Here is a 130,976-nt window from a genome sequence, read left to right as displayed (position 1 = left end):
ATGGTCCAAAATATCTTCAGCCAGAATCCAGACTCTAATTGGGAGCTATAGAAAGTGTTTAGAGGCTGTTATTTATGCAAAAGGAGGATGCACAAAATATTGAGTTAATTATTATTTTGTGGTGCCTAAATTTATGCACATGCCTAATTTAGTTTAAATAATTCTTGTGCACTTTCCATAAATGATATAAACTTTATTTCACTTCTCAAATATCACTGTGTTTGTCTCCTATATGATCTATTTAATTTAAATTTCTTATCCAGACAACCAATGATTTATAAAAGAAAATCATGAAAATGTACAGGGGTGCCCAAACTTTTTCAAACCACTGTATATATAAAAGAGGAAAAAAATGTACCCTAAACAAATAGAGGAAAACATACATACTATGGTATTCAATGGGGAATGAGATCTGTTTGATTAAAACATTCTTCCAAATATCTTCCTTTGTGTTCAGCAGAACAAATAAACAAATAGAGGTTTGGAACAACAAGAGGGTGAGTAAATACTGACAGATTTTTCATTTTTGGGTGAACTAACCCTTTAACATCTCAATACCATCTAAAGGGCACAACTGAGAAATAATTCTGTAGCCCACTGTCAAGTAACAAACTGAAGTGAATTTTAAGCAGTAGAAAAGTGTCGTAATTGTCTGATAAAGACATTTCACAATAAATGAATGCTGCCTGTTGTTAGTGCTTTTAAATAATTGTTTTATAAGTGATAAAGTTTTTTTTGGGGTGATTACCTTTGTTAGTGTTATGGGAGAATGCACTGATTTGAGACATGTTTGAAGTGTTTTGGTGGTTTTAGTACATTTTGAGTGTGAAATCAACTGCTGTTCCAAGAGAAAAGTTGGTTAAGAGAACTGTGTGAAGAGTTTTTGATGCAGTGAGATAGCCTGGATGCCAGCCCGAACTCCGCTCACGACATTTTTTGGTCGGGAAGTTCGGTCTGGACTCTGATTGGTTGTAGGTCTACCGACCATACAATTGAGTGCAGAGGTTGTTTTTTTTCCTGGTTCGGTTATGACACGCCTCATAATCAAAGCCCAACGGAGGAGTTTCAGACTCATATTCTCTCTTGAATATGAGTATGACGAAGTCAGGCCAGCAGTGAGATCCAGGCAGAGGAGCAATGATTGTCAGAGATCAAATTTCCAATGAGGATTAACAAATTGTATTAAATAAAATGTAAAATTATAAGGACAACCAATGAATCAAGTATAAGTTTCAAGATATCATTTTTTTTCTATCTATATAATAATCAAACCCAAGTGTATGTAGTTAAGTATGAAAGAAAGTCCAAAAGAAGCAAGATATTTGCGGGATGAAAAGGGAGAGACAAAGTACTAAACATTTTATATGATGTACTTATAACAGGAAGGGACTAGGGAAAGTACTTATTAAAATTGATTGGTATTTCTCTTTGTACCTTGATTCCAAAGCGAGGAATTATGCAAACACATTTGACATGAGATGGCACACTAGACCTTGTAGAAGTAGCTAAGAAGGATCAACATAGAAGATATAGTATGTCTCAAATTTTGGAGATGTGGTAGCCTACTAAAAAAAAAAAAAAAAAAAACATGCCTTTGATAACATCTTCCGGACAAAGTTTAAATAGATGTCTTAATAGGATATATGGACAATTAGTATATGAACAATGAGTACATGACATCAAGATATACTGAACAAAAAGAACACTCATAAAAACAAAATTTGAATAAATTCAAATAAGAGAGATTTTACATATACACCAGTTTTAAAAAAATAGGTGACCTTAATATTGAGAAATGGCCAAAACTATGAAATATGTAAACATAATTAAACCAAAACGCTACACTAACTTTTGTTTTTACCAATTCAGATAATGATTTTTCAGCTCTATTTCATAAAGCCAGTAATAGTCATTTCAAACCTAAAGGGCTGTTAGACCTGGTCTCAGTCTCTGTATCACAACCAGTTAAAGGTATACTTCACTTTGAAATTAATTTTTGATATGTTTTAGCTTACCTCAAGGGCATCCAAGATGTAGGTGTCTTTGTTTCCACAGTATTTTCAATTTTGATATTTTTAGGTCAACCCGTTCTTGTCTGTCAGTTATATAATGGAGGTATATGGGGCTTACATCAATGAGCATGCACAGAGAAGTCCAAACATGATTTAATGACTCGTAAATGTATGTACACATTGATGGCGTAAGACACGAAACGAGCGGTTTGTGTGAGAAAACGAACAGTATTAATATCGGTTTTACCTCTTGTAATCACAGTCACGTCCAAGTGATCTGAAGGCGAGGGCACTTCTGTCTGCACAAGCGCCGGCCAGCGCCGGAAAGCCCCGAAAGTGATCTCTCGTGCGTGTACATCACTCATTGTTTACACAGAGATTTCAGAAGTGTTACCCTTCACTGTGAAGATCTAAACATATTTAGACAGAAGATGATTTCGTTATATCAACAGACGACGTTGATCGTTGATGGTTTTTTTCGCAACCGCGCAACAGATCACCTCCGGCGCTTGCGCAGACCGAAGCGCCTGTGCCTTCAGATCAGTTGGACATGGCTGTGTTTACAAGAGTAAAAAAATGATATAAATACTGTTCATTTACTCACACAAACCGCTTGTTTCGTGTCTTACGCCATCAATGTGTACTTACATTTACGAGTCATTAAATCATGTTTAATTTAGACTTATGCACTGTGATCTGTATGTTTTTTGAGGTGGACCCATGGGTGGACCCCATATACCTCCATTATATGACTGACAGACAAGAGCGGTTTGACCTAAAAAGATCAAACTTGAAAATACTGTGGAAACAAAGACACCTACATCTTGAATGCCCTTGAGGTAAAGCTAAAACATTTCAAAAATGAATTTCAAAGTGAACTATCCCTTTAATTTCTCTCTGACCCAAAATCCAAATCCCTTTAATTCACTCTGATGGGATTGAACCCTAGAAAAGAACTGAACTTAACAAGGCTACTGCTCTGAATTGACTTTTAAATGGCTCCTGGTGGAGTTTTACCTACTTGTTTGACTCTTTCCACTCTTTTGACAGGTGTTTGAGGTCCATGGCTGCAGTGAAAAGCCAGTGTGAGGGCTGGTGAAACAGTGGGCTGACATGCCCGGGAGCAGTGCCAGGGCGCTGTTGGTGCTGCCCGTTTGGGCTCATGCTGTACAAGCTGTGTGAGCGTGGCCCAACTGGCTGCTGGGAATGCCTCCGCGACAGCCCTGGACTTCTGTAGCAGCATCCACATGAACACACCGCATTTGGCACAGAGTGAAAGAAACCAGATGCTCGCCCATACAGCCGGGAATGTAGGAAAATCTGTTTGCGTGGAGATTAATGATTAGTTTACAGAATATTTTGAAAGATGTTTAATCAGTGTAATATTTGTATGATTGGATTTATTTTATTCCAGCTTCTAAAAAAAAACAAAGATATTTATTATGTTAGGATGATAAACTTATTTGAAAGTATCCATTACCTACAATAGTAGCTACAGAGTGGTTCAAAGGGGCATGGCATATATATTAAGATTTGTATCTTTTTTCCCCCAATTTGTTTGACAAGGTCTTCCCTCAAAACAGAATTGATGACTTGCTACCCAGTGTCTTAATTGTATGACAAATGACCATGTGGCACTATGCTAATTGATTGAAGACAGGAATTCAGTTGGGCTAATTGAATGGCACAGGAAAAAAATCATTCAATCTAAAGTGTGTTGCGTCCCTAGAAAACTCACCGAAGGTTAATTAGTTTTTACCTTTGAATCAATAAAATCAATATGAAAGAAAATCCAACCTTGTAACCTTTTAGTTGTCTCTATTCACATGGAAAACAAAGTGGAAAGATACATTTTAGATTACTTTTTTTTTTTTTTGGCATATTCAGCAATAGACAATGAGACAATGTATTAAACTGAATGTGTGCAGAATCCTTGACTGTTAACTTTCAGCACAAAGCAACAAAAAATAAAGCAAAATGATTTTTTCCCCAATGTACAGACCGCCCACCCCCAAAGCAAACACTTAAACTTCAGAAAATTGGTTGCAATTTCAAACATTTCTTTTTTGATCTGAACCCAGCATCCAGCTGGTAGCATGCAGCCTGCTGAGTGCATATATAGGAGATAAACCAGTGTCAGAAAGTTAATTGGATTACTTTAAACTGGCATTATAAACTGGATGTGCAGACTTATGATGGATATGGTCTTTGGACATAATTTCAACATGGTTGGTGTGATAGTAATATAATATTTCTTTGATTCTCATTTGTGTGAAAATGCAGAAATTATTCTCCCCTGTATACAAAGACATGTCGTCTTGCTATCATAATATGGTAGTTAAAATAAAGCTCCAAAATAATTACATTTTTTGCAACAACAAAAACATAGTGCAATAGTTGTCATTGCAAATACTTTTCGACTTTTACGTTTTTAAGATCTTGAATTTATATTATTGTCAGGAATGAGATTTTGGCATTTTGAGTGTGAGTTGTCATGAGAGCAGTGATATAGAGGAGTGACATATACATCTATACAACCCCAAATCAGAAAATGTTGGGACATTTTGTAAACTGCAATAAAATAAAGAATTATTCATTCTTTTTAACCTTTTTTTTGTATAATATATATATATATATATATATATATATATATATATATATATATATATATATATATAATAAAATTATTAATCTGGTAATAAAGCAAAGTAACTGAGAACAATTAGAAATAGTCCTCAGATGACATGTCCGTAATTGGATCTCATTTCATTAAAAGTAGTTATTACTCCACCACGTGTGCGAAACCAACGTGGTTGAACGATACTTTGCCACAATGGGTTTCGAGAAACTAGGTTACTAGCGAGTTGATTTCCTTAACGATGCATCATACTATGGTAGTGAAGCAGCGAGTTACAGTTGGACGGGAAATGCACCCCTGGACTGCAAGGTACTTCCCTTCTATGGTCCAGAGTGTCTAGAAACCAGGAAAGATATCATCATGATGGCAGTTTATGTCTTTGTACAATCCAAATATATGCCTCCATGTCAATGGTACCTTCACAATAATGAAAGTTACCCATACCATTTGTCATGATTCAGCTCAATACTGTTTGCTTTTGCACCTGTCGTTGGTGAGAGTCTGGTTGGTCCCTTTCATCTTTAGGACTGAGAACTCAGAACCCAAAAACAATCTGAAACATGGACTCATCTGACCACAGCAGACATTTCCACTTTCTTCTAGAGTCTCTGAGATGAGCTCGGGCCCAGAGAACTCGCCGCCATCTCCACATAGAACTGATGTAAAGCTTTCTCCTTTGTAACAGAGATTCAAGTGGCATTTCTTGATAAAGTATCAGACTGTGTTCAGTGAAAATGGTTTTCCAAATTATTCCTGAGCACATGTGGCTGTATTTGACAGGGTAGCATGATGGTATCTTGTGCAATGCCATCTGAGGGCTCAAAGGTCACACAGATTCAACAGAGGTCTACTGCCATACCCAACACAGAATGAGATTTGTATGGAAGTAATATGTATGGAAGATGATGAAAGGAACAAATGCTTTGCAATCTTGCATTGAGAAATACGATTTTTTTTAAATTGTTTGATAATTCTCTCAAGATATTTGGCACAAAGTGATGAGACATGACCCATCTTTGCTTAAGAAGAGTGAGAACCGCTTTTACACCCAAACATGATACTCTCAACTATTACCAATTTACCTGCTCATTGTGGACTGTTTCAAAATAGTTGGATAATCTAATTTGGATAATCTTCTCACTTTTATTTGATCTCGACTCTTTCTCAACTTTTTTGGGGTGTTGCAGCCATCAAAATTTGTTCATATTTACAAAATACAATTATGTTGGTCAGTGAAAACATTGGAAAGCGTTTCTTTTTACCTTTGTCAGCTAATAAAAGGTTAAATAGAATGAACAAATCACAGATTTTTGATTTTATTGCATTTTACAAATGTCCCAACTTTATATATATATAAGTGCCATTTGAAATTTTCTTCTACGAAAATTTTAAAACGATTTCGTTAGATCGTTTCAACGATCGTTTCAACGAAAGTCTCGTTTCGTTGAAACGAGACTTCCTTAGATTTCCACGACGCATGCGCGAGAATTGCGATCTGCTTACACCAGCTTACACTACTTCAGATCGCAATTCTCGCGCATGCGTCGTGGAAATCTAAGGAAGTCTCGTTTCTGGCCTACAAGGAAGAAAAGAAATAGTCGAATAAACTCGTTATTTTTGTTTGTTTTTTCGCATAAAAAGTATTCGCGTCGCTTGATAAACATATAGTTGAGCCACGGTAGTCACTTGGGAAATTTAAACATTTTCTTCATTGACTTTTTGGGCCGTCAAGAGGCAGTCCTTTAGGAGCCAATGTGGTAGTTATACAGCTCTCAAATTTAATCCAAAATATCTTCATTTGTGTTCCGAAGACGAACGAAGGTCTTACGGGGTTGGTACAGCATGGGGGTGAGTAATTAATGACTTAATTTTCATTTTTGGGTGAACTAACCCTTTAAGTGAAATTACTTAACTTTAATATACAGGCTCGATAAAAATTATCCTTCTAAGAAAATTTAAAATGGCACTTTGAGGCTTTTGCATCTGAACTCTTCATATATATTAGTATTTTTTTTTAAATTATTTATAAAGAAATTAATTGAAACATCAGGTTGTAACAGATTCCAGAAAAGAGAATTTAAAAAGGAAAAAAAAAAAAAAAAGTCAAGATTACTAGTAAAATAATTATCTTCCTTTTTCCCTGAAGAAAACTCAAGGTCCATGATATGTTAGGATGTATAGTAGGGGCATTACATTGTAAACAATTTCTCCAAAAAAGTAAACCAGAAGTTTAGTTTGCCTATAAGTCATACGTGTTGAGGACCATCAGTGACTCCATTTCTAGTAAAAAAAAAAAAAAAAAAAGGGTAAGATTATTACTCACATTTTAGCCAATCAGGTCATCAAATTGTTTTTGGAAAAGTCAATACCATAAAAATTAAGTAGTAAATGGAATACCTGTTGCAGCAATAATTTTATTGTAAAAAACTACAAATGTTGCAGCAATAATTTTACTGTAAAAACTAAAAATGTTAATCAATCTGAAATTAAGACTTAATCAAAAACACATTGAAGATTAGTTGATGGGATATCAGTTCATTTAGCGTTTAGCTATTTCCTCCACTAACAAAAAAAAAAGCCTCTTGTCTCGTCTCCGGTGTACTATCGCACTATGCCTTTTTTGGGTTAATCTTGGAGACTCCCCCAGGGGGTTACACTCTAAGTGACTGCCTGACCATCTGAAAAGTAACATCACACAGACAAATTGCAATCTATAGAGTCAGATAGTTGAAGTCTGACTGAGTTATAGCTTCTAGACAAACACTGCCCTTTTAAGACCTTGTCTGGAGAGGCCAGCTTGCCAAGGGCTTGTGTATAATCCCTCTTCCCTATGAGCGTCCCCTGTCGCGCCTCCAGATTGTCAGGATTCCCACTGAGCTCCTGTGTGCTGCACCCCTGGTTTTATGTGACATGGGCAATGGGTGGCTGTGGCCTGTTTACTCATCGATAGATGGAAAATGAATGCATACGACAAATGTAAAAAAGTATTCAGTCTGTGAGATTGATAGCTTTTTTGCAACCCAGGCTGATTGGGAAACATGCCTTTAACGACATTTCTGCAATATATTACGTTACTTCTTTTTGAGACGCATCAAAATAACGTACCACCTACCCTAAACATAACCAATAGTATTAACAAAAGCAAATTAAAAAAAAAATAATAATAATTTGCCGAAGCAACCATGCATGGCATTTTATCTTACTTCTACAAGTCTTTGAGCTCTTTTATCGTGATTTGTGTTTCATTTGACTTAAGTGCCAGGTGAGCTACTGAACATGTAAACATACATATAAAACTGGTTAAATGACGCAAACACCAAAGCTATTGATTTGCAGATTATGCACTATGGTAAATGTGTTGTGCGATCATTACATACTGTAGTATTGTGCAAAGAACTTCACAAAAACAAGTTTTTATTAATCAGAAGAATAAAAGTTGTTGGTGATTCACAGCCACAAGTGTTCATTTCAGTTGGAAATGGCATTACAAAAATGTAGGTAGAGGCAAGTTATATTCAAGTGAGCCTTCGTTGCTTTTTTTTAAATCTAAAGCTGATTCTATTGATAATCATTGATTTCACATGCAAAATTAAAGTCAACCAGTAAGTTAATCAACCAGTCGACCAGCCCAGCATTTCTAGGTCTTTCCGTGCCCCTGCTCTGTTTGTTTTCTCATCCCCGACCTGAACGGGGATCTCTCTTCACTTGGCTTGCTGTGGCTCCCCAACGGCCTCAAATCCAGCCATCTGACAGGGGTGAAGTGAGGGAGCCTGGGAAATATTGATGTTAAAACAACTTGGGAAGAGAATGAAAAGGTAGAAGAGAGCAAGGCGAAGGAGTGAGTAAGCAGAGAGAAGGGAGGTGGAGGGGGGTGGGGGTCCCTCCTGCAGACAGGCACTCCTAAGCAGCTTTTCCTCTGGAGGCAGGGTTATGTGGGGTCACAGAGGGATTACACTTTTGGCAAACAGGAGGGAGCTCCTCTCACTCAGGCTTTTGCAGCAGCCAAAGACTGCAACTCCCCCATGACTCGAACCCGGCTGTAATAAAGCCAAGGCCGGCTTGAACCTACAAACAAAAAAGCCAACAGCCTATCGATTGCCTGCCGCCAACTTTCACACGCTTGTGTCGAAAGGTCGGCTTGGAGTAGACAGGCTCTAAGCAAGCCTGAGTAAAAAAACCCTTTTCTGTTTCAAACTAGACACATCTTGGGTTTGAACACTACATTTTTAAATAATAATCCCTGACCCTATTATACAATTATTCAAGAGGATTACGGTTACTCTCTGCTTTTCTGTGTTCACTCTCTCAGCTCGCTGGCAGAAATAGATATAGCCTTAAAATTAAAAAAAAAAAAAAAATGGATTTCTGCATTCAAGTGTCTGTATGACTAAATTAGCCGGTCTCTGGCAGAGAGATACAGTGTGACCTCATCACCCTGGAGACCCACTTAATCAACTTTCCCTTTCCAGCAGAGGTCAAGCTAAGCAGAGGCTCTCGCTGGCCTCCAGCCCTGCTTTGATGTTAATTAAGATGCGATAGAACATGGAGAGGATTCATTAAAGCCGGAGTCAATCTAGTGGCACAAAGCTCCAACATGGTGGACATAAACCACATCGAAGGTGACATCCTCCAGACTCGGACGCACATCAAACCACGGCTTGTCATTCGTCTCGGTATGGCGACCCGTGGTTCAACACGTGATTGGACGTTCGGAGTTAGCTGCAGGGGGGGGCTGAAATCATAGCAGCACATGCCCCAACTTGGTGTAGTAGCTACTAAGTAAGTGATAATGTACAGTCTGTCAGCTGGTCATTCATTGTTTAATGAGTTGACAAATTATTTTACTATTTTATAACCTGTGTATTATTATCTGTGTATTACATTTGGCAGACACTTACATTGCATTTAAGATAGGCTATACTTTAGTTTTTATCAGTTCATGCATTCTCAGGAAATCAAACCTGTGACCTTGAGTTAGTACCACAATGATTTATTGTTTGAGCTACAGGAAGTCAGCCTTGCTACATGCAATAATATTAATACTTAAGACCTCAGCGGTCATTTTCATTATAATCAACTGAGTTGCGTTTGTATGAGAGCAACAGTCGGGTTTCAGAATTAAAAAACAAAATTCATTTTCTCCTTAGGGACATTTATTTTTAACAATAACTTATAGACAGACCAACTGTGAGGTACAATGTTGTTAATCAATGCTATATACATTTTTAAATAATTTTAAAATAATGTCCCTAATGTTCCTTTAATACTTGGCAAAAACTACCCCTAAATCATGACACTTAGCACTTGCCCACTACCATGAGGTTAAACTCCCTATTCTCTCTGGTTGTGTCATTTTCAATGCTTCATTGGATACAAAATAAATAAATAAAGCTGTTAAATACACAACCTTGTACCTTTGTAGTACATTTCTTTCCAATTTGTAAAAACCTTTTCACCTGTTATTGTGAATCACCTCAATTGTTCTATAACTTATAACTCTTAAACAAAGAATTGTAAAATCCCTATGGGAAAATATTTCCAGAGCCAAGGTTGCTGAAAAAGTGGGCAGGTACTGTATATAAGACTCTTTTTCTCTTTTGCTATTCATTTGCCAAATGGAATATATACTTTAACTGAACCTTGTGACAGAGTGACTCATAATTAATCAATCAAACCTCTAGCTGTATACGTAAATACAGTAAGGGAGGAAATCTATACGGACTGCCTGCCTCCACCGGCATTAAAGAACGAACCTTTAAGGGAGAGATGCCGTCCAAGGTGCTCCATAGCTCCGGGGCTAACAGTGATGAATGGAGCCCCTAATGTCAGCAAACACTTTATCTCTGCTTCATCTGTTTTCATTAGGCAGGACCAACCTTTGGCTTGGATGGAGCACTCTAGCACTCCGACTGCTTAAGGCAAAGTTAAGGTGGACAGTGCATTACCTTTTTAGGCACAGTTAACTTCTCTAAGATGCCAAGGGTGCCAAGTCATGATTCTGCTGCAATCATGAATTCAGGAAGGCTTTGGGACCCAAGAGGAAGTCTAAGATGTATCTGGAGATATTCAAATAGATATTTATGCTACATAATCAAAGGTTGACCAAAGTCTGAATTTAACACATAGCCAGAAGGAAAAATGTAGTATGGACAAGGTATTTTTGTAGTTTTAATGTAAAATTCATTAAAAAAATAAATAAAAAATAAACTAAAAAAATCAGTTACAAAAAAGAAGAAAGTTAAAGCTGCAAGCAGCATTTAGTGGTGTTCAAGCAGTTCAGGCCTTTTAGGCCTTTAAGCACACAAGCATCAAAATACATTAAGTTTAACCACTGAGATCATAGATGGAATAGAACATGTTTTAGCATGATTTACCATGATATATACCACATTTCAGTGTGATTTTCATTATTTATCATATTCCAGTATGATTTACCATGAATCTGGCATGATTTGCCATAGTTCTTCTCAATTTGAGGCCCTACCATCTGGCTAAGTCTCTAGGCCTTACGGTTTGGGCTGCACGATGCGTTTTAGGGGATTTTTTCCCCCCTAGCAAATACAATAGGTTTTCAGCACTTTGTGCTTGAACACCTAATAACAATGAGACATTTTGGACGAATATAGCGCTATCTATGGTCCAATCCTCACGAAATATTGCATGCTTCCTAACCATGTTAGGACACATATGCTCATCAATTTTTGTGAAGTTCTGACTTTGGGATTTATTGGCTTTTGGCTGTATTTTGCCAGGGACCACATTCTAAATAACCCTGTTGTAGCCAACCAAATGCAAAATTTCAACTTTTTTTTTTTTTAATAATTATTGATCTAGACAGTCCAGAGAATAGGCCTAGACTGGTTTGGTTCCGATCTGGTGAAAAACCAAGGACTAGTTCGCAAAAGTAGGTTTTGGACAAAATTCCACATTACAGTGGTGTAAAAACCTTGAGGCTAAGTCAAAAGGTCCAGGAGTTATGAGCAATTTAGTACTTTTGGTTGCTGTAGAGCCACCTATGGGCCAATCGGGCTCATACTCTGATAGGTTCTCCTCAATTTGAGGGCCCTACCATCTGGCTGTTTCAAGTCTCTAGGCCTTAAGGTTTGGGCTTTTTTTTTTTTTTCATAGCAAATCGTGCTATGAAAGCACTTAGCACTTGAAAGCACACCTAAAAATCAGGTTCAGTTAAAAAAAAATGAGATACTAAGACACTAAATCATAATTATGAGGTAAAAAATGAAATAAGTCAATGATCATTGTGAATTTTATTTAAATTTCAGCCTGTCATAAATATTTTTTGTCATAGTTATGTCAATTTTGACTTTTTGTCAAAATTATGATTTACCAAAGCATGCTTTTTTTTTTGCTTATGTGGTGAAAAAGGGTTTCCATATAAATCCTTGCTTAGAGACAACCTAAGTTTACCTTGCACTGATGTCACTTCATTCTGTGCCACTTTAACTATATCTTTACTCTGTACCTAAATAGAACAATTGCAGGTTATGAAAGTTGGAGACATCAAAATAAAACATGCATGCATTGATAAAATTGACAACAAGACCTTTAAGGTAATATGTGATGTAAGCTTTACTTTCAAATCCTGTTACATTTAGAACTGGCAATTTGAACAAAAGAAATGCAAAAACCAAGAAAACTGAAATACAAAACGAAATAAAAAGTACAAATGATCTAATTACCAGTTATTGTCACAAACAACCCTGTACAGCCTTAAGAATGAAGTAATAAAAAAGCTTTATACAGCACATAACAAGTTTACTGGGTGCCAAAAAAGGAACAAAATGATACTTGAGCCTTATTGAGTTGTAGAGTACAGCAAGAGATAAAGCAAACAGAATGTGCAGAATAACCCGCAAAGCTAAATGCAAAACGAGTTGGTCTTTTTTTTTGACCAAAAAAAAAAAAAAAGAGTAAGTGCTACAAACTAGAGATCAAGAGCAATTTCATGCATCTTTTGAAGTGCTAAAAAGGTAGTCAGTCTCGTTTGATGCGCAATGACGCTAGAACAAAAAATGCTGCTCCTTGCGATTAGGCAAACAGAACGCCAAGTATTACGTATTTATAAATACTGGAATTGGAACAGAGAGAGAGAGAGAGATCCCTCTTGCCCACACAACTTAGCATGAAAGAGCAGCAGCCATGTTCTTCTACATGATGATTACATGGTGTTCCAAGGCAGACGGACAAAAGGATGTTGTCCAATGGACATTCCGTTTGAATTCATTCTATCAAAATGGGTCCTGAGGATCAGTTTTACTTCATCTCAGGCTCTTGGGCCCCTCCTTGCCACCAAGTGGCACTAGAGCATAAAAGATAATGGGTTGAGCAGGAGCTTTATTAACAAGCAAAGAAGCTCCACTTAAAGTACAACATACCACTAGACTGCATGCTGGGCATTTACATAAAGAAAATTAAAAGATATTATATGAGAGCAAAGAATACAAGTAGGCCTATAAAGTAAGGATACTGTGTGGGGCCAATAAACTTTACCATATTTTAATGGCTCTATTTCTAGCCTGCACTTCATTTATAAACTGGACTTAAATATAGATATTTTTACCCAAATCCTCTCAATGGGCAAGTGAGAAGTGAACAAACAAATAATGATCTCTTTGCAGTTCAAGGTTGACCTGCAAAAGTTCCTTTTGAAAGGTCAGCTTTATCCAAAACCTTTTGTCACCTGATGGAATTTATATCTAAACTGGCCTCTTTTTTTTTTAGCCATTATCTGCTATCCTTGTATGAATGTAGGTGGGAAACCATTGCACATCTATGATGGACAACATTGAAATGATTGATCAAATCATGTTTGCTGGGCAAAAACAGGGCTACAGTTTAGTCCTAAAACATCTATAGTCAAACAATAAAGTATTTTAGGACCTCAAGCTTGAGCTTTGCACATGTTTTTAGTAGAATGGGTTTATATTGACCAGGCTAATTAATCAACCAACCAATATTTGGCCATATTGAGCTTATGGGCATCAGCTTATTGGTGTTTGGATGCTAAAGTTACTCTTTTAGCACCAATTAAAGTTTTCTACATTCTAAATTCTTAAAAAAAAAAAAAAAAAGATCTATCCAGTAACTAAGCAAAAGTGCTCATCAAAAACCAATCTGTTACTGCAAATGCTACAGGTAATCTATTTAGAACACGAGTCCAACTGTATTTGAACCAAAAATTATCTAGGGGATAGACTTATTTGGAGCTCGCCAACATTATGGGCAGTGAATCCTATGAATGTTTTAGAACATTGACTATAATTTCGTTCGGATACTTTGTTTAGAAAAGTGCAATTTTTACAGCACTGTGCAAAAATGCTATTAGAAATTTAGCCTGGCCCTTTGGTGTCCAGGGGGATTTTAAACTCAGCTGTCCGCATTACACATGCCATACGACCCATCACAATTGAGCAGTCAACCACTGCTGTTTGGCAAATACCTACAGGTTTACAATTTGTATTTTCAACCATTGTGGCAAAAACCAAAACAAACAAACAAAAAAACACACACACAAAAAAAAAAAAACAATACTTAAATAGCATTGAGGCTGTCTGAAGAGGCAGAGGAACTAATTGGCATCAAGAACGTTTTCTGTTGGGTGTAAGTGCTTTTGTTTAAAACATTTCAAAAGTTTAAGTGCAATTAAAACTCAAAACACGGAGAGGGGAACACAGAATCATGGTACCATGTTTGCCCGCATATGGAAAGCCATGCTTTCACAAATCCTACTCATAATAATGGCTACCTCCACATTGCACTTGAGAGCCATTTTCCAATGGGGTTCTCATAATAGCTTGTTAGTACAGGATATATATATATTTATATATATATATATATATTTGCATTTTACATTTCAAAGGCTCTTTCAAAATAAAAGTAATCATAAAAAAAACAATAAAACAACTAGAAGAACAAAATTTAAGACACAGAAGGCCACTGAGATACCATTATTTTTCCATGAACTCACTTACCACCGTCCAGCTACCTCTGTATCACTTTAACATTAACCAACAAAAAGTACATTCATTCAAGTCATTTTGGAACATTTTTTTTTTACACACAAAATTACAAAAAAGCTCCAAAAAGCACCATTGAATCGGCCTTTGTGACAGAATAATCGGTTCTTTCCCAAAAACCTGTCACCTTATACATCTTGTCAAACGTAGGGGTGCGCATTATATGTGTCAGCTATGCACAGGGCGCTTGACTGGTCACTTATATCTCATGTCTTCTGGATACCACCAGCCCACCTTGGTCAGCTATGGCACAATCTGCAGCGGACAATAGTAGGGTGAGGGATACTGAAGGGCTGCATCGTGGGTTGACGACCACTGCGGTAGTGGTAATGATTGCTTTTGCCATTAGCGTGCCCTGAATGGCTTGTATTAAGAAATGCCATCAGCTGTGCCTCGCAGGTGTCATAAAGGGCCTGATGCAAGATTAGCATTTGCCAATGGTCTCACCACTTAGCACAACCAGTCAATGCCAACAGACGTGGGGGATAAGAGAAAAAGAAAGACTACAAAACTATGTACAGCTCGATAAATTAACAAGTGCGTGGTCTGAGGCTTCGCTTTGGAAACAAGACTCGAAAGATAGCTATCCGTTTCATTGGTTTTTGTCGTGCCATAAGATATTTCATACCGAGCCCCTAAATGACTTCAAAAAACAATTGCAACACATAGCGAACATGCTGTCGGATTCCTGACAAAATGCACAAAAAAAAAGCTTAGCGCCTGCAAGCTTATATATTCTCTGTTTCCTTTCGCCCAATAAAACGAATACAAAACTTGTGATAGATAAAGCACTGTTATCGGATTCCAGGTCATTCACAATTTGCAGAGGAAAACAACTGTTATAAGACCTCTTAAAAAAGAGCAACGATTGCGATAGAACAGAAAACGAAATGCCTCGAACGTGGACAGCATTTCCTTTGATACATGGATGTATTACTATCATTACTACTTTTCAGGGCAGCACTTCAGCCTGCCTGTGGAACAGTTAGCGGTGTTGGTGACCGATGGTACGGGGAAACTCCATGGTGAAGCAGAAGAAGCAGGGACAAGGATGGTCAAATGGTCTTCGCTCTCTCTGTCAGTCCAAGGTATGCCAGGAAGGAGTGTTTCAGTGACGTGGGAGAGGGCGGTGACTGAGAGGACGAGTTGGACCAGAATGCCGAGAAGGGCGGTGAGGAGTTTGAGGGTGAGGGGCTGTGGAATGTGAAGCGCCGGGCCGTAAAGAGCGTGGTGAGGGGGATGAGGTGAGCCAGGTCACAGTTCCTGTACTGTTCCAAGTAGCGAGCCGCCAGTGTGGAGAACGTGCCGTTGGCCGAGAGGTAGCGCGCGGTTGGCGTGCCGTCTTGCTGCTTGCTGGTGATTGACAGGGCGACGGACTGCAAGGCTTGAGAAGCGGACAGGTTCATGAGCGGACTGGTGCTCCCGCTGTCCCCGCTCCCGCTGCTGCTCCCACCTCGCTCCAAAAGGCCCGGGCGTGGAGTACCTGGCCGGGCCTCACCTTCCTCGGCGCTCCCCTCCCCGCCTTGGTGCTTTTTAACGTGGCGGCTGTAGACAAACGGGTGAGTCGTGGTGAACGGGCACTGGGCGCAACCGAAGGTCTGTCTCGGCGCATGCTTGAGCCGCTTGTGGAGGTTGAGATTGTCCTTGCGTTTGCAGCTGTAGCTGCAGCGGTCGCAGTGGAAAGGCCGCTCGCCGGTGTGCACGCGCACATGCTCGATGAGCTTGTTGGCTGTTTTGGAGAGGTAGCCACACTGCTCGCACTTGTAGTGGTTGCCCAGGCGGTGAGCACGTGTGTGCCTTTCCAGCTCTGCCTGATTGGCCCACACGGCTTGGCAGATGCGGCAGCGATACTCCATCTTGTAGTGCGTCTTCAGGTGGCCCTCCATGGCGGCTGGCCTGTTAGTGGAGTAGATGCAGAGAGGGCACCTGGTCAAAGAGACAGGAGGAGCAGGGTGTAGGACACAGAGGTGGGAGACATTTAATAATGCACCTCCCCAATGAGAAAACACACTCTGTTCTCTTAAATGAAATGAAGAACACACAGAATGGACAAAGGGAAGGGATGAAGGAGGCGTTTAGTGTGTCTTACCCTTTGTCGTGTATACAAGCTACAGTCTGTGTGTACACTGCTACGTGTTAAAGGGTGTGTGTGTGTCTTGTGTCTGTGTGTCTGCGTATGGCAGTGTGGTTGCGGACAGGTTGGAACGGGAATCAGATGAAGGTAAATGAATAAATGAGTGGCACTTACATTTAAATAGCACCTTTCATCTGCTCAGGGCCCCAAAGCGCTTCACAAACCCTGCAGAACAGAATGACCTCAGAAAGCACACTGTGAAGGGCTCCTCTCTACCTTAACACTGAACTAGAGCGCTGTGAAACTCTCTCGCCCTGACTAAAAAAGCAGCTGGGCAGCCAGAATACAGCAAGACTCCCATCAGCTGACAGTGAGCAAAATTTATTTGATCACTACTGGGATTTGTGCTCTTATGTTTTGAATCTCTATGGTGCAATGACTCTGGAGTTTGTCTATGTACCATTTTTTTTTTAATATTTATTGAAAATTTTGTTGAACCAAGAGCAGCTGTATAGTGCATTATATTGAGGGATAGTAAACATTAACAAATTAAGAACAAACAGATTGCACGGGCCTCTAACAAAGGAATTAGCAGTAGGGTAACCAATTAATTTATCGTAACTTACAAAAAAGTAAAGTTTTATACAAAAATACTTAAACGTGTGCCATAAGAAAGTATGACGTCATACAACATAAACCACTGGTACACCCTTACAGACCAACATCTGGCTCAAAACGTCGCATTTTACCCAAAAATAGGATGTAAAACTGTTGGTTAAAAGAAACTGTTTGTGACCAAAAGTAATTTTATCTGAAATACAAAGTTGAGGACTGTCTCAAAAAGATTTTTTTTTTCTGTACTCTTACAGCATGTCTTATTTGGTATATTTTATTCTTTACTGAGACATTTTTTTTCAGAAACATTTGAGAAAAGTTTCATACTTCAACAAACCACAACTTAGAATTTTACTGCATTATGAAAAAGCAACCTCTGAGGAATAACATTTCTTATGGGGTGCTGCTTTACTTGGATTTTATATTTTATATATCATTATGTAAATGGTATAGAATTAGCAGGGAATCCTCAGAGACTACATGTCTGAGATAAGGACACTTAAGTACAGGTGTTTATATACAAAAATATACAGTCCAGTTCCAAACTATGACAACTTGTATGGAATATTCATAAGCAGACATTAATCCAGCCAACTGGAACCCTGCTGTGGGAAAAAGATCCCGTGAAAAAAAAAAAAAAACATGCAGTGATTTGTAAGCAGTCAGCTGCTATACATAAAATATAACATTAATGTCGACCACACACACACTTAAACTCCAGAGTCATTGAACCATTACAGATTCAAGAAATTGACCAGGAAACACTTTATGGGGAAATTTAAAGCACAGAACTTACTGGAAATACAAAATATTAAATGGAGGATTTATTTAATTGTTTTCCAGCCTCTTATATAAGAGCTATCAAATAAAAAGAGAATAATAAATCACAAATTACATGCTGAATCCATTTCAAATAATTTCTCCATTTGATACATTTTTTAAATAATCGTCAGAATATAGAAGGCCTGCCTTTACTCATTGTCATTATTATCTTAAAATCCCAATATTTAAAGGTACATTTGGAACAGAAAATGCTCAAATAACAATTATTCATGCATTTTATCACCAATGCCAAATAAGGCCACTAGTAAAAGACTGTCTGTCTGTCCCTCCATGTCAGAGAAGTTGTGCTACTGTTTTAGGTTTATTTCCTCCTTTACCTGTGGCTTGTAATGGCTAAGCGCTCTAATGAGTGATAACTACAATCTAAAAAATGTGTCTATGTCTAGCATGGGAAAGCATAGCCATAAATGACAAGATGAGGCAATGAAATCTGAAATACATGACCTTAAGACATGAATTATGTATGTCAAACAACTAGACAAGTACAACAGAAAATATCAAAGACTGGACTTTGTGTTTCATAAAACGGAAACCCCCCAAATAAGACAAGATATCATCTTGGGGGGTCAGTTCGTCTTGTAAGTGTTTGGACATAGGGTGTCTATTTGCCTTCAGATGAGTATTCATTGTGTTTAAATGTGTTGTTGTAACTGTGGTGGCGGTTATGACAGGCTGAGAAAGAACAGTGTGAACTGTAGCCTAATGGTCTTGGCAGTGGAGCTGCTCAACAGATGGACTAGTGCTGACTGGCTTGTTGTGATTTCTTCTGATATATTTTCACATGCGGGCCCAGACCTTTTGCAGTAATGTCTACCACAGGCTTTCCAAAGGAAGGGGCTGGTTCATGAAAGTGCCCGTGATTTGTGTGCTTACCTATGTAGAATTGGCATCCCTGACTGTCAATAACACTTGTAAAGTGGAATTACAAATGATACTGTATATATGGGGAGCCCAACTACCCAAACATTGATTAATAAAGGGGGAAAGAACAGGCTTTTATGATTACTCTTGTAAATTAAAGTGTGGTTTTGCACATCATGTTGTTCCAAACCCATGTTTTTATTCTCTTAAATAAAACACGAAAGCTACATTTTCATTAACACTTTCATTTAGAGTTCAATCTCACAAGTTTCTTATTAGCATGCATATTATTAGGATATTGGCTCTTTATTAGTACTTATAAAGCACATATTAATGCCTTATTCTGCATGACTATATTCTACATGCCTTTATCTTACCCAATTCGAAAATTTAACAACGACCTTTCTAACTATTAATTAACAATAATTAGGAGTTTATTGAGGCAAACATCATAGTTAATAATTAATTCAATAGTGAAAATTGGAAAATGTGTGACCACATTTTCTTCTCTTTGCAACTACAATGAATAGGCCTGGGACTTTAAAAAGGATACAAAAGAATCAGTCCACATGACTACTAATGAGCTACATTCTTCAAAAGTCTTCTAAAGATAAGTGATGAACAGACAAATTTGTTATTCATGGAAAATCTTTTCCTTCAATAGGCTGCTAACTTTAGAACTGCTACAAGCAGATCATTGAGTCAGTGAGTTGAAACTGAACTGGATCAGTCAAAGGGCAGCTGTCGGCCAACGTCAGGCCATTTGCGGTGTGTTCCATTCGGTTAGAGCTGATTGGCTATTCAGTTTAGCGAATAATTTAGTGCATGAGAATAAAACGACAGTGATGCAAGTGAGCAAAGAAAGTGATCAGCATGACTGATATTCACAATGGTAAGCAAGTGCTACTTTGATTAAGGTTTGTATATCTGTAGTATTGTTCTGGATATAGATTTCGTTAATATATTCTAATAATAATCTATTCTTTCCTTACACGCAGGCGCAGAATACACATGCTAGTTGGAAGTCTTTACTGTGAGTTCAAGTACAGCTTTTTAGCCCAGATGCAGACAACACAAGGTGCTCTCCGCTAGCTTTTGATGCAGACTTGGTGTGTCATGGATTAAAAAATAGAATTTCCTTTATTTTTGATAAAACAATTCACTAGATAAGAACTAGAACTCTCGAACTGAGATTTAGACCACTATTTCTCACATGAACTCTCATAACTGAAATGCTAGGGCATGTATCAATATCTTCAGTGAATAACCACTGAAATTTTGGTCTGTTCCTTGCAAAAAAGATAATATACGTCTTTAAAAGACTTGGAGAGTGTATGGACAACTTATGATAATTTCATGCTGTTTTAGGGTTCTTTTTGAAACCTGAAAGCTTCAGTCTGGCTTCAGTGAATTGGATAGTCTGCAAAATTTGGCGTTCCATGAAAGAAAATCATACAAGTTTGGAACAACATGAATTAATGGGAGAACTGTTCCCTTAAAAAAAGTATTAGCAGTAAAGTGAGGTTATAAGTAGTAACTTGGAATCTCTGACTAATTAGTATTGTTTACTGATATATGTTTTAGGCACATTCAGGAACTCTGTCTAGAACGTAGAGGTTACCCTGGAGCACTGCTTGATGAACTCTGTTCATATCTGGTACAAGCACTGAAAATCTGAATCCAGCCTGATCATCGAACAGTGCTCCTGGATAGACTCTCTTTAAAACTGGGCTGTGTCCTGCCTGAGGGGGTAGGAGCTGAGGTAGGGTGGGAGCGGGGTTTTGTGAGGTTGCGGGGAGGGACGTGCTGTACTTGCTTTCCTTACTTGAGCCCTCCAGCGGGGACGGTGTGGCACTTCTTGTGCTCCAAGAGCTGCTCGGGGGTCTTCATGAACTTGTGGCAGACGTCACACTCAAACATACGCGTGATCAGGTGGATCTGTAGGTGCCGCTCGTACATGGGCCGAGTTTTACACACAAAGTTGCAGAAAACACATTCAAAGCCTTTGGGATAAACAAAAAGGAAGATAGAGAAAAAAGGCATGTCATTATCATCTCTATACATTGTCTTATATTGTGTTAGCATTAGACATTTTACCTATTTTATAGCTCAATTATTCTCTTAAAGGAATAGTTCACCCAAGATATTTTGAAGAATATGGGTAATCAAACAGTTGATGAACCACATTGAATTCCACAACAGAAAAAAAAAAAAACTATGGAAGTCAATGGGACCCATCAACTGTTTGGTTACTGACATTCTTAAAAAATACAGTGGTGTGAATAAGTTTGGACACCCAAGGAAAAACATTTATTTATTTGTGATATATTATTCATTCACAAAAAAAAATTGTGTCCTTAAAGGTTGGAGTTTTCCTCATTTTTCTAATTAAGGCATTAAGATCAATATCCAAAAGATGATTTTGTTATTCCTCTTTTTAGGCAACTTTAGCATGGGTGTCCAAACTTATTCACACCACTGTATCTTCTTTTGTGTTCAACAGAAGAAAGAAATTCTTACAGGATTGGAACAACATGAGGATGAGTAAATGAATGGCAGAATTTTCTTTTTGGGGTGAACTATCCCTTTAAGGCAGGGGTTTTCAACACTCATAGACAGGGACAGACTTTTTTTTGCTACCAAACATGCCTGAGATAATCTTTAATTAGTTATGGAATGAAATTAATTTGTGCAACTGATAAAAGTCTCACCTTTCTCTGCTTTTTCATCTGTTCCAGGGCCTGAGCTTGATTGGCTGCCCACAGAAGAAGGCGGAGCTAAAAGGCTTTTTAGTTCTTCGTTACCTTTGGCAACATCTCCACCTTCAGAGCTATTGAGGGAGTCGCTGAGGGCTGAGAGAGAGGAGGACGTGCTCTTGGTCTCACTGAGAGGGCTTCTGGAATTGAGACCTGTGTGGGATGACAAAAAAAATACATTCAGGGTCACTTCCTGAATACAAGACAAACTCCGTATTTGAATGACATGATGGTATCAAAGACTCGGCTTAGCTTAAGCCATCAGAGAATTAGGAGGGAACATCTTTTAACACTCAAGGTTTGATAATGAATTCTGTAATGAGTCAAGCAAAAGGGAGAAAAATCCTGCAATTGATTGGCTGGAATATGTATGCCTAGAGCAGTGCAGTATTAAGCCTTAAAAGTCAGGGGAGGTGGGCTCTCTTCCCTAAGAGGCACTCTTGTGGGTTTAGCCTGACTTCTGTATCCAAGCAGCCAGAACACTCAAGCCTGCGCTCTTATTGATCTACATTGTGCCTGAGAGCAGCAGGGGAGGGGGGCTGCCTAGGTCAGGGCCGCCACAGCTAAGATGGCGGGAGAATCTCAGGCCATGGCTCTCCCCTAAGGCTCTCAGAGCTCACGAAATGGCCGATACCAGCTCGTACACGCTCTTCGCTCACATGTTAAGACTTCCGTTCCTTTGAAAGAACACATGCGGAATACAGAGTAGGTGGTCATGTTTAATCTTTTGTCAGCTGCAATGACATCTTTGAATACAGATGCGTTGTGTGACTTGTATGCATTATGAAGAGCAGGACTTCATCTCCGTAAATGTGAACTCAACGGCCTCTATAAGGCTACTGTAAGCGGCAGACATGGCTTGAAATATCACAACGAATTAGAGTATGGGTTTAGCTGAACACCTGCTGTAAAAAGAGCACTATGTGGATGTGCCAGGCGGGCACATCAGCGACAGCCGCAACTCTCTGTCACCTTCCTCAGCAGGAGACAAAGAAGTGCAGGCTGGTAGGCGCTGACCTGAGGTCAGCCAATCTGCAGCAAGAGGTGTCTCTGGCAGGGCGTTAAATCACAATTGACAAACCAACTTGTTCTTTTGCTGTCACTCTCAGAGCTCACTGTCTTTACGAAAGTGGACTCGAGCTCCGTGGAGTGAGTGTGGGAGACGTGGTGGAGTTGGGCTACTTGGATGGTCAGTTGTGAGAGACTAGGGCTATTGATTTTTCAGCCTCCAGCCTCTGTGAGGCCTGGAGTCTAATAACACCAGGCCTCACAGTTAAATATAAACTCACACACCCACTCAAATGCGAACCTTTAGTCAGTTCCATTTCCACTTTCTGTGTCAACAACGTCCACCCAGTGATCACTAGCACCACCAAATGGGACTGGAAAAATAACCATGGTTTTCAGACAGGTTTTCCAGACACTCCAACCCCTCCATCCACTTCGTAACCTGTTCAATGTTCAGTCAAACTGGATTTCCTGCCGCAACCCAACATCTTGCAAGTAGACAAACTGACAAAATATTTTGAGGTTATGCTGAGAGTAGCAACACATTCGACAACATGAGTTTACACTAGGAAAGCAATCCAATCGAATGTGTTTTCGACAACCTCTGGAAGGAGTTGAAAGTATACAAGCTCAAAACATTTTAGACTGCGTTTACATCGGTATTTAGTGCTGTCCACTTTTTATTGGATTGGCGAAAATGCTTCTTAATACCAGGTGTAAACAAGGCCAAAGGTTCACAAAACAGTTTGAAACTTGCTAGTGGATTAAAGGTCCTCTATAGTCAATTTTATCCCTTAAATCTTTGATCACCAATACATATTTAAAGGGGTGGTAAAATGCCATTTTCACAAGATAATAAATCTCTGATGTCTCCAGAGTGTGTTTGTGAAGTTTTAGCACAAAATACCCCATGGATATTTGTATATAGCATGTTAAAGTATCACTTTTTAAGGGTTTGCAAAAACGCACCGTTTTGTGCCTAGCCCTTTAAATGCACATGAGCTGCTGCAGTGGGTGGGGTTTCAAGAGCTTGTATGTGTTAGCAGCTGCGATTTCCTCACGCAGCCACACTAAAATGAAAGAAACTGTTCTCCCTTTAATGTTAAAACAGAGTAAGTCAAAGATAGAGAGACTCAAGAAGAAGTGACAACTTGTAGAATTCAACAGGACGTCTCTGAATGGTTAGTTGATGAATTTATGTTGCTGATGTGGAGTTAACCATCTTCAATTAGCATATTGTCACGATAAATCGCTTGTATAGGAACTGTTGTGAGATGCACATGGAGTCAATTTCTATTGTATGTGAAAAGATGGATGCTAAAGTTTAAGTTGACTCACAAACATACTGTACTCTTATACAACAATTTTTCCTCTTCTCAACATGGACTGCGTACATTTTAGGGTTGGTGATGTCACTAACCCGGGAGGAAGCTTGTGTAGTCCCTGCCAGCCGTTTGTTGTAGTCCTTAAAAAACGATTTCTTTAAAAGCAAATATCTTCCCTTGCTTTGAACTTTGAGCGTTGTAACTTTGATAATATCGTTTTTGCTCAAACAGCAACATTTCACGCTAACTAAAGTTAGAAAAGTAAAATCATACTTTACCACCCCTTTAAAAAAAAAAAAATCTGTGAAAAATATTTATTCATGCCTTAAAATAGCTTGAATGTAACTCAACACCCTTGCTTCATTTAGTATACACGGATCTATAAATATGCAAATTAGTGCATTTGACACTCATGACATCATACACCTGCTATATTGCTAAATGTACATAATTTTTTCTTTGAACAGAAAAATATACCAGGCTAACCTGGCATCTTTCGAGACTCCCCTGCTAGTTCGCTTTTTATGATATGCTAATGCCCGCCGGCAGCCTGGCACGTTGACGTGATTGGTTACAAGATTGTTTGTAACGTCAGAAACCCCAGCGATTTCAAACTGCACTTTTAAACTGTCTTTGGTTCACTGCAGTTTTAAGGAGAAAATACTCAGCAATGGTATTGACTGATGGGGGGGGGGACTTTTTTTTGTCTGAAGTCCTATACTCAGAACATATCAAGTTATAACGTCAGCAGAATCATTTTCAGTTTCAAAAGAAAAATGCAAATATTATGATGTACTAGTGCCAGGGTTTACCAAATGTTTAAAACAAGATCAGAGAGTATGTTGGACACGCTGCAGAAAAGAACGGGCAGGTTTATGCTGGTTAGCTAGGGAACCAGCATTGTCAAGATGTTCACTAGCAAAACTGGTTAACCAGCATGTTCTTTCTGGAAAAGATGGTTGAGCTAGATAGTCATGCTAAATGAGCTAGCCAGGTGTACACACTAGCATCCAAAACACAACATTTCAAAAGGTAATGTTTACAATGTAAGAATAGCGAAATCTTACCTGCATGCCCTGCACTGATGTGAGCTTTCATCTCGGCCTCGTCCACCGCCACATACTCACAGGTGCTACAGCAGAGAGAGAACATCCACTGCTCTTTGTCCACATGAAGAGACATATGACTAACAAACTGAGCGTTAAACTCTGTTTGGAAGCCGCAGACGTGGCAGCTGTAGTAGTAGGGGCAGTTTTTGAGCTCTGGGCCATCGTTGGTCACAGCAGTAACAATCTGCTCAGCATCTGTGTTCACCAGTTTGACTGAGTGGATGGTGAGGTGCTGGTTGAGGTTGGCTCTGCACTTAGCTGCATATGGACACAAATGACACTTATACTTCCTCTCTTCTGAAAACAAAAGACAAAAAGAGGAGCTCTTTTAAAGCAAACAAATAGATTGATAGATTGAATTTATGATGTTGATAGATGATGTTTATAAGGTGTCCCTATTCTAAGATCAAAAGATCTCCGCTCTTGAGGTTCACCATCCCTACAGGACTTTATATTTATTTATTTGTTTTGTAGTCCAGACTGATATGTATTTGGATGGACTGTTCATTGATGCTCCTCAGGGACCTGCGGGAATGTGACTGTTTAAGGATCAGGCCAGGCTGGTCATGGTTGTGTTGTGCTCCAGGGGAGCTTACAGCTCAGGGAGACTTCCTTCCATATTAATTACTTTGGTACTTTTCCCACCAGGAATAATCAGTAGCCTAATCTCTTTAAAGGTGGGGTAATCTAGTCCAGTGAATCTTATTTACTTACCTACGGCATTACTTGTCCTAATGACAACATACACTGTTGTTGGACACGTATGTGAAATGTTCAAATATAACACTCAACGAAGCTTGATTTAAGTGCAAATGCACTTAATCTGGTAAACTGATAAAGGCTGTTAGCTAAATAAGTAGTAGTTGTAGACAAACATATGTATAAATGAAGAGTTCAGATCCAAAAGCCTCTAAATGCCATTTGAAATTTTCTTCTTTAATGATGATTTTTATCAAACTTGTATATTTAAGTTCAGTAATTTCACTTAAATAACAATTAATAGGTAATTATCATTGCCATTTAAGTGAAATTACTGAACTTAAGTATACAAGCTTGATAAAAATCATCATTAAAGAAGAAAATTTCAAATGGCATTTAGAGGCTTTTGCATCTGAACTCTTCAAATGTAGTACAACAAGGTCACTTGCTCACAGTCCAAGTCCTGCTGAAAACACAACTCCATACCAGCATAGATGGACCAGAAACATGTAGCACAAATTCTCACCTGTGTGTAGTGAGAGATGCCTGGAGAGAGTCTGTTGGCGACCAAACACTTTGCCACATACAGTGCAGGGAAAGAGCTGTTCATTGAGTCTCCATTGGGTAAGTCCATTTCCTGGCTCACTACCCAACTTGTCTGGATCTGCATACATAAAAAAAAAAAAAATTATAATTGGTCTCATTGGTCTCATTCCAGTTTGAAATCTTACAATGTTGCATCTCAAATTGCTCGAGACATTGTAGCAGTGATTGCTCTAGACATCCTTGAGATCACAATACACATGCTCTACGAGAACATTTACTTTTGAATTTGTCTGAAATTCTTGAAATATCATACAGAAATGGGGACTAATAATTGCAGATACAACAAGAAACCAAGAGACAAGGAGGTTGGCAAGAGGTCAGTGTGTGTTCTGCCACTGTGTTGGATAATATGTTGATGAGTCTATACATCCAGATCAGGGAGCCAACAAGGTGTTTTTTTTTATCTTGACATTGGACTGTGCTCCTTTTTCACCTTTCATTAGAAGAGCGAGAGTGGGAAAGAGAGAGAGAGAGAGAGAGAGAGAGAGAGAGAGAAAGAGAGAGAGAGAGAGAGCATGCCACACAAGTGGAGGAGACCAGCTGAATTAACCTTCTGATGAAGGTGGTTGGCTTGGCGTCAAATTAAAATGCAGCACCACACCTTTTCTCTCCCCGGAAGGAGGGAGAGAGAGATAAATAAATGAATATATAAATAATTATATAAACCAAAGATAAATTCCGTCATCATGCAACACAGCTCCCTCAAATAATGTCTGGTGCAATATGAACGTCTGCCTGACCATTATTCTGTATGGAATGAAGAGCAGAGGCAGAGAGAATGTTTCTTTACAAGCCAAAACAAAACAGAAATAGGTATAGTTCTTTTAAAAAGTCAGCGATTTACAACAAAAAGGGTCTTTAATCATGTCAAAGTATTCAGAAATGAATGTTTTGGGTTTGTAGGTCATATCAATGACTCAAGGGTTTTTAAGTTCTGCATGTACCGCAGCATTCTGATCCCTTCAATAAACATGCAAGGGGCTTTTGGATATGCAGCGGGTGTGTGCCTGTCCCTTTGGACTTGTGGTTTGCTCATAAATAGGCACATTTTTTACAAATGCTGTCATAAGCAATGCAGCCTCAGGATTGATGGGGGCATGGCGAGGAAAAGGGGGGCAAGTGGTTGGGGAGAAACGGCATTTTTTTGGCATATCAGAGAGGATTTAATGGTGGCAATTAAAGAGCAGATGCACTGGCCTTGGATGCAAGACCTGAAGGACATTTTCATGGGGCTGCTCGTATCTGCCAGAGACCAAACCAAAAGTCCTGACGGGAATATTGTCTCAAAGTGGCCCAATGGGAGGGGTTGTCTGACTTGTCGGCACGTTTCCTCAAGAAGTCACAGGGAACGATGCTAAAAGCGCCCCTTTACTCCACACACCAATCTTGGTTGAAAGACTTTCACGTGTCCTCGGATAAATATATATGTCTACAGGGCGATCTAATGTCAGGGTGTCAATTTCGTTGTTATCATGCACAGAGATTGGTCCAAGAGAACCCGTTAAAACTAATGTGAGCCATCTGTCCTATGTTAAGTTCTGAAATCCATCATTATTTTAAAAGACACAAGGATAAGTGATGTCTTGCTTGCCTGCTCGTTTTTAACTGCTGATGTATTACTTGCCTCAGAAAAAGGAGGCACTTTACTTCAGTTTTAAGCCAACAGAGCAAAAGTAGGAAAATTATGTCCCAGAAGAAACTTTTATTGCTCAGACGCTACTCTTTCATAGATCAATGGAGTTCTCAATTATGTTTTAAACTCCCTTAGGTGAAATAAAAATAGACACAAATGAGACAATTGTTGATATGCAGTAAAAGCATACCACTTGTATAGCAATGTGAATAGTATAGCTTAGATCATTTGGCCTTGATAGAATCTGATGAGAAATATTTGAAGAAAAAAGACGACACCATTGCAGTGTGTAGCTTCAGCTGCAACAAAGGTGAAAGCGAGACTACCTACATTAGAAAAATTTGTCAGTTAAAAAATATTACAGATTGGTTAAAAGCTTTCTCTATGCCTCCCTATACTCGTGTTTTCAGTGTGATTAATAGGCTTCGTGACGTGCATCACCTAAACAAACATCGAAGCAGGTCTCGTTACATCCACTTGTCTGAGAAAAGTGTTGACGGCGATATCTATGGGCATGTAAGGTAATCAGCTTAACTAGCTAGTTCTTTTTATTGTTGTCCTTTTAGTCAATTTAAATATGTAAATTTGAGCAAAAAAGACAAATAAATCAATCTGCATATGCAATGGACTTCTTTGCTTGCTCTTTTGAAGGCATCTTGAGTAAAACTACACATACAAAAGGCCTGAACCGAAAACAATGCGACATGATTTACAGAATACAGAAGTTAGTGAGCATAGTTCAACTAGTAAACAAAGCTTTATTTAATTAATTTTTATAAATATACCAGTAATGGTGTTATCGTGAATTCTTTCGACCACAGTAATCACGTAGTGAAAATCTGATATCCCGATAACCCAACTCTATAGTGAGAATACATCAGAGAGATAGACTTTAACATTTGCTCTCTATTTATTTGTACTTCCATCATTTGTCTTAAAGGGATAGTTCACCCAAAAATTTGAAAATTTTTGTCGTCATTTACTCGTTCCAAACCTGTATGACTTTCTTTTTCTGTGTAACACAAAATAAGGCACTTCCAATCAAAAGTAGTCACAGATATTTCTCAATATATCTTCTTTTGTGTTCCAATGGAAGAAAGCCATGCAGGTTTGTAACAAAATGAGGGCCCCTCTCGCTGACCTGCATAAGAGATAAAATAGAATATTTTAATACAATATTACTTTTTTAGTGTCTTTTTTTATCAAATAAATGTAACAATGCTGAGCATGAGAGATTTTCAAACGCATTAAAAAATCTTAACAAATCATAAATAAACTTTTAAATGGTATGAAGTATATTTTTCATTTACAAGTATTAATTTAGCTGACACTTTTATCCAAAGCGACTTATAAATGCTATACATGTCAGAGGTCGCACGCCTCTGGAGCAACTAGGGGTTAAGTGTCTTGCTCAGGGACACATTGGTGTCTCACAGTGGATTCAAACCCGGGTCTCTCACACCATAGGCATGTGTCTTATCCACTGTGCCATCACCACCATTTTGAAAAAATGAACAGTGGTCACAGATATTTTTCACTATATCTTCTTTCATGTTCCACAAATGGAAGAAAGTCATACAAAAATTTTGAATTAAAATGAGGATGAGTAAATTTTTGCATAATTTATTCTTACATCTCCATACACCTCTGACACCTTTGAGCACTTGTTGATATCAAACTTAGAATTACCGGTTGATGTTTTTACCACATTTCAATCTTAAAGATTCAACTTGATTAGTATTGCCACACTAGCAGCATGAATTAGCATCGCTAAACTGCATAATTAAATAACGATGCCATGTGTGTGCCGTCTCCCAGCCGTCCCCCGCGCTGACCTGCGCTGCATAAGAGCTTTAATTAAAACTACAGTGGGTGTTTTGCCCTCTGCTTCAATCAATGAGCGAGTTTAGAAAAGGCAACACACAATCAGACACAGGGCACTGAATCAGCATCGTCACCCTGGGGCCCACGGTTCCACTGAGTCACACCGCTCATATGAACCTGTGCGTCTGACTCAAGTTCCACCAAGCGGCGGTGCGGCGTGATGTGATGCTGACAGCTCTGGTGTGACACAGAGCCTGGGGGCTGCCAGGGAAAAGATGGCACCTTCCCACAATGCCTCAGTGGGGGGACATGAGCGAACGGATGCCGGTGCAATGCTTATGAATCTCACCTAATACCTTCGTTTTCTTGTTGTTGATTCATTTTTCTCAATCTATCTCCCTACTTCCCTGTTGAAAATATAGTCAATATATGCAATTTTGGAAAGCAGGTGACAACCAGGCTTCTTAACAAGCTTAAAGCATTCGTTCCCCCAAAACTTAAAAACGTAATTTATTCACCCTTATACCCTATGTAGTAACGTTTAACTACGTCACCTTAAAATAAATAAAGTGTTACCCTTTTCTTTAAAGAAAATAATATTTTTGTTTTCCAAAGATGCATTAACGGGATACTCCACTTTTTTTTTTTTTGGAAATAGGCTCATTTTACAACTCCTCCAGAGTTAAACTGTTGAGTTTTTCAGTTTTCGAATCCATTCAGCCGATTTTCTTATATTTAGAAGAATATCAGTAACCAGACAGTTTCTGGTCTCATTGACTACCATAGTATATATATTTTTCCTACTATGGAAGTCAATGAGACCAGAAACTGTCTGGTTACTAATATTTTTCTATTCTAAATACCAGAAAATCAGCTGAATGGATTCAAAAACGGTAAAACTCAACTGTTTAACTCTGGAGGAGTTGTAAAATGAGCCTATTTCCCCAAAAAAGTGGAGTATCCCTTTAAATTGAACAAAAGTGAATTGTTTTAACGTTACAAAAATTTATATTTCAAATAAATGCTGTTCTTTCTGTTTATCAGTAAATCCTGAAAAAAAATATTTTACTGTTTTTTTTTAACAAATGATTGCAGCCTTAGTGAACATCTGAGACTCGTTTCAAAAACATTTCAAAAATCATACAGATACAGTTTTTTTTGTGCATTTTGAAACAAGATACTTTGAAGAATGTTTCAAACTTTTTTCTTCATATAATAAAAGTTAATGGGGTCCAAATTGTTGTTTTGGACCTCACTGACTTCCATACTATTCACAAAAACCTTTGAGACATTCTTTAAAATATCTGTTCTGGGTGAGTAAATGATAATATAATTAACTATCCAGCTAGCTCCTCATTCAGCCAGCTGGATGCAGGTTAGCAACACGTTTGGGGTCAAATGTACAAAATTCACAATCCTGCAACAATGAAATTAAGGCATTGGTGCTTAATTGAGACACTACAGCATCTACATCAATGCCTTGAAGTGGTTAATGATTTAATTCATGTTATTAAAGAGAGATGAGACAGCCTCCTCAGTGATGGTGAAGATGACTTGGGGCAAGAGGCAAGGAGAGAAGAGCAGTCTTACACACACACACCCAAACACAAAATGACACAGACCAAATGAACTTAACTATACTCATGCAATTACGTGAAACATATACAATTAAGATGTAAAAGCAGACAATTATGTTCATCTGATGCATACAGTATAAATAAACATAGAACATTCTATACATAAATGATTAAATTAGCCATACAGCCATACACACAAACAAACATCGATTAAGTTTATCTTTGGCATAAATACAAAACTATTTTCGAGCAATTCATTATTTTTCAACCATGGACTGTGCTGTTAAAAAAAAAAAAAATAAAATAAAAAAATTTAGAGCTCTTTGTCTTAACTAAGGAGTGGGAGTTCCTACCCACACCGGGTCATAAGGTGTTGAGACTCTGTTAGCAATGAAAACGCCAAAGAAAGATGGAGTAACTGAAAGAATTACAAAGAATAAAGAGAGATGAAAAAAGATGGGCATGGGTCAGAGCCGCTCTTATGTGATTTGTGTACGTCTGCTTTATGTCTGCGCGCAAGAATGAACGCATGTCTGAGTGTGTAGTGAATTAACTTTCACGCACCCTGGACACGAAAAACCCAATCATTTTTTCATTAACTGGTGTAGGGAATCGGGCCAGGCGAGCGCAAACTAATTACCCTTTGCCAGAGGGGCCAGTAGAGGGAAGCAGGGAGTGCCAGCTGCCCAGTGCAGCGGTCTCAAAGCTGGGTGGGAGGACGAGGGGCCTCTGTAGCCTCGCATTAGATGAGAGAGGCGGCTTGTGTGCATAGATCTATGTAGATATGAGCAGGGTCCAAAATGAACATCAAATCCACATAAAAATGACTTGTTAATGGTCAGTTGCTTTAAAATTACATAGGGCCTACCTCAAACTGTACAAATCAGTGATGCCAGACATACAAATATTTACTAAAACATGTTGCGATATAGATGTTTTGTTTATTTTGCTTTTACCTGAGTGGAATTATTGAATCAGAATTATTGGGATTTTTTTTTCTCCGGATGTTGTTGACTATTCTTCAAACTAAGGCTCCAAAACATATTTGTAATAAATATAATATGACATGCAATGTCTGTTATTGTGGCAAGCAGTGAAGGGCTAAGAGCCGTGGGGATTGAGTGAGGCCGGTGGTGCGAGTGCTAATGGTAGCCACCTAAGCGGCACACCGGTCTCGAGTCCCACGGAGGATCTCCGGAAGTATAAAAAGAGTGATGACAATGGAAGACCAGGCCTGGACTTTATGTTGTTGCATCGTTTTAGTTTATGTCCGTGAGGGTCTGTCGCTTTACTTTCATTTTTTATTTAAAGTGACACTATGCAGTTTTTTTAGCTTAACTGAACAGCTTCTGGGTTATTGAAATGGTTATATGACTTCTTTCAGTTTAAATAGTGGCCGTCTGTTGTGACGCGCACAGTCTTTACATGGACGCGTGATTCAGTCCGTTGCGGAGAGACTCACTATATTTGTTACGGTGAAATCACAAAACCTAATGCACAAAAAACGTGTACCTACTTGATATACAACCACTAATAAACAATAGGTTTTGATGAGGAAAATAAACTATACTACTAGTGCAGATTAGAACCCAGAACCTCGGGCTCTGACACGCTTGGCAAAAGTTCTGCCACTGGACCATTAAAGTAAATGGGGATAATAGTCGGATCTATGTATTTAATCACGTGAAAATTCTCACCACTAACTAGATAATTAGATCTCATTAAACACAATGTACTATTGTATACTATGTAACATGTCACGTCACGCTCTGCGTGAGTGGTATTTACCACAGTAACGTTAAATACAAGTACTCCACAGCGACTCTAGGGGTCGATGTTTGACAAAAACGGAATTCCTGCATAGTTTATTTTGTGATTAAAGTTTCACATTGAACGAATGCTGGTTCTCGCCTTCATCTTCCCTGAACTTAAACATTTTTACAGTCATAAATATGCATAGGAAACACTGAAATAATCCCAACAAATCCTAACAACCCTAACAAAAATCAAAACATGATAAAAAAATAATAAAATAATAGTGTCAGTATACTTTCGCAGAACAGTTCCCAGAACTATTAGCAAACGTACCCAGATTTTGCCGTGTTCGTACCACATGGACTTGGAATGATTTTAGTCTTAGGAACTCCTTTTTGAAGGAACTAAATTAGCTCCTTGCCTCCTACTTCAGATTAGGATCTAAAACCACACTGTAGTAACTACAACTGAAGCTAGTGTACGCTGATTGGCCGAAGATATGCAAAACACCAGCGCCCGTCATTTAAAAAAAAAAAAGAAGAAAAAAAAAAGCGGTGTGATTTTTTTAGCCTATTTACTTACTCCAGAAACTAACTCTATGAAAATGGAAAACAGTGATAGATGGGCCTTTTAACCTTTACGCTGAGGAGAAAATCCAAAGCAACTTTGAGGGGACCAAGCCAAACCTGATTATGTATTTCTGCTCAGCTCTGGACACTGGACATCAGCCACATGGCAAATGCTAATACTTTTTCATATTATGTCTACTTTCTTTGTTTAACAGATCTATTTAATAACATATTAAACAGATCATAAGCTAATGGAGAATGGGAGCGCTGTGTGCTCAGGCTCTGGCGTTAAGATAAAGGTCCGCCACGCCGTCAAAATAAAAGTCACAATAACAAGCACAGCTTACTTCACTTCAGAGTTCCTACTGGTGGTGCGAATGCAACCAGGAAAATGTTCCTATGGGAACCTTTAGTTCTGGTGGTTAGTTCCAAGAACTAAGTTCCTAGAACTACCAAGTGCGAAAGCTCCTATGGGCAGTAAGAAATATTTATGACCGGTTACTAGGTGTCAATTATGCATGCTGGATGAGTGAGGTAAGGTTCTTGGCTGGTGCAGAGGAGAGGTTCTTACCTTGCTGGGCAACCCTGCTTGATGATCCGGCTTCAGCTGGGGAAGAGCTCTTGGAGCGCGTGTTGAAAGGTGATTGTCTAAAGCGGTCGTCTAGGAAAGGGCTGTAAAATCACAAGCTACCATTAGATTCACTAAATGTGTGAAGCTAAATTCCGGAAGCATAACAGGCGCACAACAGTAAACCTACCTGTGTATGCCGAATGATGCATTGTCTTTGTTTTCGTTTGCTCTACTTACTTTTTCTGAAAAGAGAAAAAACACAATGGAATTAAACTCAGAACCGGTTTTATAAAGTTGTAGTTAAAAAAAAATAAATACCACTAGTAGGTGTAAATATGGTCATTTTTTTAAATAAATATGTTTTTTTTTATATATAAATATTCATTAGTAAAGCTGACCAATTATCCATCCCTGATGAAAAAATAAAAACAATCAACAATCAAACAACATCCAGTTTCACCAATATTGCTTTAAAAACATTTTTTTACCTATACAATTTATTTGTTAATTTTAATCTTATAAAAGTCAATAGCTGCTAATAAATTCAATAATTTTATAATTTATAGTCTCAATTTCAGTTTATTTTAAATTGTCAACCAGCTAGAAAAGTATAAAATTCCAGTTTTTTAGTAAAAATAGAAACATCTTCAAAACAAGATACATTTACATTATAATCAGAACCTATATTGATGTTCATTTCCAACAGTTTTTTTTTTTTTTTTTTTTATCTATCAAAACTTAGTGGGGTGTCATTTTTTTATTTGTAAGTACTCAATCCATTGAAGATTATATTTTGAAAATGCATATTGATTTTGTGACAGTCTTTTCAGCAGGGATTGCAGTGGTTCGGGTTTAAAAAGACAAACTTCAATTAAAACACCACAAGACAGAGGGCAAAAGAGAACAGTATCTCATGTCTTTCTGTCTATCTGCCTGTCTTTCTCTCTTCTGGTGGTCTGGTAATGACCTTGCTCCCTGGGTGGCACTTCCTAAGCCCCCTCTCCCTGACACCCTCTCGGTCACACGGCTCACAGAGGATGGAAGGGCTCTCTGCGTTGCCATGACGATGCTGCACAGGAGCAAGAGGGAGAGAGAGAAAGAGTGAGAGAGAGAGAGAGAGAGAGAGCGAGAGAGAGAAAGAGACAAGGGAAGTGTGTGCAACCGAGTGTGCTTGAGCCAGAATGTTTGAGAACAATCTGAGGGAGTCGAGGGTTGAGGGGTTATACATACACACTGTGCAGCTACACACCTCTCCCATGGGGTAGGGGGGAGGTGGTAGGGTGCGAATGGTGTGCGTGTGAGGCTTGTGCATATATATATATATATATATGTGTGTGTGTGTGTGTGTAGGGGGTGAGTTTTTTGTGATCGGCTTCCGAGGTGCTAGATGGCATTTAAAGAGAGCCGTAGCTGGCAGGGAGGAGCGCTGGGGGCAGGTTTGTCTCTGCTAATCCTCAGAACGCTCTTGGAAGAAAAGCTCAATCCTGCCATCATTTAACACCACAAATATCCCTCTACTCTCTAGTGTGTCAGTGCAGCAATCAGAGAAGACGATGAAAAAGAAAACATGAAGACTGTTGCTGCAGAGAGCTCTTTTTAAAACGTACAGTCCACCCTGTTTCTTCTTTCGACTTACCAGACAATTTGAAAAGCAGCTCAGAGGCCATTTTGACTGATATGTCTTGGGAGAAAAGGTCATTTTGGGGGCGGGGCAAGGGATCTGGGATGTTGACCATTGGCTCTTTCTTCTCACATGCTCCTGAAGTGCCAAAGCCCAGCAGATGAGAGGAGGGTGGGGCCAATTCTAGGGGCGGGTCCACTTCCATAGGCTCCGCCTTCACTATGACGTTCTGTATGCAAGCGTCTTTGTTATTCTCTGAAAAGGCAAATTAAAAAGAATGTTATTCCATTTGCAAATGACCATCATTACACTGATCTAATTAGCATTGTATGCTAAGTGATTTCAACAAACAAAATTGTTAAACTTTAGCTTTAGACATAGATTTCAAGTAATGAAAGCTTTTTGCAGAAGTGGCAGAACAATGAGTAGCCTATATTTGGCAACTGCATCACTGGAGCAGTCTGGTGTCATTTGCGCATGTGATAGTCAGTTGCAGTCCTGAGGCGAGATCGGACAGAAAGGTGCTCGGATGACTCTGGATGCTCCTTGGAAAAAGTTACCACTAAGGTCTCAAGTCATTTTGAAAGAGACTGAGAAAAACAAAGAGAAACACAATCCCATAAAATTGCAGCCGATCCACAACAGGTGATACAATTTATTCATTTTAGTTTCCATGTTTTATTTTAATATATTTTAATATGTAATTTATTCCAGTGATGGCAAACCTGAGTTTTCAGCATCATTACTCTTAACGTCTTAGTCTTCAGTGCCACCCGATCCTTCAAAAATCATTCTAATATGATGACTCAGAACTCAAGAAAAGTGGGTCAAATTTACCCAACATGCTGTGGTTTTTGAAATATAGACATTTTTCCCAAAACCCGGAAATACGGGGTAATAAATAATAAACATGAACAATGAGGGTTAGTGAATGGTGACAAGTACAGAAGATCACATGATCAAAAACATCCCGCCAGATAGCCTGAATCATTTCTGTCGAACTTCATCAACAGGGAACTGACGAGGGAAGGAATGAAAAAGGCAGATATGGCTGCTTTTGGGAATAACAAAAAAGACCGGTACGCAACAACTCTTACTAGTTGCCTGCGCTATCTGTTCTAACCGGAGCGGAAGAAGATCACCACGACAATCCGGTCACAAATACGGAAGTTGTGAAATAGGTCTATTAATCAATAATCAACCCTCATCAATGTAATTTTTATTTTTCTTGCTTATAGGATGGGATATATTTTATTTTTTTGTATCATTACGTAAATAATGAATAAATAATTTTGACTTTTTGATAAACATTTTTATAAATAATATTTATTTTCTTGAAACTTTTATGAATTACTTCTACAAAACAAACAAGAACAAAACACTAAACTTGGTTATTTACAAAAAAAATGAAAACAACAGGTTTGGTAATACTTTAGTTTAGGGTCAAATTGCCACTATTAGCTAGTTGCTATAGCATGCATGTTAATAGGATTTGGGCTAATTATTAGTACTTATAAAGCACATTTAATACCTTATTCTGCACGACCATATTCTACATCTCTTAATCCTGCCCAATACCTAAACTTAACAACTACCTTACTAACTATTAATAGCAGTAATTAGGAGTTTATTGAGGCAAATGTCATAGATAGTTAGTTTACAACGCTAATCTAAAGTGTGACCACAGGTATTATTTTGCTAAGCTTGTATGAAAAAGCATATATTGACTACAACATAATCAGTTTTTACTATTTAATTGGTTATCTCTTGTTTTTGCATGTGTTCATAATTTCTATGTCATTGCGTGATGAAATATCCCATAGAAAGTCCTATAGACATACAGTTAAGGAAGGACCTGTGCCATGGCAATAGCATAGAAATGTCCTGGTAATCACCCACATTTTCTGCATTGTTTGTGCTAAACCAAGAAGCAAGATTTTGTAACATTTAAGCCCCCCTGGCCAAAGGAATCATATACATCAAACCACTGTCATGTGCAACATATTTAAATTTGAGCCTGGTTGTCTGCTTTGTGACTCATTTGATTTTTAAACTGCTACAGAGACAAGGGCATCATTGAGATAAGGCTTTTACCAAAGGCGGGTCAAGCTGAAGCAGATGTCTATAATTTGGCTTAAAAAAGGGGGTTTAAAATCTGGTCAAAATGACTCAGAATGTTTTTTTTTTTTCTTACTCACTGCTCAAGGCTAATCCAAAGCCAAAAAGAAAGAGAACAACAAAACAAAGTACCTCCTTCAAATACAATCAATTCCTTGTCAATTTCAAAAAAAGAAAAAAAGAAAAAAAAAAGAAATGCATTGCGCCAATCCAAAAAATGCCAAACGTTGGCTGGATACCTGGTGCTTTGTGTTTTGTTTTTGTACATTTGAAGTCATAAAATGCAGTGGTTTCAAGCAGAACACGGCAATGAGGGTTGGACTTGACAGCATATTTACAAACTTCTAACGGTTTCAAGAATGTTCTATGGTTAGCCAAAAAAAAAAAAAAAACATGGAAGAGCCACGACAGGGCAAACAAGACAGACAGTTAGTGAGCTCATAGGAACTCCACAGTTCTTTTAATCAAAACCAGCTCTTCTAAACTCACTCAGCCTTTCTGATATAGAAAAACAAAGAGGTTTGCTCCCTGCGTTCGAATCTGAAAAAAAGGAGGGTAGGAAAACGTTTAGCCTGTCCTTCTTATCACATCAGACGTCTGACAGTATGTACAGCTGAGCGGTAGATGGCATATGCTTCTCAGGGTTGACCACGCTAGATCAGACAGCTGGGGAGGGAGGCTGAGGGGGGTATAATCATATGAAATTTGTCTGGCCGGAGACGAGGAAGCAAGAGATTGTGGGTAGGCCGGGTGACCTCCACCCCTCCCGTTAACAGCGAGCGTTATTGGGCAGGGTCTGTCAGAGTGTTGTCGTCTGGCTTTGACCTAGATAGTGAGTATAGTGTATGTTTACTGTGTCTGAGGGTGTGCAAGGGTCTGTATGGGTTTGTGTGTGGGAGGGGGGTCAGTATTGTGCCCAGGTGTCAGGAGCTGGAGGAGGCAATGGCACATGGGGACACTGACAACCACTAGCCCGTTAATCCCTTAATAAAGTGCCTGGATACAGATTGAGGGACGGGGTCATTTAGGGGACACTCAGTCTCGCAACACACACACACACACAGCAATGCACTCTCGAACTGGGTTCAGTGACGTCAGTAACTGCTTTCAAATGCATTTGCACGCATGTACTGTAAGTAGAAAGAGTGATGTAGAGAGCGGGTCACTAAGAGGAAGAGAGCACAACCCTAATCGGCATGTGTTTTGAAAGCATTTAATATAGCCAGTGTGTTAAATATGCAAAATTATCATGAGTAAATAAATGTGCGAATACAGAAAGGAAAATACAAACAAACACACTGAAAGCGCACTAGAGCAGGGAGGTTAAACCAAGGCTGACCACTGTCAACTATCTGTTTAGCCATCTGGTCTATCAAAGATTCCTGCCTGTTAATTCTCTCCTGTGAGCTCAGAGAGTCTTACACCCATGGAAAACAAATAGAAAATACAGTTACATCGATTCTGTGGTCAAGTGGTTAGCACATGTGCTACAGACCTGTTGAATTTGGCTGCTCATATGCTTATTCCCCGATAGCGACATCACAACGAAATTGGTGCAGTGTTAAATAAAGCCTTTTAAATAAACGTATATTCTCCAAGGATGTTTGTAGTTTCAAAAACTGTACCAGTACGTCTCTTTTGGTTGGGTCAAGAAAAAGTCGGAGTGTACAACATGCGCTTGAATCCGAAGTAAAGGATGCTTTCCTGTTACATAACCTGAAATGTTCACTTCAATAAGCCAAAAGAGGGCAGGTTAAGGTGTTTACACGACAGGAGAAATCAGGCTAATGGGGAAAAATCTAGCTGTGTCGATTTATTTATGCTTAAGCCATTTATGACCTCACGGCGATAAAGGAAAATGGTTTAATGCATTTACATCACCACGTGCATCATAGGCTTAAGCGTAATAGGTTTAAAGAATGTGTGATTTCCTGTCTCTGACAACCAAAGGTGGGAGAAGGACAAATTAATGCAAGCAGCCTACTGTACCTACTGCTGTCTGTGTAATCAAACAACAATACACAAAGAGAAAGTCAATTACTTCTCTTGACTGAATTTGTAGCTTTAACAAGAATCATTGTAAATTAAAACATGCAGCGAAGACTATTTTTAAATTTAATTATTACATTTCTGTAGTAGTAGATTCTTACTTGAATGGAAGTGATAGACCTATTATAAAAAAGTAATTTGCTTATTTTTTTATTTAAAGAAATAATAATAATTATATTGTTATCTTGATATAAAATTACTCAAATACGAATTTGGTCATTTTGCCATATTGGTCACCCCCCCTAAAGTTATCAATACATTGCAAAATCTAAACTGTGGCTTTTAACTGATGCAGTTCTAAACTTGCAGTTGATGTAAATCCTTCACTGGATTTTGTTTTTAATCAGCATCAAAATGTTAGGTTAAAATTAATATGACTTCACATTTCTGTCACGTTCAAGGCAATGATCGCACAACGCAGAAAATTCAATGGCAAAGTATTCACTTGGCAACACCCAGGATAATATAGGAATCAACATTTAACATTACCACACAAACTCAAACAATCAGTGTTGTGCACTCGAGACTCGGACTCTGTCTTGTCATGGACTCGTGTGCATTTTGACTCAGAATTGACTCGTACTCGAACATACTGGGACTTATTCCCGAGTCCACTGGAGTCCCATTCAAAATATGTCATATTATTGGATGTTAATATTTCTTTAAATTGTTGTTTGATTGAAACATCCAATGATTGCTGACTTTCTTGTGCGCAACTGCGCATGACTTGAGACTATAACGTTCTCGGCACGCAAATGCAGCAGGACTATGTATGTATCGAAAATGTCTGCCATATCATCCATAATTCAGTTTGCATATAAAGCCGCGTTTCCACCGCAATTACCAGGAACTATTTGTCCCAGGAACTTTTCTCACAGGAACTTTTTTTCCCCAGACCGCTTGCTTACTGCGTTTACACCGCGTACTAAAGTACCGGTCCGGGGCGGGAAGATGTAGTGACGTTGAACTGCGTGCGACTGCTCTTCCAAGCCTGCTCGTTTGTTTTGAGTTTTATTATTATACCTTTATTTAACCAGAAAAAAAACTCGTTGAGATTAAAAAATCTCTTTTCCAAGAGTGTCCTGGCCAAGACAGGCAGCAGCAAAAATAACAAAGTTGCAGACATGACAACAACATGGAACATATAGCATAAACATAAAACATAGAAGCAAGAATCATCCAACTAATTATTCATAGCATTTACAAACAGTATGTGTAGCCTCTATATCATTTAAAAGTCTTTTTTAAAAAGCAATCAGTGAAACTGGTTCCTGAAGATGTAAGACATCTTGTAGTTGATTCCATGTGCTAGGGGCCGCATACATAAACGACCCTTTTCCCGTTTCAGTCCGGACATGAGGGACGGACAACGGTTTTGTATGGAGGAGATTCAAGCTTTGCTGCTTTTGTGTGCGATTGGTTTAATAACAAGTTAATTAACAAAACGGCAGAAAAGAGACGAGCACCCACAGCGTATTCAGAAAGCTCGTAATACTAGATATAAAAGTATACGTTTGTCATCAGCGGACATTGACCGTGAGATGGTGGAGATGAACGCGCGCCACCGGGCAGAAAGAATAGCTCGGTGAGAACCAAACAGCATGTTCAGCACACAAGTCCCACCCCGAAAGTTCCTGAACTGTGAAAAAGTACCACCTCGCCAGCAGGGAAGTTCCTGACCATGACTCGAAGGTACATTTGGTTTACTGTTTGAGTATGGTGCCAATTTTATTGTTACCACCAAATATTTTACATATTCTTGAAGATATCTTTAAGTCTGGTTTGAGACCCAACCTTAGGTTATCCAACCTCTTTGGTCTCAGTCTAGACTTGGACTCGACTGTCTTTGGTCTCGGTCTCGACTAGGACTCGACTCTCTTTGGTCTCGGTCTCGACTTGGACTCGACTCTCTTTGGTCTCGGTCTCGACTTGGACTCGACTCTCTTTGGTCTTGGTCTCGACTAGGACTCGACTCTCTTTGGTCTCGGTCTCGACTTGGACTCGACTGTCTTTGGTCTCGGTCTCGACTAGGACTCGACTCTCTTTGGTCTCGGTCTCGACTTGGACTCGACTGTCTTTGGACTCGGTCTCGACTAGGACTCGACTCTCTTTGGTCTCGGTCTCGACTCGGACTCGACTCTCTTTGGTCTCGGTCTCGACTTGGACTCGACTGTCTTTGGTCTCGGTCTCGACTAGGACTCGACTGTCTTTGGTCTCGGTCTCGACTTGGACTCGACTGTCTTTGGTCTCGGTCTCGACTAGGACTCGACTCTCTTTGGTCTCGGTCTCGACTTGGACTCGACTCTCTTTGGTCTCGGGCTCGACTTGGACTCGACTGTCTTTGGTCTCGGTCTCGACTAGGACTCGACTCTCTTTGGTCTCGGTCTCGACTCGGACTCGACTGTCTTTGGTCTCGGTCTCGACTCGGACTCGACTCTCTTTGGTCTCGGTCTCGACTTGGACTCGACTGTCTTTGGTCTCGGTCTTGACTCGGACTCGACTCTCTTTGGTCTCAGTCTCGACTTGGACTCGACTGTCTTTGGTCTCGGTCTCAACTCGGACTCGACTCTCTTTGGTCTTGGTCTCGACTCGGACTCGACTCTCTTTGGTCTTGGTCTCGACGTGGACTCAACCCTCTATGGTCTCGGTCTCGACTCGGACTCGAGTGAGCTGGTCTCGACTACAACACTGCAAACAATACCGTACAAAGGACTGAGGACTAATGGGCTTAAATACCGGTACACAGTTAACAAAACCAAACCAAAACCGAACGAGACTGTTACAATTTCCTTTAAGCCAGCTTTTTTGCTATTACTCTTTATTTTAAATAATACTTCATTGTTCATTTTTACATGCGGTTTCTCTGTTAATTTGGGCTCAAGCAAACTGCATGTATAATAAAAGTTATCAATAAAGTTAGGAAAAGTACAATTAGGAAAATGCAGCTAAAAATAGCTTTAGACAGCATTTCTGCAGCATGTCATACCACAGGACATGTAAATTTGAAAAAGGATTTCATGTCAACTACCTATAATTATATTATGTGTTTTCTTTCACGCACCAGTATTTCTACGTCAAACATTTCAGAGGCGTCATATAAAAAAGCGAGGAAGGTTGGTGACAAAGACATGCGTCGCAAACTTCATCACCCTCATTTAGACAATAAAGGCATGAATCAACCATCGTTGGCACTGCATCCGTTTGGCATACTAAACAATCTGACAGCCTCAAAGCATTAGTCATTCAACACATGCAAACCCCACTTGTCACATGCACTTTGATGCACTGTACAGTAGCCTGAGAATATGAATTTGGAGCTGAGACCGTGAGAGAGAGAGAAAGGGAATTGATGCACACAGAGAAGATACAAATAGGGAAAGGAGGTGGAATCGTGATGAAGCAGATGAAATAAAAATAGAAAATTGGGATTGGTTAAAATGTTTGACAAGTGAACAGTCAATTAGGCAGTTTTTTAAAGATTGCGTCTTTAAATTTATTCCATTTTCACAGTACCACTGGCCTTTAAGGCAGATTAGTTGGCTAGTCGATGAAGCATAAGAGGTGCAGACACAGAACAGAATAAAAAAAAAAAACGAGAGTTAAAGAGGAAGAAAGAGACTGAGAGTGTGAGATGGAGGTGGAAGAGGATAGAGAATGAGGTTGTCATTCTGCACTACGTCTCCTCTGGCCCGACGGAAAGGATGACCTGCTTAGACACGAGGTGAAAAGTTCAGTCGCTTCAAAGAGGTCCAGAGCAACCGCAACCCGCAAAGAGACAAGGGAGAGCTGATCCCAGACCAGCGGCCGAACAGCCTCTCAATAATTCAGCACATCATGATGCAACACTCACTTCAGCTCAGCCGGAGAGAGAAAGCAAGAGAGAATCAGTGCTCCACATGCCCCTGAAGAGGCTACTGGATGGATGCAGGGTTGTGCGTTATGCAGGAAATGGTCAAATGGTTGTGCAGGCTTCATAGTGGTTTCATTTCATGTGGAGGTGTACTGTATCTTCACTCTAGATGATGAAAAGACTGTCTTTTTGCAGTCGTAAAATACATGCGGGGTAATCGTTTAAGCTGGGGATGGGTAAAGTTAGTCTACTAGTCATGATCCAACAACCAAGTAGTCAATTGTTTGAGGGGTTTTCTTCCTTTTTTGGTAAGGAGCATTTAATGGTCATGGTTCAAGTGATGAATTTGGAAATAGTTTGTTATGCTAGTTAGATGTTTGACAATTTGTATGGTAAAAGCTTCTTAAAGACATTGTGTCATTAAATGCATCTATTTCAATAGCCTCAAAGCATAACTTTTGAAACAAAACAAACAAAACCAAGCTTCAAGATTACATTTTATTATAAGTACTGTTGGAATTCCGATGATGTTTGCATTATTAAGCATAATCCGTAGGTATTCATGTTTTGAGAAGACTATTATGGGCTAAATCTAGCCCATTTGTAAAAAGGTTGAATATGTGTCAGTAACTCTGTTAGAGAGTTATTATATGTTTTTGCATTCAACCTATGCTATTTCTTAATAATTAATGAACTATAGATGTATACGAATGTTTCTGGCCAGTGTGTAACAGCTGATTTTTCAACTTCCTTTAAATCAACTAATCCAGAGGTCCTGACACTTTTCCACTTAGTCAACTTCAATGATCACCCTAAAAATATTTCAGAATTGGTCAACTAGAAATCTTTTCAGCATTGGTCAATATGAGATCTTTCATAATGGCATATTCTAATTAACATCAATATTCCTGTAGGGTATCTGGGCATGCACCAAAGTGAATCATGCATCATGCAACACCCTAAGGATTGAACCAGAATCATGGTTCATCTGAACACCAATAATGCACATTCTTTTAGACTCTGAACTCGAGAATGTAGATCAGAACTTGTGTCCAATCTAAGTCCAAAATGGTGGTAACAAGTCTGGGACTTTAAGGATCTTTCAGTCACTTTTATGGCTTGGCGATCTTCGCCAGGGACCATCCACACACACACGTTGTGTACACCACACACTAAGAATCTTTCATAGTTTCTTCCTCGGCTTCTTCATCTAATGTCATCTAATTTCGTTTTACCTTGTACAATGACAATAAAGAATTCAATTCAATTCATAGTTCCTTCATCGGCTTCTTCATAGTTTCACCAATATTCGTTGCATTCAATTGTTCATACAGAACATTGGCAACTTATCCCCTAACGGGTAATTTTATAATTTGTAGGTGATTCCCGATCATGTTTTATGATTAGTTATTACAATTATATTCCCTGTATCTGAGCTAATCCTGAGATTTCCTGTAATTTTATGACAAATAATCCTGTATTTTTGACAAATAATCATCTCATCCTGTGACTGGCTCATTGCAATGGAAGAGCAGTGAAAAATAAACACTTACTATACTGTATTAGATTTGTAATATAATTCAAACACACTAACAACGAATAATTACATGTAATCTTTAAATTTTCCCCATCTATTTAGAAGCAATTGAACTGGTCTGTCTGGTTTCCTTATCGATGTCCTGGTCAAAACAGTGCTGAATCCAGAGTTTTTTAGTGAGTCAAAAGCAGGCCACTCACCAGTTCACAGACTTTAAGGTCAAACAATAATATTTCACCTTTTTGTCGAACGTCTCAGTTTTTGTCTCTTTCCAATTTTTGCACAAAAATAAAATAGACAATATACTATGCAAATGTGCCGGGTCATGTTGGGTACAACCTGATGGCATTCCACCATTTGAGATCCATTGGACTCATCGATAAGTCCTTTTTTAAACTACACTCTTAGATGCTGCTTTTTCCAATCTTAAAAAAAAAGTCCATGTCAAAATACATTTATTGAGTAATCAGTTCTAAATTTCAGCTCATTGGATTCCAGCTCAACTAATTCCAATTTTGAGGTGGAATTTGTGAGGTCACGGCCACTCATCAGCCTACCGCAATATCTCTAGATGGCAAGGCTCCTGTTGTTTTACTGCTGAGCTCTGTATGATGCCTCTAATTGGCTTTCGGTATAATAACAAAGGCCAAGAACCTGGCAGAAAAGATGAAGAGATGACCAGGTCAAGAAACAATTCCCTTGAGAAAAAGCTGCACTTGTATGTATCTCTACCCATAGGGACAAATGCAGATTGCGTTGTGGAGGATGAGAGGATGGCAGCCCTCTCTTAGGTCCTGTGTTCCCTTCCAGGTGCAGTACCACATCATGGTCCATCTGTTGAAAACCAGGTACCATCAGTGCAGAGGGACTAACACGACAGTGGTAATTAGCCCCAGGATGCAAACAGCTACCATCAAACAGATGTGGGGGAAGTCGACACATTGTTAACTGGTTTTAATGGGGGGTGGGCAGGGGAGGTGACCTACTTTTAATCGTGTGATACAACGTGTGCTATCTACACAAACTACACGCCAACCCCCACCCCCCGACAAAAACAAAAACAAAAAAACTTGTACCTTACTCATGTCTTGTCAGTCCTTACATTCAAATCGACTTTTGTTTTTTTGTTAATCACTACAAGTCAACCAGGGTCCACGATGCGACCATGAACTTAGATGTGAACAATCCCCTTGGAGCAACCTTGGAATACGTTTTGGGATAGTATTGTGCCTTGAAAACATTGCAGCCTTGGCATCATTGAATTTCTGTTGTGTGACAGTCATTCACTGTTTGCAGATTCTATAAAAGAATGAGAAGTGCCATAGTGCCACTGAATCCCATGTTGCAAAACTGTCCGTGATTTCTCTTATTAAACAGCATTTCTTTCCAAAGTAAATTCTAAAAATAGATCATTAAAAAATTAATGTTTAATTGTAAACATGTTGAAGATTTGGCAATAGGCTGTTGAAATTAATTAAATGATAAGCTTTTCCCCCACAAAAGCAGCATAGTGAAGCCTTTCTTCCATTGACATTTATTTAAAACTAATTCTATGTACCAATGTTGTGTTTTTTTTTTTTTGCTAACCTTGGGAAGCTTGCCTTAAAGCGGCTTTGATTTGGTCCGCCTGTTGAGTTGAGTATACATAGGACCCCAGTGGGTAGCCATTTGTAATACTCTATCAAACAAAAATTAATATGTATACAAATGTGTCATTGAGTTATGTAGGGTAAAGACTAAGCAAGGTGTGCTAAGCTAGAATGCAGAGCAGTTAGCTTGCAAAAAAAAAACTTCACATAGAACAAGAAATTTCACAATCAAAACAGGAGTATGGAGGAAACCATGGAAGAAAAAAATAGATATCATATGCATAAATTTGTTCCCTCATTTTAGTCAAATCATGGCCATGTTGTCCTAATTCATTCTCCCGCTTTTGTTAAATCATGGGCATGCTGTTCTTGTTCTCTTGTTTTAGTTGAAGCATGACCAAATGGTACTAATTTGTTCTAATTTGTACTCATCTAGTACTAATTTGCTTTCCCCATCACATATCAGATCAGAAAAGCACTTATTTTAAATAAAAATGGAAAAAGTGGAAATAAAGTGTCTACATGTGTCTAATAATTGAAAAAAAAATTGTTTATATAATACAACAAAACTGAGGTGCAAATAGTATCTATTTTTACAGAGTAAAATAGAATCTATCGCTATTTTCACTTAGTGTAAACAGTGCGAATCCCTGCTGCTGCCTTTTATATTTAGAACGATTTTTAGAACTACCGCTATAGATTTATCGTTATATTTATAGTCCTTGGTGTGAATGTTGAAAAGTAAAGTTGACCTCTGTAATAATGAAACATGTTTAATTTGGTCTACATCTTACTGCCGTTTCATCCGATATTTTACATTGCCGTCAGTCGTTTTTAGCAAAATACAAAGTCAAGTATAAACACTTAGTGAGCGCAGTGAGTTGCGGAGATTCGCAAAACATTGTCAAGTGATACACAACCACTAACGTACACAAACCCCCATTGCATTTCACGTAAAGCCATGCTAGATGGCCTTAAGAAGAGAGAGGGGGTTGCTGAGACATCCTCGGTCAGCAGGGCAGTGTGCTTATGAGCAAATGAGCCGGACGGAGATGACCTTCCCCTAAATGACCTTTCGAGACTGAACCACTGCATCACACACAAGACCACAGACGATGTCATTGTTTCCATGGCATTGATCCCCAGCCTGCAGCTAGCGGAGCAGAGCTATTTAGATCCACTTGGTTGCATGTCTGCATGCCGCTGTGGCGGCGCTGAGAGAGATCTGTGAGGCCATGTCGTGTAAAACTGCTTCAGCTTGACAACAAACAGGCTAATTGGTCCCTGTTCCTGGCCTCTGGAGACGGAGAGAAAGAGAGAGGCTGAGGAAACACATCCTAGAGGTGGGGTGAGCGGGTAAGAGGCTCGCGCTCGTACAGTAGTAGTTCTAATGTGGGAAGTCACGGAGACCTCTCAATGAGCTTTACGCACACACATAATGCTCAAAAACAACGTGAGCGAAGCGTACTCTCCCGCTTTCTCACGTCTTAGTGTTTACCATACTCGTATATGCGTGGTTCTCTAGTTTTCTCTAGTATCTAGTCACACTTTCACTCACTCTCAGGGGAAACGTGACCTGGGGCTGTGAAGTCAGGAAGCACACGTGTTAAAACCAGCCCTCTCTTGGCACGGCTGAGTCACGCTGAAGTGTAAGGCATCATGGGGAGGGAGCAGCAGCAGCTGGTGTGTGGTGCCCGTCAAATACACTGCTATAGAGTGAATCACTCCCTATCATCCTCTGTAATGGATTACTCTAGATCTCTCTCTATCTCTCTCTCTTTTTGGCAAGTGCTTTTCTCACTCAGTTTCTGATGTCTCTCTTTCTCAAGCCCTTTTATTATCTTGCAATCACATCTAAAATGCCACCTCTGTGATCTCACAATTATTGTTTCCCAAGACCTGATGTATAAAGAACTAAAGGGATACACAAAAAAGGAAGATGTGGTTAATTACAAATACTTTAAAATGGACAGTTTTTATTGAATATTCCACACAATTCTATTGTTTATTAATATTATAAATGACTGATCATGGCCTATCATTGTTTTTTTATATTATATTATATATTTTTTTTTAAACATGTGTCTAAAAAAACATTAAAGGGACAGTTCGCCCAAAAATGAAAATGAACTCATAATTTACTCAACCTCAAGCCATCCTAGGTGTATATTACTTTCTTCTTTCAGATGAATACAATCGGATCAAAAAAAATATCCTGGCTCTTCCAAGCTTTATAATGACAGTGAATGAAGGACAAGATTTTGAAGCCCAAAAAAAGTGCATCCATCCATTATAAAAGTAATCCATTTGGCTCCACAGGATGAATTAAGGTCTTCTGAAGCTAAGTAATGTGTTTGTGTAAGAAAAATATCCAAATTTGAAACTTAATGAACTAAAATAACTGACAGATGGCCATGTGCATCGATTTACGTCGTAAGTAACCCCTGACCTGACACATGATGTACTGAAGAACGCGGAAGCGCAGAGGATAGCCCAAAACAAAACACCAGTTTTTTAAAGAGAAATGTCAGAGGAGTACGAGGATAGAGAATAGGATAGAGAAGAAAAGCTTGAGTTTGCGGCTAAACTCTATTTGTTTAAACCTCGAGTGGAGTCAAAAACCCATCGATTTGCTTCAGAGGCCTTTATTAACCCACTGGAACTTTATGGATCACTTTTATGATGAATGGATGCCCTTTTGGACTTAAAAAACAAGGGCCACCATTCACTACCATTATAAAGCTTGGAAGAGCAATTATATTATTTAATATAACTCTGATTGTGTTCATCTGAAAGAAAATAGTCATATACACCTAGGATGTCTTGAGGGTGAGTAAATAATGGGCTAATTTTCGAAAATGGAACCCTCCCCCCTTGTAAACATATCTCTTCTCTGATGATGTGTACACTGGCAAGATTAGAAGTTTTACTCAAATTTATGTCACAATAAGGGGCAAAAAAAATTGAAATTTAGGATCCTGTCGATTTTAAGGTGATCAATATTAGGTGAGGGAATCTCTCATGATTCAATTCTGGATTCTGATTCATGGAGTCACTCAAATGATTCCTGAAACATCTACGGTTTTTTGTTATTGATTACTCTGCGATACAAATGCAAAACAGTGACTACAGATTTAGTCAAAATTGAGTTATGAAAGGAATTAGGTCTCCAGTTAAAAATTCAGTCAGTAAAAATCTCCAGTTTTTGTTCAGTTTAAAATCATTATGCATTGACTAATCAATTTTTCAGCTCAATGCAATATTATATCAATATATATAAATTAAATAGCACTTAATTTTTTGGATCTGTGGCTTAGTGGTACATATGGTCTGACACAGTGCTCATGTGAGTGACGCATATTTAATTATGGCTGGCAACACAATCATGTTCTACCACACTACCCTCTCTGTACTTTGTTATCAATAAATCACTTTTTCCCACAAATAATCGCTCCAAAATGTCCATCTTCTCCATTTCAACCACATTTATACACAAACTGTATGTGACAACAAAATACTTTTTAGACTGAACTTTTTTTAAAACCCTTTGCATTGTAGAGTTCAAATAAAGATTGGACCAGCGGCCCAAGACAACAATCAATGGGTTTATTTTGGCAGAGGACTGACCAGGAAAAAAAAGCACATTGACTGAACAACATGAAAAGGAATTGACCCTCTTCCTTTTACCCAGAAAACATGAGTGGAATGGACAGCAGCAAGTCAGAGAGGGAGGAAAAGAAAGAAAGAAAGAAAGAAAGAAAGAAAGAAAGGAAGGAAGGAAGGAAGGAAGGAAGGAAGGAAGGAAGGAAGGAAGGAAGGAAGGAAGGAAGGAAGGAAGGAAGGAAGGAAGGAAGGAAGGAAGGAAGGAAGGAAGGAAAGAAAGAAAGAAAAGAAAGAAAGAAAAAAAGAAAAGAAAGAAAGACAAACTAAAGACAAAATTGACCAACAAACAAGAGCAAATTTAAATGAATGCGAGATTTTATGACGACCTGACAGTGTTCTACATAATTTTACATAATTATTCTATAACCTTTGTTGTACTTTTGCATTAAGGTTATTCTAAATATGACCTAAGCAATGTGTCAAAGGAAAGATGCAGAGAATGTAAAGCACACACATCTCTCACACACACCCACTCACTCAATCCTCTGGCCATTGAATTTTCTCAGCAGTATTCGTGAATTCAACCACTGATAAAGCATGCCTGAAAATACACACATATATCTGCTGACCTGAGAGCTTCATAAGCAGTTCAGAAGCTACTTTGACGTTGATGTCCTGGCTGAGTAGGATGCTCTTGCCCAACATCGGGCTCCCCTCCTCTTGCTGCTTGATGGCCCCTGGGGGTCCTTCTTGGCAGAAGCTGTAGCTGGATCCTCTCTGAGAGCTCAGGGGCTCTTCCGCCTGGGGCTCCTCCTTGACACAGAATGAACCCTTTAGGGTCTCCTTCTGGTTAGCTGCTGTGAGGCAAAAAAAAAAAAAAAAAGCGAAGGTTTTGAGAACTACGCCCATGTTTTTGTTGACCTTTGAGTGTGAAGGGTTAAAGGATATCAACCAAAAACTTGGTTATATTGCATGTCTTATGAAGTCATAAGGTAACGTTCTGTTAAGAGCAGACCCAAAAAGTGTGTTCTATGGTAGAAATGAAAGCATACAGGTTTGGAACAATATGAGGGTAAAAAAATAATGACAGACATTTCCTTTTTTGGCCAACTCACCATTTAAATCAAGTTATCTGACCATTGTCATTTATTAGTTAGTCTAGCTTAAGCATCAATGAAGATAATCAATCAGAAGATGATTTTTATATACATTCGCTTATAATAATAATAATCATTTTAGCAGTCTGTCTTTAGCTTCTCAGAAAGGATACAATAGGCTAAAGAAGCAATAGGATAAAATTGTCTTTTGGGATTTTTAAGGACATGATCTAGAATAGGCCCAGCAGAAGAAACAAAAAAAAAAATCTGGCATTTTTTAAAATGAATATGGACTATGTTCTTTCTGAATCTAACATCTAGCAATGTGTTTAAGCTGACTGTGTGTAATTGTAAAGAAAATGATCAGTAGTGATATATTTCTATATTCTGGCCAGTTTAGATGAAAGTAAGACACATTTCTTTTCTCGCTCAATATGCTAATAAAAGTGGGCCATTTTTAATCAGGCTTTAATGAATAATTAATATTAAGACATGGAGCCCCTTCTTATCAGTGCCAAGAACAGAATACAGGCCATTGGTTCTTTCTGACTCATTTTTTTTTTATATGAATCCAATGACTTCTTTTGTTTTCATACTCATCTAATAATGATATGTTCTTTCCCTAACATTATTGCTAACCTTTCTGCAGAAAAAAAAGAAAAAGAAAAAGAAAAGAGTAATTCATTCCTTCCATGCTAAAAACATGCGCTACCGTTTAAAAGTTTTTGATATTTTTAATGTTTTTTTTTTTTTTATCTTTAATTTGAATATTTCTTTTATGCTCACTGGTCGTATGCAAGGCTGCATAAGTTGATAAAAAATGCAACTATTAAATGCATCTTTAGTGAAGAATTAATTTCTTTCAAGCAATGAAATCCACACATATTATGCAAAATACTTGTACAAGGAACAATCACACAGTCAAAGTTCCAGGTCAAATGAGTTTAAGTGAAGGGTTACAGTACAAAATGTGCACTGCGATAAACCAGAAAGTGTTCATAGTGCATAGAAAAAGGTGAAAGTGCACAATGGAATTTGAATTTGCAAAATGACTAGGTGTGCGCCTGCCGCCTGTGCGGACTAATTTTTGTTTCTGATATAGATTTTAATTAAAACATGATTTAGTAAATTCATTAAATGTTTTCCTTGTGGATATTGTTAGCAGGTAACCACAATGCAGGTGATTTCAGGTTTTAATATCCTTTTAGGAGCATTTGTTACCCACAACACAACACAACACAACCACACACACGCACATGCTTGTTTTGTATCTTCGTGGGGACTTTCCTTCGACTTCTATTGTTTTTATACTGAGCTGATGATACTTTCTATTAAGAATTTTTTTTATATATAGAAAACAATTGTAGAACTAATTTGAATACTATTAAAAAAAAAACACATGTGTTTTTTAGGCCTTGTGGTCTACGTAACTGTGACAAAGATCAAACGTATATGTGGCCACTGAGCAGTTTTTGCTTAGTGTGGGATTTTTAGAAAACCACAGGTGGCTGTGAAAGAATAAAACCACTATTATGAGGTGAAATAATGTCATATCGTGGAGGCTTCTCGTCTCTGGAAGGGAGTAGATTGTCCTTGGAAAATGCTATATCTTGCTTCTGATAAAGGAGCATCATCTCGGATATGTTGCTTTGTACATGAAAGTATTATTTTGACGTCTGGAATTCTGCCTTTTGAGCTTCATTTGCAAGAAAAAGAAGACATTTTTCCACAACACTATCCGCTACTTTAACCGTACCCCAATATCTAACCCTCTCACAAACCATTTAGTATATAAATATTATAAATTAGAACATTATTTAATTATTAAAAGAGCAGTATGGAAGGCTGCAAGAACATTGCTTTGGCAGCTGTGCAAGTTGCGCTTCTGCTCAATTCAGCACAGATTAATATGATGGTTTGAGGCACACCAGTGTATCGCGGTTACAGGTACTCATTATCAGAGCAAATGTACCCATTTGTAATGTAAATTAATTATTAACTATTTGGTGGCGCATGCCAGGCATCTCCAATCATTCACATAAGTCTGCTTAAAGGATAATTCCGGTATTTAACACCTTGAGTCTATTTTGTAGTTTGTTTTGAATGAAATAGTGGTGGACTTAGAAATTTTGACAATGGGTCCTGTCTCGACTTTTTGGCTATTTTAGAATCGCCTGTGACAGCTTTAGACTGGGTGTCTATGGGCATGCACAAACATGTCCTTAAAACAACCCTTAACGTTCATTTTCAAAACTGTGCAACTCACCGAGTGGTTGGTGGTGTTCGTTGATGATTAAAAAAAATATATCGGCGCAATGTATGCTTTCAATCCGTGTTGTTTGCTATAGTGGAACTATTTTTTCAGATACCTCACAACCGCGTAAAAACTTCCGCTCGATATTTGAGTCTGAAGCGTTAGCACACTCCCGATCACTTGATGGCGACAACCAGGACGCTGTACGGAACACAGTGTCTAGCGCACCGTAAAGAAAGTCACAGACACAGTCGAATATGACAAGACCACGGATAACCGAGCGAAAAGACTACAATCAAATGTAAACAGACCCTTTTCCGTTTTCGGTAGCTAACGCAGTAATATCAACGAGCACTGAGTCCTCCAGCAGACATCAATGCGATTTTAAAAAGTGACAAATAAAACACGACAGAAACGGCATTTCGCTATGCTACTTGTTTCGGAACATCAACGAACACCACCAACCACTCGGTGAGTTGCAGAGTTTTGAAAATGAACGTTAAAGGTTGTTTTATGGACATGTTTGTTTATGCATGCCCATAGACACCCAGTCTAAAGCTGTCACGGGCGATTCTAAAATAGTCAAGAAGTCGAGACAAAGTCCATCACTCTATTTCATTCAAAACCAACTACAAAATAGACTCAAGGTGTTAAACACTGGAATTATCCTTTAAACTCTGTCCCTTTCTTACAATTGAAATCAAGTTTGAATCCAGATCTGCCTCCATCAAAACACAGAACCAATGAACCATTTTTTTTCCTTTGTTATAATCCCTTTTACATCACAGTTTGGAAGAAAAATTTCTCGCTACTTCCGTTTCATTGCAACTAAATAATGGACCCTTTTCACAGACTATGAAGCAATTACACAGTTATTGAGATCGTAATTCAAGAAAAGTTTTGAAAAAAATCTATTTTCATAAAACAATTTATAATGCTACATTAAATTACAGATTGCTGATGCTTTTATAATATAACGGCAGAGGGAGTGATGGCAAATTTGACATCTTTGTCTCTTATGACCAATGTAATCAGTCTCTCAATTTATTTTTCTCTTTTGGAAAGTCATTGAAAATGCTGTCATGGATGACTTTGCTTTTGAGAACCTTGGAAATGTAAAAAGGGTCCATCTTTAAAGTTTTCCGTGTGAAGACCATTGGCAGGTCCCCACATTGTAGCTGATTCCATGTACTATATTTGTGGGTGCGTGCGTTGCGTTCACACGCACGTTGGGTTTTCATTTAATAGACAAAGATATTTTTATGACGTGCAGACTGTATATTCCATCCCTTAACACTACCCATCACAAAAAAACTTTATGTATTTTACACACACACAATCTCCATTCTATTCCCTCCCTCCCTTGCTCTCTCTCTCACCTTTCCCCCTTTCATCTCCCTTACAGATCAGCAGTGATCACTCACCCCTTCTGTCTCTACCAAACTCCCCTCAGCAGTCATCTGATCTCCTCCCACCCCAAATCCGAGTACATACACCATCCACAACAGCGTTGACCCTTCTCATCAATCTACACGAGTTGACCACCGCCTCACTCCGATGACTCTGATTAATGGTGATGTGGATCTGCGACAGCACCGAAGGTACAGTCAGAATAGGGGACAGGACATGACTATGAGCTAAAGATCGTCAGGAGCCATTGGGAGAGTTTGTGACCTTCACGTGAAGAGTGCAGGCGGTGAACGAGGTGGTGGTGGGGGTGGTGTATGTGGTGGCACCGGCTGGAAATGTCACCAGTCAGATGTCAGCGGACGGACTTAGCGTGGTCCGGTCAGCACCTGGAAGGGCATCCTCTAATTAAGAGCGTGTCGGGTCGCGTGTCCTATCAGACAGGGACAGTGCGTGCGGCACGCGCACAAGCACAAGCTCCCTCTATTTCGAAGACATGCAGAAAAGTACAAGCTGGAGACGTGAGAGCGGAGATACAAAGTCACACCACTCTGGTGACCTTTCGGTTTGCAGCTAAAAATAGAGCAAAATTTCCATTCGAATTCATGTTACAGTGAGCGTTGAATAATTTATCAGCTTAATCCGCCAGCCAAGTTTTTTTTTTTTTCTCATAAGGCATGAATATCTCCAAAAAAACCAAATTAAGCTCAACAAAAATGAGCACTTTCCGTTTATTGACTGTTTTTAGACTTTCATAAAGGGGTAATCCCAAGTGCCTATCTTAATATCTCAAATTTTGTTCTGTCATCACATCATCTTTGGCATACTTTTCTCTCATAAAGCTACCTTGGCGGTCTTGAGTGGAAGCTGCCATCTCTCTAGATCTATTCACACGGTCAAAGTATTTACAAACAGGTGGGACTCTCAAATTGTGATCATACAACAGCTTGCAGGAGAGGCTCAAATACTGTCGGTATGAACAAATAACTGAAGTCAAGCCCCTTTTCTATTCTCTTGATAAGTGTGAACATGCTTGAACCATAGCAACAGTGACCAAAGGATGTGTCAAAAATGTCAACTTCCATAAACCGGAAAGTCTCACAACTGGTCTAATCAGACATCAAACCTTTATGACTTTCTGCGAAACACAAAATGAGATATTTTGAAGAAAGTAAGTAACCAAACAGTTTAGGTTATCATTGACTTACATCGGATGGGGGGAAAACGTCTCTGTTTACTGGTGTAACTGTTCTCTGAACAGGGAACGAGATGCTGAGTAGCTAAGACGCAGTGGGAACGCCCTCTGGGTGTGCTGATTGTCTGAAGCCTATATAGAATCACGCCAATCCATTGGCTGATGGCGCAGACACCGCCTCGACGCTCTTATGTCGTCATATTATATTGCCGTGCTCGCCATGTGCTTCTCAGATTCCTCTGCCGAAAAAGGAAGTTTGTCGGCAGCGCGAGAACCTTGGAAGAGGACGCAGCGTCTCGTTCCCTTTTCAGAGAACTTAAGTTACACTAGTAACCAGAGACCTTCTGTTTCTATGGTTCACTCAACGCTGCATAGCTAAGACAGACTGGGAACGAAATACCAAACTTGCCAAGCTAAGCGCTACTAGTAAGCTAAGGGTAACTAGTACAATGATCAGATAACTTACATGACTGGTTCAAGCAGACAAAACACAGGAACCTGGAGCCATGTCGAGATCCAAACTATAGAATCTTACAAAGTTGTGTGGAGAGGACAAACTTGCAGCCACACAAATGTCTTCCAGGAGGGTCCATCTAAAAATTGCTTGAGAGGAAGCCACACTTCTGGTGGAATGTGCCCTGATGCTAAAAGGGTGAAGGCAGACCGCAAAGAGTGAAGGTTGACAACCTGAGAGCGAAATGATGTGGATAATACCACATGCCTGTCTAGGGTGCGTGACTGTCAGGCCCCCTGTTGGGTTACATGGGACACAAATGCCATATTGTCTGTTCTGACAATGACATGGTGCCTTTTGAGAAAAGGTATAAAATGTAGAAGGGCCAGGGAAACAGCTCTCAGCTCCAAGCTGTACATGTGCCAAGAGAGAGTCTCCCTAGTCCAGACCCCGTATGCTGGCTTGTTCTCGAAAACCACGCCCCAGCCGGTCAGAGAGGCATCCGTCGTAATCATTTGGCGACAGAAAACAGCACCCATGCAAACACGATGGCCGACCCTATAGCAGGTCAAACATGTCACAAGACAGGAAATCCGGACAGGAGCCAAACGGGCCTGCATCAGAACGGAATCCAGGTGAACCCCTAAAAAACTGTACGTTGAGATGGGATGAGAACACTCTTCTCTGTGTTTAACCTCAAGCCGAGAGACTGAATGTGATGAAGGACAATGTCCATGTGGTGGGTCACCAATTACCTGGAGTCTGCTAAAAGGTGCCAATCGTCCAGGTATTTGAGTATACGAAGGCCCTGGAGCTGCAACCGGGCAAGAGCAGCATCCATATACTTTGTGAACGTCCTCGGCGCCAGAGCAAGACCAAAGGGAAGGACCCTGTAATGGTAAGCCTTTCCTCCAAAGGCGAATCGGAGGAACCTCATGTGTCGTATTACAACCTGAATATGGAAATATGCAACTTTCTGGTCTACTGTCACGAACCAGTCCCCCGCACGAATTTGAGATATGATAGCTTCCAGAGTCAAGATCTTGAATTTCCAACTGTAAAGGGAGAAATTCAACCAGCGTAGCTCTAGTATAGACTGCCGCTCTTCTTCGGGACCAGGAAGTAATGGCTGAAGAAGCCTTGCTTGACTTTCTTTGAGGGAACCTCTTCTATCGCTCCCTTGAGGAGAAGGGACAAAATCTCCAGCTGTAGTACAGAAGCTGATGTGATGTCGACTACAGTTGGAAAAACCCTGCAAGGGGGGTTGCGACAGAACTGAAGCGTGTAATCAAGGCGAACTGTGCGGAGGATCCAAGGCAGACGCCTCAATTCTTGAAAGAAATGGGATAGCAGAAGCAGAGTGTTGCAATGCAAAGGACATACCTGAGTTAAGGTGTCGAGCTGAATCTTGTGGGGCAGAGTGGTCGACCGTAAAAGGAGAGCACCTGGCGTCCTGACACGCAGTGGGAGGTACCACTGCCTGGATTGGTACAGCAGGGTCTGCCTGCTTTTGAAGAAAACTGAACATGTCTCAGAGGATGCGAGTGGAAGGTATCAAACCCGTCAGGTTCCTGGCCGCTAGGCGGGAGAACGTCATCAACTAAAACAGGGCCGTAATCTTAATCGGAATCCGAGTCGGACACTGCAGTGTAATCACATCCTCCAGCCCGAAAGAAACTGTCTCGCTAGCATAAATTCCAGGCTAGGGCATAAATAATCATGAGAAAACTCGATTGGCAAGATAAAACTAAACATTTAACACCTGTACTGTGAGGGTCTTCACTCGCAATAAAGCAAGCGCATGGCACCAGGCAACAACAAAATTCCATGGCACTTCACCGCAAGGAGAACTGATTTCCACTATTCGCAGTCACTGAAATGCAGATGAAGAATGCTGATGGTAAAATCTGAATATTTGGGCCAGAAAAAATGAGAACGAAGGGCTAGAATGGTCGCTTTGTGAAGGCAGAGAAATCTGAGGAGCAGATGTAATATGATATGTAATATAATATGACGACATAAAAGTGTATTGTATTGGCGTGATTCTATAAGGGCTTCAGACAATCGGCACACCGAGAGGGTGTTCCCACTGCGTCGTAACGATGCAGCGTTAAGTGAACCTATGAAAGAGAACACTGTAATATCTTCCACAGAAGAAAGTCTGTAAAGATCATGTAGTTTGTGCACTTTATCAGCGTTGCGGGTCATGAAGTCTCATAGTTCTGTAGTGTGAGCTTGACCTCGGTTGACACATAGTTGCAAAGTTACTTACAGTTAGTAGTGCCCAAACACAGAGAGTCAGAGACAGTTGCGTTCAGCCTGTGTTTAAAATATTCTCCAGTCGTCGGACACACTCTGTGTGTTCGGTTTAGCCTTAGAATGTTTCAGCTAGTTGTTAAGTGTGTCCCTGGCATTTGGAAATAAAGTGTAACCAGAAAGTCATATAGGTTTGGAAGGACATTTTGGGGGAACTATTCCCTTTAATATTACAGAGTCCTTTTAGACTTAGGTTAGTTCACCCAAAAATGAAAATTCTGTCAGTATTTACTCACCCTCATGTTGTTTCAAACCTGTGTGTTGTTTCAAACAATGTGTTTAATTGTTCTGCTGAACACAAAGGAAGATATTTGGAAGAACGTTTTAATCAAACAGATCTCATTCCCCATTGAATACCATAGTAGGAAAAAAATACATACTATGGTAGTCAATGGGGAATGAAATCTGTTTGATTAAAACATTCTTCCAAATATCTTCCTTTGTGATCAGCAGAACAAATAAACACATAGAGGTTTGGAACAACATGAGGGTCAGGTAAATACTGAATTTTCATTTTTTTGGTGAACTAACCCTTTAACTATGCAATGTAATAAAGGAAAAAAAAATCATAATAATTATTCACATTTGTTCACTAAATTAGTTAATGTTTAATGTTTTATTTTAATAATCAATGTTTAAATATCAAAACATTCAGTAATAAACCACAATTAAAATGCAGTACAGTACTTATGTGAATCCATCTGAGTGATGGTGAAAATCAATTATTGACGATTAAATCAAATGTGCATACAAAAGAACCTAAGACACCAACAAATTTAATTAAATGTATTTAATTAAAAATTAAATGTAAGACATCATTAAGAAATTTAGTTTTCTGTTATGCCATTCAATTTTGAAAAGTGAATTTCAAGACACTTTTTAACATTTAAGAGAGTCACTTTAGTTAAAGAATTGTTTTGTCACTTCTAATTTATATCGGAAATGAACGTGACCATATTTAGCGCTCTGAGCAGTACTGACAATTATATTCTGTTTCTATCAGAATACAGCCTATATTTCACTGTCTCTACTCTCTCTCTTTCTCTCTCTGTGACTGGAGTGAAACCCATGGTCAGTGTTACATCAACACTGGGGCTATCTCTGCTCTCACCGGTGAGGCTGTCATCTGCCGTTGCTGTCACCTGGCCTCATTTTTTATTTTTTTTGCCTCCTTCTCTCTGCGGACTGATTCGTTTCTCTGCTGGGCGCTTGTCCAGTACCCTGTCACCTCTCACTCTGTTGCGGCGGCCCACTATTGGACCACTTCATTAGCTTTCCACCTCTGTCATGCAGCTCTGCTCCCAGCTCTGACAATTGGTCATCGCCCCTGCCGAGGATGGCTTAACGTGGCAGGTTAAGGGGCCAACAACAGCCAACAGTCTGCTACGGTAGAAAGGCTTTGCTACATGAAGCAGCAAGGGTGCAACTACACATCGCTGGACACCGGATGCGGTAGGGGTCACTTACGAAAGCAAGTGCCACATGGTGAATGTGAGAAATGGCAGGCAAACCTCCATGATGCTGGGACTTCGAAGAACAAATGAATGGAGAGCATACAAAAACAATGAGGATTGAAAGCAAACTCCAGTTTCCGCTCGTTCTTTGGATTCACCAATCACAATCAACACCTCTCACAATTGTTTTAGCCAATTATTGGCCCGTGACCAGAGTCACAACACCAAGAGTCCCTTTCTCTGAGAGAAAGAGACAACGTATGACCTGTCATTATTGAATTAGGTCCAGCAAGCACGTGCAGGGGCCTGCATTTCAAAGCTCTTCCCTGGCTTTCATCTCCAAATCAAAATGTGTATCGCAACTGGATGGCTGACAGACGTGTCAGCGTGGAGGAAAATCAAAGCGGATTGGTCTCAAACTCAGAAGAGTACCAGGCAGTCCAAAGAAATGATAGGCCAATTATGTCAGAGGTCAGTGAGAGTTCGCCTGAGGAACTCTAAAAGCAGTAGTCTGCTATTTTACACTTCATTCTTCGTTTATATATAGCCAATTCCCTTCACATTTTTGTTTCTTTTGTCTCACTCATTCACACACACACACACACACATATAAATATACATAATATACACATATTACCGTTTTTTTTTTATCCGACACACAAATCCTGCCCAATACTGCTCCAAATGATGTACATATAAGTTTTTTTTTCTATAAGTCATTAGCCTTTAAATATAAGTCACAGCCTAACATTTTACAACAAAATGTATATCTATACTTATCAAATCCAAATTATCCAGAGAGGAAAAAAGGCATCAAAGACAATTAAACAGCACACACACCTGACCAGGCAACTCACATGAAACTATGTACTTATGACAACTAGGTCAGTTCTGCACCCGCTGTCATTTCCCCTTGTTATAATCCTTGTTAAAGTACCACTGCACAAATTATTAAAGGTAAAACTAACATTTAAAAAAATCAATCTAGATAAACTACTTAATTGAGGATTATCTGACTCAGAAGTTTTGCTTCTGTAGAGGAGCATCCAGCCAACAAAGTGCAACAGTGAACTTCCAGAAGTGAAAACTCCAATAATTTTCTCCATAGGGAAATTGATTTTTAATGATAACTTACAAATGTTTAAAGTCAGATCAACTGTGAATTCAGAGGTTGTTAATCGATGGCACCTGGTTTTGTTGAAGCCATCTGTTTGCATTATTATTTTAGATTCTTGAATTTGTCTGAATTTTTTCTGAGATTTATTCTGAAATATAATTGTGTTTAACAGATTAATTTGTAAGAAAAACTACATTATCCATAATTCTATCTATCTATCTATCTATCTATCTATCTATCTATCTATCTATCTATCTATCTATCTATCTATCTATCTATATATATATATATATATATGTGTGTGTGTGTGTATATATATATAAATAATAAAAAACAACTGTACTAGTTTTAAATTTATTAATTTTTATTTTGATGACGTTGTCTTCAATGCTTCATGGGATTGTAGTTCTTTCCATCATTAAAGTATTGTACTTTTGTCTTTTGTCAGATATTTAAATATATATATATTTTTTTGCTTCAAATAAATCTTTGTAATGTTGTGATTCACCTTATAGCTGGTTGGCTTGGTTCATGGCTTTTAAAATTTTAACAAAGACTAATGGGGAAAAAAAATCTTCTGGACGCAACACTGCTGATAAGGTGGGGTGTAGAGTGCACTAATGCTATATCTCCTACATGGAACCTCTTGCCTCTCTCTAGCAGGACATGTCCACTATGTTTCAACTCCTAGCTTTGCAGTGTTGAGGAGTCTATCTGGTCCTCAGGGTCCAGGTACACGGTGCCATGGGCGACAAGGGGTCAATGCAATGAATGCAGACTCTGCACGTTCCTCCAAGACGGAGATGAAGTTAACTAAGCTGGAACGGTCCCTACGCATGCAGGCAAGAGGTCACAAGATGGAGCTGAGGGCGCTAATCATTTCCAATTACGGATTCCTTTTTAATTATGAATTATGCATGAATTTTTAATTAATCTAATGTTTCAATGGTTTTCATTTTTTTCCTGTGCCGAGATCTCAATCTAATTACTCTGCATTAAGCGAGGGAGCAGCGACCCTGTTGCCAACCTTCTGGGTAACCCTTGGTCAGCCCTCTCGGATCAATCTTGCTGCTGTCTTACAATTACCTATACTTTCAGTGACAACAACATTAATGGTCTAAAGTTTGGAGTTCTAATACATTAACAAGTGTAATTGTGAGTTTTGCATTTTAACAGCTAGATTTCACCTTTGCCCCCCAAACAGCTTATTAATTTATACACTCAATATTAGCCTGAGCATTAACGGATTATTATGATATTGTCTATTACACTCTTCATTTATGTTTAATTCATTACAGTTAGTTAGTTCATTCATTAGGTAGCATGAAGTAACAATGAACAATACAGCAGTGCAACATGTCACATGTCACATGATCCTTCAAAAATCATTCTAATATTGATTTAACTGATTTGGTACTCAAGAAACATTCCTAATTATTATCAAAGTTTCTTTCAGAATTCTTTGATTAATAGAAAAGTTATTATATTTGAAATCATTTGAAGATAATATAAAAGTCTTTTCTGTCAATCTGGAACATATTTGTCAGTTAAAGGGATACTCCACTTTTTTTGGAAATAGGCTCATTTTACCACTCCCCCAGAATTAAACAGTTGGGTTTTACCGTTTTCGAATCCATTCAGCTGATTATCGGATATTTAGAAAAATATCAGTAAACAGACAGTTTCTGGTCTCACTGACTTCCATAGTAGAAAAAAATATACTATGGAAGTCAATATTCTTCTAAATATCAGAAAATCGGCTGAATGGATTCGAAAATGGTAAAACCCAACTGTTCAACTCTGGGGGAGTGGTAAATTGAGCCTATTACCAAAAAAAAAAAAAAAGGGGGAGTATCTCTTTAATTCTATTCAATCTAAAGAGAAGCATCCTCTGTATCAAGAAAAATGGCTCTGAATTAATGTTTAATGCCTTCAACAAGGACTATAACATCAAAAAGTCACTGACTTATGTCTTTCCTTGGATATTCTTTATGGCATCCTTGAAAAAAACCCGTAATAACCCAAAATACCTGTTTAAAATCTATAATAAATCTCCATGGTAGAGTAGTAACTGGGGTTAAGAATTAATCACACAGTCCAGCAGGATGTTGGCTTTGGATTCCCATCAAGCAATATTGCCAATATTGCCATATTATATTACCAATTAATTAATCCTAAATGCAAGAAATTATGGATAAATCAAGCATCTAATGCCATCACATTTTACATTGTGGTTGTGGTTCTCTGTGATGTCTTACCTGAGAGCTTCATGAGGAGGTCCGTAGCAGTTTTGGTGGTGATATCTGGGCTGAAAAGCGAGGGAGCTGTAGGTCCAGGCCCTGGTGGACTGGATTTGAGCCCCGACAGATCCAGAGAACTACTGCTGCTACTGGGTCGCTCCCTACACAGGGCAAAGGGAGACATCACAGACACATCCCTCTCTTGGGGTTCCTCCTTGATCTGGATGTGGTTCGAGGGTTCATTGGGGGACGCCAGCAAACGACCGTCGTGTTGGCTCACAGTGGGAGACGTGGAAGCATCTGTGTTCATGACCTGGTCGCCACTGTCCCCCATGAGCAAGCCCTCGCCCTCCTCCGTGTCTGTGCCGGGTTCTTCTTTGACTTTGAGGTCGGGACGAGGGAAGTGCTGATGGCAACGCATGTGCAGCTTGAGGCTAAAGTGGCGGGAGGATGTGAAGGGGCAGAGCTCACACTGAAAGGTCTCCCCTCGGTCTTGGTGCTGATGGACCTGAGATGAGCAACAGGAGAAATTAGAAGAAAGTTTGGAAAGATGAGCAGGAAGCATTGCAAAAATGAATCCTAATCTTCTCTATCAATTGCTTATTATTATCAAATAACATTTTATATGTATTGAGCAAGATGTATTTTTTTTTTATATAATAATGCAATAACACTTCAGTATCCAGTGTGAATGGCCTCTCGCTGACTCTGATTAATGTGGGCTGTACTGTGGGATTCAATGATATCAACATAAATAATTTGTTGACTTCTAAAGCGACTTTTTTTTATAATGTCTAATGTGTAATAATATATTTCCTTTGAATTACCTTAATTTAGGGACTTTTCTCTGCAAATATTTATAAATGTGATTAATAATTTTATTATTTGCCACATCATGTAATTAATTTGATTAAAAGTATGAATGGACAGCCCTAATAATTTTGCATCATAAAAAAATGCATCGTAAAGAAAAAAAAAAATCATAGAGACGTTAAGATATTTTGTCATGATTTACGGCACAAGCTCTCAACGATTGAAGTCACCTTCATGTGGGATTTGAGATTGTCTTTACGAGCACAGCGAAAGGGACAGAGGGGACACTGGTGGCTTTTTAAGCCCGTGTGGATCACCATATGTCTCTTCCAGTAGCTCTTTCTCTTGATCACCAGACCGCATACCGGGCACTGAAAGGGCTTTCCTCCATCCTCAGGAGATCCTGCAAAAAATAAAGAATTAAATATAATTTTAATTTATACTAAATGTCTTTATTCAGTATAGTTGCAAACACAGAAATGGGCATTCTAGTGTTTACATAGAATCATCATTAGCACATTATTAGATAGCCCTTTGGCATCAAATAGCATGTAGGGTAAATAGCCTTTCACTCTTGTCACCCTTGCATCTTATTCGTGCGAATGAGATAAAAATTGTAAGTTATGATTACACCGATCAATGCCAAAGACTTCTCACAAAGGAAGCCAAACACAAGGATGTTTTTAGTAAGCCGATTATTGTTGTTGGCTCCATATCCGGTGTCCATTAGGGCTTAATTGGTCTTATTAGAAGCTGGCATGATTGCATTACAAATTCTATGAGGGCCTGTCAGGATGGCTTCATAAGTATTCCAGTCGTGTTCCTCGAAAAACATCTGGTAATCAGTGTTTGGTGAAATTACCGCGCTCAGGCATTCATTGACCCGGGGTGTAAAACTTCGAGACTGCCTATTTGCAACAATAAACCACCATCTGTGGCTCAACCTCTCCCGGCGAGATCACTGGAAACCACTCGTGAGGTAAAATGACTGAAGGTCTTTGGTATCAAGGGAGAGGAATAAGAGCCGTTAGCTGGTATTACAAATTTTAATGTCCATTTGGTATTGTTTCATTACTGAATAGATCCTCTTCGAGTGACCATCTTACAGATTTCACATTCAAAAACACAAGCCAGGTGAACCTCAATTCTGATTTTGATTGAGGTGTTCTTTTTTCCTATTTAAAATTTATACTTTGTAATCTGTCACATTATAGCCGTTTTACAACATATTTAACTATCTTGTGATTGTGATTTTGACATTATCTACAGCTCCTTTCAGACAATCCTAAATTCCAAGCCACATGAGTTCTAAAAATTAGTAAAAGATCAGCCATATCTCTTAGGCGCTCAACCCCGAGCCTGTGCTGAATGGAAACTCTGATGGTTGTGCCGGCTCTGGAGCCTGACCTAAATTCCGGGGGAATCTGCTGAGATGGTCTCCGACTGCTCGGGCTATGGGGAGCACACACACTACCGGCCTCCGTTTGGCAGGCTGCATATCCGCGGGAGATGAGCTAGGTCTGAGAACGTGCCGCCAACTCCAGCAAACCCCCACTGTGCTAACAGACCTTTCCCAGATTCTCCAGCCAACCTCTTGCAGACGAAGCATGACCTTATGGCACTACTAAATCACTACACAGTGCATTCTTCAGTGGTGTAATAATCAAACATTTAGGCACTATATCCCTTGAAAAAAATAATAGGGTTAAGAAATGTTTAAATGTAAAAAAATAAATAAATAGTAGGTTTAAGATATGATTCAGATTTGTCTCATGATGCATTTACTTTTGTTAGTTTTTTTCCAGCATTTTGTGCAGGTAATAGTAGAAATAGTTAATATTTGAAAGCTAAATCTGTAGTAATAATATATATGTTTCCTTTCTTTCGATGTTCACATGTGATTTATCTGTTCAGACAAATCGCAATGGATAAGTAATGCATAGTAATGCATAAGAAATGCTAGACAGGCTGAATGAAAATGCAAAATCACTCTGTAAAAGTAGTTGGTGCTTACAGAAAAGCAGCTGGTTTCTCCGGTTCAGATTTTTGATTCGCTATGGTGTTTATCAAACAACACTAAATACAGAGACCAAGAGAATCGGTTCCAGATTATTCCTCTGCTATTCACTTTCACTTAGCAAAAATCATGTTTGTGAGTGCCACCAAGTCTTAGTTTTATGTAACAGCAGCGTCTCTAGGCATGTGACCAAAGCAAAATTGGTTGTCCAGTTTTTTCCACAGAACCTTTTCGTAAAAAAAAAAAAAAAAAGTGTTCACAGCATGCAAATGTTTACTTCAGTCGGATTAACAGATGTATTTAAAAAAAAATGTTTGTCGCACCAATTTTTTTCACAGAATATTCGCCATGTTGTGAACAGGCCCAAGTAGAGACGTGGGCCCAGCTGTCAGGTGTCTGAGGCACGAGGAGTGGTGTTTTGTGGGCATGGTGGCCAATTAGCTGTGACACATGCTTTCTGATATGGTGGGTGCTGGACTTGGTGGGTGAGGACACCATTGCACATCCATGAGTCTGGTCTGATGTGGGAAGGTGAACTCTGCATTTAATAGCTTCAGGTGTGCCTTGTCAGGAGAGCCTTGAAGCAGAGCCCGTCTAACGGAGAGCCTTGGCACTTCCTATTAGCCCCGTTGTGTATTATCCTGGTTGCAGTTCCATTAGAATTCCACTGGAGGTGCTCGCGGGCGAGAGCAGAATGAATGGGAGTCTATGGGGCTAAACGGCTAAATGTGTCTCTTTCACCTGCTTGTCGTTAAATTAACATAGATTTTATTGTTGATTCTGCAAGTTCAATATAGATTATAGGCCAAAAGTCGAATGAACGAGTACTTATGTCCTTTTGATTTCTTACAGGTTAGGCCGTTGTTGGCCGGGAACACGCTAGCATTCTGCTATTGTGTGACGTCATCACATTTTTGAACGGATTTTTAGAACAGATAAGTGAACTTAAAAATGCAATTTTCAGCTGAGTGTATTATCTTAGCCCTCCCTTTTGAATGCAACTTTCAAATTACTTGACAAAAAATTACATCCTGAGAAAAGTGGATTTATAGGGGTGAAACCCCATTGACTCCCATTCATTCTGCACTCGACCGCGAGCACCCCCGCATGGACAGAGACATGTTACTGCAGCCAGTCCAGAACCCGGAAGTAACCAGCCAGTGCCAATTCTCTTCAATTAGACATTCTCTGCTTGAAGCTGGGTGGCATCCCTGCTGAAAAGTCCAGCTAAAACCAGCCTAGGCTGGTTGGCTGGTCTTAGCTGGTTTAAGCTGGAAGTAGCTGGTTTTAGTTGGTCACCCAGCCTGGCTTAGCTGGTCAAGCTGGTCTCCCAGCCTGGCTTAGCTGGTCTCTCAGCCTGACTTAGCTGGTCAAGCTGGTCTCCCAGCCTGACCAGCTAAGACCAGCCTGACCAGCTAAAACCAACTTGACCAGCTAAGACCAGCCTGACCAGCTGAAAAAGTGTTCAAAACCCCTCTAAAACCAGCCTGATAAACCAACTATAACCAGGCTGGGAGACCAGCCAAAACCAGCCAACCAGCCTTGGCTGGTTTTAGCTGGATTTTTCAGCAGGGATAAGAGGAGGTAGCGTTCCGTCGTAATGAATAAAACCTTAATCCTCTTGTCAATAACTACAGGAATAACAATTTTAGCTAGTGTGGTTTTTAGTGTGATGTATCCTTTAAAAAATATCCTGCAAATCCCTTTCAAAAGCACAAAAACACACCCTAACAAAATGGCATGTATCTATTTTAGAAACAAACTGTTACCTGCTTGACTGCTGGGCTTGGCCCTTCCCTTGGGGATTGTTGGCAGCAGAAGATCCATGGCCTGGGTTGGGGTGGGCACCTTCTGGTTCCTATCTAACAGGGGCTTGACATCTTCGGAGGCTCCCAGTACTAAAGCCGACTCTTTCTTGTCAGCTAGAAGGTTCCCTGCTGCTCGCGCAGCCACCTCCTTTAGCAGAGCTGCTGAGGAGGTCATGGAAACCAGAGAGAGAAAGGAGCCAGCTGAGGGTTGATGCTCTGATGAGCCCACCTGCTGCTGACTTCTTTCAGACACTTTCTTTGAGAGGGCAGCAAGCGTGGAGCTGGCTGACTGTGGACTGAAGGGTGAAGCAAATGGTTCAAACCGCACCGCATCATCAGAGCGAGTGCCCAGGGCTGCCATTGAGGAGGAGGTGACCGAAGAGGAGGAGGAGGAGGAAGAGGAGGACGAAGACGCAGAAGTGGAGGACGCCACCGTGCTCTTGTCTTGCAGCACGGCATTAGCGGCTGCCTTTAACTTTTGGATGGCCGAGTCTGGTGACAGGCTGCTGCCACTGGGTGCCGAGCAACTAGCCGATGGCCATTTATCTGCAACGCCTACCCATACAAAGCCACTGCTGCCTGAGTTAGGGCCGTTGCTGGGGCCGTACGGGTCACAGGGCTCTTGCTTGACAGTTGCTACAGATGCGGGTGATGCAGAGTTCGAGTTACCACTGTTGTTGCTGCTGTTAGCCAGCCTCCTCGCCAAGGCACTCAGCTGTTGTGCGTGATGCGAAGACGCAGATAGTACCAAGCTGACCGGAGGTGACTCTGGTCCTCTGCCCGTTCCACGCCCGGTCAGCTCCCCTCCCTCTAGCTTCAGTGAGCCAGCCTCCAGGAGACGGCGCAGGTTGCTGCTGAGGGGCTTGCCCAGGGCATGGTTGGAGTCTCCGTAAATAGAGGACACCATCGAGGACAGCGTGTCCTGGGTCGAGAGGACCCCACCGTCCAACCCCAGAAGCTCCAGGGAGGCCCGCTGAACTGGTGTCGGGCAGCCCAGGGAGTTCTCTGCTGAGGTGTCGTGGTCTGGTTGGGGAACATTATCCGGGGAAACCCGCAGGTCATCTTGCACATCACCGTAGGACGATTCAGAGGGGCTGTCTGAGGTATTTCCAAACCAGCTGTCCTCCTCCACTGACCCACCCTCTGGCCCTCCATCCTCTACCGTGTCCACATCTGTGAAACAGAAATAAACACTATTTATTCAAATGCTTTTTCATCGAGACAACTGATACTATTTCATTGTCTTAAATAGTATATATATATATATGGCACAATTATTATAAATGCTGCCAGTATTGTGTAATATGAGAGTTGTCCTGATATTAATCTCTGGAATACGCTGGAATAACTTGCTTTCTAATCTTTTTTCAACCATATTTTTTTAGGGTCTAAAGGAGTCTAGTAAAATGGTTACCATGGTGACAGGCCCTTCCGGAAGGCTAGATGGCAAAGATTAGGGTAATGGAGGTTACACAACTGGATTAATATTCATGAGCCTGCAGATACCACAAGGGAGCCAATAAGGATAGGGTTAAGGTCACCAAGGGTCATTAATATACACTTCATGTATCAATATTCATAAGCAAAACATTACAGCTTGCCAGACAAGGGCGAACAAAGAATGTGAATATTCCTGATACATATTAACAATCCCTCCACAAGAGCATGTCAGAAAGCAACAAGCCTAGATGAGGAAGGATGTCAAAACTTATCAAGTGAGGGTTTTTTTCTTTCCGTTCACTTTACCAAATTAAATCCTCACACTTCGGTGAGAGTGCTAGAGAACCCCTCCCGGAGACTGCAAAAAAAAGGGCTGGGGGCTTGTGACATCGGAATACGATCTGTAAAAAAATTAATTTGAGCATCTTTTCTTCCCCTTTTGCTAGCACACATAAAGGCTGGTCTCACCTTGCCGACCCCGACATAAGCCTGGCGAGTAAGCTTTCTGTTTACAGGGGAAAGAAAAAGCCGTTGCTTGGCAACGGTATCCCGTCGACCTGTAGGGATCATTACAGTGAACACACATCTGGCCACCACTGCTTACTTTGGTCCAGAGGGGTGGCAACCGCCGCGACCCCGTGCTACCATGCACCACAATACTAAGAATGCAGCAAAGCATACTTTAAATAAAAATAAATTAAAAAAACAGACAAACACACCTTTCTGTGAATGCCAGTGTGTGCAAGTATTGCTAAAGGTTTGAGCGCATGAAGCACATCATTGGGGCGTCTTACTGAGCTCTCAGTCACCTGAGCAAAACAGTGAAGTATGTGAGGCATGACCCATTTCCATGTGACACCAGGGACGACGGGCAGTAATGGCCGTAATGTTGTTAGTGAGAAATGGCTAGATTGCTGACCAGAGGTCTCTGAGGCAGTGGCAGAAACTCGGACTGAACTCTGCACTCACCACGCTAGGTTAAGCTAGGTTGTGCTACGCCCCGCCACTTTTGTTCCTAGCTGCACTAGAGCGGCAGACACAGGCAAGGCACTCTGTGGGCGGCCTGACATTTCCCAAGGTCACGGATCGGGCCCCAGTTCCGCATGGCTTTGTCTGAAACAACCCCCTGCCACTGAAATGCACACACGCACATACGCACTCGTATGTGGCTTGAAAAAGCGGAACAAAACCCTGGTAGTTAGCTGCAACGGCAACAATGCTATCGCATAGCAACAAGCCTGACAGTTTGGGACAAGGGACAAGATACTGGCCGTCTGCCTTTGAGAGGTTCGTTTAATGACATAATAGTGAGCATGAATTTGTGTGGCCAGAAAAACAGCTGCGGGAGGCACTGTGGTCCAGATCTGTTATCAGTCACTCACACTGAGACTTGGTGCTCGTCTCTCTCGAGGCTAAACTGCACTCATGATTGTTTGCTGCTGCGGACATGACCCTACAACCCTACAACCACAAGTGCTAAATGCAAATAATAACCTCAACAAAACACAGAAAGAAAAAAAAATTGATACATTCAGGCTCGGAAATGTACTTTTTAGCCAACCAGACAGTCAGATTTTACATAGCAAATTTAGTAAATATAAATTTATAAAAAATAAAAATAATGATTGCATGCTCTAGAATAATGGTTTAAAACAGAAATGTTATTCAATAAAGGCTAAGATATACATGCTGCAGTGTAATCTGCATGTAGAGATATAATATTATAAAAAAGGAGGGGGATTGTTTGTTCGCAATTTACAAGCTGCAGAGAGGCTTAAAATCACTAGATTAGATGAGTGAAGAAAACCACAAAGTGTTAACAGGAATGTTTTGTAGAAATGCATACAAGTTCTCTCCTTTGGACATAGTAACTGTAGTATGATTATTATTATTAGGGATGCACCAATTTGAAAACCTTGCCGATACCGATAACCAATAATTCTTTATATTTGAAAGCTGATAACCGATATATTGGCAAATTAATCTAAATCCAAATGTGTATATCATTTTTTGAGAGCCTGATTAGAAAAAAGTCTCACCATTAAATCCATGTCCCAAACACACAATCATAATGATGTCTCATTCTAATTTTATCTAGCCATATGACAGACATGTGCTGCCAATTCCACTTATCCTGCACTTTACCATATTTTCAGTTGAAGAAAAATTCCATTATTTACTGGCTTTAATATATATAACGATAACATTGAAATGAATATATATATATATATATATATATATATATATATATATATATATATCGGTCAATACCGATATGGTGGCTGATATATCATACATCCATAACTATTATTATTATTTTTATGTAAAGTTAAGGGACTTCCCATTCATTCCATTAAATTCATGCATTAAATTTCACAGTGAAGACTTTAACATTGTTGCAATTTTTTCATCTCAAATAAATGTAGTTATTTTGAACTTTTAACAAAGGATAAAAAATGTCAAATGTTTTCCACAAAAATATTAAGAACCACAACTCTATTCAACATTGATAACAATAAGAGATGTTTCTTGAGCGTCAAATCAGCATATTCAGCTTTGCCGTCACATGAATAAATTACATTTTAAAACATTCAAATAAAAAAAAAAGGTGATTTAAATTCTATGGAAATAATATTTCTGTATACTGTACTGTATTACTCTATTTTTGATTAAATAAATGCAGCCTTGATGAGCGTAAGAAAATTCTTTCAAAAACATTTTAAAAATTTGTCAATTGGACACACTGAAAAGAAAGATCGAACTTCCAAAAATAAATGAGTCATCAGTGTGAATTATCCTTATCTCTTTAAGAAATGTGTATTTATTTTGTTACCATATTTCTTCTATATATAGAATTTTGTTCAGAATATTAGACTCTGTAATACAACTAGACTTGGCCGACATCTTTAGGGCCTTGCTAATTCTGCTGTGTTCTTTACCACAATACAGAGATCTTGCGTAATTGTAGCCTATATTCTTCGAGGTGCACTTGAACAATAGTCGTTGGCAGCTATACAGTTAATTCCACATCCACAACATATCAGCTGTGAAATGCAAAAAGCCAAAAGGCAGAGGAGGACGCTGGGAGTGTTCCCTATTAGGGCCAGCAGCCACATGACTTGCGTAAGGTTGCTTACGAATACACTGAGGCTATTCTGCGACTCAGTCGGGCATAAAAATCAGCTTGCCTGACCCAGAGGTCACACAAAGGGCACAGAAAGGCTGTGCTGGGTGGGAGGGTGGCTTGCTTCAACAGAGTGAAGGAGAGAGGGAGAGGCCATTAGTCGATTAAGCCTGGGTGGAGTCATCAATATTCCACTGATGCCAATGAAAAGACACACACTCGCGCAGTCTCGCATGAGAGGCTTGGGTCGAATGGCTTTAACTCTATCAGAGATATTGCAGTGCCTCCACGGTGAGCGCTGCTATTTAATGTTACGAGCTAACTAACCACCACTTTGGCATCTATAGTTTCCCAGCATTCTCTGTGGATTGCAGAAGCAAGTGCCAGTGGCGTTCAAGGGGTGGGGGCTGGGTTTTGTAGGGGAGATAAAAAGTGGTGGCGGTAATTAAGTGTCCGACTGGGCCCTGTCGGGGGGTTGCCACGGCCGCAGGCGATGCTAATGAGCCCGTCCGTCGGTCAGTGCTACCTTATTAGCCGCCGGCCGACAATATGGTGGGAAGGACGCACTGCTACCGGCACCAGCCACACGTCGTCACGAGTGACTAACACAGAAACCAGAGGTGGAGAGTAATTCTGTTAATTACGGGCTCTTATGATTACCAATATACGCCTTTAAGAAAATGGCCGATCGGTCGAGGCAAAATTAAGTTTCAGCAAATACAACCATTTATCGATATGGCGTAATTCATTTTCCCATGATATAGCATGACACACAAGGTTTCTTATATCGATCCTTGTTCATTCGTTTAAATTCCTACAGTTCAATTAAGTAAGAAGCAGGAAGTCTAAATAAGCACAAACTGGCAACGTTTCGCAGTGCGGTTGGAGCCAATTCTATGGTAATGGAGAAAAGGGAAGGGAACAGCTCAAAAGATTAAAACTGACACCACAGATTCATTCTCACTGAAATGCTGAGTCTCTCTCTCTCAATTGCAATACAGTTATGATATCATGGAGCATCACAATGTATTGAATCGTGACCAATGTGTCACATTCTATACCCAAACATGTAACTGATCACATAAGACGTGAAATTTTAAGACATCAATCCCATCCCATAAAACACAAAACAAGTGGAAAAAATCATTTACGCCGACGATTTCACAGGTTTTTCAGACAAAAATTCACATGTGAACAATAAAATCTGGTGGTTGGTTTGAAACTGACTTCTGTTTTAGCAGTGTTTGTGCATCACTAAACTATTGACAGTGTGGACAATGACAGCAAAACTGTGCCTTTTATATTACTGCATTTCAAATACAAAGTGATGTTCCCCGCATGGCTAACATTATTTGTCCATGGACTGCCTTATACCTGTCATATTTGCTGACTCCTAGAATTTATTTTTATTTTTTTTTGTAGTGAAAGCCTTACTTGCAATAGTCGAAAATAAAAATGGAACAGATGAAAACACACTACAATGTATTTTTCAATAGTCCACTTTGGCATGACAGTTACACTACAAAAAAAAAAAAAAAAACGATACTTTATCATGTAACTTATAGTGACTTCAATCCCATGTCTCCGACACTCATTTTAAACAAATCAGTTGCCTACGATATTCCACATTAGCACAGGCATTCATCAGCATGTATTAGCAAAGTATACTACATATTACCATCTGTGTTTTTTGCATGGCCTCAGCGGTCTGTGGGCATGATGGGCATGGTGCCAGAGGTGAAACAGGAAGGAGATGTGTTCTTGGAAGAGACTGAGACAGTGTTGGCTTCCAGACCTCTGAAATTCCTCTTTGTAGATGAAGCGCCCTTTTGCACTCTTGTTTATTTCCCCCAACTTCCATTTATAGAGACTGAACACATATGCACACGCACAAAAAAAACACACACACACAGAGCCTGCACTGGTAATCTCAGAAGTACCATCAAAAAGTTGGAAGATCTAGACGTTCACAGTCAACCGTGAGATGCTAATTAATGGGATCCACCGTTCACTTCGGTGATGTTTCTTTAAGGGGATAAAAGTGGGGCATGGAGCCAGAGCTCAACGGGCTCGAAGATCTTATATTTACAACAGGAAAACAAATCTCTGGAATGAAAGGAAAACGGGTGGCTCGCTGTGCCCGCACAGTCACAAAAACATAAGATAATAAGTAAGGCTCTGTGTACGTTCCACGGGGACAGGAAACAGGGGTGGATTCAACTAGGTGCTATGACTCTTACAACACAATATGCTGTTGCTACAGCATTACTGCCGCCTACTCAGATAGACAGCATGCACACAGGTTAGAGCTGACAGGGAAACTCTCCAACTACTGTAAATCACACTTTGTCCCAGTAGCTCAGGCAAGGGATGCAGCCAAGCTTGACTAGCCAGCCACCCAGAAAGACGGAGAGAGAGTGAGAGAATATGAGGGGGTGTGAGCGAGAGTGGAGGAGGTATGTGTGCAGCTGGGGGGGGGTTGAAGAAAAGGAATGGCTTTTTTACAGTGATACCGGGTTGACAGCAGCTTGGCAGTGGCGCCCACGGCACTGCCTGCTTGGATCCAAGCCTGTCACTCAAGACAAGGGCACTAATCAGGATTGGTCCCGGTTTCTTCCTGAAGAATGGGGGTGGCAGTTTTGCAGCCATTAAAGCTGGAGAGGAGAGTGGGGGATAGAGCGGTGGCACAGCAGGAGAGACTAACCTCATTTACATGCAGGTCCTGGAGGAGAGGGAGCTGATTCCTTTTCCAATCTCCATGTTAAACGGTGGCCGGGGCGGCCGATGGTTAGCGTTGCATTGTTCGGTCTTAGTGCTCTTTGTCACAGCGATAGCCATCTCGCTTTTCCGAAGGTAGAGACGTATGAGCGAGATAATGTCGACGGCACCCACGTATGACTGAAAACGTGCCGTGTCAAAAGACTAAATGGGAACGAGAATAGTTGTTCACCTCTCCCCTTTCATTCACTTCACGTCAGTGTAACCAGGTGCTTCTACTTCAACCCTACAGTATCTAGGTGACAAATGATTGCAAAAAATATGATCACTATGACAACCATAACTGTGCCTTTGGAGAGCACATCGAGCCAACATTTTGTGCCTAACCTTAGTGCTTCATTTAAAGGTCTCTGCATAGAACTACGACTAAATGGCGACAAGGGTAAACTGTGCCTGCACGAGTGTAAGTGAGACTATAGTGAAAACACAGTCCACCGTGCGTCCCAACGAGAAGTTCTTTCTAAAGAGTATTTGGGCTAATCTATAAAACCATAATGAAGAAATGCATAAACATCTGCAGCTGAGCAAACAGCAGATATACAGTCTGAATCAACACCATCCAGTAAAACAACTCATTCACACTACAGCACAGCCAATCAATAGATTCATAAAATGAGGACTGCACCGATATTGAAATTGCACTACTGATACTGATAGGCAAACAATAACAGATAAAGGGCTGATATAAATATTATAAAGATTATATATTAATATTATAAGTATTAGATGAAAAAATACAATGTGAAACACAACTTACTTAACTGAAATAAAATGTGTTTAAGTTGACATACTAAAATTATTAAAAGATATTTAGAAATATTTTAAAAAAATGCAAAACTAAAAATTAAAATAAAGCTAAAATGGAATTCAAAATATGAATACATAGTATATAATATTACAATAACACAAAAAAATGTGCAGGGATAATTATTTTAATGTTATTGCAAATAAATGACCAATATTGTTACAAAAGCGTGGTTGCAATGAGTGCATGACAAATAAATATCAACAACACAGACTTTAAACACAAACTGAACATAAACCTGATAAATATTTTGCCTAAATAAAATAAAGATAAAACACAAAGCGTTAAAATTAACCATTTTAATGGTGCGTTCATGTGCTATAGTAATTATGGTAAATACCAAAAGCCGACGTGGAAAATGCACATGAACACCCCCTCATGTGGTATTTACCACTGGGCAATTCGTAGAATATGTTGATGGACGAGTTGCCGAGATGAGATAGCCTTTGACCATTTCAAAATGGCGGAAAGCACCGCGAGAGTCGTGAATGGTAAAAAAAATATTTACTATTCATGATCTAGAAAATATGCAGCATATTATTTACCTTTTGAGTTTTGATAAATCATTTTCTTGCTGTTGCAGATGACTTAAGCAATCTAAAATAGTTTTAGCTAAATAACAGGTCTGGATCTCCATCTTTTTTACCTCATTACGACAACAAAAGCACTTGAACGCAACACACTGGTAAATACCAGTTCACAAGTGGAAAATACCCTATTTTCCATATAGCACGTAAAACGCAGCATCAATGAATACTGCATAACGTCATTATAGAGCACTGCAGGGATTCCCAAACTTTCTTGTCAGTTGAACCCCTTTGACCTAAACTATTTATCTGAAGTATTCCCTGAGACTTTAAATTAATATTATAATAATTGCACTCTGTCCCTGACAAGGTTTTTTTGATCCTTTTTTCTCAAAAGTTTAAAGGCCCCCAGAATGTATTAATAAAAGAATATGCAATATATCAAAATAAAGAACAGACTGAACGGGATTCAGAACGATGATCAAAAAAAATGGAGTAGATCAAGTCCATCAACACCTCTGATGCTTGCAGAGTCCTGTGGCTCGTCCTGGGTGGATATTTCATTCAGTAACATTAGGCAGCGTTGATTTATATGCCGTTTAATATTGATGATTGTGCTATTTTCTATGCATATGATATTGCTTGTTCCTGCTTCTTCTTTGTCTATATTTTGATATGGGGATTCCGTATTCTTTCAGAAGATGCCTTTCCGTCAATGTCTGTTAATGGTCACATGGCAAGCAGGTAAACAAATAGAATATTTCATCATTTAGTAAGCATTTTTTTTAAAGATTTCTTTATTTAAATTATCCTTATTTTATTTTATGTAATTATTGGATATTTATGAACTCATAAACCCCCTGCAGTTCCCTCACAAACCCCAGTTTAGGAAACCCTGATGCACAGTATGAAAAATGGATTTGCTAAAGATTATAAGCCATGTTATTACAGAACTAATGTTTTTAAAGGGTTAGTTCACCCAAAAATGAAAATTCTGTCAGCAATTACTCACCCTCATATTGTTCCAACCCCGTAAGACCTTCGTTCATCTTCGGAACACAAATTAAGATATTTTTGATGAAATCTGAGAGCTGGATCACTCCTGCATACTAGTCCATAGGCTTCTTGAGGAATTGAAACTTGCCGGCCTCGAAAAGTTATTAAAGACATCGTTAAAATAGTCCAAGTGACTTCAGTGGCTCAATCTTAACTTTATCAAGCGACGAGAACACTTTTTGTGCGCAAAAACAAACAAAAATAACGACTTTATTTCAACTCTTCACTTCCTTCTCTATGAGCCTCTAGTCAGTTAACGTAGTGTGATAGCGTAGAGATACATCACACGTAGGCTCACTATTGGCCGACGCTGGTCATGTGTGTGATGCGTGTGACGTACAACAACAGAAGCTTACGCAATTAAACTAGTAACCTGACTCGAGGCAGAGAGAGAAGTAAATGAATAGTTGAAATAAAGTCGTTATTTTTGTTGTTGTTTTTTTGCGCACAAAAAGTGTTCTCGTCGTTTGATAAACTTAAAATTGAGCCACTGAAGTCACTTGGACTATTTTAACAATGTCTTTAATAACTTTTCGGGGCCAGCAAGTTTCAATTCCTCAATAAGCCTATGGACTAGTATGGAGGAGTGATCCAGCTCTCAGATTTCATCAAAAACATCTTAATTTGTGTTCCGAAGATGAACGAAGGTCTTACGGGGTTGGAACAATATGAGGGTGAGTAAATACTGACAGAATTTTCATTTTTGGGTGAACTAACCCTTTAAGATAAACTTTAAGTGAGGTCATTTAAGTGTTCAAATAGAGAGATTAGCATGCATCATTATATATATAATATAGGATAATATGGGCTATATGCACGCATAAGTTCCGCATTTGACGAAAGGATGCTCTACAGTTTCCGGTTGGGGAGATTTAAAGCGGAGGAAAACCAAGGAAAACGGGATTATTGCAGAGTCAACAAAATTGACTGTCCTTCCGTCTTTGAAACGAAACTTTCATACGTTTAGATGTAATTTTATATATAGTCATGTTTATTTAATATAATTTTAAAAAGAAGTATAAACACAACGATGGGTGTCTGTTTTATCTGTTTTTGTGACTAACGTTTCTTTAGTATAACCATGGAGTATAAAATTCAATATATATTCTTCGTATTGCATTGGACTCTACGATCGGCGGGAAGTTATCGAGCATACTTAAACCTTCACCGGAAATACCGCCGAGCATAGAGCCCGTTGATACATTTAAAAAATTGTTTTGATATGTTACTGATAAATTGTGCATCCCTACTAAAAACTACCATTACTTGCACAGCAACTAACTTTGACATGCATTCAAGCACTGCTTATAGACAGTTAAAAATAAAAACAATAATAAAAGCTTTCATTTCACTTTGTACAAGCTGAAAATGAAATTTCAAAGCCACTCTGACTGACTAGTCACGTAGCTGATGCTAATTTACCTTTGAAAGTATTTCCCAGGGACAAGATGTTATACCACTAAAGATCAAATTTTTGCATTTCTTTCTCAATGTACAAATTTGCTAATAGCATGTAACAAGCTTTAACAGTGAAAGAACAGTTAATACCTTAGCACCACGCCAACATCCAGCTAACAGGCGGCTCCCCAGACCAATACTAAACACTTACCGACCTCGTCATAACAAAAACATGAATACCAGAACTTTGCATCAAGGTCGGGAGTAATCAATGCGAAGGACATTTTTTACATGAGGGGCTAAGCAGGTCTCAGACACTTACCTACGCTTTAAGCCTTGTAAATCAGCGTAAGACATAGCCTAGTGACAATAGCTTTCACAGAGATGACTTCACATCATGAATATAATATCTCGCCTTTGTAAAGCAGCCAAACACCTCTATACTTGACGATGATATACAGTTTCCCTTGGAGGCTGTCAATACCTCAGGGTACCACTACTCTGTGTCTGTTTCCTTCCTGGCACTTATAATCTTCTCAGCTATAAAACAGTCCAGTCTCCTCTCCAGAAAAACCCTTGGAGCACAGCTGCTGGTTAGTTATTTGCCGATAGTTAAATTCATTAACATGCTTAAGTTCTCTGTGTTGGACATTGTAGTTTATCTTAGAGACATGCTAGAGTTGAAGTATTAGCCTTGTGCTCTGAGAATACCAAAAGTTCAAATCCTCATCAAGCACACTTTCCTGGGAGAATATGACAGAATTTGGAAAATGTACATACTTTTCGCATTTCAAGTTTGCGTACTGAGCTCAACGAAAACCCAACAAGCATATACATTTAACAAGTTCCGTTTTGTAAAAAAAAAACGCATTGGTATCCCAATGTCTCTCGATGCTAATGATCACAATGATAGTAATTACCATCATTGTTTTTTGTTGTGTAATTACTATGATTATGATCACCACATAATTGTGAGTAAATTGTCTAGTTGAATCAAACTTGGCATTCCTAATTTCTGTGGAATCTGCCAACCCAATCAAAGAAAGAAAAAAAAAATCAAGAAGCCCTTATGGTAACAGGACCGATTGGGACTGAGGACAATCTATTAAAGCTGTACACACTATATAATAAAGCTGGCCATATTTATTCCACTTCAAGTATATAAAAACAAATGGTCCACTCCATTCTTCTACTTAGCCAACCTCATAGCTTCAAGAAACTGTGTTTAAAAATATTGGCTTCAAAGTTAAATATAATCAATGAGTAAAAACAAAAAGGTTGTGTGTGTCTACACATGCGTGTCTCCTATTCGTAAAAAGAGAAAAGTTGCTCAGGCTACTTTGACACCAGAATGGTGTGGGAGTGATATAAGTCAGTTGTCACAATGTGCGAGAAAGGTTGACATGGAACATGCTAGATCTCGAACTTGCAGGGAATCAGACGTAAACATTGAAAAAGCCAACATTGGCTTGGCTTTTTCGGAGATGGCGAGCAATGAGGGATTTGAAATGTTTTGTAAGCGACGCGGAGAATTCGGTACTCGTGCCCTGTTTTCTGTGTGCATGCCGGCAAACACAGAGGTGTGCGTTTCAGATAACTTGCAAACACCGAAAAGATTTCTCTTTCTTGTCTCTTTGCACTTGAACGAACCCATACACAAAATTAAGTCAAAATACCTCTGCAAGTATTCTCCTAAACACAGTCGGTTATTTCTAAAGTGAATATAAGAATAAATTGAGAAAGAAACCATATGTGTATCATATCATTATATTGGATCTGCGCATTCAGTCTTAAAGTGAAAGTAAACTTTATGTCTTCAGTGGGAGAGAGAAACCATGCACACGGAGCGGAAAGGGCAAGAATGGATAGCGTTTGGTTCTAGATAAAAATATCAGAGGATGTAGAACCGATGCGCTACTCTATTAGGTCACGGGATGCTAGAGCCTTTTAGTAATATATTTCTCCTAATTTATTAATAATACAATATAATATAAATTGGCCACACTTTATATTAAGTGGCCTTAACTATGTATTTACACATTTGATACAATACTTATTAAATACACTCTAAACAATGCTGGGTTGTTTTAACCCAAAATTATAAAAATATGCTAAAATATGGAAAAAACCCAAATGTTGGGTTAAAAATGTAATTTAAATTACTTCAACTTTCACTTTCAACTGTACATTTGGGTTTGTCCATATTTGACCCAACTTTGGGTTGAAATAACCCAGCATATTGAGTGTATGTACATGTTGGCATATGATAATTACATTTAAATTACTTTCATTAAATTAACTTTTGTTGTTACGCTGTTAACTTTATCCCTAACTGTCAGCCGAGCAGCAGCCATTTAGATGAATGGGAATGCTAACATATAACTTTCTCCAGTTATTATTGACCTCCTCGCTTCCAAGACCTCGTCTAAGATATGACAATTCAAAAGCAGTTTTAAAAAATGACAGCGGCTTGCCTCTTCTCATTCCCTGTCAACTGAACAGACTGCTCCTTGATTCTGCCCAGTAAGCCTCATCTTAAGACAGACCCAGAGTACTGACTCATAAATCAAATCACAGTTTGGCATAGCTCTGCAGCCCGGGTCTGCATCGGACCTGTCTGTTCGATCCCTTGTGTGGTGTGGCCCAGTGTTAGCAGCCTGTTAAAGGTCTGTCCTGGAGGGGATGGATGCACTTGTGTGGTACAACAACACAGGAAAGTGCCTGGAGCTCTCCAGCAGCTCCCCACCCCCACCCCCACCCTTTCCCCAGATGAACCAGCGAGCTGTTCCTTATGAACCACTGCCAACAGAATGCCTGCTATGAGCTGGTTATTACTCAGTGCTGGGCCGCCACTAGCCAAAGGGCTGCTCTCCTAGCTGTAGATCTCCATGTTGTGGCTTGTCAACATGCAGAAAATCGTTACCCAGCTCAGGCTCTTGTATTCCACACAGGCTTTGATTGAGACTTGGGTGGGTAAAACATTGTGTTCGGAACATGAGACTTTTTTCATTCATAGTCTATTGCTTCATGTAGCATGTCCCACAGTAAGCATGTTGAATTAACTATGGGCTTAGGAGAAAAAAAAAGAAGATGGCCAGGTTCAGGGTACAAAAGTACCCTACAAACACTACCAATGTTTACAAACACAAAATACAAACTATTATATATTTTAACCATTCAGAAATTACGGTGTCGGTAAGATTAAAAATAAATAAATAGCTTGTATATTTAAGTTCAGTGATTTCACTTAAATGGCAATAATTACCTATTAATTGTTATTGAAGTGAAATCACTGAACTTAAATATACAAGTTTGATAAAAATCATCATTAAAGAAGAAAATTTCAAATGGCATTTAGAGGCTTTTGCATCTGAACTCTTCATATATATATATATATATATATATATATATATATATATATATTGTGCTCACCAAGGCTGCATTTATTTGATGAAAAATATTGTAAAAACTTAAAAACTGTGAAATATTATTACAATTTATATTCATGTTTTCAATTTTAATATATTAATATATATATATATATATATATATATATTTCTGTGATGGCAAAGCAGACATTACTCCAGACTTCAGTGTGACATGATCCTTTAGAAATCATTATAATATGCTGATTTGCTGCTCACAAAACATTTCTTATCAGCGGTTGTGCTTCTTAATATTTTTGTGGAAACAGTGATAGAAAAAATGTCAGGATTATTTTATGAATATAAAGTTTAAAAGAAAAGCACTGATTTGAAATTGAATTTTTATTAGAACGTAAAAGTATCACTTTTGCTCAATTTAATGCATCCTTGCTGAATAAAAGTTAATTTCTTTACAGTCTAAAATAAACTTTTGAACGGCATGCAATTTAAAGTAAAAAAAAATCAATTAAATATATTAAAACGTTTAAATTATTTTTAATCTATTTATTTTTAATCTGCATTCTGCAATAAAGGCTGTAAATTATACAATTAATATAATTATTAAAAGAAACACCAATAATTCACCAATGATGAAAAACATTACTGAGTGGCTTCTAATTTTAAACCTATTCTTACTGATATACCAAGACTATCCAAGTCATTCTTGTAATGTCAACCTTGTCAAAGCATATTAATGATTTAAAAAAGAAAAAGAAAAAAAGGAAGATATAGCTCTGGCCCAATAGAGTTGGTGATCCTTCCCATTGAGCTTTGAGCTTGGCTTCAAGATCATCTGTCTGATAGCTCTCAAAAATATATAATGCTATCACAGGTGACACAAGGCTACTTTGTGGCTGGTCATTTTTAAGATGCACATTCTTTAATAATACATTACACATGAATCTCCCACTTGATGATCCTTTACAATCATCGAGCCGAGTACAAAAAAATTGTCTTAATTATGTCACCACGGTGCCTTTGACTGAGCACTCACAGCTAGACTACACCTGTGATGAAAGCCAGGCGATCCAGCTAGCCAAATTAATCTAAATGTTCTGGTTCAGCATGCCTGGCTGAAGCCCCTTTCTGTATAAGCACTTGTTCAGGAGAGCATCCACCACCCTTCCCCTGCCCTTTAATTCATTTCTGAGAGGAAAGCCTGTGTATCATTATTCGCTTGAGCTCAAATGGGCAGACACCGGTGAGAGAGCCTGATCAAGTTGGTGGGGCACAGTGAAGAAAGAAGAGGAGGAGGAGGAGGAGGGGGGGATTCTTGGCAGATTTTCCCTACAAATCAGATGCCAAGAGCGAAATGGAAACCTCCCCTCATTTTCCTTTCCCCTTAATCCAATGTTTTCAAGCCCAGGCCCAGCCAAGGTCATTATAATCATAGATGAGTGGAAAGGAGCCAGTGACCCACCATTACGGTAAGGTAGAGAGCCACCCAGTTGCACACACTCTGCCATCGGTCTGTAATGGAGAGCTGAAATCTGCGCAATGCTCCAATTCCTCCATTTGCAAATGCAGATAACCTTAACGATCATGTGTGTATAATGGAAATGGCAGGCTCCCATAGGGAGACATTTTAGCTGATGGCAAAGGTCAGGGTGAAAGAATGATACGGACTATATACTTGCACAAAATGGAAGCCTGCGAGTAAGACAATGAACAGCAGAGAAGGAGAAAAAGAGGTAACCTCAGTCGACCTCTACACCTCGGAGTGGAAATCCGACGAAAACTGCTTAACAAGGCGGGAGCGTTTTAACCTAGGCTCTCTCCTCCTCGCCATTAATTTACGGGAAGTTTGGTGAACTGTGACCTGCGGTTTGAACAAAATGTATGAATTATGGGAAAAGGAGTCTGCATCAGTGTTATAAAGGCCGTGGTTTTGTAATCCCAGTGGTTTTCATTGTAGCACTCAAGCCAAAGGTCACATTTAACTGTCAAAAAGATCATCTGACTGTATCAAGGCCTTAATGCCCTCTTGCAAGTCTTGACCCATGCGCATTGTGACGCAAGCACTGCTGAACTCAAGAGATGTATTCTTAAGAAAGGGAAGTGAAAGATTCACTTGCAAAAGTGATTGCCTTTTACATTCGCAGAAAAGAAAAACACCAAAAGCCAGGCACATTGAAAGAGCAAACAAGCAGTTTCAGCACAGCAATTCCACTGTCCTGGACTCATGCTTTTAACTTTTTTAAGGATAGCCTAGTAATCATGAGCAAATTAGATAAATTTAGATCAAGAATTGTTCTGGTCATAAGCCTGTCACAGGTGTTAAATCACAGTGAACGCAAACAGAAAGTGATGAATTGTGACATCATTCATCCATGGCTGAATGAGAGGGCTGTGTGGGGCGCCACCAAACTTCACATGAGCTTTTGCTGAGTTGGTGATTTTGATACGACATTAATGGCAGTAGATATAATGCAGTTCATAAACACTGATGATTGTGACATTATAAATGTAATGAAAAGAAACGCTGCAATTAGATATATTGTTATTGTATGTTTATAGCATTTCCTGAGTTTCAATTAAGAACTTTTCCTCACTCTTGAACACCCAAATAATTTCATTAATTCAATAACTGCCAAGTACATTTGGTTACACTGTGATAAGTAGCCTAATTCACTAAAATAACAACAACAAAAGTGTAGCTTGTAAAATCAAAGTAGGCCTACGTCCAAAGTAACAACTTTGAATTTAATTACTGGTTAAGATAATCGAGTCACTCTTAGAACAAAATGGTAAACAAACATGCCAAGGCTTTAAGAAGAAAACATTTGCAAGGCAATGCAGATACAATTCAAGCAGAACATTCCAGAGAACAAAATAAATGTCTCTGACTTTCAAAAAAGTCTCAAAAGGCGCCGTTTCGCTGGTGAATGGCAACACGCATAAAGATGCATTATGAGCGCTTGCTGTCGTGCGTGCACTTAAAGCGCCACCGTGCCACATTTCGCCAATTCCTCTGATCGATGTTTTCCACACTCTACACATCATGTCCCCTCTAGCGGCCGGCACACGCAACTGCAGCCGTTATTAGCGAGCTGATAAAAGCACAATGTTAACATCCAGCTACACAGGGTCAAATGAACAGATATTGCGATTAATTCCAAGCGCAACCCGTGCAAAGCAAAGTAAGCCGTGAGGTTTCCGTCGCGCGAGCTTCGAAGCGAGAGAAAAACGCGTTTTCCTTTGTGCGTTATTGATCGCAGATTGTCTGCAATGAATGGCTGCATGAGGAAGGAAAAAACCCTGAACTTCAGGTGACCGACCATGGCTTTGACACATGCAGCCTGCAGACATGAACCCCACTGAACTGGGAGGGGTGGAAGAAAATACCTCAGGTTAAAAAAATCCCGCTCGACAAACGAAAGAAAAGTCGCGCACGCACACACACACACACACTCACATACGACCGCGGAAGGCGGAAAGTTGGACGAACGTGTTTTAGGGCGCATTTTTAAGTTGCTGGCTGCTGCTAGATAGCGCTGGAGCTAAGTGAAGGCAGGGGCACGGATGGAAGGCTGAGTCTGGCTCTCAGTCTGATCCGACTGACCCTTCATTTTATTGCGGCCAGATCCTCAGATCCTCCCCTTTCCCTTCCGCGAGTCTCTGCCTCGTTCGCGCGGACACATATAAGAAAAGACGCGCGACCATAAGCGCCGAATAAGCAGCGATAACGCGAGCTTTACTGGCCGCAACCTTTAGGCGGAACGGGACCTTTATCGATTATCTGCAATTAAAGGCACCGCTAGTGCGCTCGCTCCGCTAGCCCCCTCATCGCCAACATGGCTGCCTAGCACAGACCTAAAAAAGGAGAAATAACCTCCGCCGTGCCTTTGTCTGTTTCACCTCTTTAACCCTAAACTACTGCGCAAAACACACGGAGACGCGCTAAAATCGCGCCGAATGAGAAAACGACTTACGTGAAGGCAGGCGCTTGGGTTGCTCCTGTTTCCTCCTTGGCATTTTCCCCCTTTTATCACATTCTCCTTCTTGTTTAGGGATAAGAAGAAAAAAGGTCTTTCCCCATTGAAATTTAGCGAGGGAGCCTGATGGCAGGGACTTGTCGTGCACCTGGCTGTCCTCGGTTAAGTGTATTGTTGGGAACAGGGAAGAGTAGAGGAGGAGGTGCTGTTGTTGTTGCCGTGTCTTGACTATGGCTGCTCTCTGTAAGTGTGTGTCTCCGAGCCCCTAACTAACACTAATGCAGGGATCAAAGGGCAGCAACAGCAGAGCACACACACACACACTCACACTCACACTCACACACACACACTCGCGCGCACACGCACACACACACACACACACACACACTCACTCTCTCACTCACAGAGAGGGGAGCTCGACCGACACAGCGACGGGAAAAGGGACAAGGTGCCCCCAAGCTTTCAGGGTGTATACTTGAATGACCACGAAGATTTTTTTTTACATTAATATATAAAATGGATTCTGACTTATGAATATTTAAATGGATTGGAGAAAAAAAATCACCAAAAAATGCTTTTTTGAACATAATGTTATAATATAAATGCAAAATATTATTTAAAATTAGGCTACTAAATGTAAATATTAAGATTATATATTTTTTCATAAATGCTTTTCATAAATGTTTGAATGAATCTGAGTTTACAGAACTCCCCAAATCAGAACAATTCGTTTCTTTTTTTTTATTTTATTTACAGTAACACTTTACAATATGGTTCGGTTTGTTGACATTACTCATTACACGTGTCATGAACTTATGATGAAAAATAATTTTAAAGCCTTTATTAATCTTAGTTATTTATTTTTTTTTTAAATTATACATTTACTAAAGTTGAATCTGTTTAAATTATTATTTAATACTCCTGATAGTGTAACAAATGTATTTTTCATGTTAGTTAATGCATTAACTAATAGGACCTTATTGTAAAGTGTTCAAATTTTGCAGTTAATTATCATATTTTCTCATTTTAATATTTTTTTAAAAATTATTATAATGTCATTATACCTTTATTTATCAACGTTAAATGTCCTAGCAATTGAATCATATCAAAAACTGTAACAACTGTTCTTGTCCTTTGTTAGTTCATGTTAGTTAATGTATTGTTATGTAATGTATTGTTAGTTAAAGTCAATGTGTAACATTGAATAATATGACCTTAATAAAGTGTTACCAGATTTACAATTCATAATACTTTCTCATTCTAATATTATATATATATATATATATATATATATATATATATATATATATATATATATATATATATATATATATTATTATTATTATTATTTTATCACCATTATACATTTATTACATTTATAAATGTCCTGGCTAGCAATTGAATGATAACAAATGTATCGAATGTTATTACCCATTGATAGTTAATGCATTACATAACATAAACTAATGGGATATTTATTTTAATATGTTACTGAATTTACAATTAATTGTTATTTTTTATTTACCCTTTAAGATTTATTATTATTATCATTATTATATTATCATTATACTAGCAGTTGAATTATATACCGAAAATGAGTTTCTGTACAATTAATTTAGTAATAAATGGGTTATTCATATTGGAATGTCATTTCATTTCATTCTTGTAAACAAAAATCTATCAAATCAAATAATACAAATAAAAGCTAAAATATATATGTTTCCCATTGCACTTCATTATATGGTGACTTGATTAAAAACCAGACCCTCCTCCTTCCCCCATCCCACACACACACACACACACAATATACTCTGTTCTATGCATAGCACTGAAGCAGCCGGCTGTTCCCCACTCAGGGCTGGACTCCAGCAGGCTGCATGCTGTTGGACAAGTTCGTTCTTTCACACCTCTTTGGTGTTAGGAGGACTGTATCCTCCCTCATGCCATGCTGCCATCCTCCTCACAACCATCCACACGTGCAGCTCGTTACTGTGGCAATTAGCACAGGCCCAAAATTAGCCCACTTCGCCTCTGCACAGGTGACTGACACACACTTTGCTCATTAGAATATGGCTGCATCACCATTCCTCTGCCTCATTGTCACCCTTTAAAGTCCAAGTAGAACTGTAAACTTTTGGACCTTGGGGGTAGTGTTTACATGTGTGCCATAGTAAAAAGTGACGAAAGGTTGGTTCTTCTCAACATATGTTTTCATTATTCAATTATTTGGGTTTAAATCTCAATATTTGCAGGTCCAACTCGTTCCCATTTTGTACCATGGTATATTTGATGTGTAAGATAAGGAAACACATTTTATGATAATCTTACCAAATCTCCCCTGCATTTGTGTGCGCTGCTTGTTATTGTTTAAGATTAGTTTAGTCTCCATGGCGAGGTCACGGTCTGTTCTGTAACCCCGCCGATGCCTGGCAGCTGAGGTAATGCGCGCACGCAGACAATCTGCTGATAGTAGTCATGGCAACAGCAGCATGACCTCACACTTGGTAGCAACCTAAAGGTCACCAAACAGACATCATGTTTTGATGGGAACTGTATCAACTGAACCTGACATTGACAAACATCTGTGAAAGAAAGTAGACCGTTTCCATTGACACGTCTGTTTACATTTGATACTTTTTAACCCTTTCATTCACACTCCAGCGGTATAGAGACCGCATATGGTTGTAGTGTTAAATCCTTTTACATTCATTTGCAATGCAGTTTATGGCATATGAAAAATGCAATTTTGCTATTAAACATTCAATTATTTGCAAAAAAAAACGTACATAGTTAGCCCCATGCTGTCCGTCTAATTATATTTCTTGTACTGTATTGATAAGCATGATTGTTCTGCTGGTCTTTGAAAGCAACTCATTTTGTCTGTTGGCATTATTACTACTTATTAAAATGGCTCCCCTGCAGCAGTGCAGGCTGTTAGAGAGCTAAATGAATTTCAGGTGCTTCAGTAGCGGATAAAGGAGGTTGGATAAAGAGGTATATCTCTCCCCGAGGCCAAGCATAGTGGTGTGGGTTACCTCCTTTTCAACTCGTTGCTGCCTCTTTCTCTTTGTTAGGATGTTGCAAGATTGTGTTAGGAACACTGAGTGAGCAGGTCATTAGAGGACTTGTGACATGACAGGATTGCGTGACGGGTGACAGAGGAAGCTTGAATGACGGAGCTCGAAAAATTGTCTTAACTACTCGGGTGGTTACTAAAAAATATGTTATTATCCTCTGCCCTGCATATTCATAGACTTATGATGCCATAATGCCATAATTATTTTATGTATTTGTATGTGATGACCTGTGTTTCAAAGTAGGGGCATTTTTTGTGCCATTACTTGTGCCAGTGTTATTTTAAACCTTTGACAAATTAACAGAACCCTTGATTCGTTTAAAGATCGCCGTAATGAAACAATACTGGATTTGAACAGTCAGTGACAAAAATATGTTGTAACATTTTGCTGCATGGCATTCCCATTAAGCTAAGAAAACTTAATTTGATAAATTCTCGAAACGTTCAAAACATCCAACTTCTTAAAAAAATGGTTTTGTGAATGCTATCATTTTGCAGGTATTATGGGAATGTTACTTTTAAATGTTCAACAACTGAAAAAAGTAGCAAGTTTTAATGTTAACATTAATTTAACATTCAACTAAAATGTTTCAGAAAAACTATATTCATTCAGATTTCATCAAAAATATCTTAATTTGTGTTCTAAATATGAACAAAAGTCTTACCGCTTTGAAACAACATCAGGGTGAGAAGCCTATTTTCATTATTGGGTGAACTAACCCTTTAACATTATTAAAGAGCCGAAAATGTTGACCTTTGTTCTATTAATATTACTGGAAGGATTTTTTTTTTTTTTTTTTTTTTGGACAATGGAATAAACAGGGTCGGTACATATTCTATATTATAGGGATCAGGTTGTAATCAAAAATAGCAGGGGAACTACATAAGTAGTAAATGATATTAGGCATAGTAGATATTGTGCAAATAACAGACAACCCATCCGCAGGACAGGACATTGCAAGCATGGCACCAAAGGACACTAGAGCATAGGTAAATTGAGTGTGAAATTACAGGAAGGGGGTCAACATGTGCAATGAACAGGCAGAAGCTCTGATAATAGTGCTTTAAAGGGAGTGAGAGAGATGGCGTTTCAACGTTTTTTGTAACTCATTCCAGTCGGATACAGCTGCAAACTTGAAGGAGCTACGGCCACAAGAAGAATTTGCGTTTGGGATCACTAGTGAGATGTACCTGCTAGAGCGCAGGTTACGGACAGGTTGGGCAATGGTGAGGAGAGAGTTCAGATAGAAGAATTGATTTATATATAAGATGGCACCAGTGGGTCAGGCGTTGAGTATTTAGAGAGGGCCAGCCCACTAGTGCATATAGGTCGCAATGGTGGATGTTAAAAAGGGCATTGGTGACAATATAGATGGCACTGTTATAGACCACATCTTACCTTTTCAGAAGAGAGGTAGAAGATGTTTGATTATTACCTTGGCAGAATGTTGGGCACATTTCTGAGAATGTTCCCTGTTAGCTGGGGTGGTAAAATACTTTTAAAACTCAGCTTTCAGCGCAGTCTCATCCCAAGACGTCATATAACTGACGTCTTGGGACGTCTTTTGACCATACGTCAACATCCACCTTTTTAGGGTACCCTTAAACGTCGGTTAGATGACGTTATCGGATCCTAACCCTACCCCAGACCTAAACCTACCCCGTCACCTTACCGACGTTAAAGGTAAAGCGTCAGTTGTATGACGGCCCGGGATAGTCATGTAACCGACGTTTAAGGGTACCCTAAAAAGGCGGATGTTGACGTATGGTCAAAAGACGTCCCAAGAAGTCGGTTATATGACTTCTTGGGATGAGACTGTGTTACAGCTTTACAGATTTTATTTAGTGAACAAAGAGCAAGTTGATTGATGATTTTTAATATGGAAAAGAGCATTTGATCATATTTTGATAATTTACTATGTGTTCATTAACATTATTTAATGCAAATAATCTGCGTGAAAAGTGTTCAAAAAGGTACATTTGCTATTATAAAGAGGACAGCTCACACAGAAATTACTTTCAAACCAAACAAATTTCTTTCGGTTAACGAATTGAATTCATGTGAACCCATTGCGAAATTTGCATGTGGAAATCTTTTGCCGTCACACGATATTCTTTTTTCCGAAGCTCCAAAAAAATGTATCCATCCATCATAAAAGTAATTCGTATGGCTCCACAGGGTTAATATAGGCCTTCCGAAGACAAACGATGAGTTTTTGTAAGAAAAATATCCATAACTTTATTAATCACTGTCTTCCAGTAACGGCCGTAGGTGAGTCTAGTTCTAGCAGAAGAGTGACCTCTGACTCGACGCATGATACATTGACAAAACGCAGTGTGGATAGAAAACAACAAAACACAGTTACGAATTGGAAGTCTAAAATGAGAATTTTTAAAGATAAATGTTGAAGGAGCTTGAGGCCCTGTCCACACTACTGCGTTTTCGTTTAAAAACGGAGAATTAAAACGAATACGATCTCCGTCCACACCAGCGTTTTATCTGCGTATTAGAAACGATCTCCGTCCACATTAAAACTACTGAAAACGCAGATCACGTGACCATTCACCAACACTGGGCATCCGCGTGCCGGTGTAAACAGTGAATGACGAATCAGGGAAGGATACGTCATGACTGATGACACCCAATCATAGAGCCAAGCGTCAGCCTTTGCGTCAGCGATTCTGAAGTTCTCCGTTTTGTCTCGTCCACACTAAAACGGCCTCCGGAGATTCAAAACGCAAAACGCAGCTGCAGCGTTTCTAAACTTCTCTGTTTTAGGTTTTCGTTTTTCCCGTTTTAGTGTGGACGGGAGGTGCAAATGTAGCAAAAGGTCTCCGTTTTTAAACGAAAACGCAGTAGTGTGGACGGGGCCTGAGTTTGTCGATTAGCACTATTTGTTTGAACCGCGAGAGGCGTTTACTCTCACCTACTAGTCAGAGGTCAGTCTTCAGCCGGAACTAGACTCGTGTACTGCCGTTACTGGAAGCCAGTGATTATAGTTTATAAAGTTATAAATATGGATATTTTTTCTTACAAAAACTTTTCTTTAACTTCAGAAGACCTTTATTAACCCCATGGATTTATTTTAAGATGGATGGATGCACTTTTTGGATGCGCTTCTGAAAGATGAAAGTCACATACACCTATAAATGGCTTGAGGGTGTGTAAATTATGGGGCAATTTTCATTTTTGGGTGAGCTAGCCCTTTAAGGCATGTATTGTATGGACAAAAAACATTTGATAACGGGATTCAAGGTGCAAGTGTTTAAAACAATAACGTTTTCGCGTCTCTCAAATTTGTGAAAACGGTGATGTCATTACGTGTTCCGTCTGTAGGCGCGTAGTATTTCTTTAGAAATAATGACATCACCAGCTACTAGCCTGACATGCATGACAGCGTTTTTAGTCATTTTTGCGGATCTGTGTGAGCAGGGATCATTTTGACAACGTTGTCATTTGTACTGTTGAGGCAAAAATTGGTATTAAACATCACCACTGTGTGAGACAGTCTGAGTCAAATAGTCTTTTAAAAAGTATTTATTCTTGCAAGAATAGGCCCAGTCACCAACCCAACAGTTACCATGAGGAGTGAGTGAGAGAGACACCTGACAGGAAGTAATGAGCAGCCTTTATACCATTTTCAAGGTCTTTGGCGCAGGCTTCTTTTGCCTGCCTTCCACAGATAAGACACCCATGCTTAAGTTTCTGTTACTTAGTTGTCCCTTAAGACCACCACCAAAAGTCAGTACTAGGGTCAAAGGTCCTGTCCCATAAGTTTTACACCCAGCCACCTCCCCAGATACCCAAACATGCATACATCCTGTTCACACTATAAAATCTTACATCTAATGATCAATTAACATTTTTCCATTACAGTATGTTAAATACACAAAGGGAAAAACAAATCTGCTAGTACATTTACATTGTCGTGTAAAGGTACCCTTAGACATGTAAATGTATGATTTCATTATAAACATTTACATCTACAATCATGCTTTATTTTATCATGAAACCTAATTATCACAGATTATTATTTTGTGTGTGTGTGTGTGTAGTTGCATTCAAAATACACTTGGCTCTAAAAACTAAGAGGGCTCGTGCTTCTGGATAGTCTATTATTGCCACATGGGACACAAGGTCTTTCACACATATCAGTAAACACTTCTTGTGTTAAAGTTATTCCCAATTAACCTGTGAACACAGTAGATCGTTGACTACAATTTAACATCAGTTATTTGAAGTGTAAGGTATGGCATATAGCTCTAGGTCACCATCTTAAGTTTCTTCCATCTTAAGTTTCCAGAAGTGTTGGTCTGTTCTGACTCAAACTGCCTTTTGAAATGGAGATTATTACAGAGGAAAGTTGGTGCCAGCGTTGTCCCCGGCATGCCACCTGTCTCCCTTCCCTCTCTTCTCACTCCCTCTTCCAGCTGTGTGACAGAAGCAGGTGGTTGCCCCTGTACTTGCACTCTGACCTTTTGCACTGGAAAGGATACCTCTCAAAAAAAGGCTACTCTTCCTCATCCCGCTTATCACGTTCAAGGACGTCGTTTTGACTCAGCCATAAACTGTTAATTATCTACTTGAAAAAGACAAAAACGATTCTGTTCCAATTCGGGGGGTGTTTACAGGCATAGTTCATCCAAAAACGAATCATGTCATTCCGAGCCCAAATTTTTCCCATTAAAAGTCCACCCACATTTTTAGGCTTTAAAAAAGGTCATAAAGACATTGTAAAAGTAATCATTTGTAATCCAAGTCTTTGTTAATCACTTTATATGAACAGATTTAATTTAGGCTTTTATTCACAAATAAACATTAGGCAACACTTTATTTTTGATAGTCCACTTTAGACATTCAACTAACTATAAGTAACTTTGCCATAACATGTCAACCAACTATCATTAGAGTCAGTAGACTGTCTGCTTATCTGCTAACACTTTATTTTTATGGTCTTCCAACAGATATTCTACTGTCTATAAGTAATTTAGCAACTAAAAGTCAACTTGTTCTCCTAACCTGAACCCTAACACCTAACCCTAGTCTACTGACAGTCAACTACAGCCTACTAATGCTCTAATGACAGTTAGGCGACATGTAGTTGAAATGTCTAAAGTGACTATCGAAATAAATTGTAACCAAACATTATTGATCAATGCACATAGAGCACATCAAATATGGTAAACGGAAGTTAAAACGTGCTTGCTTGACTCGCCAGAACCATGAGGTTTGTACAAGTACATTTGAGCTGCAATTGACCATATTCTGATGTGATGAGAGAATATAAGATGAGCTTATGGCTTTGCAATAACATGATGATGAGTAAATGTTAAACCCATTACTTTAAATACTACTGGTTGATGAAGAACAAGATCTGCTCTGAGCCTTTCTCCTGATAAAGTGTGACAGAGTTATCCCCCTTTAATGGCCTTTGACACTTTGCCACCTTAGCCCTCTATAGCACGTGTGCTGGTGCTAAGTGTCAAAAATGATGACCTTTATTTTTATGCATGTAGACTGAATATTTAGAGCACGAATTTCTGTCTTTGAAAAGTTAGACTTTCAAGATTAACTTTTGGTATACAATTTTTAATGCTGATATATGGAAAGGTTAATTGGTTATATTATATTTGTTATATAGAAATAATTTAAATTTGACTGGATTCACCAGCACTGGATGAAACTAAGTTAATATTACTGTACTGTCCATTTAATAATAACCTTTTAATTTAGTATAAGGCCTCTCTTTGACCTATTCCTGTTGCTCTTTAAAGCTCTGTGACCAAGAATAATTTTATAAAAGACAATTAGTTTGAAGTCATTTATTCTAACTTATGGAGTGTGTAACCCCCATAGACTTAAATTGGCTTAATTATTTGATTACTGTGCCACATTTCATGCTTCTTTTGTCTTGGAATCTTTTTTCAGATGGTTCTTCCCTCGGCTAAAGACATTATCCCTCAGCCAATCATCACTAATTACATGCTCAAACATTGTATGTTTGTCCATTTAGTGTGTCAGGTGGCACTACACACATTTAAATAATTTTTTTCAGGTGGAATTTATTTATTTATTTATTTTTACAGTACATGTGCATTAAAGGGCAACTAAACCCCTGGTCAGAGCCTGACTCCACCCACTGGCAATATTTGAAAAATGCTGAAAAAGTGGGCAGACCCCAGCGGAGATGGGGACGAAATAGATGCTAAAACACTTGCAAGATGCAAAATCTTGATCGTTTTCAATACTCACAATTCCAACTCTTGACTCGCTACAGTGGTTTTGACGAAACAAGGCACCAAGAACGTAGTGAGCTGAAACCTGCATACATCACGAAGTGCGGAACATCCAATAGGAAAATTCAACTGCAGTAGCCACCGTTCAACCTGAAGAGGGCAGCACCAAGACGTTTTTACACCATATATTGTAGAAATAAAACACTTTATACACGAATGTCAAAAAAGGTACTCGAATCAATGACTGGTATTAATAAATATCCATTCTTACAGATCATTAACTAAAAAAAGTGGGCTCAGGGTTTAGTTACTCTTTAAGACGGCAAAATTGTTAAAAAGTGATTCTGTCCTGACAACTCTCAGGGGCTGTTTACACCTGGACACTTCATACGTTTTCTGTGATTGGATAGCTATCCGATCATGAAAAGACCAGGTGTAAATGCCCTCTGAAACGCATTCGAGACAGATTTGAATCCGATCGCTCAAACCATTTGGAGGCTGTTTACACCTGGCCACTTCACTCGTTTTCTCAGATCGCATAGCTATCTGATTTATCAAAACGATTCCATTTATACCTGGTCACTTAAATGTGTTTTGCAAAACGGATATAAATCCGAACTTCAACTCCCGTGCTAGATGCAGATTTAATGGACCGCACGCCACCGAAAGCAACAGATATGAGCTGCATTTTATTGGTCATCAGCAAAAATTTCAAAATCAAACAGAGCAGTAAGAGAGAGCAGCAACAGCCCTGGTAAGATCATGTCATTTCTTTTCTTTTAATAAAGATGATTGTGTATTAACATAGAGAGTATAAGAAGTGGACAGAGCGATCTCATTGGAACTCCATTGAGACAAGTGAATCCCGTTTTTGGCGATTTTTTTAGCACTTCCGTCCCTGATGCGCAAACTCAAACAGAGCTTGATGATGTAGATGTGACGAGAGCAACCCGTCTGTCTTCTAGTGGCTGTGGCATGAGAAATCTGAATCATTTCCTTCCGAAACTCGCAGAGGCAGAGTGTGTGAGTAGGAGCTGTCCATGAGCGAGGAGCAGGAGAAACTTTTGCAAGGTATTCTGATTAATTATTTTGTCATTTTGCCTCCACGTTTCCCCGATTGCCCACAAGCTTCTCTTCCTGTCCATACGGTAATCTCTCTGCTGTGCGACAGAGAGTCGCGTGGGTATGACGCAATCGTAGGCCATAGCATAAGCTACAAGGTAATGGAGCATTTTATACATTGTCGTGTTTCTTTAGAAATAAATAAAGGACAAATGGGGTTTTCAAACACCTCAGATGTAAAGTTATTCGCTGTCAAAGTGACGGCAAAATGAATGGGGGTCAATGCCGCAAGTGAAGTTCTGCTACAAGATGGCATCCGTTCGGTGGATTACCCCCTTGTGTGTTAAGCGTCTGCTACTTAAGCCGCGTTTCCACTACAGGAACTTTCCACAGGAACTAGGAACTTTGGGGTGGTACTCGGTGTGTTTACACCGCAGGAACCAGGGTCTAAATGAAGTTCCGGGTAAAAGTCCCCCCCCCCCCACCAGAGTTCAGGTGCAAAAGCCTCTAAATGCCATTTGAAATTTTCTTCTTTAATGATGATTTTTATCAAACTTGTATATTTAAGTTCAGTAATTTCACTTAAATAACAATTAATAGGTAATTATCATTGCAATTTAAGTGAAATTACTTAACTTAAATATACAAGTTTGATAAAAATCATTATTAAAGAAGAAAATTTCAAATGGCATTTAGAGGCTTTTGCACCTGAACTCTTCACATGCTGATTGATTCTTCGCACTTGTTCTTTCTGCAAGATGGCACACGTTCGTACCATCCATCTCATGGTCAATGTCCGCTGATAACAAACATCTACTTTTATATCTAGCATTACGAGCTTTTGAATACTCTTTTCTGCCGTTTTGTTAATTACATCATTAGCAGTAAACCAATCGCACATAAAAGCAGCACAGCTTTAATCTCATCCGTACAAAACTCAAAAAAAACGCGCAGACTGGGAGGAGCAGTCGCACGCAGTTCAACGTCACTACATAATCTTCCCGCCCCAGATCAGTACTTTAGTCTGCGGTGTAAACGGAGTAAGCAAGTACGGAGCCCCTCTAGTCCCACTTTGGTAAAAAAAATTAATTATAACTATCTTGTGGCCTCAAGATAGTAACTCGTGGCCACAAGATAGTAACTCGTGGCCTCAAGTTAGTAACTCGTGGCCTCAAGATAGTAACTCGTGGCCATCTTGTGGCCACGAGTTAGTATCTTGTGGCCACGAGTTACTATCTTGTGGCCACGAGTTAGTATCTTGAGGCCACGAGTTACTATCTTGAGGCCACGAGTTACTATCTTGAGGCCACGAGTTAGTTTTTTGAGGCCACGAGTTACTATCTTGAGGCCACGAGTTAGTATCTTGAGGCCACGAGTTACTATCTTGTGGCCACGAGTTAGTATCTTGAGGCCACGAGTACTATCTTGAGGCCACGAGTTACTATCTTGATTATAATTAATTTTTTTTACCAAAGTGGGACTAGAGGGGCTCCGTAAGCAAGCGGTCTGGGGCAAAAAAAGTTTCTATGAAAAAAGTTTCAGGGACAAATAGTTCCTGGTATTTGCGGTGGAAATGCAGCTTTACTTTCACTTTGATTTGCGATAGATTGCACGTTGGCTTTATGAATAGATGCTCAGCTACGTAGCTGCTCATCTGCGGTAATGCGTGTTGCTGTAACGTCGTCATATCTGACTATAACATCACATAAAACATGCTCTCACATGTTTATTTTTGGGAGGAGTAAAATTTACATGTGTGGTTTCAACAACCAGATGCATTTACACATGTCCAGTTTTGTCTGGAATGCGTGGTAATTATTTTAGCATTTGCTATCCTTGCATCCCTCTGGCTTTACAGTGAATGTACTGCTGAAATTACGTAAAATTATTAGTATTTGCAAAATAATGCTGGAATGCCATTCTGAAAAACTAGTTTACAGTGTATAAGTAATGCACTGTAGTGACATCAATGCTGTGTGTGAATTATAGACTTTCCTAAATGTTTTATCTGACCATTTCTCCAACACCTTTATGGAAGTCACTGACTGTTCTCGTTTTGCATATGGGAAATACTATCGGTTGAGCCTATGGTGAGGTGATTACAGTTCTCTTTTGATCCACAGTGTAACATGAGCCCTATGTGCTTTTGTGTGGCTATGGCTTTGTCTCTGATGGGATTTCTGCCCTCTCTCCATTTCCCTTTGTTTCTCTCCTTTTCTCTCCCTCTCTTCGAGGCTCCTCCTCCTCTTCATAGGACCCACCAATGAGAGACACTTGAGGTGCTGACCTTATCAGGTGGAGGTCAATGCCAGGTCAGGGATCTGTTGCTAGGCTACCATCAGATAAGTAGCGGGAAGACTGAGCACTGGGTTGCGCTGTCATTCAGTGCTTGTCATGTAATCTCATTCATTTGCTGACAATTGCCTGAACGTCACAGAAGGTTATCGAGCCTATCCTGTCATAATTAAACACATTAGAATATTAAACCAACAAAGCCAAGAGCTGGCAGCTCTTCTTGGCTTATGTGCTATCTAAGATGGCCAGCTGAGCATAAACATGAAGTTCTTAATTTAGATTTGGATGTGCTGGATTTAAAATGAATGCCATCTGAACCATGAAAATGAACTAGGCATGAAAATGAACCAGAAAACATGAGGGAATTGCACATGATATTCCATCAAGCAGGACAAATATTGCATCAACATATAGATTAGAATATTTGAAATCAAGTTTTAAAGGAATAGTTCACCCCAAAAATGAAAAACTTGTGGAACACTAAAGGAGAACTTTTGAAAAATTGCATTAGTTGTGCTTTGACTATATTAATTACAACAAATGGGGACTGAGGCGTTTAAGTTTCCAAAAGGACTAAAGCATATTGAAGTATCATTAAAGTTCATATTACTCATGTTCTATATTACAATTCTGAAGTTATATGATTGTTCTTTAACTAGATTGGGAAAACCTGTAATGCCAAAGATGGCGGTTGTATGCACATGTCCCGCCAATACCGCTGGAAAGCCAATCGTCTGCTTTTAACAGTCAAGCCGGGAAACATTTAAGCCTATCGTCTTGTTCCACTGATGCACATTTGATGTTTGAGACAGCGGAGACAAGAACCCTTGTGCATGATAGTAAAAATATAGCCTGAGGGGAAAAGGGAGAAGTATAGCCTGAGGGAAAAACCTTATTTTGGGGAAAAGTCATCAAACTTTTTTCAGCAATTTTTATCATAATTTACTGCTGTTTCAATAGACTTTATGTATCCCAGCCCCTTTTCAGCTCGTTGTCTTTTGACTTCCGGTCTGTATTTTCACAGCGAGGTATGGTATCCATAGGTATGAATGAAGTGCCCGGTCGACATTTGTTAAGACATCTGCTTTACAATGCTTATGATAAACATTACAAAATAAAAATAGCTGCTATTTTGCTAAGTTTCAAATGATTATTAAACAGCAAGCACAAACTACAAGCGGCACCCCTTCCGTTGCGGTCAGTGTCCGAATTCATTCACTCGTTCTCATTCACGACTTGTGGATTATATTAATCAGTAATGTAGGGGATAGTGATTGAGGGTAGGCTGAGCCAATTTGTGAACACAGCTAGTGAGTTGTACGCGAAAAAACGGAAGAATCTTATTTATGAATCAATCATTCAGACAGGGTTGGACAACTGAATCAACCTATTTATTGGAAAAACTGCATGAACTGTCATTCTCGTCGTGCCAATGAGAATAATGGCCAGATGACAATATTATCAGTAACAAGCAATCACTTTTTTTGTAATACTATAAATTTAGGATTTTTTTGCAAGCTATGACTCTAAAGCATTAAAGGGTTAGTTCACCCTAAAATTAAAATTAAGTCATTAATTATTCACTCCCCATGCTGTAACAACCCCGTAAGACCTTCGTTTGTCTTCGGAACACAAATGAAGATATTTTTGATTAAATTTGAGAGATGGATCACTGCTACATAGGCTGCCTAAGGGATTGAAACTTGACGGCTCAGAAAGTCATTAAAGAAAATGTTTAAATAATCCATGTGACTACAGTCGCTCAAGTATAAGTTTATCAAGCGATGAGAATACTTTTTGTACAAAAAAACAAACAAAAATAACGACTTTATTCAACCATTCCTTTTCTTCCTTGTGGGCCTTAGACGAGAGTTCAAGAGATTTCCATGACGCATGCGCAAGAACTGCGATCTTCTTCTACTACTTCTCATTCAGTTCTCGCACATGCATCATGGAAATCTCTTGAACTCTCGTCTCAGTCCCACAAGGAAAAAAAAGAATAGTCGAATAGAGTCGTTATTTTTGTTTGTTTTTTCGACGCGCTATTTGCGTCTGGTGTGAACATAGCATAAGACCTTCGTTCTTCGGAACACAAATGAAAATACTTTTTCTTCATTCACACGTGTCAGAATCGAAATCCATTTTTTTATGTCGACCGAGCATTCATCGAGAGAGTCACCGCTCTGTATTTGAAGAACAGTGCCATGGGGATCATTGTTGCCGTATTTGTGTCCACCGGACCCTTCGGAGGCGAACTGTTCAAAGGCGAGTTTCACCATTTTCTCGCTCCAGAAGCTGCGCCTGGATGACGGCCGCTGTCAGCAGTACTTCCGCCTGTCCTGCGTCCAGTTTGATGACCTGTTGTCCCATATCGGAGCAAGGATCACCCTCACCCTCATCCATCTATTCTTTGATAAAAAGATAAAATATGGATGATAAAAAGAGCCAGCCAAGTTATTATCCTGTTATTTTTTTCTCTCTCACGTAGACACGAACTTACGCACATATGTTGGTTGCCTTTACATCATAATAATTTCATATAATCTAGATATGGAATAAATAACATTCAGTACAAAAAAAAGAAACATGTCTCGTATATTGAAATAAAGTTTTGAGTGATAAAATATTTGCTTTGTTGTGCATTAGAACCAATTATTACAAAATAATTTATAATTTCAAAATAATTTGACGCCAAAGTTCAGATTTTTCAACTCGGGTGGCAGACGCGAATTTGCGTCAAACGCATGAATGCACAAATAGCACTAACTAAATCATTCGCGCGTAACGCGCTTAACACGCCAGATGCTCCATTTGCGAAAACTTGACGCGCGAATGAGGCGTATTCGCATCTACCGCGCCAAGCTCTACGCCTCATTTGCGCAGCAGGATGTGTAACGCATAAAGGCCAATTTATACTTCTGCGTAGGGTGCGCGCAGTAGGTACGGCGTAGCATACGCACAGACGCGTACCCTTCGCCTTCCCATACCGCGTACCCTTCGCTTTTTCTCTTCAAAAATGTAACTACACGTCGCGACAACGCGGACCGCAAGATCGGTGATTGGTCGGCTTGGTAGCATCGCATTTCCACCTACGCATTTCCGCACGTACCTTCTCACGCATTTACACACGTACCATCTCCTCCGACGTCTTCTCTCATTTCTGCCTTTCAGTTTTAGTAATTTCACTAAAATGAATTTTTTTCCACCCCAATAAGCTCCAACTCCAACATGATCCACTCTCTTTCAGTGGCTATTGCTTGTAGTAACCTAGCCGTGAAGAATCTAAACACAGTGGAACATTAAAACCCTCCGCCGCCAACTAGCATTTCGGAGCAGTACTGCAGAGCAACCAAGACCTGAACGCAGAAGTATAACAGCCCATTCTCACTCCCAAGGCGTCACCTAACTGACGCCTTGGGAAGCATTTGGACATGCTTCAATATCTGACGCTTTAGGCGCCCTTTAGCGTCAGTTAGATGACGCCCTAGGATCGCGTGTACCCTACCCCCACCCCACACCTAAACCTAACCGCGTCCTCTAACTGACGCTTTCCTTTAGCGTCAGTTAGATGACGCCGTAGGATCGCGTCATGTAAGTGACGCTAAAGGGCGCCTAAAACGTCAAATATTGAAGCATGGTCAAAGGTGATGCCTTGGGGTGAGAATGCGTTGAGTATAATGCTCACAACGGCGTCGCCTACGTGCGAAGCCAACGCCGTACATTACGGCGTAGCCTCGACGCAGAAGTATAAATTGGCCTTAAAGCCTTGTTTATACTCGACGCGTCCGCAAGAGCGCGAGTCTCCGCTGCCTGCAAGCGCACCTCTCCAAACGGACGAGGCATTTATACTTGACGCGCTCGCCGTTGTGCTATTCTGTGAAACAACAGGGGGCGAACTCAGAGTAATTCTCCTCTAAACCACCAGGAATCAGCAGTGAAGAAGTAGTTTGCCATTTATTAGTAGTATTAATTGCTAATTCATAAAAGAGTAAATGTAGTAGGTTTATTGTAGCCTACTTTCACTGCATGTAAACTAGTTAAACAACTGAAGCATTGTTGGAGAGTGTTTAAACCTTAATTTTACCAGCAGGGCTTAATTCTGCTATTGTAGGCTTATTTTGTAGATGTAACCAATTACTTTAGACAAGTGCGAACTAGGTGCTTAATGCAAATGTGTTGTTCACAAAATGAGATGTTGTGGTCGCCCATCAATGCAAATGTCTCTGTGTATAGAAGAATCATAAACATGCTGGTACAGATCGTACCACCAGTTCGGCCAGATTCGGCTCGTAGTCGTCCATCTTCGGATGCGGCGCCGCGCGCAAAGTTACAAAAAGTGCCGTGCACACCGCCAGGCGCAATGGGGTCTTGCGGACCCTAAGCGCACGACCGCCCACACCGCAATGACGGCATTTTTGGCGCGTTTTTGGCGCGTCGAGTATAAACAAGGCTTAACGCGCCTTTGCTTTGACTTAACATTGAAATCATTCGTGCCTGACGCGCTATTCATGTCCAGTGTGAACGCACCATTACGGGGTTGTTACAGCATGGGGGTGAGTAATTAATTACTTAATTTTCATTTTTGGTGAACTATCCCTTTAAATTTGGTTAGTAAAAATTTACTAACCAAATTTAAATGCATTTTCTCAAATTTGGTTAGTATTTTTTTTAAAGAAAGAATGAGAGAAAAGAGCAATTTTGTTATGACATGAGAATGAGTAGATAAATAATATCAGAATTTTAGGTGAACTATTCCTTTAAAGAGGTTCTAAAAATGTCCATCCTTGTCATTTTCAAAGTCAAAACAAATTTTCTTTTGCCATTGTGGCATGTGGTATTATAGAGATATTTGTTCACATCTGACCCCATGTAAATGATGATGCACTATAGGCATTCTAACATCATATAATCTCCGTAGGTCTCAGTAGTCTCTCTGTAGGTCTTCAACATGACAGACTCTTCTGTCACTGTCGCTCTGAGTCCGGCGGGTTAACGGCAGGTCAGAGGATTTGGTGATCAGTGGTTCACTGAGCCGTGAGCCCTGCTGGACAAGCGCTTTGATAAGGGGACTGCTGCTTCTGCGCTTGCCCACACTTCTGAAGCTTGGGTGAGACTGGCACGTTCTGAAAGGCTAAATCTCAATGTCTGGGTACTTGCCAGCTGACATTCCACTGAGACAAACTAAGGGAGAGAGAGAGAGAGAGAGAGAGTGGGGCAGATTTATTGAGGTATCAGACTTGCCTCAGGAATGTTCTGCGAAACGCCATTCCTGTGAAAAGTATAAAGAAAATAATGTTAGACATTGTGCTGAACTGTTTTCTTCTCTTATTTCCTGAAGCATTACAGTATGTATGTGCATATCACCTTGTTGAACATATCGCTATATGACATAATTCAAGATCAAGCACAGCATGTCTTCACCCATTCTGATGAATATTCAGCTGTAAAGACCACTATTTGCCTGCCTCTGAGTCACAACTCCTCTGTGGTTGGGAACACTATGGTCAAAAGACAGAGTGGGAGTTTGTGTATGTGTGTGTTTGTGTCAGAAGGAGAGATAGTGAGAGAGAGACAGAGAAAAAGAGATCCTCACCCGAGGAGAGAGTGTAGGATTTGAAAGGCTAGCTTCCTGGCAGCCGGGAGTTTTATCTCTTTTTTAGAACAACCACTGAGGTGTTTAGAAAGAAGAAACCAGCATACCATCGCTATGTAAGACTTACGGCTATACAAGCAGAGATTTGTCTTTCTCTTCAGGACCTGATGCTGGTAACAATCGTTTCAAAACTCAATAAATAATCGTCACAAAAAACTAGTATTCACGTGTTGCTGTCATTATTTCATCTCTTAAAGGGATAGTACACCCAAAAATGAAAATTCTTCAGTCGTTCCAAACTTGAATGACACAAAATAAGCCTACCCGGAAGTGCGATAAACTGCAATACATATCAAATCCGCTAGAGGCCGGTCCCAAAAGGGAGCAAATATCCATAGACGTCATGTTAAAATGTCCGTTTTCACAGCATAAATTCATATGTTTACAGTTTGGTCCCATGGACTTTTATTGTAATCTTCAATATGTTCCGTGTGCCCAACAACTGTGAGGGGGGTGAATTTTTTTTCTAACTCCTTAGTTTAGATCATATTTAGATATAAAACGTATGACAAATAAGGGCGGTTAACTTTGATTGACAGCTGATAACGGGCTGCGCTGAGTGAATTTGACGTCTCGGCCATGATATGACACAACACATCATACCACCTCTGTATCCTTTCTGAAACTTTTGTATTTTGTATTTTCCAAGATTTTCCAGAATGGCGCCGCCCATACCCCCCATAAACAGCTTCAAACCCGTTCTTCAGAGAGTCTATGGGTGACGTCACAAACGCTTTGTCCATATTTTTTACAGTCTATGAGTAAAAGTCACCGGGGTCCAAAACAACATAGACAGTTATATGGATATTTTTGCACAAAAAGCACAAAACACTTTGCACAAAAAGCCTATTGGAGCCTATTGTATATGTAGAGGGATCATGCCCAATTTGCAAAGCAGACAACAACAAATTAAAGTATAGCAAGAGTTTATCATTTATTCATTATCATGTTATTTCAAACCAAGGCTAATATTGTCAACTTAAACTAAAACTAACTGAAACCGCAATAAAATACAATATAGATAAAAACTTTTAGAAATTTTGCTTTTGAAAATAGCTGAAAGGAGTTTAAGCTGAAGCACTAAAATAAAAAAAGACAAATATTAATATGTTAAAAAATAAAAGTGAATAAAAATTAAAACTCCAAATATTAATATTATTTGACCCAAAAATAAGATCTCCGTTCATCTTCGCAACACGGTTTGAGATATTTTAGATTTAGTGTGAGAGTTTTCTGTCCCTCCATTGAAAATGTATGTACGGTATACTGTCCTTGTCCAGAAAGGAAATAAAGACATCATCAAAGTAGTCCATGTGAAATAAGTGGGTTACTTAGAATGTTTTGAAGTATCAAAAATACATTCTGGATGCTGAGGACGTAAGATGCTGCTGATGTGTTATCTAATGCACTCAAGCTTCGTTTACAGTCTGAGGGAGACGCACGCTGTAAACAAAATCTTTGCGAACATGTCTAAGGATTTCGACACAGAGGACTTGCATTTTTTTTGCCCAGCCATATTTATTTGAACCCGAATAGACGGACGCACCAGATAACACATCAGCAGTGTTTTACGTCTTTAGCGTCACTGAACACAGATCGACAACAGAAGCGGAAGACAATACAATGCTGAATAAAGTCGTAGATTTTGTTATTTTTGGACCAAAATGTATTTTTAATGCTTCAAATCATTCTAACTAACCCACTGATGTCACATGTACTACTTTAAAGATATCTTTATTTCCTTTCTGAACAAGGACAGTATACCATACATACATTTTCAATGGAAGCACAGAAAGCTCTAAATCTAAATCTAAAGGACTAAATCTGAAATATCTTAAAGAGCACCTATCATGGATTTTTGAAAATGACTGTTCATGTAGTGTGGAATATAGCTCTAAGGGAATGAAAACATCCTGCAAAGATTTATATCTGAAAGTCCACTGTATATAAAGTTATTGTCTTTCAAAAGTGAGAGTCGACTCCGAGTCTATGAAATGAATTGTTTTTGAAACGAGTCATTAGCTGTTGCGTCGTGATGTAGATACAAAATATTAGCTCATTGGCCGCTCCCAACAACTGTGCGTGCAGACGGGAGTGTACTGTAAACTTGAAGTCTAGACCACCCCAAGGCGTCACCTTTGACCATGCTTCAATATTTGACGCTTTAGGCGCCCTTTAGCGTCACTTACATGACGCGATCCTACGCGATTCCTTTTTGCTAAAGGAAAGCGTCAGTTAGATGACGCGGTTAGGTTTAGGTCTGGGGTGGGGGTAGGGTTACACGCGATCCTAGGGCGTCATCTAACTGATGCTAAAGGGTGCCTAAAGCGTCAGATATTGAAGCATAGTCAAATGCTTCCCAAGGCGTCAGTTATGGCTCTTTCAGACTGCACGATTTTCAAAGTAGTCAGGTCGCTGCTCTTTTCACACTGCATGACTATCTTGGCCAGCATTCAGTCGCTGCTGTGTTCACACTGGACGATGGATCGGCGACAGAAGGTTTCACACTGCATGACTTTAGAAAAATCGCCGACAGACTCTGTCTAGCACGCTGCACGCAAACTACATTTCACAACAAACACGCGTGAGATATGAAAAGGAAACAACGCGCGACACCACACGTGCAAGACCGGAGTTCTCACGTGAGACTTTTTTTTTCGACCCGGTTGTGGTACAGCTGGTGAAACAGACACGAGTGCTCCTGCCAAATTTCTACTAATTTTTCTTCCATTTATTGTGTCCAAATAGACCGAGAAAAAGCTTTTTTTGTTGAAACAATGCCATATCATGTTGATATGTGATCTATAACTCCTCCCTGAACTCCCTGCTGCTCTGTATCTTGCTCTCTCACTGGCTGCCGGTGATCGCCGATGTAGTTTTCAGTCAAAACACTTTTCACACAGCAGGATTTTGAATCGCCGACAGGTCCAGATATTTAGCATGCCAAATATCTCACGGGCGTCGGCGACTCGTCGGTGATTCTCTCAGTTTGCGTCTTTGTTCATTCACACTGCGTGATTGTCACTCGCGTGAACGAGCGCCGATTTGCCTGTGATTTCGGGCATTTGTCGGCGATTTCTCAAAACCTGTCGGCGAGCCAAAATCGTGGCTAAAATCATGCAGTCTGAACTCGGCATTAGGTGACGCCTTGGGGGTGAGAATTGTCTGGTCTAGAACACATTGAAATACTTCAGCTGAATAGCGTCATGTCGAGACGACGCTGTGTTCTACATTGTAAAGACAGTTCAGCCACTTTGTTTTTATGACCAATTGCCTTTTGACCAATCGCCGCAGATTCGCATCACTCAAAGGAGGTGTTTGGGAAAATGAATCGTTGAACGAATCATTTGGGAGTCGTTGAGCAAATCGGGTAAAAATAAAATGCATATTATAAGACAAATAAAGTGTTTTTTATCCTTGCATGCACGTTAAACTGTTTTTGGGAACTCCCAAAACATAAATAGGAACATTTCAAATGATATGATAGGGGCTCTTTAAACTGTGTTCCAAAGATGATCGGAGGTGTTATGGGCTTGGAACAACATCAGGGTGAGTCATTAATGACATAATTTTCATTTTTGGGTGAACTACCCTTTCAGAAAGAAGATGCATATATATATATATATATATATATATAATTTTTTTTGTTAACAATAAACATTATTTATTTATTTATTTATTTGCAAAGTGCACACCTCATGAACTGGCAAAACCAAAACTATATTTTACAGGATGCTATCTGAACTCATCATGAAAGTAGAATGAGGGAGCTTTGTTCCAAATGTCACAATGCATATTTATAGATGTGAAGTGCTCCTTTTGTATACGCTCAGCTCCCCTGTCTTCCAGTCTCAAGCACTTCTCCCTACATCACTGTAATGACACATGCAATCAAACCAGAGATTCGTTTGTACAGTAACACAGCCACACTAGCATGGCCTTTTAGAAGAAGAAGAAAAAAGGAGAGATCTCAAGCAGCAGGGAAACCTGGTCCAGATTGTTATTAAAAAAAAAAAAAACCCTAGACAAAGATTATGACTTTCTTACATTTAATGACACAAATAAGTAAATTGAATTCAACAACTCTGGCAAATGCAGTTGAGATGTCACCAGGCATTGCTCAGCTTATTTCCAAAAGGGTTATCCTGGAATATGGGGTATCCTGGATGTGTTGGCTTTGGTCCCACTCTCCTAATGGAGCCATGCCTTTTGGGTGGGTTGTGAAGAGTTAGTTCCATCATGGTCAGTTGGGTGCTGAAGGTGGGCGTATGTAGTGGTCTGAATGTGCTGAACCACTGCTAGGCATCAGTCTTGAACATGAAAAGATACTCTCTCCCTCTTCCTCTAACATGCACACAGATGAATACGCATTGCCCTCACGAACAGTTCAGCAGGAGTTCAGAGGTAATGTGTTATGATTTCATAGCCTAGATATACAGTGCATCTCACTGTATAGAATTACATGCAAAACATACAAATTTACAAATATAAATAACACAACAAATGTTTCTACTATGAACTGCGCTCTTGTTTATATTAAACATATTTGTAATATATATATATATATATATATATATATAAAGGAAAAGCGTCAGGTAGATGACGCGGGTAGGTTTAGGTCTGGGGTAGGGGTAGGGGTAGGGTTACACGCATAGACAGTAAAAGAAATGGACAGAGCGATCTCATTGGAACTCCATTGAGACGATTGAAGCCCGTTTTTGGCGATTTTTTAGCGCTTCCGTCCCTGACGCTCAGACAAACAGAGCTTGACCACGTAGATGTGACGAGAGCAACCCGTCTGTCTTCTAGTGCTGTGGTATGGGAAATCTGAATCATTCCCTTCCGAAACATGCAGAGGCGGAGAGTGTGAATAGGAGCTGTCAATGAGCTAGAAGAAGGAGACAATTCTGCTAGGTATTCTGATTAATTATTTTGTCATTTTGCCTCCACGTTTCCCCGATTGCGCGTGAGCTTCTTCTCATGTCCATACGGTAATCTCTCTACTGTGCGACAGAGAGTCGCGTGGGTATGACGCAATCGTTAGCCTACTTTCACTAAAACTGCTTCTACAGGGCCAGAACATAAACTACAAGGTAGTGATTGGGAGTCAATGGGAATGCTAACTCAAGTGAAGTTCTGCTACAAGATGGCAGCTCCCGCGAGGCTTCAACTTCCGGTTGATGGATTACCCCCTTGGTTACAGGCGATCCTATAGGGCGTCATCTAACTGACGCTAAAGGGCGCCTAAAGCGTCAGATATTGAATCATGGTCAAATGATGGTCATTAAGATGACGCATTTGGCTTTTTGAAGCGGCTGTGAAGCATGGTCAAATGCTTCCCAAGGCGTCCGTAAGGTGACGCCTTGGGGGTGAGAATGGGCTGTATATATATATATATATATATACAGTATATATACTGTTTTAATAGATATTTGTTATTTACATTTTAACATTTACCTGTCATCGGTTGCAATTTACACAGTAAACATGTTACCACACTATTATTTGTTATAAAACTGAAGGACAGCTATGGAAATTCCAAAGAGGTCAGAGATACATTAAAGTTAAACAAATGCATAAATTATGAAAAGCATCCTGCTAAAAATGAAGCATTGCTGGTCATCACAATCTCAATAAAAAAGGAGCAAAAGCTGTCACTGGGTACTTTAGAGTGCATGTGTCCCTCTAAAGGTATACATTTTGGCAGCAAAAGTGTGTTTGCTGGTTTGCTGGATCCCAGCATGCATGTTGTCTTTGGGTGCTGGTATAATCCCAGCAAGAACAAAACTTGCTTATGTGTTACATATCACTTTCTTAGTGTTTGTTTCTATTGTTAAATAAAGACCAGGACAATTTTCCAATTTGATTTGAATAAATGATTTAATAAAGAAAAATGCATGTTGCTGGTTACGTAATGGTACACAGTAAAACTATCAGTGTTAAACACACACTGCTGAGTTTTCATATGGTCTTAATCTACAGTATAGAGAGTAAAAGTAACATTAAAGCAATGTTGCAGTTGGTGAAATTAAGAAGTTTCACAACACAATAACTACAACTGACTTACAGCACACAGCCTTTGAAATAAACTACAAATAAATGAATATGCCACCGGAGTATGATTCAACAACTTAAAAAAAAAGCATACCATATTCATTTGTTACAAACCAGTTTGACTTTATTTCTTTCAAATGGTACACGTAAAAGTTGTTCAAGCCCTTTAGTTGGGCACTTTGCCATCGACTTGAATTAATTCATCGGTTGAATTGATTTACTTTCAGCAATTGTTAAATGTATAGCAAGCATTGTTTGACACCATTGTCAAAAATATTTCATGCTACTGACTGCAATCCTGACATACCTTTTGCTATGTGCACAGCTGGATTTTGACATGTGAGTTCCCAAATGAACATGAAAGTCTTTAAAAACAGCAACTTTCAGTTTTGAACTTTTATTATCAAGTTAACCCTTTAAGTGTCACCGTCCTGGTACCGGGACACCTACATTTACTTCATATTTCTATTAAATCCTACAAATTATATATCGTTGGAAAGGTCTAAGACTTCTAAATAGATATTCTACCCCTGTTTTGTGTTACAAATTATATAGGAAGAGTAATTGATGAATTTATGACAAGAGTGCACCTCAAAAAAATCTGCATCATAACAGGAGGTGTGACCATGTCACAAAAAGTCGATGCACCCACTTTTAATCATTGAAACTTCTGTTTTTATGCTAAAAGTTCATAATAAAACATATAATGTAGTATTTTTCAATAAAAAATATAGTATTATCCTCTAAATATATACATATATATATATATATATATATATATATATATATGAAGAGTTCAGATGCAAAAGCCTCTAAATGCCATTTGAAATTTTCTTCTTTAATGATGATTTTTATCAAACTTGTATATTTAAGTTCAGTAATTTCACTTAAATAACAATTAATAGGTAATTATCATTGCCATTTAAGTGAAATCATTGAACTTAAATATACAAGCTTGATAAAAATGATCATTCTAGAAGAAAATTTCAAATGGCACTTAGAGGCTTTTGCATCTGAACTCTGCATATATATATATATATATATATATATATATATATATATATATATATATATATATTATCCTCTAAAATATAATATTTTTTATCGCCTTTTTTATTATTACATATTTTAGTAGTTATCATAAATTAGGTATCATTTGAAAGCTTATAAACTCAGAATTCATCATGTGAAAAGCATTTTATAATTGAACTTTGCATTGCCATAGAAACGTTACTTATTTTATCAGGCTCCTCCCCTTTTTGGGCATCATTATATTTCATAATTTATGATCAAAACCTTTTCTAATCTTGACAAAACACATATTGTCAGAAAGGTCTGAGTCTTAAGGTTCCAAATTTTGTGACAGAAATATATTAATTTGTTAAGGCAGAATGTATATAACTAAATTCAATGGAATTCAATGGCACCCGGTGGCTATTTTTGGTACTACGCCTAAACAAAATCTCATGGGAACTTCAATTTTTGTGATATCAACTTCAAATTTGGAACATAACTTGGTTAGATTTATGGGTTTGATTTTATAGTAATTTTATAGTAAAAAATATTTTGTAAAATGTATATTTTATATAAAATAAAAAATATATAGTACAGTATATTTGATTTACCATTTGAGCTTATAAGTTAAAGGGTTAGTTCACCCAAAAATGAAAATTAAGTCATTAATTACTCACCCCCATGCTGTACCAACCCCGTAAGACCTTTGTTCGTCTTCGGAACACAAATGAAGATATTTTTGATTAAATTTGAGAGCTGTATAACTACCACATTGGCTCCTAAGGGACTGCCTCTTGACGGCCCAGAAAGTCAATGAAGAAAATGTTTAAATATCCCAAGTGACTACCGTGGCTCAACTATATGTTTATCAAGCGACGCGAATACTTTTTGTGCGAAAAAACAAACAAAAATAACGAGTTTATTCGACTATTTCTTTTCTTGCTTGTAGTGTCACGATACACTTAACAAAAGTGAAGGGAAGGACTCAAGTGCAGTGAAGGGATGATTTATTAACAAAGTAAAACAAAACACAAAGCAAAAACCCACGAGGGGGAAAACATACTCAACAAAACATAAAACTGAACTTGAACTGAAATACCATACACTGACCATGAATAACACCAGGGAACAGGGGAGACATAAGACAAAGATCCAACACAGACTGCAAACATGAAGGAACTTAAATAGGGAACAAATCAAGAGGGAACAGGTGGGAGAACTCAAACACTAATCAGGTAACGAGGGGGAGGATCAAACAATGACAGGAGCACATGGCTCAACATAACAAAACCACCCATGTGCTAACACGACAGGACAGACACGTGACACTACCCCCCCTCAACGGAGCGGCTACCAGACGCTCCATCAGACTGGACGGGAGGGACAGACCAGGGCGGGACGGGAGGGACAGACCAGGGCGGGACGGGGGGGACAGAGACATCAGGCGACCGGGGCAGAACAGAAAGTCCATAGGGTGGTGAGGGAGAAACACAGAGTTCATTGGGCAGTGAAGATCCCTCGGGCGGCCAGGACGGAGCAGATCCCTCAGGACCAGACACCGGCTCGGGAACAGGCGCTGGCTCTGCCTCCGGCTCGGGAACAGGCGCCGGCTCAGGAACTGACACTAAAACAGACACAGTCACAAGAACAGATACAAACACAGACAAAAACGCTGGGTCCTGAACCAACATGAGCTCCGGCTCAGGGACAGGCACCGGCTCAGGGACAGGCACCGGCTCAGGGACCGGCTCAGGGACAGGGACCGGCTCAGGGACAGGGACCGGCTCAGGGACCGGCTCAGGGACAGGGACCGGCTCAGGGACCGGCTCAGGGACAGGCACCGGCTCAGGGACAGGCACCGGCTCAGGGACAGGCACCGGCATGGCCTCCGCCTCTGAAACAGGCATGGGCTCTGGCTCAGGTACAGTAACAGCAAATACTGGCATCTCCAAAATCCGAGCCAGATGCTCCAAATAGTTCGTCACAGCTTTCGCAGCCACGCAAAAGGGGATCTCTGGCTCGGTCTCAGACTGGACAGACGGGACATGAACAGTCTCTCGCTGGGCAGACGGGACGTGAACAGTCTCTCGCTGGGCAGACGGGACGTGAACAGTCTCTCGCTGGGCAGACGGGACGTGAACAGTCTCTCGCTGGGCAGACGGGACGTAAACAGTCTCTCGCTGGGCAGACGGGACGTGAACAGTCTCTCGCTGGGCAGACGGGCATTTCCTCCTCCTTCTCCGTCCGTGACGGCGAGAAGTGGGTCCTGACCTGTCCCTATAGATGGGCGAAAATTGACTTGACCCAAATGAGGCGATGAAGTAGTCCGGGCAATCCAAATAGTCGTCATCGTAATCCAGATTTCCCCAGTCAAAGTCCTCATCCTCCATCCTGCTGAGTCCTCAAGTTGGGGTTGGATCTTTCTGTCACGATACACTTAACAAAAGTGAAGGGAAGGACTCAAGTGCAGTGAAGGGATGATTTATTAACAAAGTAAAACAAAACACAAAGCAAAAACCCACGAGGGGGAAAACATACTCAACAAAACATAAAACTGAACTTGAACTGAAATACCATACACTGACCATGAATAACACCAGGGAACAGGGGAGACATAAGACAAAGATCCAACACAGACTGCAAACATGAAGGAACTTAACAAATCAAGAGGGAACAGGTGGGAGAACTCAAACACTAATCAGGTAACGAGGGGGAGGATCAAACAATGACAGGAGCACATGGCTCAACATAACAAAGCCACCCATGTGCTAACACGACAGGACAGACACGTGACATGTAGGCCAGAAATGAGACTTCCTTAGATTTCCACGACGCATGCGCGAGAATTACGATCTGCTTACACTACTTCAACTTTTCACTACTTAAACTCGTTATTTTTGTTTGTTTTTTCGCACAAAAAGTATTCACGTAAAATTTGTTATTTTTATTTTTTTTTTAAATGAGCGATCGTTTTGCTTGATAAGACCCTTATTCATCGTCTGGAATCGTTTAAAGCCTTTTGAACAGTTTGCAGTTTGCACTGAAACTGTCTTTTGGAGCTTGAGCCATTTTACTTATTAAATGTTTTTGTTTTGAAATGTACACATACACAAGCTCTTTTTAACTGGTTTCCTCTCTTCATGAGCACATGGCTGGTTGTGAGTTAAGGCCTGATGGCCCCTATAGTATCCAGCTGCAGACCCGCAGCACCACCAGTTTCAGAACCCCAGTTTCAGAACCCCAGCGCCAGAACCGGAAGTGAGGGGCGGCGTTAGATTCTAACCAACACCAGCGCCAGGAACGTAATTGAGGGGCGGAGCTTAGATTTGAAACCTAATAACGCCACCTAACGTAATTTGGAGGGTATTTTACACATGAAACGAAGCTTTTATTGAACAAGAAACGTCCTACTCTCTACGTATGTTATGATGCTATACATTACTGTACAATAAGCATTTTAAAACATTGATTTTGTGTAAAATAATTGTATACAGTTTCATTTATTCGTTTCATTGTATTACGAGTTACTTCCTGATCATGATGGTGAAAAAAATAATACTTGAAACTTATGGGCATTTTAAATGTAGCCTGGTTCAACCAGACTCTATTTTAATGTATAACAGTTTAATAATTTTAGCTAAGCAGTTTATACATACGTGTAGATTTAGGAAGATAAGACCTTTGTTTTGGGGTTTTTATGAAGGAGTTAACTTTGTATAATAAAGCTTTGAAAGATATAAAACAAGACAATCATTGGAGGTTTTCAAAATTATACACAATCTAATAACTCATTAGACCTCTGTGATATTTTATGTTCTATTTATTTATTTATTTATTTATTGTGTTTACAAAAATCTTAAATTGTTTTGATATTGAAGATGTATTTGTAAGATGATTTTGATTGTTTAATAAAAAAAAATACATAAAAAAAAAGCATGGGTATTTTTTATAAAATATACTTTATTTCACAAGAACATGTGCAGCATGCATTTTTCGTGTCAAATAATGTCAAAATCTAAAAAAAGAGAAAATTCGGCATTATTTTGTTAAAAATCTATACAAAAGGACCAATTCAACCCAAGCTAGGCATGTTTTATCACAACAGTTTTGTTTAAATTTAACTTACAATGTATCAAATGAGGAACTCACATGGTCACAGGTCCTTACATGCTTGCTAAAATAATTATAATGCAATAATAATAATTCCGCCCCTCCTTTACTTCCGGTTCTGGCGCTGGGGTTCTGAAACTGGGGTTCTGAAACTGGTGGTGCTGCGGGTCTGCAGCTGGATATATCTCGATGGCCCTGGGCCAGAGAGTCCACGTAGGTAACCAAGAAGTGAGGAATTGGGAAGAGCTGATGGTTGCCCTTTCAGTAAAATGAGTTGGATTGAAGAAACAACAGTCTGACTCTGTAGGGAGAGTGAAAGCATAGCAGGCCGTGGTCAAAGACTGCTGGGGTCCCCACAGACATGAAGCAAGAGAGAGTCACTGTGAATTGGTCTCTAATAAACCCTGAGAAATGCCCCACCTCTCTGGATTTGCGTTTGATCCGTATGTCTATAATTAATGCAGCAAAGTCTGTATTAAATGCTGTTTCTGTGTTCCCCATCGTCTCTGTCTTGAACATGTGACCACATTTTGACAGCAATAAAACCAACTTATCTGATTGTACACTGTAAAAAATAATTGTGTAAAATAACGGTTAACTACTGGCAGTGTATCTCATTTTTTATTTTATTTTTTATTAACAGCTAAACATTTAGTCTGTTACTGTTAAATTACAGCTGTATACTGCATAGCTAAAAAAAACGGTATTTAGTTGTTGATTTCAAAAACAGTAGCACACCGTATTTTTACGGCATGATGCTGGCAACCACAGCTGCCAGTAGTTTACCGTTTTTTTTTTTTTTACAGGATTATTTTTTACAGTTTAAAACCCTTCTTGCACATTTGGAGGATGTTGAGCTTTAAAGATTATTTGTTAACCATAACAAATAATTGTGTCTGATTGTTCTCAGCTGTGACACAATCATAACTAATTAAGATTTTTCAGTTAAACTTTCAGAAGAGGGAGCAAAATAAACTACAAAGTTTTAATCATTTAATAATTAATTTATGTGTTTTAACCTTAAAATGTTTTCCCTTACATCATTAATTTTAAATATAGAGATATGCATGCAAGCAAAAACAATGCTTGCCCCCAAAACACAGACAAGACCATGCGTAAACCAGCTTCACCAGCTCCGGTTTGATTGAGAACAGCATTAATATGCTTGTCCACCAGATGCATAAACCAGCCTGGACCACCACTATACAAGCACTAACCAGCATGGAATCCATGGGATTTTTCAGCAGGGCATTCAGAACAATATCCAGTATTAATTACTAAATAATCGAAATAATCCTTTACATTATGCGTGAACTCATGGGCCTGTGTTTGCCCACAGGCTGGAACCGATGGTATCGTTTCACTTTAGAAGACATTGTTTCATCAGCTGGGATTAACTGGATTCCTGTTGTGTTTGTTTTGCATGCATGGTTTTTAAATTGTCAACTTTAAGGGACCCAACTAATTAATTTATATGGAGATGTATCTTTACATCTCCATTTCTGTTCCATAGAAGAAAGTAGGCCTATGCATACATCTGTGATGGCATGAGTGTAAGTATGAGATTTTTATTTTTTATTTTGGGGTGAAGTATCCCATTAAGAGCAACACAATTTCAGCGTAGAACTAGTTCAATAAAACGAGAAAACTGGTTAAGGGTCTTAATACTTATGCAAGGCACTGTATATTAACCACGCTCAAAATGGTGGAGAGCACAGAGAATCTCGATGAGTCTCATTAGCTTTAATTAGCAATTAGCTGTTTAATTAGCACTTATACAGAAAAGGTAGATATTGCTAATAATTCACTGTGAACACCCGAAGACTGTCTGCCACTCAAGGTTCAAACATTCTAAGGTAAAAAGAAAAAAAAAATGTTATGTGATTATTCTATTTTTTTTCTAGAAACATGATAAGATTGAACCACTGTCAAATATGTCAAAGCAAATACATCTAACAAATTCTTAAATCTCATACATTCGCTTCAGCTCATTTCAAGAACTGTATATAGAAATGCGAATATAAGGCAGCTCTCCTAAATCATTTCAGCTAGGTATTTGACAAAGGTCTAAAGGCTGCAGCCAGAGCCTGGAATCGCATTGGGCGACCTGGCCTGCAGTGGCTGCATGCACACACATATATATAGTAGGCATGAATCTGGGTGTTAGAAGAGGTGACTAGGTTCCACTGCTCATTTTTGATCAAGGCGACACTCCCCCCATCATTTCCACACTATTACCCCCATGCAGTGTGGGGATTAGGGAGCGGGAAGGGGAGGAGAAAAACTACATGCCGGCAGCCAATCTGGATTTCATTTGAAAACTCCCTTGAGGTTTTTCCATTATCCCCCCTCCATATCCAACTTGACCCCGTAGAGAAAGCCCTGGTCCACAAAGGTCAGCCCAGTCTAGACTCTCCTCTCCTCGCCCCTCCATCCTATTCCTCGAAAAAGCCTGCGGCAACCGAGGGATCCCCCCTCCCCTCGCATCTGACACCCCTTGGTCTGACCCACCCCCCAACCCTGTTGAAGCTGCCTCTGTAATCTTTTCATTTTTCCTCCACTCCCTCTCAGGTCTTTGGAGGCTTAGAAAGGTGAGGCGGGTTGTACCAGCAAATCAACTGTGCCACTGTCCATCTGAGCTCACCAGCATCTCGAAGGCAGGGTGAAAACAGTCCCATCTGGCATAGTTGGGCAGCTATTACGAACGCGTTACTGTTTTCGGAGGAGCCGTGGGGTTATTCCAAGGCTCTTGGTGAGAGTGGATTGCCTGCGCCGAGTAAACGGTAAATATTTCTGTGCCCCAATATCCAGTCAGCGCTATACAATTAATGCACAATCACGTCAATGCACAAAATATTTGGACGGGCACTTTTGAAAGGTCAGAAGGGTTAAATTGTCTTCTTTTGTAATTTAGAGTTGGACAGAAACATTCTTCGTCCTTTGCCAAGCAACAGGCAGAACTGTGAATAAAAAAGCTTGTGAAATGCCTTCTGTATCTGTACTGCTTGTTTTTATTCATCACTTAACAAGCCAAGCAATTCGCACTTTTCCAATGAAGTCAAGTGTGTGTGTGTGCGTATGTCTTTGTCATATCATTCTGTATTTATTTACCATAGAATAGGCATGTATTGTGTCGTACTACTGGGAAATCTTGAATGATTGCTTTGATAGAAAAACACATTAGATCACATTTTTCCCTCTTAACCCTCCTTAAGGATGTGAACTCAGGCAACAAGGGAAAAAAATACTCATTGAATATTCATTAACTTGTGCCTAGGTGTGTACACGGCTCTTAACCACACTTGTTTATGACTTAAGGACTTGTAGCGCTGACCTTAGTTTAACACGGCACCAGATACCAAATTAACCTCTAGCCTCCTCAGGGCTACCAATGCCCTGCTAACAAGCAAACTGTCTGGATGCGCCAGAAGTGCTTTATGATTCTGTCTCTCAGGTGCATGGCCTCTTCTGCCTGTGAACAAAAGACAGGTTTTTCTTCCCCCATCTTTCTTTTTGGCTACTCAAGATATTGTTTTTCACTGTTATAGGCACACCCCAACTAACAGGGAACAACATTTTGGCAAGGTTTTCTCAAAGTCATGAACAAATATTCATCCATTGGTCTTTAATAATGTTAGCACAAAAACATTTATGTATATAAATTTATTATATTCCCTTAAAGGGATAGTTCACCCAAAAATGAAAATTCTGTCATTAATTACTCACCCTCATGTCGCTCCAAACTGGTAAGACTTTAATTCCTCTTCAGAACACAATTGAAGATCTTTTAATGAAACCTGAGAGCTGTCTGTCCTTCCATTGGCAGCTATGCAACTGACAAAAAATAGTTAATTAAGAGATTGTAAAAACTAATCCATGAATTGATCGGTTTAGTCCAAATATTTTTGAAGAGACTCGATCGCTTTATATGATGAACAGATTTAGTTTAGGCTTTTATTCACATCAGTGGCATTACCAGAATGTTATTTTTGAGGGGTGCCTTCTAAAAAATAAGGGGGCCACAATTATCCGACACTTTTGTTTTTAGCACGATACCTTTATTTTCATTGCGTTTTTTACTTTTACAAATATTGGCCAGAGAAACCAAAATAATATGAATCAAATGTGTTGGCTTGGCAAATAGATATTTCCTTCGGTTATTTCCATGCCTAATTATGCCTGTCAAAATGTATAGGAGCTACTGTTACTTTCACTCTTCATTTTATTGCTCTATCATATTTTCTTTTTAATTTAATAGCAATCAGTCAAGAGCAGCGAGTGATTTTTTCTGTCTTTTGTTAGATTAACATTGAGCACAAAGACAGCAGTAGATTTATTAGGCTGCTGTCACTTTAAGAGCTACTCTCATATCCAACATATTGTTAGACACACATTTTCTTTTTAACTGTTTAAGTTAACTTAAGACTATCTGACATAATTTTGATTTGACTTGATTTAATAGGCTATCAGTGTGCTGTCTAAGGCAGCTTTTAGGGTGCACACTTCAGATACTTGCGCACAGAATACTTCATGAAAACATCATTTGATTATTGTACTGCCTTCCTGTAATAATATAGGCAACCACTTATTATAGCCTACATAAATTATGAAACAGTTCATGTTTTTGAGCAGACATGACAATGTAAATGAGGGGGCTAAGGCCCACCGGGCCCCCTCGTGGCTAGACTACTGATTCACATAAACATTGATCAACAAACATAAACAGAAGCTCAACCGAACCTGCTTGAACAAACCTCATTGGTTCTTGCGGAAGCTCAAACGTGCTGCGTAACACACGAGAATGAACATCACTGGATCTCGCACGGCAAGCATGCTTGAGCTTCCATTTACTACAACTGTTGATGAGATGAGTTGATGAATGTTTATATATACGTATATATATATATTAAATATGTGAATAAATTATTTATGAATAAATTATATCTGCTCATCATATAAAGCCATCGTCTCTTCAGAAAATTCTGACTAAACTGCTCGATTCATATATGGATTAGTTTTACAATCTCTCTTTTAACCATTTGAAGCGTCAAAGTGGTTGCTGGCTGCAGACTGTCAATGGATGGACAGAAATCGCTCAGATTTCATCAAAAAGATCTTCATTTGTGTTCATAAGAAAGGACTGGAATGACATGAGGTTGAGTAACAGAGCTTTCATTTCAGGTGAACAATCCCTTTAACATTCACATAACCAAGAGAAAGAAAAAAACTCTATAAAACATTTGAAAAAAGGGATGTTTTGAACATTCAAGAAACATTAAATAACGTATTCATAACCTTATGGGCAAAACATTAGCCTATCTATCTATCTATCTATCTATCTATCTATCTATCTATCTATCTATCTATCTATCTATCTATCTATCTATCTATCTATCTATCTATCTATCTATCTATCTATCTATCTATCTATCTATCTATCTATCTATCTATCTATCTATCTATCTATCTATCTATCTATCAATCTGTCTGTCTGTCTGTCTGTCTGTCTGTCTGTCTGTCTGTCTGTATAATACAACAAAAACGAAGCTTCCCAGTGTTCACTACCCCTGCCTCTGGGTAGTTTTTCCCTACGCATTCTTATCAAAAGAGATAATGAATCCTCGGCGGCTTCCGTACGCTGGACTTTTATAGAAGCATTTGATTGGCTGCGCGGTGTAAACACAGTGGAAATAGAAAAAGCGCTTCAGTTCATTGGTCAGCAGTCACTCAGTCGAAACGTGTGGCAAACGTTGTAAAACGAATTAGGTGAGTGACTAGTTTATCTTCTTTAAATTGACAATAGTATTTGACCTTTGCGGGGGTTTAAATTGTTTGCAGTATTGTAGCGCGTGACATGCACAATGAGTTCATTGTGTACCACATTGGATTACAATGCTAGCAGGCTAAGTTAGCCGCGTATGCTAAATACCGGTTATGTCCAGATATTAAACAGTCCAAACCTCAGCACACTACAACGGTTTAAATCATTTGTTGACTGGTCCATTAAACATGTGTTTAGTGTCAGTAAGCGATAACACTGATGTTACGATGCTCTTTTTTTTACGGTTTTACACTCATCTTTGCTAACAAAACAGGCAGCGTACCATTTCTTGTATCGATGATAATAATGTCAGGTAACTTAGTGATTTATAATTACATTGCCTTTGTGTTTTCAGTAAAAATGAGTCTCCGGAAGCAGACACCAAGTGATTTCCTCAAGCAGATCATTGGGAGACCGGTGGTGGTGAAGCTGAACTCTGGTGTTGATTACAGAGGTACAAGCAGAAACATGTATTTGTTTTACCAGAGTTATATTTCATTAATCAAGGCATACTTTAACGTTGGCTATCATGCAAAAAGGCAGGGGCAACTCCTAGATTTAAAAAAAAAAAAGATAAACATACCTTAATTATATTAAGAATGTTGCAGATAGGCATTGTGGGCAGGTTATTCTAGTAAAATAGGGGGAGAAAAAAAACACAATGACCTCATATCAATGTCCTTTCTTATATATTTTCTGTTGCATCATATTATTAAATATGACTGCAGACACATCATGTTCTTGATCTGAGGCTTTTTGTTTTGGGAGTTCCCAAAAACAGTTTAACGTGCATGCAAGGATAAACAATTTATTTGCCTTATAATATGCATTTGTTTATACCTGATTTGCTCAACGACTCCCAAATGATTCGTTTGACGATTCATTTTCCCAAACACCTCCTTTGAGTGACGCGAATCTGCAGCGATTGGTCAAATGACCCAGTCAGTTGTTATTGGTAAACCATAGGCTTAGAATCTGCGCGGAGTGTACACAGCATGCCACAGCAAACATAACAGCAAACATTATTCATAATACTTACAGATTGTGATTCGGTGGAGGACGAACCTGATCCATATACACTGATACTGAGCCCTCCTTTGTGAACAACCGGCTTGTGAATCCACATTTGATTCATTTATGTTTTTGAATGATTTGTCATTAAAACGATGACAACACAAGGTTCGGGCTATACTGTTGTGGTATCGTTGCAAATATGAACTCAAACCACTGATTCTTCACATGCTCGTCCCTGGGCAATGAAAACAAGTGGTTGAACTTTCTTTGCAATGTAGAACACAGCGTCTTCTCAACATTCAGCTGAAGTATTTGAATGTGTTTACACTTCCGTCTGCGTGCGCAGTTGTTGGGAGCCGCTAATGACCTGTCTACGTCACGATGTAACAGCTAATGACTCGTATCAAAAACAATTCATTTCATATACTCAGAGTCGACTCTCACTTTTGAAAGACAATAACTTTATATACGGTGCACTTTCAGATATAAATCTTTGCAGGATGTTTTCATTCCCTTAGAGCTATATTCCACACCACATGAACAGTCATTTTCAAAAATCCGTGCTCTTTAAACCATCGACAATATACCAAGGGGGTAACTCACCAGCTGGAAACTGAAGTCTCTCCCGGGGGCCGCCATTGGCTAACAAGCCTTCACCTGCTGTTAGCTTTCCATTGACTCACATTCTTTGACTCACAACTTTTTTCATCTAAGGCGTTTAAAGACTTCATTTGTCCATTGCTTATTTATAAAGAAACACAGCATTGTATAAAATGCTCCATTACCTTGTATCTTACGTTATGACCCCGTAGAAGCAGTTTTTGTAAAAATCAGAAAATATGCTAACGATTGCGTCATAACACGCGACTCTTTGTCGTACAGTACAGAAACAGAGTGCCGAAGTTACGACGTCACTCTAGGCCAAAACGCGGAAGTGAGTTAGCATTTTAGCACTCCTGGTTCCCTCAATCTAAAGTCTATGGGACTTTTGAATGGGTTTTTGCTAAATTGCCTGAAATAAGGTCTGTGGTGAACAAAACCTCTAAATATTTTGATGTTTTGATCCATGACATAGAACACACAGTAATGACCAGCTTGTGTTTTTTTTTTTAAACTTTATTTTGTCTGCTTGTGTTTTTTAAAAACTTTATATAGGCTTCAAAATGTATAAAGTTTATCTTGATAGACAAGACGTGTAAGGGTCACAACTCTTTGTTAAACACAGACCTTATTTTTTGCGATGTTCCAAAAGTCTAAGGGGAAAATACATAGCTTTTCAATCGAGGGAACCCATGGGCCGCTAGCTTCCGAGTTGGCCTACAAAGTGACGTCATCACTTCGGCTTTCTTTGACCGGAAGTAAAAGCTTGCGCACAATCAGGGGGCGTGGAGCCATAAAGTCAAGGGAGAAGCCCATAGAGAGTCATAAAGTTGCTCCTGCTGCTAGCTCATGGACCGCTAATACTCACGATCTCCGGCTCTGGAAGATTCGTAAGGGAATGATTCAGATTCCTCTTGGCACTGCTATTAGAAGACGTACAACTGTGAGACAGGTTGCTCACATCACATCTACGTCGTCAAGCTTAATTTGAGCCTGTGCAGTGTGCTCAGCCATCAGGAAGTGAGTGCTTCTAATTGACTTCACTTTTCTTTGTTTAAGTCTATGGGGTCACTTATACTGTCTATGTAATATACGAAGGCCCCATGATTTTTCCAGTGATTTACTAAATAATGATTTTAAGGTTTTACTATACACAACTTTTACAAGTTTAGAAATAACTTTTAAAATTAGGCTACCTCATATGTCCAGTGCAAAACTAGTTGTTTTAGTTGAACTCATATTTAGTTGTTTTAGCTTATTGCAATGCTGCTTTTGTCTTATTTTAAGTCATCTTGAGCCTCCATTGAATGTTATTTTGAGAATTGCTCTAGTAAGTGGTGGTCATAAATGAGAAACATTTTATCAAGGAACGCTATATATATATATATATATATATATATATATATACACACACATATTTATAAAAATCTGTCACTTTTACAGATATACATCCACTGAATAACATATTCAACTTTGATTTCTGTGAAAATGCATGTGTGTGGTCACTGGTCAAATAAGTTCGACTCATGTCTTATGGCACCTATGGAAATAATTTTTATCCCCGAGCCACATCAACTCAGTTTAAACCTTTTCTAAACTGGAGCAGTTGCATAAGTGCCCCAAGTCCTGCCTGCACCCCTGATCTTCTGCCAAAGTTCTCTCAAAAGGCACATTTGAAGTGACCATGTCTTGCCCACAGGAGTCCTGGCCTGCCTTGATGGCTACATGAATATCGCTGTGGAACAAACAGAGGAATATGTCAATGGCCAGCTGAAGAACAAGTACGGAGATGCATTTCTCAGAGGAAACAATGGTATGTAATATCTGTATGTTTATCTCATGTTAGTTATTTGTTTTTATAATGTTTCTGTTATTGAGAGCTACCTAAGCAGGCCCAATAATGCAGTTTCCAAATCTGTCTGTGAGCACGTTCTAAAAACTTCCACTTTATAGTTGTTTTGTATATCTATGCTAAAGTTCATTGTTTTCTTTGTCTTCTAGTGTTATACATCAGCACCCAGAAGAGGAAAATGTGAAGCCATTGTACTTGTTTCTTTATTCATTGTTAGATAAGTGACATGTTTAATATTCATAGTTCTTTGTTGGCTTACAATAATGTCTAAGTTTGTTTCATGTTTTATAACACACAATGTGGTGTGCTGCAGAGTGGTGCAGCAAATCATTTGTTTTTCAACAATAAATTTTGTTTTCCTGATTTATCCGTTTCTGACATGCTTCTATCTATGTATATGTAAATAGTGATATAATTCAGTCGTAAGGAATTGCTGATTATCACTTCCGAGACTGGAGGTTGATCAAGGCACATTTATCTACATATTTCATAATCACTGCTTAAATATATCTCCTGTTTCACATTTGGTCTACTAGTCCTCTGTTGCATGTAAAAGTGAATCAATAGTTTTTGAACCCTGATCTGCTTCTGCTGGTGTCGTCTGCTCCTTCCTAACCTTTCCGTCTACATTAGGATGCTCTGTCCCTGATAAATTTACAAACAATCCTGGCTCTACGATACTTCATTAGGCAAAGGTAAAATAACGATAAACGTATGATGATTCATTAGGTTCCAAATGAGCTGATTGGATTCATTAGTGCTTTATTTTCATGAGTGAGCTGTGTGCTTGGAACCATGTGTATCCACACGTATGCTCTTTGCCCTCGTTTAGGAGACAAAAGGCTGCCAAGGTCGGCCCTGAATGCAGGATGAAGGACAGAGTATTGATTAAACCTTGTCCGTAACCGGAGCGAGCGGGGGCCTTCTAGCAGGAGCTTGATATCATAATGGCGACCGCAGCAAATGCTTTCCTATTGTAATCAAAAACCAGAACCCCTTTCGTGCCGCTACTCTGTGCCCAGAGATTAATTAGCTATGTTCACGGTAATGACCCAATGACTAAAGAGTGTCTGTTTTATGAGGGCTGCTCTAATGACCTAGACCAACAGACTGCAACATTATAACTGGCAACAAATGCTGGCTTCAAAATCTGTGTTCAGGTTATCACCATCATGTTGCAGTTAGTGTATGGATGCACAATAATCATATAGATTTAATTGCAGAATTATGGTTCATACTGGGAGCTCAGATATTAGAGATCGTCTATACTTGCACTTTCACATAATGCTATTTTGCTTGTGAAAGGGTAGGCATGTTTGTATTTTTAGGATTTAGCTTTTATTAGACTGGATTGTTGCACTTGTTTATGTGAGTTTAAGGTCTGCAGCTCCACCAGCAGTTGGACCCTTACATTGCAATGGAAAAGAGATTTGAATCAATTCCTTAATACTTCAGTGTACAGTAAAACATATATTTTGTCGTTTACTTATGTTTTTCACTGTCTAAAATAGACAAACTGAATGAGTGAACTGAATGAGAGACAAACTCAAAATCTTTTGGAATGCTTGTAATCATAGTTTTTTTTTTTTTTTTTACAGGATGATACACCACTGCTCAAATGTTTAGGACCTGTAAGATTTTTTTTAAAGGCACACTATGCAATATTTTTACCTTAATATAACAGCTTCAAAGTCATTTCGGTGGTAAACAAACTCATCGTTGGGTGAATCATCCTGGTAGTAAAGCTTGGGGGGACGCCGCTTAAAAAAAACCAGCAATGCAAGTATGAGAGGAACGCCCCCTACAAATCTATTAAGTAAATATTTCTGAGTTTGTGTGCATTTTATTTTGTGATTTCACCGGAATGAATAGAGACAGTCCGCAACGAGTGCGTCGCCACATAGGGTGACCAGACGTCCCGAAATGTTGTCCCTAATCCGGCCCTAACTGTCCCGAACATTATACTAAAGCAAAATCTTGAGTAGTTATTGTCTGATAAAATATTAAAGGGATAGTTCACCCAAAAATGAAAATTCTGTCAGTATTTACTCACCCTCGTGTTGTTCCAACCCCGCGAGACCATCTTCGGAACACAAATTAAGATATTCTTGATGAAATCTGAGAGCTGGATCACTCCTCCATATTATTCCATAGGCTTCTTGAGGAATTGAAACTTGCTGGCCTCGAAAAGTTATTAAAGACATCGTTAAAATAGTTCAAGTGACTACAGTGGCTCAATCTTAACTTTATCAAATGACGAGAACTTTTTGTACGCAAAAAAACAACAAAAATAACGACTTTATTTCAACTATCCATTTACTTCTCTCTCTGCCTCGAGTCAGGTTACTAGTTTAAAAGCGTAAGCTTCTGTTATTGTACGTCACACGCATCACACACATGACCAGCGTCGGCCAATAGTGAGCCTACATTTGACGTATCTCTACGCTATCACACTACGTTAATTGACTAGAGGCTCATAGAGAAGGAAGTGAATAGTTGAAATAAAGTCGTTATTTGTGTTTGTTTTTGCACGCAAAAAGTGTTCTCGTCGCTTGATAAAGTTAAGATTGAGCCACTGAAGTCACTTGGACTATTTTAACAATTTCTTTAATAACTTTTCGAGGACGGCAAGTTTCCATTCCTCAAGAAGCCTATGGACTAGTATGCAGGAGTGATCCAGCTCTCAGATTTCATCAAAAATATCTTAATTTGTGTTCCGAAGATGAACGAAGGTCTTACGGGGTTGGAACTGACATAAATACTGACATAATTTCCATTTTTGGGTGAACTAATCCTAACCCTAAAAACTGTCTAAGGAGGTTGAGTCGGCCCCTGCCGGCTGCAGCATCTTTTCTGTTTCTTTTTTTGAAGTTATACAAAGTTTAATGTAGGTGCGAATTTTAGATTAGCTATAAGGTTACATTGAAGATCAAATTTTCATTAATTCGTTTCGTTGACATGGCTTGTGTATTAGAAACAACCACACAGTGTTTTTTTTTTTTTTTTTTTGTAGTGGCAGACTAAAGACTAATGACACTGTTGATCTTTGAAAAAAAAAAAAAAGTTTGGTTCAGGTTTGAAATTCATTAATTTTTATAGGCTATGTAGTCTAATATCATAGTAGGCCTACCCATAAACACCACCTATCTCTTATTTAAAGGCACATTCGGCAAGATTTGTACCTTAATATAACAGCTTCAAAGGGCCATCAGGCCGTTAGTTCGAGATACTCTGTGTGAGTGGTATTTACAACAGTAAGTACCACAAGAAACACAAGTACTCCAGGAGTAAATTATGGAGGAATTCCGTTTTTGTCAAACAGCGACCCCTAGAGTGCCTTTTAAGCATTTGATATTATACTTTATCAGCAAGAATGCATAACATTGGTCAAAAGTGAAAGTACAGACCTGTCCTGTACACTTTTAAAAATTGTATTTGTGCAAATAAACACTTATCAAAAAAAAAAAAAAAAAAAAATCCATAAAAAATCATGGTCTACAAAAAATGTAAGTAGCACAACTGTTTTCTCAAGCATATATATGAGACTGGAGTAATGATACCGGAAATTCATTTTTGACAATACAAGAATACATTTATGAAAATAATTATAATATTTCACAATAGTACTGTTTTTGTTCTTGTTTTGATCTAATAAATGCTGCATAATCGTATCTCAAATGTATGCTATAGTTGCATATGGATTGTAGCTTTAAATATTTAGATTTTGTTTGGTAAATAAACATACACATGAACTGTAAGTGGTTCCATCTGAGGAGAAACAAATAATTTCCCCCAGAAATAATACAGAGCTTTACACTATTTACATAGCAAATCCATCAGACTGTATGTGTCTAAAGGCAATGCCATACCTCATCACAGTGTGTGAACCTGATCTGGAAAGACTCTGCTCTGCCAGAGAAGATAGAAATGAAGGGATCACCTTTCAGTCAATTCTTACACACCATTTCAGACAACATACTGTTGGATTATTACATGGGTTATCATTGTATGCAGTTTTTATTTTATTTTTATACTTACCTAATTTCTCAGAGTTTCTCTGAAACTTACCATGACAGAAACTCATCTGTATGATATACAGATGTCTATATTTAAGCTTATGTATGTTTATAATATTTTTCCCCCTAAAGGCCAATGGCTTTATCCTGTATGAAAGAATACGAGAGCCATTTAAGCTCATAGGTTGTTGTTCACTAGCATTCCACCACATGCAGACTCTTAATTTAGACTCCAATACTGTCAACCTTGGCCTGGAATGTGCTCCCTGACCTTATTATCTGAAAGGAACTGTTGTGGATGTTTGCAGGAGGGGGTTGAATGATTTATCCGGACTAACCTACAAATGGCAAAGTGAAGCTACTTGGCTGGAAGAAGTCACATTCATTTTGGGGAAAAATAAGCCCTGGGGGTATGTTGACCCTGACAGCAGTGCTTGCTAGTGTGTATATCGACCTCTTGTGGCTGTAAATTATACCTCTTTGATGAAAACTGATTACTTCAATTTATGGGATAAAGTGTGCTGAAGCAATGGGAGTCTGTTCATTGGTTTTGGAAAAGGTAAAAGGTAATATGTACGATATTTGCATTAAAATATCTAAAAACCACTAGAACAATGTTGCATATTTTATTGACTC

The 130,976-nt window shown here is 39.2% G+C and overlaps 2 protein-coding genes and 1 long non-coding RNA gene across 9 annotated transcripts; 1 reads left to right on the top strand and 2 right to left on the bottom strand.

The window, feature by feature from the left end:
- Positions 1-12,219: 12,219 nt before the first annotated feature.
- On the bottom strand, positions 12,220-87,913 carry znf827 (zinc finger protein 827). Of its 7 annotated transcripts, XM_089132153.1 has the most exons (15): positions 75,312-76,617; positions 74,934-74,954; position 71,949; positions 69,010-70,221; positions 65,454-65,626; positions 64,429-64,918; positions 51,506-51,733; positions 36,146-36,385; positions 34,697-34,751; positions 34,510-34,610; positions 26,501-26,638; positions 25,234-25,572; positions 21,789-21,986; positions 20,903-21,080; positions 12,220-16,610 (listed from the first exon to the last, which is right to left on the bottom strand). In XM_089132153.1, exons 1-15 carry the CDS (start codon positions 75,471-75,473, stop codon positions 15,740-15,742), a joined length of 4,407 nt encoding a protein of 1,468 aa, XP_088988279.1. In that variant the 5' UTR covers positions 75,474-76,617; the 3' UTR covers positions 12,220-15,739. The 7 variants fall into 7 exon arrangements, with proteins under 7 accessions (XP_088988279.1, XP_088988273.1, XP_039505439.2 ...); XM_089132152.1 differs by lacking the exons at position 71,949; positions 74,934-74,954; positions 75,312-76,617 and adding exons at positions 16,933-16,983; positions 87,534-87,913 and having other exon boundaries at positions 16,441-16,580; XM_089132151.1 differs by lacking the exons at position 71,949; positions 74,934-74,954; positions 75,312-76,617 and adding exons at positions 16,933-16,983; positions 87,534-87,913 and having other exon boundaries at positions 16,471-16,610.
- A 15,970-nt stretch (positions 87,914-103,883) lies between these two features.
- Positions 103,884-106,305, bottom strand: LOC148978513 (uncharacterized). The gene is made up of 3 exons (XR_016169019.1): positions 105,800-106,305; positions 105,571-105,704; positions 103,884-105,475 (listed from the first exon to the last, which is right to left on the bottom strand). It is a non-coding gene; the product is annotated as an uncharacterized LOC148978513 (long non-coding RNA).
- A 16,364-nt stretch (positions 106,306-122,669) lies between these two features.
- On the top strand, positions 122,670-126,687 carry lsm6 (LSM6 homolog, U6 small nuclear RNA and mRNA degradation associated). The gene is made up of 4 exons (XM_039680419.2): positions 122,670-122,803; positions 123,214-123,312; positions 126,172-126,285; positions 126,474-126,687. Exons 2-4 carry the CDS (start codon positions 123,219-123,221, stop codon positions 126,506-126,508), a joined length of 243 nt encoding a protein of 80 aa, XP_039536353.1. The 5' UTR covers positions 122,670-122,803; positions 123,214-123,218; the 3' UTR covers positions 126,509-126,687.
- Positions 126,688-130,976: the final 4,289 nt, after the last annotated feature.

This window comes from Pimephales promelas, chromosome 6 (assembly GCF_988280905.1).
Source record: "Pimephales promelas chromosome 6, fPimPro1.hap1.1, whole genome shotgun sequence".
Classification (NCBI taxonomy): domain Eukaryota; kingdom Metazoa; phylum Chordata; class Actinopteri; order Cypriniformes; family Leuciscidae; genus Pimephales; species Pimephales promelas.
Note: the sequence above shows the minus strand (reverse complement) of the source record. Positions and strands in the feature narration are given on the sequence as shown.

Coding starts and splice junctions, on each gene's coding strand:
- znf827 (XM_089132153.1), bottom strand. CDS start 75,473: ATGGAAGTTGGGGGAAATAAACAAGAGTGCAAAAGGGCGCTTCATCTA. Junction 65,627..69,009: donor CAAGCCCAGCAGTCAAGCAG/GTAACAGTTTGT, acceptor TATTTTTTGCAG/GATCTCCTGAGGATGGAGGA. Junction 51,734..64,428: donor CCTCCTCATGAAGCTCTCAG/GTAAGACATCAC, acceptor TTTGCCTCACAG/CAGCTAACCAGAAGGAGACC.
- lsm6 (XM_039680419.2), top strand. CDS start 123,219: ATGAGTCTCCGGAAGCAGACACCAAGTGATTTCCTCAAGCAGATCATT. Junction 123,313..126,171: donor CTCTGGTGTTGATTACAGAG/GTACAAGCAGAA, acceptor TCTTGCCCACAG/GAGTCCTGGCCTGCCTTGAT. Junction 126,286..126,473: donor ATTTCTCAGAGGAAACAATG/GTATGTAATATC, acceptor TTTGTCTTCTAG/TGTTATACATCAGCACCCAG.